The 117,568-nt window shown below is 28.9% G+C and overlaps 2 protein-coding genes across 6 annotated transcripts; both read right to left on the bottom strand.

Annotated features, from left to right (window-relative positions):
- Window positions 1-5,958: 5,958 nt before the first annotated feature.
- Window positions 5,959-27,869, bottom strand: LOC107450709 (uncharacterized). Of its 2 annotated transcripts, none has more exons than XM_071186512.2 (5): window positions 27,602-27,869; window positions 20,098-20,329; window positions 19,858-20,001; window positions 16,023-17,222; window positions 5,959-6,517 (listed from the first exon to the last, which is right to left on the bottom strand). In XM_071186512.2, exons 1-5 carry the CDS (start codon window positions 27,644-27,646, stop codon window positions 6,366-6,368), a joined length of 1,773 nt encoding a protein of 590 aa, XP_071042613.1. In that variant the 5' UTR covers window positions 27,647-27,869; the 3' UTR covers window positions 5,959-6,365. The 2 variants fall into 2 exon arrangements, with proteins under 2 accessions (XP_071042613.1, XP_015922050.1); XM_016066564.4 differs by having other exon boundaries at window positions 20,098-20,303; window positions 27,602-27,868.
- Window positions 27,870-33,377: 5,508 nt separating this feature from the next.
- On the bottom strand, window positions 33,378-86,781 carry LOC107450710 (uncharacterized). Of its 4 annotated transcripts, none has more exons than XM_016066566.4 (6): window positions 86,594-86,781; window positions 85,947-86,084; window positions 41,516-41,747; window positions 39,344-39,487; window positions 35,811-36,968; window positions 33,378-33,658 (listed from the first exon to the last, which is right to left on the bottom strand). In XM_016066566.4, exons 2-6 carry the CDS (start codon window positions 85,950-85,952, stop codon window positions 33,483-33,485), a joined length of 1,716 nt encoding a protein of 571 aa, XP_015922052.1. In that variant the 5' UTR covers window positions 85,953-86,084; window positions 86,594-86,781; the 3' UTR covers window positions 33,378-33,482. The 4 variants fall into 4 exon arrangements, with proteins under 4 accessions (XP_015922052.1, XP_015922054.1, XP_015922055.1 ...); XM_016066568.4 differs by having other exon boundaries at window positions 86,598-86,781; XM_016066569.4 differs by having other exon boundaries at window positions 85,947-86,079; window positions 86,598-86,781.
- Between the last annotated feature and the right edge of the window lie 30,787 nt (window positions 86,782-117,568).

The following is a 117,568-nucleotide window of genomic DNA, read 5'->3' as shown; positions in this document are numbered from 1 at the left end:
AAAGATTGCCAGATTACAAAATATGAAAACAAAAGAGCGAAAATGCCAAATGTGAAGCCAAAAATGAAACTTATTGTTTTTCTTAACTTTCTTCGTGTTTTCTTGTATTTATTTATATATATATATATATATATATATATATATATATATATATATATATATATATATATATATATATATATATATATATATATATATATATATATATATATATATATATATATATATATATATATATATATATATATATATATATATATATATATATATATATATATATATATATATATATATGTGTGTGATAAACGTGTGTGATATATGTGTGTGTGATAAACGAGACACGAAACAACCTCTGTGAGAGTCCGATAGATGTCACTCTCCTTAATAAAACTATTAGAACTACTTCGATGGGAAGGAAGAGTAGTGGTTGAAAACATAAAGGCAAACCTGGATGGTTAAGGTATGAGTCTGTGTGATTTGTGTAAAAAAAAGTTATAAGTGTTAAACTAACCTGTGTAGTTTGAGAAGGAGCCTCTGTGACTCCTGATTCTGTGTGAATACTTGTTAATTATTAAAGGATGATCGTTATTGATTTTGAGGGACTTAATCAAGGGTCATCAATATCATTCTATATATATATATATTCATTATTGTTTCATTTATTGCGCATAAGCTGCAAGTAAACAGAACTCATACGGTAAGTTCAAAATGAAGATAAAACAAAGGAAAATTACAGACACATAAAAAAGGGGGGGGGGGAAATAATAATAATAAGAAAAAAAACGAACAACTTTGGGAAAAAAGGGATAAAATGTTTTTACAAAATCCGGAAAATAAAAGATATAATCTTTTCATCAGTCCACACGATTATATCCGCAAGAAAGAGTGCTTTCTGATATTGTATCAATATAGCAAAAGCAAAATATATCAATACAATAGTGTGAGGAGCACTCATAAATTTTTTACAAAAATTACAACAAAAAAATAGAACACAATAAGTAAAAATAACATGTAAAAACAGAAAATAAAATAAATAAAAAGAAAAAAAAACAGAATAAGACATAATCTATAAAGCGAGTAGCAAATTCAAATGTACTTACATGAACGGGAAATTTTTCAAGAATGATTTAAAATATTTTCGTAACAAGATTGCCAGATTGCAAAGTATGAAAACAAAATCGTAAATTGAGCGTAACTAGACACTGTGAGGAAGAAAAATATTTGATTTTGTTGATAAACATCATAAACATATTATTACTGGTAATTGAAATATTATAGAAAACTTAGAACTTAGGAATTTAATGATAAAAGGCACAAAATTTAGACCCATTTACCATATATCAATCAATAAAATTCTAAAATACTTTCTTAATGATCTCAATAGATTTAGTTTAAAGATATCATATAGATTCTCTTTATCTTTAGGTATGTTAACAGAATGGAAATGGGGTGTTTATTATTACTTTAAAAACTTAGTTTTCAGTAATAAGGATAATTTAAATAACAGTACCAATCCAACAAATTTTTCTAATATTGTTCAATCAATTAAGCAACTTCAAAAAAATTTTGTCATTACTCCTATAGACAAAGCTAACAATAACTTCTGTAAAAAAATTTATGCTGAACTTTTAAATACGGAATTAAAATGTAGTAAAAATTTTAAACTTAGTAATTTCAATAATAATATTGTAATTAAAAAATTTTAGCTTTATATAAGAGATTAAAAATTAAAATTAGCAATATACAATTTCCTTACTTAATTATCAGTCCTAAATTTCATAAAATTCCTGTAAAATTTAGAATTATCACATGTGGATCTAATACTTATCTAACTAAACCTGGCACCATTTTCTCTAACTACTTAAATAAAATTATTAACAATATTTTTAAGAACGTTTCTCTTGGATTATCACTAATAATCACCCGATTTTAGAATTCATTAAGCATCATAAAATTAATTCTATTGCGACTTTTGATTTCCAGAATCTTTTCAACAGCATTCCCCTTTCTTAACTAAAAGATGTCCTTTTGAATTATTACTATGATTTAAAAAATATCCTTTGCGATTTTGATTATTGGGACATTCTGAATAATTTTTGCCTTTTTAATAATTATCTTTACAATGGAAGGGATATTTTTCTTCAAATTAATGGAATACCACAAGGATCTAATTATTCATGTCTCTTAGTTAACTTATTTTTGCATCATGATGAAAAAAATATACTCTTAGTATTGAATTTATTTTTAGATATATTGATGACTTAATTATCTGTAATTTTCGAAATTATACTATTTTATTAAATGGTATTTGCCCCGACGAATTAATCTTGCTTCGTAATCATGATGATAATATTAATTTCAATTTTTTGGATTTGGATATTATAAAAGAAGAAAATATCTGTTTTGTTGAATTATACGATAAAAGAAATGATTTTAATTTAAATTTAAATAAACTAATTACTTGGAATTCTAATGTTTCTAGGAGCATCTATTTAAATACCACTTTTGTCCCGCAGTGGACTGATCGTTAAGACACGGTTCTCATCAGATCACCGAAGTCAAGCATCACTGGCTGCGGTCAGTGTGCGGGTGGGTGACCCACTTGGATCAGTCTGCGTAGGGACCGAGGGTGTGCGGTATTGGTCCTCGTTAAACTGTGCTACCGTAAAGTGCTCGACTTCGCGCGCAGGTCGTTGGGCTACCGAAGCGGGGGTGCCATCCCCTCTGCAGAGGATCAAAATTGTGATGGCATGTCTTCGGATCATCCTCAGGGATGTTTCCCAGACCGTCGCCAATAGCCCATTGTGCAGCTCTAGTGCGACGTAAATCAACAACAACAACAACAACAATAAATACCACTTTTAATGAAATGAATAGAATTAAAAGAATATGTAGTAATATTTATTTATCCAAAAAGCAAATCGATAAACTCTTTCAAAATTTGATAAAAAACAATGGATACCCAACTAAAGTAATAAAATTCTATATAAAATCATTGAATTAATCGTATATTTTTGTAGATATATTTACTAAAAAAATTCTCTATTAATTTATATAATTTTCCCATGTGCAAATCCATTTCTGGTAAATCCGCGGACAAAATTATTTACTAAATAATTTTTTTGTTAATTTGTATAATTTTTCCATGTGCAAATCCATTTCGGGCAAATCCGTGGTCGAAATTATTTACTAAAAAATTCCTTTACTAAAAAAATTCCTTCGTTAATTTATATAATTTTTCCATGTGCAAATCTATTTCGGGCCAATCCGTGGCTAAAATTATTTGCTAAAAATTTCTTTATTAATTTATTCAATTTTTCCATGTGCAAGTCCATTTTGGGCAAATAAGTGGCTAAAATTATCTACTGAATTTTTTTTCTTTGTTAATTTATATAATTTTTCCATGTGCAAATCCATTTCGGGCAAATCCGTTGGTAAAATTATTTACTAATAAATTTCTTCGCTAATTTATAAAATTTTTCCATGTGCAAATCCATTTCGGGCAAATCCGTGGCCAAATTTCTGTGCAAAACAGGCAATTCATGTTTCTCTTTTCTCTTTTATATTTTTTTCTTAAATAAATATTTATTTTTTAAATTATTAATGGTTAATTTCTTTAAATTATCCAGCATAATATTACCTTGTATAATATTATTTACTAAATAACCTCCATTTTCGGGCCCATCCTTGGTAACTAACAGATCAAACGCACTTCAGGAATGCAGTAAGAACGGCACTTTAAAACAAAACTCCTCTAGTTACGCTCAATTTGCGCAGCAAAAATATTTTAAATCCTTCTTGAAAAATTTCCCGTTCATGTAAGTTCATTTGAATTCGCTACTCGCTTTACAGATAATGTTTTATGTTTTATTCTGTTTTTTCTTTTTATTTTATTTTACTTTCTGTTTTTACGTGTTTTTTTTACTTACTGTGTTCTATTTTTTTGTTGTAATTTTTGTAAAAATTTTTTTGAGTGCTCCTCACACTATTGTATTGATATATTTTGCTTTGGCTATATTGATACAATATCAGAAAGCACTCTGTTTGGCTGATATAATCGTGTGGTTTGATGAAAAGATTATATCTTTTATTTTTCGGATTTTGAAAAAAAAAATTATCCCTTTTTTTTTCCTCCAGTTGTTTGTTATTTTTTTTTTATTATTATTTCCCCCCTCCTTTTTCAAGTGTCTGCAATTTTCCTTTGTTTTATCTTCATTTTGAACTTATCTTTGAGTTCCGTTTACTTGCAGCTTATGGGCAATAAATGAAACTTACTGTTTTTCTTAATTTTCTTCGTGTTTTTTTGTATTTATTTATTTTGCATGGAATCATTAACCTATACGTCTTCAAACTTTTCTCATAAATATATAGCATAATACGCGAAAATTAATTCTAATAAAATTACAGGAATAACTGTGCATTACTAAATTTAAGATACGTACAGTTTTAATCGCGAGTAACTTGCTTTTGGCTTTCATTTCTTACTTCAATCCTACATTTGAAAACTTTTCATGAGTGTTTAACATACTTTTTTTCTTCAATATTCATTCTGTTTAAAAAAAACTGAAAATCTCTAAAAACATAATTTAGTAGCTCAGCTGTACTATCATATTTTCTTGTTTGATATTTTTCGTGAATACTGACGTTTGCAAACACTTAAAGTTTGTCGCCAAATTTCGGCACGTCAAACCGTAACCATCGAAAATTGAAAAAAAAAGGTATACAATCCAATTCTGCGAGTTTTATGCTAGTGATATTTGAAAAGCTTATTTAAAGTAGAACAAACTTGTATCATTATTATAGATAAATATTTTTATTTGTAGTAATTATAAATTAATCGAATTTATCACAAACTGTCATTCGGTGAGGTAACAGTTACGAAGCCAAGACCGTAATCAGACGCAGATCTAAAAAGTAAATGTTAAAATCAATCAAAATTTTGATCACACGTTTGTCATTACCTAATTTATTTTTTGTGTTGTGTGCATCGCCTTGCGTTGCATCTAGGTAAAGTTTTCGATATAGTCCCGAGGTTGTCCAGACCGTAACCCTGTCTAACAGTAACCTCAGGATTAAATAATTGAATTTAACAAATCAGAACTTAGTTTTTTCCCTATGTTTTACTAATTGAATATGTTTTTTGACTGAAAATAATTAAAGTAAGCCTTTTTATACATTTTATAACAATTTAACTTAGTATTAAAATTTTTCAATTCATTTATGATACTAATAATTTCTGATAAAAATGAAGGGTAAATATGGATGAAATTATTAAAAAGAAAAAATTGCTCAATAAAAGAAGAATAGGTTCAATAAGTTTATATGTTTATTAAATAAATGATACTTCTGTCGTTTTTATGATTTTTAATGAACTGTACATAAACCTAGAAAAATTAGTTCAAAAATTTTAATTTTTTGTGTATACTTATAAGGGCATCAAAATTTTCGATGTTCATGATTATTTTCTGATATTTTATACATTTTCAAACAATTCTGGTGGTGTAAAAATAGTGTGCCTATTATTTTTTATTATTTTTTTTTATTATCAAAAGTTAAAGGCTTTAGAGATCTGCCCATTATATATATATATATATATATATATATATATATATATATATATATATATATATATATATATATATATATATATATATATATATATATATATATATATATATATATATATATATATATATATATATATATATATATATATATATATATATATATATATATATATATATATATATATATATATATATATATATATATATATATATATATATATATATATATTGCATATATATACATATATATATGTATAAATATTATTGTAATCGTACATTATGACTAAAAAACAACACGACTATTCATAATTACGATTATTTGTAGTCACAGGTTATAATTTCTTATAATCTTGATTCTCTTTTGGCTGTGTTTATAAGTAATCAAAACATATTTTGAGGAAAAATTAACATTATTTGTTTCGTAATTGCTTGTAATCATGATTACAAATTTGATAAATAACTAATTTATAACTGCAATTAATAACATCTGTAATCTATTGCAGGAATTAGCGAAATGAAATGACATTTATTGAAAATAACATAATATTTGCTTCGTTACTTAAAAAATTATTCATAAGAAATAGTCAAGACTAATAAATTTTGTCATCAATCATTATTTAAAATTTATATAAATTCGCATAATGATTAATGAATAATGGCTAAATTTTAGGATTAATTAGTCAGGACTAAAATTTCCACGAATAAAGCCCATCACTGTCGACTAGTAACAATTAAAAAACTGAAAAAACTACTTAAGTTTAAAAATGAGCTAATATTGCCCAAATCTTATTAATTATGTCAATTAACTATTTCAACTGCTGCAGCTTTCATCCTTTCTCTTCTGTTGGCCAGCTTAGGCAGCATTAAAACAATTAAGCTACAGGCAAAGTTCATAGCTGCAAGTAAATAATAGAGTCCATCATATGACCCGAGGTGTCCTCTGAAATATCCTGTAAAGAAGTGAAGATTAAAAATTTTAATATGATTGGCAGAAACAAATATTTTTTTAATGCGTACAATAATTCTTCTGATGATTGGATTTTAACATACTACGTAAGTTCCAATTTTAATGAAGTAAAAAATTTGTAGCGTAACTACCACTATAAATATTAAATACCAAATCACTAGTATATGAAACATGTTAACCTGAATCCATCTTAAGGTACCTCTATATTGATGAAAGTTGACATAGTCGATAAAATTAAATTCCCTTCAATGGTGGCCTGCGGAAGTGATATGCCAACAATGATGGATTATTCACATTAAACAGTTGATTTGCTTAAAAATATACTGCTAAAAAAAATCGGATGAAGTGAAGTAAATTAAGTCTCCCGGTCAATAAACAAATAATTAAGAAAAAAAAATAAAATGAATAAAAAAAATAAGCGAAATACTATAAACCAAATAATGAAGAAACAATATGAGCAAATTGATATAAATAAAGTAAAACAGCATGAATCAACTAGTAATATATCACAATAGTTCATTCATCGAATTCTACCACACATAAAATTCTGGAAGGGGAGTAATGTGGCTAAACTATACCACTATAAATATTAAATACCAAATAACTAGTATATAAATAAGACGTGTTAACTTGAATCCATCAAGAGGTCGCTCTTGATAGATGAAGGTTGACCTAGTCGATGAAATTAAAGATTGACCTCAAATATGCTTGTTAATTAAGTTATAAAGTCAGACACAAAAAGTGATTATTTCTGATAAACATGCCTTTTTTTTGTCATTTTAGGATTTTTGACTATTAAAACAGACGGGGAGGGAGCCACAATCTGGAAAATAACCGCCCCAATTTTAGTCAGAAAAGTGGTCGACACCGTTCATATTAATTTCATTTCTCATGTATTTCGTACAATTTCTGTAACGATTTAGGAAAATCAATTGCTTTTTGCACACAACTATAAAACACTTTTTTTCAAAGATTTTATGTATTAAATAATGCTTATTTCTAATTATTTATTTATTAACTGGCTGAATACCTGCTCTTCGAACTGTTTCGAAAAAAGCAAATAACTCTGGGGACCTTTTTGTTTTGTTGTATTTATACGAATACCTGATCTTGCCTAGGTGGGGATTGCAAAAGAAAATTGGTTTTGTTCATAAAGCCACAGATTTTTTTTAAATGACCATTTTAGTCTAATTTCTGTATCTTGTTACTAGCATTAGTATATATTAAAAAACACCAATTGATGTAATAAAAGGGGTACCTATTAATAAACTAATCAAGAATCATCGGCCTTAATAACAGTAATGAGATTTTTATACTACAGTTCTCAAGTACGAATTAGTACCTCTTATCCATTAATTTCGCTTTTTAACGCAATTATTTATATTTCAATTTGTATCTAGTACCAAAATCAATTAACTGTAATTAACAAAAATTATTAGTAATGGCACAAATATTTCTGCAATAATTTTTTGCGAACTAATGTTACGTAATAAACATTTTCAAAGGCCGTAAAAATCACCTACTATTATTTGTACCTTTACAGGTGTTGTGGTAATAAGAATCTATAATACTAAATTCGGTGCCTATTATGTACAAACTCTCCGAAACGGATAAGCACCCTAATATTAACACACTACTCGTTCACGGTGTTATAAAAATAATTATTAGCTTTTTTATTAATCCCCAAGAACATATTGGAGTGGCAACGTTTTGTTGAAATACGTGTATTAAAAATAAATGTCGTGGAAATGTTTTAAAGTAAAGAAAGTAGCAACCTCAAAAAGTAAAACCTATGATCTACTCTGCGTATGTTGGCTGGGATAGCCTGGTTTGAAGGGAGCTGGAACCACGTTTTTGAAAACGGGAGTTCGAATCCAGCCGGCCGGAGATTCCCCGTGTAGTAAATGGTGACTGGTGCACTTTAAATCTGTCCTGTCAAAAAATCCTCCATATTCCCATAACAAATCAATACCTCTGGGGGTACTAAATTGGAGATTGATCATTCTCTGGTTGAGGTCAAAATTACGATCTGTGGACAAATGAATGGATGCATGAATGAGTCCTCCCTATAAACGTATGTGACGTATGGGTGTGGTAGAAGTTGAATTCGGGGACATACATGGCATCACATGGAAAACAAGAACAATCGCACCCGCTCTGCCTTAATTGTGGACGACAACAACTCTGCGTATGTTTATGAAAATATTTTGTGTCACATTAACTGTTTTGTTTGTCTCAACGAATGTGTAATTTTTTCGTCGAGCCATTGCTCCAAACATGCCATAAGCCTCAGAACGTAGAGGCAGTTCAATAGCTCCATAAAGCTGAAGAATAATAAATAAAAGAAAAAATATGAAATTGGTAAGTGGTGCTATAATTATTATTGAAAAGTTTAAGATCAACTTTTGCAATATGGAAATCTGAAATAACAATTTACCTAAAAGGAAATGCTTTGTGCGGTATCGTAACTGATAATAAAAATGGTGCAGAAACATCGAATGCCAAAACTATGTGGAACAAAAATAATGTCAAAGCACTATAAATTATAGTAAGTGCAATTGATAAAAGAGTTAATGATACATACTTAAACATATAATGCTGTTTTTAATATGTTTTCAAAATTATGTGGTGTTTTTGAATCAAACTCGGAATAACAAAAGTGTCTTTATTCGCAAAAATTTTTCACGTATTGATCGAACAAAGACTTGGTTATTGCCACTAATATAAGCAAATTCGAACACATCGCTTCGCTTTAAAAGCGTTGGATAATCAAATCGACGAGGAAATTGTTGTACCTAAATTTTTATTTATTCTTCCAGAATAATATAATCATTTTTGAAGAGCATGGAAATCTACTGAGAGAAAGGAAAAAATCTTTAACGATTTTAGTAGCAAGGTAATTTAGAGAAGAATAAAATATAAAAGTTGCGGAAAATAACGAATCGTTTGCTTCTAAAACAAGTTAGAAGATGCTTTAAATGTAAAAGTACTGATAATTTATTTAAATTATGCAAATTTAAGTTTCAAACTCATTTAAGGAAAGAAAATGTTTCAAGTGCAATAGCTCGTCACATTTAGCAAAAAACCGCAAAAGTTCATCATATAACTGTAATACAAGCACAATCACTTTGATAAAGATTGTTATTTTTGTAAAACCAACAAGAGCAAAATGAAGCTGCAACGTTTTTAACTTTAAATAAATGCTCTGATTTTTCGGATGTTTGGGTAGTTGATTTGGAATCTTCTTTTCATAAGATAAACATTTAAAGTGCTTTAAAAAACCCCTCCCACTATTTCAGCAGAAATTACTTTGGAGGAAAAATCATCTGAAGTTAAGAAAGCTGAATGCAAAGGAACTATTGAATCTGAAAGATGCATATTGAAAAATATGTTGTACCTTCCGGATTTGAGTAAAAATTTGTTCTCATAAAAGAAAATGATGGTGTAGTAAAATTTGTTAAATATAAAGCGATAAGATCTAAGGAAGTAAATGTTATTGGAAGGTAAAAAGAATAAGTCCGGCTGCATGAAGTTAAACTAAATTAACCAGTCACCAGTGAGGAAAATAATGCAAACTGATGGCATAAAAATCTTGCGCAATTAAGCACTGATAGTATGAAGAAATAAGTTAGTAATTCAAACGGGATAAATTTGATGAAATTAAAATATATTTCTCATCGTTGTGAAGTATGTTTAAATGCAAAACAAGCTTACCGTCTATTTTCAAGTGAGCGTTCTAAAGCAACTAGGCCATTAGAGTTAACACTCGGATGTTTGTGGAACAATAGAAAATAACGCATGGAAAATAAAGAAATATTTCATAACATTTTTTAGACGAATTCACACATTTTGTGATGGTTTATCCAATTAAAAATAAATTCGAGGTAGCAGGAAATTCAAGGAATTGTATGTTTAGGAAGTGATTGCGAAATGGTTGTTCAGTGTTTCAAAATTGATCGGTGATAATGGAGATAAATATATTTTATACGAATTTAAACGCTGGACAAATCAAGGAAAATTGTTCTTGATTACATCATTCCATATTCCCTTCAATTAAATGCTGAGGCTGTACGCGTTAATCGTAGTATTCCAGATAACACAAGAGGCTTATTACTTGACTTCAAACTCAAAGATGAAATGCAGGGTGAAGGTCTATTGATTGTAGTATATTTGTTAAACACAAGTCCATCAAATGCATTAATAATAGCTCAAGCTGAAATTTAGTTTCAGAAAAAACCTAATTTATCAAGACTGAAAATATTTGGTAGTTAAGTCTTTGCAAAGAATCTTAGTAAGTTAAAGAAACTAGAAAGCCGAAGTAACAAACTTATATTTGTTGGTTATGCACCAAATGGTTATAAACTATGGGATAAAGAAAGCAAAAAAATAAGAAATTCAAGAGATGCATTATTAAGCAAATATAAACATATAAGCAATTCAAAAATGAAAGAAATTATTCAATCTGATGATAATACAGAAGTTGCAAAAATATTTGCTGACGAAATTGAGGAAGAATGTGTTGAAACTCTAGAAGCTTTGAGGGAAAAATTTAATTCTGAAGAATTAGGAGGAAAAAGAGAAAGAAGACAACCAGCATATTTAAAATATTATGTTTTTTTTTAACATATCAAGAAGCTATAAATGAACCTGGCAGCGAAGATTAGAAAAAAGCTATTGCAGACGAAAAAGATTCTTTGAAGAAAAATAGAACTTGGGCAGATGTTGAAAAGAAAGAAGAAAAAATAAAAAAAATTTAAGAATTAAGTGGGTTTTAAAGAATTGAGGAAAATAGAAAATTCAAAGCTCGTTTAGTAGGAAGAGGTTGTGAACAAAATATGGTGAAAATTTTCTAGAAAAATTTAGTTCTGTTGCAAGCTGTAAAACTTTTAGGAATTATGTTTCGTCTAACGATAAAGAAAGGGTATAATATGATGAAATTCGGCATAAAAACTGCTTTTCTCTGTAAAAAATTGGATGAATAAATCTACAAGAAGATAACAGAAGATTATGAAGATTAAAGTAAAGTATGCAAACCACAAAAATCATGGTATGGTTTAAAGCAGGCTCTTCTCAATTGGAATAAATGGTAAAAATAATTTCTAAATAATAAAGGTTTAAATGAGATAAAATCGAAAGAGAAATTAGGATAAAACCATATTACTTGCTATAAACGTTGATGGTATCCTTTCAACAAGTTCTAACAAAGCAAAATTTGTTGGTTTGATTGAAAACTTATGAAAAGAATTTAAAATAACATCGTGAGAAGAACCAAATTTATTTTTAGGAATAAATTTTAAAAGTAGTGGAACTGAGATAAAAATTCATCAAGAACCTACTGCAAATCAAATAATAGAAAAATTCACAATGCAAAACGCAAAGGCAATCAATACTCCTATGATAATACAAAGTAATAAATCGTAAGATCTTGAAAGAATGAGTTTGCCATAGAGAAAAATAGAGCTCTTTTATATCTTTCATCTAGAACAAAACGAGATATAACTTTTGTGGTAGATAACAGTAGCAGACATGTTAAGAATACCTTAAAAGAAAATATCTCAAATGCTAATAGGATTTTAAAATTTTAAGATGTCTGAAAGGATGTGTAAAAGATGGAATTGTTTATTTAAAAGATAGTTGCGAGGAAGAACTAGTTGCCTGTTGTGTTCCGACTATGTGGAAGATCCTGAAATTTGTTTAAGTATCATATAATATTTAATATTTTTCTTTAGTGGTCCAAGAAGTTGATGCAAAAAAAAACAATCTATAGTTGCAATATCAAGTGCAGAAGCAGAATAATTTTGCCTCTGCAGAATGTTCTAGAACTAGTCTATTTTAAGAATTTAATAGAATAAATGACTGGAAAAAAAGATTTCTGCTACTCTAAATATAGATAACCAAAGTGCAATAAGTTTGGTAAAAAAAGTTGTTGTGATTAAGCATATTGTTGTGAGATTTCATTTCATAAAAGAAAAGGACAACGAAGGTTTGGTAAATATAAAATATTTTCTAACAGATAAGAAAATAGCTGACAACTTTACTAAAGTGCTTGGACCAAATAAGTTTAATAAATTTAAAAATGAGTTGGTGAAGTAAATTTTTTTTTAAAGCGAGATTAGTTCTTTATAAAAAATTGGACTAAGAACTAGTGGTGAGCCACTGACAAGAGTGGTCACATTTTGTTGACAAGCGTGTCTTGAAAACAAATGTTGATGAAATGTTCTAAGAAAGTATTTTGGTTTTTAGATGTTATATAGACATTATTTAGGTTTATAAAAGCATTTCAAAAGCGTGAATATCAATATGAGCAACTACCACTACGAACAGTAAACATTCACTATTATATAAGACATGCTAACTCGATTCAATCTTGAGGTACCTTTTGATAGATAAAGGTTAACATCGTCAGCATAAATCACAAGATTTTGAACCACATTGGTGACCCGAACGTGTTATAAAATCGCCTACGTCGTATGTTACGCCCATTTCGACTAGGACACGTCTACTTTGATGGATGGTACACATAGTGAAGTTGACTTGCTGTTTGTGTCGTGCGTCATCCTCCTCCTCGCGCTGTTGCTTCTCAGTCTCATCTACTCACGACGGGATCCTGCCCACACTCCTGTTTGTAGCAACACAGGAGCGACCACACACACAATGTGAACTTAATACAGCTCTCACTTCTTGCGTTCAAAATCCGGGGAACTTAATACAACTCTCCCGGTCTTTTACAAATAAGGCAACTAGTGGAATCCTCGAATTCTATCCATGATAAAATTCTGGTGGGGAATAGAGTGGCGTAACTACCACTACTAATATTAAACAACAATTTACAATCTTTGGGTACCTTTTAATAGATGAAAGTTGATATTGTCGGCATACTAGCCTCAACAGTCTCACATGGCTTTTAAAATAAGGATTCTTTGACATTATCATGAAACTTCGTGAAATATTTAACGTTCATTTTACTTGTAATAAGCCTAACATAGAAAACCTATGATAAATAATTCATAAATACCTGAGATGAAACTAAATTTTGATTTACTTGAGCGGCAAGCTAGCGATTCGCTTATATTATAAAATCTTTATCTAATCCTATGAAAAATCCTTTTCTTTGGGACGTTGGGCGTAAACCGGTTATCGGGGAGAGTTTTAAAGTCGACAATTCCGACGCGTCTTGGAACGTATGCGCATCAAATTTGTTGGGATCGGTTAAGAATTGTGGATTTGTATACGGTACATACATGCACATAAACATTTTGATACATTTATATAAATCGCAGACTAAAATTTTGAATTCTATGCTATACAAATTTAAACATCATTTTCGTATATGTAATTTTAAGTGACAAAATGCACATCTTGAACGAAATCCTTAAAAAGTTCCTGAGAAATTAAATGTACGATATTTTTTAAAGTTTATTACCCCGAAACAATTTCGTCAATTTTACATAAATCTTCTATTTTCGTATTGAAAATTACATAGTTTAAAAATGATATAGAAATTTGCATAGCTTACAATCATAAAAATTTTCAACTATAATTTAATATGATAGTAGGAATAATAAAATATTATTGAAATTTTTTTTTTTTTGCATGATTGTATGTTGGAATAAGCAAGATTAATAACTGTGAGCAGAAAGTTTTAGATTCACTTAAATAATTCTATAGATATAGGAAATATAGAAGCAATAAAATAAGCATTAAAGGGTCCAAATTTCTATCAGTTCTCTTGTTTAAACCATTATATTTAGTATAAGAATCAAGAAATCAATAGATTAATAACTAAGGTCAAGAATATAAATCTGACAAAAAAAAGCATGTTTTTACTTAGAAAGCACGATCATTATGTGTCCGATTTTGTGTGTGTGTGTGTGACTAATCCCCTCACTGTCTAGCGGCAGCTAGACATTATCCATGAATCCATACACTCTCAAAAAGTCCAGGGCAAGCAAAGGGTCCGTCGCGAAAGTCTCCTTAGAAATGTGAAGACAAGCCAGAATGTGCTCCCGGGACGTACTTTCCACTCCGCACTTTGCACAAACCGGGAAAACCCTGTTTACATTGCAAAAGAAGTCACTCCTCAGGTGGCCGCTGGCAAATCTCGACAGCGCCGTCTGGTCGGCTCTATAGCAGGAAAGGCCAATGGAGCCCTCAAGTCATCTCCGCCAATACCAATCATGGGATGGAGGGACCCTCCAAGACTCTAAGTCAATTTTTTTCCTGATGGAGTAAAGGTCCGATTTTGCAACTTAGTATATCGATACTTTTAAGGAATATTGGATTTTCATTCGATTAAAATTAATTTCATTTTTATCGGTAATTTTGAATGTTTCTCTTATTTGTATAGGTAAGAATATTTTTTTATGTACATACTAATTTCCATTCGTCCACAAAAATTTAGAAGTACATGTAGATATATATTAAACTTTAGTAAGTTATTTTTATTTTGTAACATCTGTGTAGGGTGCAATAAAATACGCTCTATTCAATAATTTTACTTAATAAATTAAATATATATTGTCATTGGTATACAAATAAACAACACTGACAGACGTTTATGAAAACAATTGCATTGAAGCTTCAGTAAATATGCTTAAAACGAAGGGATTTTCGTCAAAATTCTAGGTTGCGTTTAATTTGCATTTCTTATTAAATACTTACATGCCCTACTGGGTATTGTAAGGGTAAGCTATAAGCCCGGTCGGAATTCTTTTATAAAATGGGCATAAGCCGTGGTGGTTCAGGGAATAGAGTACTCGCCTTCCAGTAAGGTGAACCGGGTTCGAATCTTCGATACGAATTTCGCACCCCGATCATTCCGACCATAGTGCTAACGTAATAATATCCTTAGTGGTAAACTGACTGATCATGAGATAGAGTCCCCTTGTTTTCAGACTAACTATGGGAGGTTTTCGTGGTTTTATCTCTATGAAACGCAAATGCGGGGTGATCTTCATCAAAAAGTCCTGCACGAAGGCAAGTTTCTCCCAATCCTTTCTCCAGGAGTTCCCTTGTCTTCTGGATAGGGTTCAAAATTACAAGGCTACGGGGTTGAGGATTGGTAGTGATATACCCAAAATTGGGTCTGCTGTTCATGGTAACGTTTATAAAATAAAATACCCTGGGCATGCCGGACAATATGATATAAAATATCACGAAAACATAATAAGATGTGTCCTTGTATTCTGCTGTTACCAAGGGTAAATTCTATGAGCCTTTAAAGTGCCCATCTGGAAACAATTTTAAATAACACTTTAATACAAGAATATCACATTTAAAAATGCATGGCTTATCAACATTGTTACAAGTTCTTCTTATACATGTCATTGGCTAAATGAAAAAATCCCCCACTTTGCAAAGTTCTTACAAGTCTCCCTGCAATAAGCCTAACCAATGACGTCTGAAGTTTGCAATTAGCCGACGACTTCTACATAAATATGTGGAAATTAAAATCTTACACAATTGAACATGAATTTTGTTATTCTTACCAATTAGAGGAGAAACGGTAAAACCAAGAGGGGCATACGCTAGACCAATTGAAGCAATAGAGACTGCCTGTTTATCCTTTTCAATAAATTCATAACTCATGGCTGGATAAATTCCCATGAACGCTCCTATTGCGAAAGTCATGACCAGAAGTCCTAAAGTCATTATTGCAAAATCTCTTGCTAGGGCGATGCAAATGCTTGAAAGACCCAACAAAATGTACAAGAGTGCACAATAATTAGGGACAGTAAGGAAACCTTTATCTGTCACCCAAGCTAAACCTAAACGGCCTGCAATATCCGTTATAGGGTTTAGTGCCAAAATATATATTTCATAACTCCTATCAATTCCTTTATCTCTGGAATAGTCAATCATGGTAGTCAACCATATATTAAAAGTATAGGCTAATAAACCCTGAACGAGTATTAGAGCTATAAATGTTAAATCTTTAAACACATTAAAAGTATAGAAAAAACCCTTTTTCTCTTCTTTATTTCTTTTATCCATTGAATCATCTTGTTGGCAAGCGATTTTTAGTTCTTGGGAATTAGTATGTTTAGAATTTGTGATATTTGTTGTTACGTTTTTTGGTTGCTTATCTACATTACTTGCTGATGGATTAGAAAACTCTTCAAAGACCTTCTGGTGGTAAATATTTTGAGGCATATTTTTAGTTTCTTTAGACGATATATTAATGCAATGACAGCCTTCTTTATTATGCAAGGAACATTTTGGAATTTTTTTTCTATTGAAAGTTGTAGTTACAGTAATAAGGTCAATTTTTTTCTCACATAGATTCAATTGCCTTTTATCTTCATTTTGTTTGCTTGCGTTTAAATTTGTGATGGTTTCTTCATTATTGAATGATGTATCCAAGTCTTCAAAACCACTCACAGTTTTGTCTTGGCTATTATGTGATTCACTTTTTTCAATGTCCATGGTTGTTTTACGAAATTTTGTTAACTTATTTCTCGGTTTAAGTATCATGATAAAAGGAATTGCGTTTAATATCACACCAGATGAAAGTAAAAATGAGCCAGGCACACCATAATCTTCTATAAAATAAATTACAAGACCGGGAAATACTATTGCGGTGAGGCATGGTCCAATACCAATTAATCCATTTGATAGAGTTGTAGCAGTTGCGTCAAAATGTTCTCTAATGATATTGGGTAATAATGCTGTTGCAGTAAATCCAAAACCTAAAACATAATTAAAGGAAATATTACATGAGATTTGATAGATATAAAAAACAATATTTCTTTAGTAATAAGATAGGAAACGGAATATCTTTTAATAAGATATAAAGAAGATTTATATAAAATTAATTTGATAGTTCTTTTTAAATTAAGAGTCTTCGCATCTTGCTCGCTATGCTTATAAAGGGCAATAATCTTTAAGGAAGTGAATGTATCTTTGCTTACATTTCTGATCAAAATAGAATAAAAAATCAATGGTAAACTGTTTTTCCATTAAAAATTGCTCATGATTGTCAGTATACAGGTTTCTCGAACTCATGTGAGAAATAATTTTGAATGGAATCTTAGATTTTAAATTGAAAATATTGACTTTTTAATTGATTCATGAAATATAAAGTTTACTGTTGCGTATAAAATTGGTTAAACTGTATTATCTCTTAATCTGTATTGCTGATGTTGTTCAGCAAACGAGAGCTTACATAATCAGGGATTTACTTAATACAGCTCAAAAACGATAACTCGTTGTTCTGTCTGTCCTATTTTGATAATTTTGAACTGTCGGCTCTTTCGTTGCCGTTTTACTTTATTGGCAACATCGTATTGGCAAAAAATTCACATCTTGGGTGAACTTTGAGGCACCCTTCGATTTTATCATGATTTTAGAACATAAAACAAACTAAGATAAAGGTGGGTTTTCTGTATATATTCACAGTGTGTAGGAGAGTCTGTTTTTCGTTATGAATATCATATTATGTCCGCAATGAATATTTTGAATGTAAATGTGTCGGTAGACTTCGGTTAAATTTCCTTCCTGGTTTTATGATCTCAAGTAAAATAGTGACATTTATTTAACTATAATTGGAATTATTAGAATTATTTAAAAAAAAACAACATTCTTCATTCACCATATTCATATCATCATCATATAAGAATATACTTCATTCACCATTATTAAAGAAAAAGGTAATCATTTTGACCAACTATTCTAAAAATGATTCACTTAATAGCTTGTGTGGGTCTTTTATTTTGCAAAAGCAAGTCTGTCCATAGACCTACTTTTAATCAGCTATCAACGTCCAGAGCGAGCAGGTGTATCAGTTAGAAATCTTCATATTACGAATTACATTTTATTACAAGCTGTATTTCTATAAAATGTTTTCATATGCATGGACGTTTTTGCCTATTCTGATATAGCTATGGTCTGTTAGAGGGGATTTGGGTTGCTAATCAGCCACGGACTTCACCCTGGAGTTGTTGGGGTTGGGAGTTCTGTGAAAGGCCATCTTTGCCATGAAGCTATCTGTTTTCTGGCCGCGATTATCTTTAACAGATAGCGGCCCCATACGAGACGTTGGTGTAGGGTCATGTGCTGGTGTTGTTGGTCCTTTTTGCTGCGACACTTTATTAAACGGGGTGTGAGTGATGATTAATTTTATTAAGCGATTTCAAGCTCTCATGTGGTGACATCAGCCAGACCTAGTGTCCCTTTTTTCTCCACAATACTCTGTTAAATTGGGTATTAATAAATATTAATCTTACCAGGCTGTTCCAAGCTCGAATGAGAAGTCATTCACGCTTAATTTTTTCCTTATTCCCTCGAATAAAATACATTATCTAATTGTCTTCGTATATCTGAGTATTTATAATTACTTATTTATATACCTTAAATTTGACAAAGTGTGACTTGTAATTAGTAATACCATAAAAACAGTTTTTATTATAACTAATAATAGTTGCAATATCATAAGGTAGTTAAATTTTTAGACGATACTCTTTAATAGTAAGAACTCTTTATGTTATAAGTACTCTTTATGTAATATTCCTTATAAGTATTCTTTATGAAATAAGATACACCAAGTAACTGAAGGTATTTAGTAATGATTGATTAATAAATTTTCATCATTGCTTTGTTATTCTAAAATTTTTAGAACATTAAGATGGCTTATTTAAATTTGATTCAGAATGAATTAGTTTTGAGACCATCATTAAGAATTATCCAAGTTTTAATAATTAAAGCTACTTCAAGAATTCAAAGGTATTTAGTAATCATTGAATCTAATAATGAGATTTTTTAATATTATTCTTGCGTCATGGAATACTATACTTGTTAAGATTTGAAACTGCAGTAACCACTTTGAATTCATTATTTTGAATTTCACAAACTCTGAAATTTATTTGGTAGAAAAGTACCTCAGACATCTAAATTTATCTAGCAGTGATTAATTTCTGGATTTTTACTATTGTTTTTGATATTCTTAAATATTGATTTTTTTCAAAAATAAAGGAAAACTCATCAATTTATATTCAACATTTTCAATAACACTAATATTTTCCAATTAATTAGTAAAATCACCTAAAAATATCAATGAATAACTGATTAGGGGACATTTATCATGGATTTGATATTTTGATATGTTGTGCCATCTCATAATTAAAAACTATAGAACAGAAGTTTTACATTTGGATCCATCATTTTAAATTTTGCAATTTTTGAAATTTAATCAGTAATCTCTGTAATATCGGTTGATGAAAAATTTTAAGAATTACAATGTTATTTTGGAACATCGTTTTGTTCCAGAATTAAAACTGGAACAATGTGAAAATCTCTAATTAAATATAATTACTTTAGTGTAATTACCATAAATCAATCCTAGAGTTACAGATAAAGTTATTATGTTATGGGCAAAATAACTAGCTCCGACTCCTAACACGGATAGATAGCAACCCAGGTAAACCATTCGTTGTAATCCAAATCTTTCACCCAGAACTCCAAAGATGAAGCCTAAAGATAAGGAAAAAAGTATATAATTTCTTTTTTTGAAAAAATAAATTAATCATGTTTTTATTTCAGCAAAAAAATTAGGTTTAGACTCGTTACCTGAAAAGCATCTGACAAATCCCATAACTACAAAGGGTATAGAAGCTGTTTTTCTATCTACGTTGTATATTTCAATTAGTTCAGCATAAAACAGTGATGACAGTCTATACACAAGTACTAGCAAGCAGTAAACAATGCAGCATACCACAGCAATTAGCCAACTCTTCCAAGTGTTGAAAGCCTTATTTTTCATGACGAAGCCAGTTCTTGAAATATAAAAAAGAAGAACAGACTGCGAAATAAAAAAAGGAGAACTCCATGATAAATTATCATCAAATGATTCAGGTTAGCTCGTACTAGGATTCAACCTTTACGGTCCGAGGATCTAAGCCAGTGATTCTCAACCACTGTGCCGCCAAATTTTTAAAATGTACCGCCAAATATTAGAAATGATACAATAAAAATTATAATATATATATATATATATATATATATATATATATATATATATATATATATATATATATATATATATATATATATATATTTATATATATTATAATTTATAAGTGTTTAAATTGTATATGACACACAATTTTAAAAAATGTTGTAAGAGCTAATCATTAAAGTACGCCATGCGATTTACAAAGGATAACTAAAAAACAAATATATAAAAAACAAATTAACAAAGGATAACTAACAAAAATTTAGCTAACAATTAATAATTAGCAAAAGAACTAGTTAACAAGAAATCACAAAAAAATAACAGTTAATAATTATAGAAAACAAGCTAACAATTAATAACTAGCAAAAAAATAAATAACTGTTACTAACTAATAAAAAATTGGTCGAAAGAAATAATTAATCCCTTAATAAATGTGCTTTTGTAGTACATATTATTTTATTTCACATTCAAAATTATTATCACAAACTATGTAACACAGTGTAAGATGGGTAATTAAACAACTTTTAATCTAATTTTTTTCATTGTGTGCCGTCAAATTTCGAAATCATTGAAAGTGTGCGGCAACAAAAAAAAGGTTGAGAATCACTGGTCTAAGCATAAATATGCAAATTAATTTGTGCAAACAATATTTTATGTTATGAAATTGGACACAAAAATGTAGTTAGTTTGAATAAACGAACCCTTTCTTCGATAGAGTTAGATCTTTAACCCTCAAACTATAGATAATGGCTTCCAATTGGAAAACATGGTAATAGTTTAAGCTGGAAAGAGACAAAAGAAAACTTTAATGCAATTTTTTCAAGTTTTTGTGTGTGTGTGTGTTTCTCCATATTTTAAGGTATAATTATTTTTTAAAATTTTTATTTCTTGAAACGAGTCGACCTATTTCCTGAAAATTTTGGATTTATTCAGAGAAAATTACGTTGATTAAATATGTATAAAAATAAGTATACCTTAAAATTCAATATTTTCCCCCCATTAAAATAATTAATAAAAAACAATCAATGTTTCTATTTTATTTTTTTGGCATGGAATTATCTTTGAGTGAATAAGCTTTATAATTGCACCCAGAAATGTTTAGATTCGCTTAAATGCTTATAAGATGTCTGGCGGAGGGAAGGCCATATTAACGGATCCAAATTGAAAATTGCTCTTCTGCTGAAACTAATGAGACCATATTTTCCAGATTTCGGCTACTTCTCTTCTATTTTGAGAGTAAAGAATCCATTTATTCTATGATTTGGTTGATATTTATTCAGAAAAAGAAATTATTTTGTTTCTGATTTTGAAACGTAAAAAATTTTTATAAATTTTTATAAAAATTCTTTAATATTTTAGCATATTTAAGGTCATTTTCTCGAACCGTTATGATTGAATTTTACCGCTTGAGAATTAAATTCTCAAATAAAAAATTATTAAGGTGTTCGTTTTATATATAAAATGAAATTTTAACAAAGATAATTCTGCAACACATGTAATTTTAACACATATAATTCTGTGAACACATATAATTTTAAAAACATGCTATCTTATAACGTTAGGATAGAAGCAAGAAGTATTAAATATACTTATTTAAAAAATCAAAACAACGAAAATATAAGGTCAGTTGGGGTAAAGTGGGTATAAAATCAATTTTTTTTAAAGAAGGCTATAAAATTAAGCCGTTAAATTTATTTTACTGAAAATTAATGCATTTTAATGCATTTTATGTAAAATAATTAAAAAAAATTTTAATGCATTTTATGTAAATTGAATTAATATAGATTAAATTTGAGGCATAACTTATTCATTTTGAGGGACCTTCTTACAGTAATGCATTCAAAGTTTTGATAAATCCACTTTACTCCGGGGTAAAGTGTGTTTAGTTCTAAAATTATTATATATTTCACTAAAAAACAAATATTGTTTTAGAAATAAAAATGCTCTTAAATAAATGAGTCATGATTATATTTAAAAAACAAATGCGTAAACATATTTTTTTCGTATTATTAAATTATTATTTCGTGTTATTAAATTAAATTCCGCGTCTATCAAAATTAGGTTTCGCTTCGAATGCTAAATATTTTGCTGCCCTTTTCACATTATCATCAAAAATAAAGAAAAGTGCAGTAGTTTTTGCCTTTTTTGAAATACAAATGAGAGTGTAAAAATAAATATCTATATTGGAAATTTGAAATTTGTTTTTTACTTTTTATACCAGAAATATATTTATATTGAATGTAGTTACTTTATAGAAATAGTTTTATTTTCCCTGAAGAAACTGGCTCAGAAAGGTAGAAACTTGCTTGAAAACTACATATTTAAATATGCTCATTAAATTGTATCATTGTGCTATTTTCTTAATTCCTTTTTAATTGTATCATATGTTGTTAAATTGTCATTCCTTCTATCATTCCTTTCTTTGTAAAATGAAATTTAAAAGAAATTTTTTTATCGTTAAAATAATTTTCAGTGTTATAAACAAACAAGTAAATTATTTTTTTAACTATTTCATCATACAATATAGAGTATTAGATATTTACAAGAGCTAACACAGAGGCAAAAAATATCCTATCACACAACATTTAGCTAAGCCTTATCATGTACCCACTTTACCCCACTTAAGAAAACAATTCATAATAAATACAATTTTGAAATTAATTCTTAAATTTTCATGTTGAGTTGTTCTTTAGATGTCCCTCTACCAGTTTAAACGGAACTTAGTTGTAAGTTTTTGACAGTTTTTAATGATATTAGAAAAAAGTTCATCAACAGCTTAAACTGACATACTTTATAAGTTATTCATTAACAGATAGTTTTTAAAGATTAAATTTTTTATCACTTTTTAAAATTGAAATAAAAATGCTTGCTATAATACCAGTAAATGTCTCTAAAAATAGTAAATAAATTATTTCAACTTGAAAGACGAAAATGGATGTTTTTTAATTTTACCCACTTTCCTCCATGTACCCACTTTCCCCCAACTTACCCTATCTTTTAATATTTATTTAATAAATATTATTTTGAAATGTGTATTTAATTTAAAAGCAGCTTTTTTAATAAAAAATGCTCTAAAAATGTACTTTTTGAATAAATTCAGTCCCACCTTTTACCAATATTTGGAAATCTATACAAATTTTATCTTTTGCCTCCTGGGGTTCCCGCCAAACCCCCTCACACCTGTTTCTTTATTATCTTGTTTAAACTTGTTTCTCTTTCTTGATTGATTAAACCCCTTTTGTACGTTTATCTCTTTGCTTTTTTTAATGTCATTTGGCATTTAGTCACTGAGGAATGTTCTTGTTTAAAGAACCGAAGCTATAGTATGTCCGTTTTTGTACTTTATTTGCGCTTTATTCACGTGGTTCTTAACTTCCTTAAAAATGTAATGTCCATTAATGCAAATGAGCAAACAAAATGGAGAAATATAAGTTTGTATTAATATAGTTTCATTAAAATTAACAAGCAACTTGAAAATTTTAAAAATCGAAGCAGTAAGATGTTAAAAATAAAGTCCTTATTTTTTTGAGCTAATTAATTTAATATTAAACATAATTATTTGGCATGATTCGAGTTATATAAGAGCTCAAAAACACAACATTTTGAAGATTTTTTTCCGTTGCTTTTAGTTAAAATGCACATCGGTTAATGTGATTTAAAAATAGGAACAAAAATGTTACATTCATCCCGACCCTCCTCTTTCTAAAATTAGCGAAAAGACTCCTTAAACATCTTCATTAATTTGGTATCAATTTAGGTAAAAATTATGGCATATGCTCAGTATAAATGTTTGTGATAAAGTTTCTTCCCAGTTGAAAAGTGCAAAAAGAAATGCACCAGATCATATGAATTAGGCTAAATTACGAAACCAAGTTCTATAAAAAATATGTATATAATACACATATTTTTCATACATTTCTATCTAATAATACATAATCTATAAAACATATTTGATTCAATTTATTTAGACAGGTGTAATTGTTATGGAGTAATTAGCCAATACGTAAAAATTTACATATTTTCTACTCTTTCGAATAAATAAACTGTACAATTAAAACAATAATAAAACTGCGTACTTTTCGGTAAATTAGAATCAGTTTCTGCCGTCGTCGTTTCTGAAAATTTTTTCCCCTGCGTTTTTTCCTGACATAACGTCACAGCTTGAAAATATAAGATTTTCAACATTTTTAAAGAATTTTTAAGGGACATTCTTATATTAAAAATATATCAATGCGAATTTAGTTTATGATATATTTTACGTAGACTGTTAGGAATAGAATTTAGCTCACTTTTATCAATGATTTTTTTTGGAATTATAAACTAGAAAACTGGATAATGTTTATAAAGAAAGTTTTAAAACTTTTCCCGAAGATTCTTCCCTTTCGAATCGGCAGTTTACGTGACCTCAAGTTTTTGGCAAAATGCCTAATTCTTAGATTGGATGAGAATGAAGTTCAGTGGTTTATTCCCAGCTTTTTTTCTGTCTTTTCTTTTTTTTATTTCCGACTAGTACAAAAACATGATTTTGGGCAAAATTTTCGAAAATGAGTTTATTATATATTTAAAATTCTTATACTGTTAGCTAAAATTATTTCGCTTTTGTTTTTACTACCAGTATTTACAAAGTTATAGCAGTTTTTTTTTGCAAGGCTATAACAGTGGATAGATTATTGATTTTAAGTCTTTAAATATGTTTATCTCAAAATCAGATTTATTTTCTCAATTTTTCATCACCTTAAACACGATATCTCTTGTTGTTTTTAAAATAATGGACTATAATTTTTTATGAGTGTTAATGATTATAGCACGCATGTTTTGAGCTACAGACTAAGAGGAAAAAGAAGAATTTAAATTTTTTATGCATGTTTTGTCGCAAATACAAGTAGGGGAATTATGTAAAATTTTCTTTTTAAACTACATTGATCTCTAACTCAGTAATGTGTACACTTGCGTTAAAGGTAATAGTACAAAACATAGTTGATAGTCTTCGAAATAACATCTCAAAGGAGTTTTGCAATTCGGAGGTTTGCTAGTAGAAACCTCCAGGTATCTTATAATTTTTTTAAATTTAAACTGGCATCAAGAGCTGTTGCTGGAAATAGAAAGAATCTGAACTAACAAGTTTTCTGAATAAATGTGTGAAACGTATTTTAGTGTTAATTACTGTGTTTTAAAATTTTAATTCCTTGGATTCAAAATTTACCTAAAAATTTTTTCTTCAGTAAATTATTTCTCTTGTCATCTTATTTGGTTACTTGCAAAAAACATGTGCTCAGATGTAGTACCGTAAACCGGCGCGAGTCTACCCATTTTAGTTTTATTTAATTTTCACTATTTTAAATTGCAAATAAAAGACGGAGGACTTAGTTCAGACTCTAACTAAGATGGCGCTGTAGTAGTTTGATCCGTTTTTATTTATTTGGTGTCTTTTTAACAGACCTGTTCAAACGTCTTTTGAGAGATTTGTATTGAAAATCAGCAAACTTTTAGTTGGTGCTCCGTAAGTATATTATTATTATTACTATTTTCACTTTGGTTAAGTGATAAACTTATCTAAGACTAAGATTACATTAATTTTATATGAAAAAAAACAAAAAGAATGTAAGTTTTGCTGTTGTAAACAAAAAGCCAGAATTCGCGGGGCGAGTCTACCCATTCGTATTTAGTTTTAATAAAGCATAATAATATAATTTAGAACTTTGTTTATATTAAAATTAAGTTATTTTAAATGAATTTAAGTATATTATTTTAATTCTTCATTGATAAATTTATCATTAATAAGAAAATTTATAGGTTAAATATAAATGTAAATATAAAATATGTTTATTTTACCTATTTTTTCAATTTTTATATTACGAAATTAACTTTTTTTATTTAATGCAAGTTAAATAAATTATTATTTATTGTTACAGATGGTTCGGAATTATATTCGCAAAACAAATGGATTTAAATGTTACAAAAAAATGCCACCTGAGATGGAAAAAGCTATCCAAAGGATAAAAGCCAAACAATAACAATATTAATTTTAATTTATTTTTATCAGCAATAATCAGAATTTTTTTTTATTTTATAATGTTAATGATTATAAAAACAAAACTGTGATCAAAATGTGATAATCGATCAAATACTCAATTTGTGTTATTTTATGAATAAGAAAATGGAATATATAATAAAGTTATGAATTTTACTTCATAAATGTCCTAGGTAGTAACTAAAATAACAATTTAATAGTAAAATTTGATTATTTACAATGTTAACATTCATTTTAGTAGAATGGGTAGACTCGCCCCACACGAGAGATTTGTCAGCAGTTCTATAAAAATATGCAGTAACAGCGTAACTGTTAATATTTTCTAAAATCGATTTCACAGCTTTAAAGAGGGATAAATAGCGATTCCGAAACACCTATTAAAAGCCTTTTTTCTTTAATATTTACAAAAGTTTGACCACTTGAAAGTTGACAAACTGAAAAAATGGGTAGACTCGCCCCGGTTTACGGTACGCAATAAAATCTTAATAATTTTTTCAAATGTTAAAAATAAACCACAAAAACTAATTAAAATTTTAAAAAAAGTGTTTTTTGCCCTGATGATCTTACTTTTAATTAAGAAACGCACATTTCCATTTGAACATTTTCGAACTAAAGTACATATAACAAAGAGTTTCAACTCCTCACTGCAATCAATAGCATAGCTGTGTGATATCGATACACTAACACTTATTTTAACTCTTATTTACGTATTTATTTTCTGACTTCATTACTTTAAATCAAAGTCAATGATTTAATATTTTACAATTTCAAATGATTTAACGGTGAACATTTCTTTTACATATTGCATAAAATCCGCATCTGTGATTATTTTTAAATAGAATATTGAAGCAAGAATTACGATAATGCATATTGTTATTATTATGGCTAAAATTTAATTTCAATTATCGGCATGTTTCACATTTGCGTTTAGCTTTACAAACTTTTATTTAAGAATAGTCAAACGTTTTTTATTCAAATTTTTAAATTAAATACACACTATGTTAGCTTCATAAATGCAGCATAAATAAGTAAGATTTGAGTGCGAAATTTATTGATTCAAAATTAAAAAAAATATGTTGCAAGGTTACCTGTTTTTCCGAGACAATAAGTATGGTTTTATCCAATAAATTCATAAAATCATTTTAAAGAATAAAAAATAAATTAATAAAAATAGCACACTTCGAGTTATATTTCGCATAAGTCGGCTACATACATCTCTACTTTTAAGAAAAAGCGACTATCTGATTATTTTATTTCCCATGCCAGTGTTGACTTCAATCCTTCAAGAGATAACAGATTAAAGTTTTATGACGATACACTTGCATTTCTTAGGGAATCTTTTAGGGAACTGAAGGCCAGCCTCATTGCTTGCACAATAAATAAAGCCGGAAATAGAATAATAAATCCTTATTTTGATTATTATTTGGGTGATTCTCACGAAATATGACAATTTACAGTCTCTTGCTCCAAGACCTAATACTATAATACTAAAAGAACTTTTTTTAAAAAAAATTTGATAAATAGCATTGTTGTTAGCATTTTAAAAATGACTTTGCATTAGCATTGACTGTTTTGTATATTTAAAAAATTCAAATAAATTTCAAAATATCATTTTCCTGGTATGTCACAAACAATATTCCCGATAATAACTAGTTTCAAAACTTCCCCAAAATTTTTCAATATCTAATTTTTTTTTATCTCAACCGTTGTAAGCATTTCTAGAATGTACTCAGAGGGTATTGCTATTTACAAAAACTTTGTTGAAAATATTTTTTTCGGTCAATAAATTGTTTGTCACACGAAAATCTGGCTACTTTTATTTAGTGATTTATAACCAAAATAGATAGCGCCAGCCATCAACATTTTATGTTAATAGATTGATTAGAATACCATCCTATTTGAACATGTGTTTTGCATGAATTAAGAACCAACTTTCTGGTTCAAAATCTATTTCAAACAATTTTTCAAGGTGAGTAGGTTTTTATGTTGTCATTTTCCTGTCTTGAAATCATTAATAGCATGAACTACATAGATTTATCTGAGTTATTTCAAAAAATTCTGTTATATTCTGCGGAATGTAAACGTCTTAGGCTAAAATGTTTCATTAAAATAAAGCTATATGCTATAAAATTTCAAATTTGTCATTAACCTGGCTTTCATTTTCCTGGCTTATGAATCACTGGACATTGACGTGTAACCAGAAAATTTTATAAACAGTATACTGTAAAGAGGTGATTTAATGATTTATTTAATGATTGATTATTATGCACAACTTTATTCCGTACGCATCAGCAACAAAAACATTTTTGATTCTTTCCACAGTGGATGAAAGAATTAATTTAAGTAATTCATGGTCAATCTGACATAAAGGCTTAAGTTGAGTTACTTACTATTAGCTTAAAATCACTGTTTCTTAAACTTCTAAGCTAATACGTCATTTTCCTTGCTTTCAAAATTTGGTGAATTTCTATTTTTTTTTTCTTGAGAAAATTTCAATAAACTGCACTAATGTCTGTAAGATATTAATAAATGTGAGTAAATAAATACACACAAAAATTTAGATAATTTTAAAGACTTTAAATTTGAAGAAAATTTTTTTTTCGAATTTTTATGTTTCCAAAGATTCACCCGTTTACTGGTTGTTATGTTAATTATTAGGTTGTTATGTGAAAATGGATTTATAATACTATGAATTGATTGTGTAAAACTGAAGTAAATAAATGCAAAATGAACCAAAACATGATAATGGTTACAGTATAAAATTATTTTCATTTGGTTTAATTACAACTTTAAATAATTACAACAAATACAAGTACGTTATATAACAATTCACAAATTAAAAAGCCATGGATTACAGACATTAGACTATAAAATTAATACAAAACCATTTTCAAAATAAACTACTTTATTAAAAGCGTAGAAACGGGAAAAAATTGAATTCACACACACACACACACACACACACACACACACACACACACACACACACACACACACACACACACACACACACACACACACACACACACACACACACACACACACACACACACACGCACACGCACACGCACACACACACACACACACACACACACACACGCACACACGCACACACACATATATATCAACGCTTTAACAAATAAAGGTTAGATCAGGAATGTGACGTAGATCCTTAGATCGAATGTGGCAAAGCTCACGGTTAACAGTTACAAGTTAGGCGCCAGGCACAAAGTGCAATTTAAATAAAATTGTGGCCGTGACCGTAAGATTGTCAATGAAACAAATGTAGCCGTGATGACTCAGGGAATAGAGCGTTCGCCTTTCAATGCGGCGAATCGGGTTCGAATCACAGTCGATACAAATTCCGCATCCGGCTTGCACTGACCGTAGTACTGACGTGAAATATCCTCAGTGGTTAGCTCCATCAAAAGGTCCTCCACGAAGGAAAATTTCTCCCTATACTCGATCCAGGAAATCCCTTGTCTTCTGGATTGGGTTCAAAATGACAAGGCTACGGAGTTGAACATTAGTAGTCGTAAACCCATAAAATTGGGTCGGTTGTTCAACGACGGTTATGAAATAAAATAAAATTAAACAAATGTTGTCTTGAGTCGTGGTGGCTCCAGGAGGTGATCCAGGCTCGAATCTCAGCCGTGACTGGTTGATGCGAAATCTTCTCCCAACTCACAGCAACCATTTTTTTAACGTTAAATATTCCCAGTGTTATACCGACCATAATCCTCTTGCCGTCGTTGTAATAGTGAAAAGTTATCGTGGTTTTTCTCTCCATTAAACGCAAATTCATGTTAGTTCCATCAAAAAACCTTGCAAGAAGGAAAGTTTGTCTCATTCCTAGATTTCGCTTATCTTCTGGGTTTGTTTTAAAATTACAAATATCACTGAGTGAAATTGACAGTGACATGTTTTTGTATTCACAATACTGTCAGCTGCCCCCAGAAACAGCACCGTGAAAAATTGAGCACCGCATGGCAGTATTATTCACAACTCTGCCGATAATAACGTCTTTTAAAATTTCCATAAGTCCCCAGTAATATTTACAGCATTGTTCAAAACATCAACTTTGTAAATTTTACAGTTTCCGTAACTTTTAAAATACCTTTTTTGCGGGATACTTTTTCCAGACAATATTTTGATTTAATTTCACTTAGCCTGTGACCTAGTCAAGTAATTTACTCTCTGTCATCCCATGTGTATGTAAGATAGGAAATTTTTTTATAAGTTTGGCTTTACATGGTAACTACGTTGTACTAAAAATTTATGCCAAATTTAAAAATTAGATTTTTGCAGATGCATAAAACACGTTGCTTGATTTTAGGAGGGTACTATTTCAAGGCAGATTTTTTCCCCTTTAGTTCTTTTTTTTTCGAATGGCAGGCACTGAACTTTATTCGTTTCACCTTAGAAGATGCCAGATGTGTTACTCATTTCGCGTTACCCAGTGGGCACCTGTGAACCAAAGTCACGGAGGCGATTAACATTGCCCACGCCACACTGCCACAAACCCATTCATAGGGTGGGCCACATTCACACACAACTTAGGACAGCAGAAGAGAGAGAAATATCCATGCCCAGAGCGGGATTCGAACCCGCGGCCATTGGCCTTGCAGTCAGGCGCGCTAACCGCTCGGTCACCTGGCCGGCCCCCTTTAGTACTAATATCAGCAAAAAGTTATTTTAAATTTTTCAATAGATTAAATAATATTTACTTGTAATGGCAGTGGTCAGAAAAACTACATTATTTTTGTAATTAACTGCTTTTACAACTACTTTGTTACAAATTTAGTTAACTACAACTGCAACTACTTTTTTTTAAAATGTAGTGACTACATACTACTTTGGAATTGTAATGACTATTTCGCTTCTCTGAGGAACCGAACTTTGCTTTAGAAATTAATTTACACATTAAATTCAAAATGGTTTTGAATAAAAAAATTGGCTTATACTAAACATGAGGAATTACTTATATTTATTCATGTTTCTATAAGCCATTTTGTTATTCTAAAACATTTATTTTTTAAATTTGATTATTTAGTGTTCAAACTTTTTACGCCCTTCTTGACAGCGAATAATTAATTTTAGAGATGCTAGAAAATTATCAAGTACTTTCAATTTTGTAAAGTGTTTACAGCTCTTTTATTTCTTCTAAGAAATTAAGTGCATTGAGAATAAGTTTCCTTCCTTTGAAATAACATCATTGTTTTGCGAATGAACATTTGCCTATGAAAGTGGGACTAAAGTGATAAATTATCTATTATTCCTAATGGCTAGCTTAAATATTAGTTATACGTGACTCTAAATACGTAGTTATTGTTAACTCACAGCCACGAGGGCATTTGAAATTGCATCCTTTGACAGACTCTAGAAGATTTGTAGCCATCAAATTTGTAAAATTAGTTGTGTTAGAACTTTTTTTATGTACTAAACTAACGTAAAAAGTAGTTGCCAGGAATCGCTACAAACTACTATTTTTTTTGTATCGCACTACTCATTATACTAAAACTAAACTCAGTGGCGCGACAGCCCATAGACGGCCAAGGCCTACTGTGCCCATCTCAGTTTTCTTGACCTTGGGCTCTGGGGTGCAGGAGCAGATGTTCCGGTCTGGAGGTCAACCAAACGCGGAACCCCCAGTGTTTAGTTCTCATCTATCAACCCACTGAGGGAATGAAAGGCTGATTCACCCTTGCCCGGCCCTAAGATCGAAACCAGGACCTGTGGCATGGAAGCGCGAAGCGCCACCACTCAGCCACCTGGAGTCGCTCACTATACTACTTTAAAAAAAAAAAAAACACCAAACAAATTGCAAAAAAGTAGCGACATCAGTAGTTTCACTACTTGTAGTGAGATACATCCGACCACTGTGTAAAAGGCATTAAAGAATCTTAAAAATCCTACCAAATAGCAAATATATCATACTTTTTTTTTCATTTTAAAAAAATTTTTATCGTTTTACTGTTTAAATGTTTTCGTTTAACTTTTACAATACAGATATTTAAATTTAACATCAAAGAAACAGTGAATTTCAAGAATGAGTCAATATTTTTTTTTTTTTTTGTAATTTGATATACGTTGAATTTCACCCATCACTCATTTTGTCGTGTAAGGAATAACAGAACTGGTAAGAAATATTTTTTATTGCTATTTTGTTCAGATAAATCATTACGTTAAAAACTATATGGGTGATTCTTGATTCGAAGCATACTGAACTATTTATGCAGTCAGTAAGATTTCAATCTATTAATTTCCTTAACCACATTCTCGAAATTATTTCCTTAACTTGGTGAATTTTTATGAAAAAAAAAACATTTCAGAACTTTAATTAAAGTTGTGTACAGTGCTACAGTGCGCAAAAAAAACATGAACCAGACTGAATAACTTTTGATCCAATAATCAGAGCACAATCTTAAAGGTTCGAAGGAAAGTCGCATTTTTGAAAATTCTCGAGATATGTTGAAATGCGCAAAATGTAAAATAAACATTAAGGGGATCCAAACTTTGGACAACTCTCCTGACTAAACAGATGGGATCATGTTTCCCAGATTGCTGCTACCCCCTATATTTTGAGGGTCAGAAATCAGAATCCATCGGTAAAAGGTTATCTTATCAAGAAATGTAGCTATGAAGAAAAAGTACGTTTTGTGTCTTATTTCGTAACTTATAATAACGTCTGAATTAATGAATTTGCATGTTTGACATCACCCCTTTGAATCATTGAGATTGTGTCATAGAACGTAAGGATCCGATCATTAGTTCAAAAGTTAGTTAGAGTGGTTCATTTATCTTTTTACGCACTGTACACTCATAAATAGACTCGTAGAATATGATTTAGTAAATATGATATGATAAATTATAAATATATAATTTTATTTAAAAATCAAATATTTACAAAAGTAATGCCATACTTTTTTACTACATACAAAATTAATTAAAAAATAAAGTTTTGTATTTTCAAACATTGTCAGTCCTCTTTAAAAGCTGAATTTCACTGTGCCTTTTGATCTCTTTCTTTTCTCTTACATTTGAAAGCCAAGGAAGTAAAAGTACAGTAATGCTGCAGAAAATATTCATTGCTGTAAGTAAATAATATAGTCCATCATAGGAACCTAGGTTTCCTCTAAAATACCCTGCAAAAATTGAAATATGCTTTACGTTCTACAGAATAAAAAAAATTATCTAAGTTTAAATAAAATGAAGTGCTAACGTAACGGAAGATAAATGCTTCGATTTGAATGTTTTTTTTTTTTAATTTCTTTACGAAAAATACCTCACAAAATACGTGGTGAAATATTAGTTTGATATTCTGTGCTTTTAATTATTATGAAAGTTGAGTGAAATAGATTGAGTGAAATAATAATTACTAATAAACAAATTATAGTGAAACACACTCATCTAAACATGCTATTTTTTGATTTAGAATCGATTAAGAATGACAACTAAATTATTCGAAATTTGTTCACCAGTTATCATTTAAACATTTCAAGGGAATTCGTAAATTATTAAATAATCGTGGAACTCAGAAGGAAATATGATAGAGTGTAATGTATAAACAAATTAGGTTTTCAAAGATAAGTTCCGTATGTTTGAATATGCTAAATTTAACGATAGCGATATTTAAGCAATTTATTTTGCCTTTTTCGTCTTTTCTGCTTAGGAAGCAAATTTAATTCTCATTATTTTCCAAAATTACTAACCGATTTTGTCAGTAGATGGCGCTCCTAACTAAAAACAATTATTAATCATTTTTCTCAAAATAAATTCTATTTTTACCTGCAACGTGACGCAATCCAGGAAAAAAATTATATGACGCTCGAAAAAAATAGTTTAAATGGAATGCTCTTACATGCATTTTTACTGTTTTATAGTGATCAACACCATTTATTGGAAATTTTGAATCGAATTTCGAAACATGGTTAGAATAAATCTCCCATTTTCCAAGTAGAACGATGGAAATATTGCATTTCTATGTCTTTCCATTTTTCTTTGAATCTTTAGTCCAGTTCTGCTTTAATAATTTAAATTGACAGTCATTTTTCAGGGTTGTGCCACTCATGTCTGGAAGAAAATCCTTGTGTGTTCCCAGCTCATACTGTTCGCACTATATTAATATGAAACACACATTCACTCATGTATGAACTAAATTTGGACAAGGATACTAGCTAAAATTTCTAAAAGAAAACTTAGAGAAGTACGAAACAGCTCAGCATACTTAAAACAAATAATGTTATAGTTAAATAAACAGTATAGTATAGTTTATTATCATCTTGAAATATCCCATAGATTGCAATGCTAGTATCCTAATGATAGTATACTAGTAATAGAATCCTAATACTTATTTTATAGATTACAATAATAGGATAACGATGTTAGTTTAAATTGCTGGAGAAACTTTGAGAAATTAAAAACAACTCATCTGTCTTAAAACAAATAATGCTATTGTAAATCGAATAGTACAGCTGAACCATCATTTTTAAACATCCTATGGACATCCCGTTCACTTTAAGTAGACGGCAGTTTATAAGGACAAAAATAAGAGATAAAAGTTTCGATATTTCCCTAATTTGTGAAATTTTTTTTTAAAAATTCCCTGTTATTTTAAAGGATTTTTAAATTCCCTGCATTTTCCAGTTTTTCCCTATTCTCCCTGTCAAGTGGCAACCCTGTGTGTGCGGGGGGGGGGGAGCTCATTTATCCACTGCATGCAACCAAAAGTGCTCATACAAATCTAAATAAAATTGGATTAAGTGAATTATAAAGAAAAAACAAATCTGTGATCTGTACTTATTCTACATTTTTTTAAACTATAATTCAGATTTTTATCAATGAGAGGTGATATTGTTAAATTTAAAGGAGCATAAGGTAAACCAAATGAGGTAACAGCAAATGTTTGTCTATTCTTTGCAATGTATGAATAGCTCCTTTCAGGAATATATATTACCGAAATTCCCGCAAATATATTACCGTAATTCCATGCCAAAACTGCTCGACTGGGCCATCCTGACACTGGAAGTAGCTATTACGAGATGCATTAAGGCACCGAAACTGGATGCAGATAAATATTTTTTATCAGCCACCCCTATGAGTCTCAAATGACCCATATTTTCCAGGATGCGATGAAAATACAGCATATAAATCTGATTAGTTCTATCAATATTTTTATCTCTTAAGTAATCCTGCATGCAGAACTGATTAAAATTTGATAAATAAATTACGAAAGAAAAAGAAATCTGTAATCTATACTTATTGTCCTTTTCTTAAAAGTGTAGTTCAGTTTCTTACCTATGAGAGGTGATACTGTTAAACTCAAAGGAGCATAAAGAAAACCAAATGATGTAACAGCAAATGTCTGTTTATCCTTTGCAATATATGAATAGCTCATTCCAGGAATAATGTTGTTCATGCCACCAATCGCAAAAGATATTAGCATAATTCCAGCTATCATCATGCCAAAACTGTTCGACAGTGCCATCCAGACACTGGAGGCAGCCATTACAAGATGCATTATGGCACCGAAACCGGATACAGATAAATACTTTTTATCAGTCACCCATGTGAGTCCCAGGCGACCCACAATGTCCGGGATGGGTTGAAAAGTCAGCATATAAATCTCATTAGTTCTATCAATATTTTTATCCCTAGAATAATCAATCATTGTTGTCAATACCACAATTAACGTATAGGCAAATAAAGATTGTGTAATTGATAGCGCTATGAATGTTGGGTCTTTCATCACGGCGAGAGGGTGCCAAATATTCCTTCGTCCTTTAGAAATACACTGTTTAGTTTTCATTTTCATAAAATATACGCGCTTTTGGTGAAGGGTGCTTAAAGGAGGCTTATCATCAACACTTTTTGTAACTTTTGAATTATTTATTGCATGTTTTGAACTGACATTGTCTAATTCTTGAACGTCAACTGCTTCAGAGTGTAATTGATGACATCGTGTTGAGCCAGAGGAATTACTAATGAATGAACACATAGTTTGCACATGATTAGGACAATGTGACACAGTTTCCTCAAAAACTAATGTTGATTCTATTGGGCCATCTTTACATGGGGAGTACTCATTACATTTTGCCGGTATGCACAAATCATTATCAGTTCTTTCTTCGTTTAATAAGCTATCTGCTTGCAAGTCGTTATCTTTATTAATATCTTCTAAATATGTTTTATTATGAAGAGCACGTTTAGACCCTGTTGCAACTGGTTTATGCAGAATTATAACGAAGGGTATTGCATTTAATATGATGCCCGATGTCAGTAAAAAGGTTCCCGATAGGCCATACTCATTTAAAAAATATATTATAATTGATGGGAATGCGATGGAACAAACACTTGGTCCAAGATTAAGTAACCCATTAGATATGGCTGCAGAATCATTATCAAAATAATCTCTGATGATGCTGGGCAGCAATGCTGTTACTGTAAATCCAAATCCTATAGTTAAAGAAAACATAATTGAAATTATTTTAGAATATAAATAGCATAACCACAACAAGATTAAGTAAGAATAACATTCACACACCGATGAACTAAAGCCATTAATATAATAATAAGATAGAGTAATTATTCCGTTAAAAAAAACTATGTGTTAAAGTTACGGAAAATTTTTTTCAGGTGGTGTGGTATAAAACCATTTATTTCACAGAAAAATACTGTTTTTTTTTTAAAATAGACTCCTGTTATTTTACCAGATTAGTGCTGCTTTTTTCAACAAACAAACTCTGTTGTTTAAAAAAATCCAAACAAGAGTAGCATTCATACGACCAGCAGTCGATACTATATATATATATATATATATATATATAAATTTAAAGTTTATAAGATTAGGAATAGAGAATTGAACTAAAAATAATTGTATATAGTGAATTAGTAGTTTAATGGTGCCAGAAAAATAAAAGATTAAAATTATATTAAGATATTTGAATTGGAATGAAATGAAAATACAAGCTCCAAGAAAAAGAATTGGGATAATATGATAAAAAAAAATTCATTGAACAGTACATAATTATATTTGGATATTGAATATTCTCAGTCATTGATAGGTGAATAAAAAATGTAGTGCAAGTACAAAACAAAGCAGTAAGAAACAGAGCTTAGCGCAGTTACAAAATTGGTTCAATATTCAAGCTACGTGAAGTTGATGAAGAACAAATAGGTACCACTAGAATTAAGAATAAAGTGGAATGACATAAATTAAGCAGTTAACATAACAGTATTCAATAATTGAATGATTAACATTTTTCGATAAATAATAGAGGTATTTCCAATAACATCTCAATAAAAATAAAACAAAAGGTATTCATCACATACAGGAGATTTTGAAGAAAAAAAAAGATGAAATGGAGATACTTTTAAACGCTGCACTCATATTCTTTTAATTCTGCCTTATATTTTGTTTACATCACACCTTCACAAGCCGAAATTCTTTTTTGACGTTAAGTAACACCACAAACAAATCAAATTTGGAGAATATAAATTTAAAAAAAAAAAAACATGTACGTTTGCTTAAATCTATCGAAAATGAGCGTATTTTTGAAATTTATAAAAAAAGCATTTGTAATCTAACGTTATACATTATAGAAGATGTAAGACAAAGATGGATTCAATGGGTATTATAGAGATAATAAAATAATAGCTCTTATTTTCTGAAATTAACACTTAGGAAAGTATAAAATTAAGGAGATAAATAAAAAAGAGCATTTATTTGCTGAAACAAACACTAAGCATAGAATTAAGGAGTTATATGAAAACGAGCATTTATTTTCAGAAATTAATACTTCGGAAAGTATAAAATGTAAGGATCTTAATATAAAAGAAACATTCAGAAGTATAAAGAGGCACATAAAAGGGACATTAAAGTTACTGAAAATGGACAGTGAAACATTATGGCGAAATGATTGATTTTATCGTTAGTTAATTATCAAAAACATAAGGGTCATAAGAATTTGCATCAATAATCAAACCAAAGGGAAAATATGTTGTAAAAGGAAATTAACTCCCTAGAAACAAGCCAAAATCTGCTTCTCAGAGAAAGAAAAGGGATCCATCAAAGTCAATGTTAGAAACAAAATGGCGCAAAAATCGAATTAGCCGTTAACTGATAAATTTTAGAACAAACCTCCAGACCAGCTATAACCAATTAAAATTTAAGAAGTTTCAAGTTTGAAAAATTAGTGATTAAGATGTAAAAAAAAGAAAAAAAGGGAATTCACGCCTACAGTGTGCGATTTTGCGAAAACAGACCCATAAACTCTGTGTTTTAAATGTCAAAACAAAAGGCAGCAGGAAACCAAGGGCGGGAATAAAGGGGATTTTCCCGCTCACAGGAAATTTAATATCTGACATGAGGTGCAATGACCGCTGAACGCAAAGAAGGACATAAAAAGTTAAGATCCTTTTCCAAAAGAAAAGAAAAATTTTACGAGACAAAAAATTATTATTCTTCCTATTTATGTTTAAATTAAGAAAACTTCCTAAATTACGAAAACTCACTCGAAAATTTCACATAGAATAAACTAAAACTGCTATGAAATTAAGGGTAAATAAAGACTTAAAATAATTGGATGAAAAGATTGAAATAAAAAAAAAGAGTAATTGTAACATTACGCTAAAAGTGTAACTGTTACATTTATACTAAATGTTTAAATAATTGAAATTAAATTTGTTTAAACATTTGAATTATGAGTTAATATTCAAATACTAAACAAAGAAATTAATATTTTGCATTAACATTTAATTTAAATTTTATTGCCCAGCATTTAAATTAAAATGTAACAGTAAAAAGTTAAATTTTAAAAATAGGAAATTACCATAGAATAAGCCTAAAGTTACTGATAATATTATGTAGCCTTGTGCAAAGTAGCTTGTACTGACGCCAATTGCGGCTAGAGAGCAACCCACAAAGGCCATACATTGTAATCCAAATCTTTCCACTAAGATTCCAAATGCAAGACCTGATGATAAAAAATATAAAATTAGTACAATGCACATTTCAGTTTGATATCAGAAAATATTACAAAATAAAATTGTTGTTTTTTTTAAAAATTTTATTGTATGCATCAACGGCAATGTTGAATTCATTTGCACGAAATTTTAAGAAATGTTGTGCCAAAAACATAGGATCTGATGAGATTAGGTAGTGAAAATAGAGTTTAATTGCGTAGCAATAAAATCAACAGAAGCTATTTATTTAATTGTGCAATTAATTACGTAATAATTAAAACTTGATTTAAATTGGTAGCTTGCTACAATGTCAGCAAATTGAGCAGCAGTGGCTCTGGGAATAGAGCAATCGCCTCCAAATGAGGTAATCTAGATTCGAATCCCTGAAGTGGTTGGTTAAGACGAACTCTGCTCCCAGATCTCCCGACCACAGTGCTGACGTAAAATATCTTCAGTGGTAAATGGATCATGGGTTAGATTACCCTTGCCGTTGGGCTAACCGTTGGAGGTTTTCTCAGTTTTCCTCTCCATGCAGCAGATGTGGCTAGTTCCATCAAAATGTCCTCCACGAAGGTTAGTTTGTCCTAGTGCATGATCCAGAAGTTCAAAATTACAAGGCTATGGAATTGAACATTGATAGTCGTAAACTCAGAATCGGGTCGGTTGTTCACTACCGATTTTGAAATAAAATATAAAATAAAATTTAAGCATATTTAAATTGTAAGTTGAAATTACTGTTTTGGTGCTAAAATGTTGGAAGTCATATAACGGGCAGTAATAGGAATAATTAAAAGATGTGTAGCGTTTTGAATATAAACGAAGATCATCATCAGTTTTGTCAAGGCCCTAAAATGAAAGAAATATCATCGAATCATTCGAATTTCAACGTGAGAATAGCGGAAAAGAGTGGCCGATGTTTAAAAGTATGAACCGGATAAGGCCGAATTGACGATATAATAGGTGGGTTAATTTCGAAAGCCTGAATTGAAACTATTATTCGACTGCGGGCGAAACATATGTAATGGTTTAAGAAACGAATGGAGAATGGTATGGAACGGAATTTAAATATGAGGGACTGACAAACAACAGGAAAAAAGTCATCAACTAATTATTTGCATATTTTTAAATATGGAATGATTCTAAGAAATTCATTTTAGCGGGCACAGTGATTATTTCAAAAGTCAGTGAGAAGTCAGTCAAAAATTTAAATCAATGATTTTTTGTTGAGCAAAGGAATTGCGTTTGGTATATTGATTTTATACATGTATCTTTTATGCCATTCAAATAGAAGTATATATATATATATATATATATATATATATATACTGTCAGAAAAAGTAACCAGCAAAAGAAAATGAGATAAAAAAACAATTTGATTTAGTTTTGAACAAGACACGTCCGTAATTTGAATGGCAGGTAATTATTTCTTAGAGAAAACCTTTTGAATGCATTTCATTTTTTTTATCAGTTCCTTTTATCAATTATCATTTAATTAGTTTGTTATCAACCAATTTCACCATTTATGAAACTGTATAATCTTTTAGTTGTATCCGACTGGATGAAAATTGTCAAATTATTTTTTTGCTGCCGATATTTTAACTTCATTGGCTTTAAAAAAAGCCCTTAAATTTTGGAGCTCATGTTTTTAAAAATGATATTATTGTTGCTTTTTGGTATACTGACTGACGGATGGTATGTTATATATAGAATACTTGGTTTATAAGACAAAATAAGGAATATGAAAAATGTTACATACTTTGCTTTGTCATCGTATAGAATATTTAGGCTCTTTACGCAAAATAAGAAAAAGATAATTCTAATGTATTTTTCCAAATCATTGTATAATATACATGTAAGTTAGTCATTAGACTTTCTACAGAATGCCTAGATAATGTGAAATATTAATTAATTCATGTTCTGCCGACCAATTTTCGGCATTCTACAAGATGCAGAATTTCGTGTAATGTCGGAAATATCTACAAGGATTAACATACTGATTAAAAGTGCTTAGAATTATTTTTGCAGAAATATATACTTACCTGACAAGGCTCTTACAATGGCTAACACCACAAACGGAATTGCTGCTAAGTCCCTTTCGATTTCATATTGTTCAATAACAGCGACATAGAACAATGCAAACATTTTAAACGGAGGAAGTATCAAGCAAAAGACAACAGAACTTGCTATTAAAACTCTCCAACTATTCCAGCTTTTTAGGCCTTTCCCTTTTGCTGCGTAGCCTTCAAGGGTTTCTCTAGGTTGCTCTTTAGGCTGGATATCGAAAACGAAATGCGTATTAGATACATAACAAGATACATATAAACATACATAAAAAGAAATGCTATGCATAGTGAATAAAAGAAATCACCTTGAATAACTTTTGTTCTAATGGTAAGATTTTCTTAGTGTTAATCTTAATCGCCTAAAAGGTTAACCCTGAATATGCTATTATTCAGGACTAACCCTTTAAGTCATTAATTATATTAACCCTTTACTTAATCTTCTTAGTCATTGACTATGCGAACCCTTTAAGCTATATATTAATATCAATTAGTGATATTTCAGTAACCGAATTACCCAGGTAATCCTACTTTCTCTAAATAAGCAAACCTCTTTTTTTTTGGCAGATTTGGATTTATGGCCAACTAAATAGCCGCATTCTTGAAAATAGAGTTCTATTAATCTCGAGACTCTTACTTGTGAAAAAGGTATAGTAGAAATAATTCTAATCTCTTTTACCTGGATCTTATCTATTTACCAGACTTCGCTCGCAAATCTGCTTCGCTTGTGTTCAAAAGAAAACGAATTCTAATAATTAAACAATTTTAATGAGAGGATGGACTTAACATGAAAAACGATCTTCTTTCATCGAAGCTATAGAAATCAAACTAAAACAGAAAAGAAAAAAACATTAATGTTCGTTCAGTTCGAGCGCCATCTGTGGGCATTCAAGTTAATCTGTTTCATCCTCCGGCCCCAAAAGACCATTGAACAAACAGTTTTCGGTCCTTTTGATTCTTAGCCAAGTTCACAAGGATATAGTTGTTGAACTGGTCTTTTTAAATTAGTTCCATTAGAAAGTCTAATTGTGCACGATCGAGTCTTTCCATCACGTCCAGGATGGACACAGGTGACAATCCCCATTTTCCACATGAGTCGAGGAAGTTTCTTGTCGTACACTAGGACGGTTGAGTCTTTGGTTGGCAAAACATTTTCTTTCTGTCTCTTTAACTGGTGGGCCGTTCTTAGTTCTAGAACAGTGTTTCCCAAAGTGTGGTACGCGTACCCCCAGGGGTACGGGAACAGTTTAGCGGGGGTACGCGTTCTTATGCGAAATATCTTGCAACAGACGAAAATTTCAAAAAATTTAATTTAAAAACAAAGCCAGTCATTAAAATTTACGATTACGTATTTTTCTTTTACTATTTTTTGCAGAGTTAACAGTTAATATCTACAATCAGTTGTGATTTCAAAGTTTTGTGTAATTGTTTTGTAGTGAAGGTTTGTAATAAATTCTACTTATTTTGATTATTTTAATAAAATATAATTTTTATCCTTAACGTAGAATTTTTTACCAAAAAAGAAAAGTAAACATATTTTTAAAAAAATACATTAATTTTTTTTATTAGTGGTACACAGCGTAACGAAAAATTTAGAAAGGGTACACAAAAGTCATATGTTTGGGAAACACTGTTCTTGAAGATACGATATTTCCATTTTTTCCATAATCTTTCTAAGAGGGAATTTTTTTGCTTCCATCCTTGTTCTAGATTAGATTTGCTAGAAGTTGATTGAGTCGAAGCTGTGGGAGAGCAACAAGCCTTCTGCCTATGAGGAAATGTCCAGGTGTAAGCGGTTCAGGTTCCTCAATATCACTGTAGACAAAGGTCTATGGTCTGGAATTTATAATTGCTTCAACTTCAATAACTAAGGTCTCTAATTCCGGAAACGTCAAAGATGTTCTTCCCAATATTTTTCTAAGGCAAATTTTTGTAGATTTTATCAGTCTTTCCCAGAATCCGCCCCACAAGGCAGCTCTTTCAACGATGAAATTCCATTCTATGTTTTTGGTGGCAAAATAATTCTGAATTTCTTTGTCCTTTAAAAATTTCCACAATAAATTTATCTCAATTTTTGCTTTTTTGAAAGTTTTTGCGTTGTCAGAATACAGTTTTCTACAAAGTCCTCTGCGGGATACAAAAGGAACGTTTTTGTAGTCAGATCTTCAGTGAGCTCAAGATGGACGGCTCTGGTGACGGCGCAGGTAAAAAGCAAGCTTTTTTCATTCCGTTAATACTCTTCACATAAAGAGGACCTGCATAGTCAATTCCTGTTACTTCGAATGGATGAGCCTGTTTAATACGGTCTGGAGGGAGAGGAGCTTCGTCTTGGGTAAAGGGCTTAGCTCGAAATTTCTTGCAAAGATTGCAGTTGAAAATAATACTCTTAATTCTTTGACTTCCTTTAATAATCCAATAGGTTTCTCGAACGTCTGTTAATGTATCGGCAACTACTGCATGTCCTAATCTTTCATGACTTCTGCGAATTACAAGATTCGTAAAGTGACTTCTACTGGGCAGTAGCATCGGAGATACTTCTTTGTGACTAATTTCAGCATATCGAAGTCTGCTCTGCAAGCGAATGATGTTATTTTCGTCTAACGAAATAAAAAAGTTTTTCAATATTGATTTCGAAGATATGTTTTCTCTGCATTTTAGTGCTTTTAATTCTTCTCTAAAATGCTTTTCTTGAGTTGTCTTTATCCAATATTCTTCTGCTGATTGTAATTCTTCGCAACTAATAGTTCCGGTTTTTCTGTTTTCTCTATTTTTAAAATTAAAGATAAATCTTCTTATCCAGGCAGTGATACGTAAAATTTTCGTTAAATTTCCAAATCTTTCAATATTAATAATTTTCTCCATCTCTGAATCTATTGAAAGAACTACTGACTTGTCAACCTCTTCATTATCGATAGTTGCAAGCTCTTGATTTTCCTTAGGCCAATTATCTTCACTTTTTATTAGCCATTGAGGGCCGCTCCACCACAATTCTTTGTCAAGCAGATTTCCTAAGGATTCGCCACGAGTTAGCAGATCTGATGGATTTTCGTCATCAGGACAGTGCGACCATGAAGAAATGACAGTTTTTGAACGAATTTCAGTTACACGATTTTGGGCAAATGTTTTCAGCCTTTTAGATTTTCCACGAATCCAGTGAAGTACTATCATCGAATCTGTCCAGAATCGAACGGAATAGTCTGTCACAGATGAAAGGCTTTTCTTTACATATTCAAATAATCGACTTCCAATTACAGCTGAGAGTAATTCAAGTCTCGGAAGTGTCAACTTTCGAAGAGGGGCAACTCTGGATTTAGAGCAAATTAACGATGTTCGAAAATGTCCACCATAGTCTGTATATCGAATATATAGGACTGCACCATACGCTCGTTTGCTCGAGTCAACGAAACAATGAAATTGAAAATTTCCCTTTTCTTTAGCATTCTTCAGATAAAATCTAGGTATTTCAAAGTTATTTGAGTCTTTTAGTTCATCACACCATTTGTTCCAGTCTTTCGTTATATCTAATGGTATAGGATCATCCCACTTGAATTTTTGTTCCCAAATATTCTGAAGAAGAATCTTTGGTCTCAGCGTAAAGGGATTAATAAATCCAAGATGATCAAATATTTTCGATGCAAATTTTAAAATTAATCTTTTAGTTAAAGGATTAAATTTGTTACTTAATTCAGCAAACTTGCATTCTAATTTTAGCGTATCATCTTTCGAATTCCAAATGTAACCTAACACCTTAGAAGATTCATTTGAATTTTCGTTGCAATTTACGGACTGATCTAGTTTTATCTGAAGAGATTCCGAATTTGTTTTCCATTTACGTATATTAAATCCACCTTCACGTAAAATTTCTTTTATTTCCTTATAAATTAAAAGGCATTGGTTTTCGTTATTTAATCCAAAAATCAAATCATCAACATACAATTTAGAATTTAAAATTTTATATGCTAACGGATATTTACGTTCGTACTTACTTACATGATATTTGAGAGTTGCAGCCAACAAAAATGGACTTTTAGTAGCACCAAATAACACACGCGTCATTCGAAAAATTTTAATTTTTAACTTCTCTTTACTTTCAAAATTGTCCTCGAACCATAAGAATCTAACTGCATTTCTATCTCTTTCATCTAACAATATCTGCAAAAAACTTTGCTCTATATCGGCAGTTAACGCGAATGATTTGCTTCGGAAATCTAAAAGTAATCTGAAAGAGTCGGGATTCAGATTCGGCCCGTAATGTAAACAATCGTTCAATGATAATTTATTTTGCGAGTGGGATGAGGCGTCATAAACTATTCTTAACTTCGTTGTAGTTTTATCATCACGTATGACGGCATGATGAGGCATATAATATTCTCTATCCATATTCGTTTCACCCTTTTCATTTATTTCAACGGGTTCCACTATCCCCTCGCAAATTTGCTTCGATAATACATCCCTATAACGATCGTAAAATTCCTTATCTTTATCAAATCTCTTAACTTTCTAAGCGGTATTTCGCGATTTTATAATTATTTTCTAAATTTTCAGCATTTTCATTCCACGGTAATTTTACCACGTATCTATTGTTCTGAAATTTTATATTTTTCTCAAAATCCTGTAAGATAAATTCCCCATCATTATTAGACAAATCCCTTTTTTCGTTTTCGATACCCAATACGTCCAATTTCCAAAAATTTTGCAGAATTAAATCTGAATTTTCTTCACTCGAAGAATCTACGACTACTTTCATCATTTTCTCTCGCTTTCACTTTTTGTTTTGTTTTCTAAATAAGATGAACCGCTCAAGACCCATCCGAAAAGACTATCCATTGCAACCAGAGAAGTATGTGGAATCCTGTATATATAACCAGAAATAATTATTCCAATAATTGTCGGCGCCAATCAGTAGTCTGACGCAAGAACTTTCACTTCGTTCCCACGGTGATTCATCTGCGAGTGTTAAATTGTTTACGCAGCATAAATTTCTTATTTCTCTCTCTGGCCGATGAATAACTGCATTGCTAATAGCGTGGGTAGTTAACGCTTCTAATTGCATCCTTTTCGTAGGATCATGAATATTTCTTAAATTTACTAAAACACGATCTATTGTTTCTTCCTGGGGTTCTATCGAACCAAAAGGATATATTTTTACAGTTTATTTCCCTATCGTTTTTAATTTTAACTGATTAAAAAGATCCGATTCGACAAATGATTTTTGACTACCTAAATCAAATAAGATACGTATTTCAGCTCGTTTGTTTTTATTTTCTGCTAATACCGTCGCGGTTTGGAGTAAAATATTACTGCTCGAATTTTTACTTTCTGCAACAGAAGACACAATAGTTTCATTTTGGGGGACTTCGGGTTTTGATTCTAAAAGTTTATCATTATGTTTTTTACTACAAATAGTACAAGCAGGTTTCTTAACACATCGCCTGACAATATGAAATTTTTCTAGACAATTAAAACACCTACCTTGACGTAATAAACATTGTTTCTTTTCGGCAACACTTAATTTACATTCATCATTTTTATGATCATTAGAAAATAATACACATTTATTTTCATTGCTAATAACATTTAAAGCAGCAGCACTCACATTCCTATCGTATCTCAATTTTGGGAATTTATTATTTTCAAAACCAGAAAATTCTCTTTCATTTCTATTTTTAGAATAACCCTGAAAAGAATTAGATTCTTTTTTCTGAAATGAAAATGTTCTTTATCTTATTTCGATTTCGGATTTTAAATACTCTAACAATTTTGTTACGTTCCATGAATCTGTTTCGTTTTTATATTCGCGATTATAATTTAAAATTAAACTATCAAGTATTAATTTAGTTATAATTGGGAAAAGTCAATTACCGTAACTTTCAAGTTCGATGCCAAGTGATTCTAAAATACGTATTTGAATTTCACACGTATCGTATAATTCGCGGAGCGCTATTAATATGTGATCTAATCAAAATTTATTTTTTGCCGTATCGCTCTTCAAGAATATTAATTGCAATATCGTAGTTTTTCTCAGACAATGTCAAACCCTGTATCGCGATTTGTGCTTTTGATTTCAGTAAACTTTTTAAGTATGTGAATTTGTCGATTTTATTCAAATTTTGATTATTATGAATCGCGTTCCTAAACTGAGACCAAAATTCCTGAAAGTTTTCATGATTGCCTTCAAATTTTTCAATGTAAATCTTAGGTAATTTAATTTTAATTTGAGCTTTTGAATTTTGGAATAAGTCACTAACAGTTGTATTTGAGCTTTCGACGCTAACAGTTTCTTTTTCGATTGCAGTCTTTTTGAGAATTTTCTCAATTTTAAACTTATAGAGAATAATTTTATCTCTACATTCTTCAGATGATTCAACTTCTGCTGTTATTTGTTTACAGTCTTCGATTTTATCAATAATGAGTTTATCTAGTTCAATCATTTGTTTTTCTTTTAACTGTACAAGTGCTACTTCTAAATATTCTAAATTCGAATTTTCTAAAGCTTCGTCAATTTTAGTCATGAGTTTAGTGGCACTTGTTCTTAAACCGCCTCTTCTCGTTTTTAGTTTCGCTTCATCCGTCATTTTCGTTTTCAAATTCTTATAAACAACAAGTAATAAACAGTAATAGTCTCGGTGTTTTCGGCACCATGAAAAAGGTATAGTAGAAATAATTCTAATTTTCTCTCTTACCTGGATCTTATCTATTTACCAGACTTCGCTCGCAAATCTGATTCGCTTGTGTTCAAAAGAAAACGAATTCTAATAATTAAACAATTTTAATGAGAGGACGCGGACTTAACATAAAAAACGATCTTCTTTCATCGAAGCTATAGAAATCAAACTAAAACAGAAAAGAAAAAAAAACATTAATGCGATTCGAGCGCCATCTGTGGGCATTCAAGTTAATCTGTTTCAACTTGCTTGAAAACTTGCTGTCCGTTTCAAAAATACGCAAATCGAAAGGCAGTCGACATGTTTCAAGCTTTCAACTGGAGGCCAATTTTTAAGACTTGCCTATTGTGATTGAGAAGAAACAAAAGTGATTTGAAATTTATCGTCACTTTTGCTTCTTCTCATTCATGTCTAGCAAGTCTTGAAAATATGCGCTTATTTTAGAGCGCTTGAATTATGCTGACTGTTATTCCAGATAGGGTCCCATTATAGTTAGGAAAGCTGTTCAAAGTTTGGATCCTTTAATGTTAAATTTACTTTTTGCTTTTTAATTCACAACTATTCAAAAATTCTACCACCTGTTTATGAAATTTGTTTACCCAAAATTTTTTATGGAGTAATAATTTTTAATAATTATTTTTATTTTTTGTTTAATAATAGTCGAAATAAGTTTGAATTGCATGGCAAGCAAATGTTTGTACAGTTTTAAAGTATGTAATTTTAAATGATAGAATACAAAATTTCAACGGAAACAGTTGAATAAGTTCATGAAATATGAATTGTTAAAAATACGAGTTTTTGATATCTTATAATTTTCAAACCATTCGACTGATTTGGTTTTAAATTTTTTATGTTTTCATTTAGAATGTAAAACGTTGTATATCTTAAAATTAAAAAGTTTTCCCACAATTACTAAATTAAATATAAAAATAAATAATTATTGGAAATGAATTTTTCATAAAAATGTATGGATAATTTCACGGAATTCGGAGCTTTTCCTTGAAGGGGTGCAGGAGTTTTTTGATATGTGCAACTATTTTTCAGATACATAGTTAAAAACGCAAAAAAGTAAAATTAACATTAAGGTGCCCACACTTTCAACCGTCCTCTTGATTAAGCTTGCACCAGACAAATTGCAGCTACTTTTCATTATTTTGATGATCAAAATCTAAATCCCTCGAAAAAAGAATATGTTTATTCAGAGAAAGAACGTTTTTGTGTTTCATTCCGCAATTTAATTAATACGAAGTATGAATTAATTAGTATATTTGAAGTCAGCTCTTTGGTATCTTAGGATGTATGATTTTGTGCGGGAAAACCCGATTATTAGAAAGTTACTTCAGAGTTATATATTTTTTTTATTGCTAACTGTTTAAAAGCAACTTGTTATACCAAACTATAACTTTTTTATGAAAATCTAAATTCATCGGAAAAATAATATGCTTATTCCGAGAAATCGCGTTTTTGTGTTTAATTCCGTAATTTAATTTATACTAAGTATAAATTAAAATTAGAATATTGGAGGTCAGCTCTTTGGAACCTTAAGATATATGTTTTTAGTACGAAAAATCCGATAGTTAGAAAGTTGCTTCAGAGTTATATCTTTTTTTTTTATTGTTCACTGTTTAAAAACAACTTTTATACTAAACTATTATACTGCATAGTTTCACTACAAGACATCGTTGTCCTTTCATTTTTTCTCAGGTAAGAAATTTACACTAAATAGAGATTTCGAAGTTTTGGCAATCACACATCTAGGGTAGTAAATAGGCAAAAAGTTGTTTGAAAATCAACAAATGAGTAGAGTATAGTAGGGGAGAGTTGGATAAAACGGGATAGTCGGACAAAACGGGATACGTCGCCTAGGGACCAGACTATTGCAGCTATCCAGTGGACAACGACAGAAACGTGTTATTCGACAGTGATTATATCATTCTCGGTGCGTCCCGCCTTGAGATCACTATTTGATAGAAAGTTGTAGGTCTCAGAATTTTTTTACTCTATTTTTTTGCCATTTTCTACATTTACGTGCGTTGTTTTTTACATTGTACTGCCTACATATATGGGAATAAAATTCCGGTGAGTATTAAGTTTAATTAACCATTTATTTACCAATATTTTTATGTGCAGTCTATCTAATTTTCTTTTCACATTTACGCAGCAACCATGTTTGTTTCAAAAAGTGACGGAGTCGGACAAAACGGGACCCTTGTGAGTTGGATAAAACGGGATAAAGTTTTTCATGTTCCGTTTTATCGACCTATTTATTTATTGGACTATTACATTTTAAAATAGCCATATATTAATGTAGGCCTAGGCTTTTTAAACAACTTATTTATATTAACTATGGATATTTTTTGAATAATTTAGTCTCTTTATATAGTAATGCAAAATTTGTTTATTAACGTTCACTATTAAGCATTTTATTTTCGACTCTAGGATTTCACATCTTTCTTTAGAACTAATTGTAATGTATTTCTCTGATAAAAACTTTTTTATACATAAACAATTATTATACATAAACAATTATTTATATATTTGCATTATTTATTATTTTATCTTTATATATATGCAAAAAATTAAACATTGTAAACCCTATCCCGTTTTATCCAACCCAGGTATGCTAAAACGGGATATGTAAGAGTTTGGAAACGAATTTTTTTTCCTATTTCGCTGTCATTAAAATTAGTTGAAAATATGTTTTTTGTGTGCTTCAATAAATGTTGTAGCTACAAAAAAAAATAATGTATTGTTTTCCTAAACAGATATTCCGTAGTAGATAAAAACAATAATGGTATCCCGTTTTATCCAACTCTCCCCTACTTGCCTAACGATATTTAATATTTAACGATAACGATTTTTAATAATATCATTATTTTCGAGTTAAAGGATTTTTAATATTTTCATATTGTGTTCCATAATCAGTGGCTTTAATTTTTGAGTTTTATATTGTAATTTAATTGACTACTTAAAATATAATTTTTTTTATATAAAAATTAGGATATGCGTATTTTTTAAGCAATGTTCAAAAGACATTATCAATAGTAAAAACACGCAATCTTTCTCTGATAATACCAATGCCGTGTTATTCTAGTCATTTCTTAGACACGCGAAATGATTTTTTACCAAATAGCAATTCATAATACAATACTTCTTAGGGTTTGAAGCGTCATCTTAACGGTTTAAAAGGATATTAAAGATTTTTATTTCCTTGATGATGAAATGCTTTTCAAGATCATTTGTGTATTTTAAAACTTCTTTTGAAGGCGTTTTCTTCTTTGATATGATATTTAAATATCAGAATATTTTATACTTTTCTTTTCTGTAATTACCATTACATTTTTAAAATTTTTTTGATATTTTATTTTTTAATGCAAAATTTTTTTCTTCAAAAGAAGTTCGCGTTTTATATCACTATTTAAACAATACACTTGAAGTTTTGTTAAATTATATTTAATTTTATTGAATAGTTTGTACAATAACATAAGACAATATATAGAGAAAATACATACTCGATATAAAAGTTCTGACTTAAAAATTTCGCATTAATATATAACTTAGATTTTCGATATAGTTTGAAATAATCTGCTTCGAAATACTGGATAATACTGATAATGTATTTTAAGAATCTTTGCCTAAAAATGAATAAGATTTTAAAATTAATGTTTAAGCTAGACAAAAAAGTAAGAAAGAAATGTCAGCGAAATATGACGGATTTCTATTGAAGAAATCTAGATTAAAACACCACATTTTGATTGTCTGATGAAATTCAGTGTGTTAATGTTTGCCTTTCATCTCTGCTCTATCGGGAATCTAATAGTATTTGAGAGTTTTAGTTTCATCTTCCGTCATAGTGATTTGTCCAATTTTAACAAAGCATTCTTTAGGTCAATATTAAATTTCATTATTATTTTTCAATATCAAAATGCGACAATGATAAAACCACAAATTGTTTCAAAGATGATCATAATTTTAAATCTAAATGTTCCTAGTATTGTTTTTAACCAGGTACTGTACACGGTTTCAAAATTTCTACTATATACAAAACATTGTATTGCCGAAATAGGTAATGTGATATCTTTCACTGATACATTCGTAAGAAAATCTTTTCTTAATAATTTGAAAATGGTGCTTATCATCATATAATTAGGAAATTAACAATTAAAACTGTTTAAATATTAATTTTAAGAATAAAAAAAATATTTTTGTAATTTTTTACATTTGTGTTTAAAATACGCAATTTATATTTTTAACAGATTTAAAAATTTTCAAGTCGTTATTTACAATGAATTTAATAGAATTGAATGTATGAATTGAAAAGCTTGGAGCAAAAACGTTACGATAAACCACATATTGTTTTAAAGATTATAATTTTACATCAAACTGTTTCTACTATTGTTTCTAAACAGGTACTGTACAAGTTCTCGGAATTTATCCCTGTAAGCAAAACATTTTATCACTTAAATAGAAATTGTGATATTTTTCACTGAAGCATTAATTTGAAAATGTTTTCTTAAACATTTGAAAATGGAGCTTACTATCACATTGCCCGAAATAATTTAATAAGTAATTAATTTGGATTACGAAGTTTTGAGTTGACACAGACACTTATACACAAAAAAAGATTTCTCCCTATAAACAAAACATTTTGTTATCTAAATAGAAATTGTGGTATAATTCATAAAAAAATCTTTCTTAACAACTTGAAAATGGAGCTTACCATCATGTTGCTCCAGGTCCCATAATAAGTTATCAATTTTTATGACGAAGTTTTTAGTTCTTTACATAAACAAACACTTAGACACTAATACGCAAAAAAATTTTTTTACTTACATTCATACTGTAAATCTGGAATTGATATTTACACAGAAAAGTGTGTTCATCAATGCTTCACTGAATAAATGAAAAATAAAAATGCAGTTTGCATTTTAGTTAATAGATATCAGAACTCATTTTTGTGTAACGCCTAATGAATATTTTTGGACAATGAATGAAATGTTAGATCTCAGCTGTCATCGACCAAATATATAAAATCCACAGACCGACTTTCATAAAGACAAATAGCCTTGAAAAGATGCATTGTTTGCTTGTCATAATTGCGCTGGAGAGATGACATTTATTTTATGAGTTCCGACAAATATGCGTGCTAAGTTGCAATCGGTAATTTTAACGATTTATGAAAGTATTCACTAATCGTCAATTTCGTTTACAAAAGAATTTGATAAAAATAACATTGACATTTAGTTAGTACTTAACTTAAGGATAAGGTAAGTCTTCTTTTTTTCATTAAAAAAAAAGGAATTTTGAAGGACTTTTAATCTGATCGCTTTTTAATTTCCTTGATAATATAAGCTGGTACATTAAAACGTATCCTATTCTTCGATGCCTAATCAGGCGACGCACTGATTATTTAACACAGGTTAAAACACGCACTAAAAAAAATCCTGACACAGGTTTCAATATCATTGCAGTTGTTGTTGCTTTTTAGGACATTGTTCCATTGCACCTATTACCAATTCTATTCAATTTAATTGCTGTTGTTATGAATACGATATTTGGCAAATAGATGACGAGAACTAAACAGGAATGATATTGTATCATTATTTCAAGTTATTAAATGATATTGCATCATTACTTTTGATTGAAAAATAAAACACATGTAATTTCTTTTTTTTATAGTCGCTATTTAATATGAATAATTGACTCAGAGTTTATTGCTTACACAGTTAAAAATTTGACTCGAAAAGGTCCTCCGATTATGCGACGACTTTAATTTTCAGTCATGGCCTTGGCAAAGTTTCGGATTAACGGTAATCGGCAATGTTTCCAAATTGTCGCACTACGACATACCGAGTGTGAGTGTTTAGTAAGCGTGTACTTAATATTTTGTCTATAATCTTTATAAAAAAATTCCATAATTTACATATAGGAGATAGAAAATTAATTTTTAAGCTAGAAAAAATCAATGAAAATTTGGGTACCAGATTGACAGCCAAATGAGACTTAAAAAGACAAAAATTCTATGAAAATCTATCAAATAATTTGTGTGAAAGGTGGGCTTAAAACATTGAAATTTTGGAGGAGTTTCTGATTATAGCTTATTACCCCCTCTCAGATTTCTTCCTGTAATCAAACATATTTTGATATTTGTAGTCTCGCTCTCCTCAATAGCGGTTCATCAGATTCTAATAAGGACTTTCTCGTGCATTAAATTCTTATTTGCGATTTTTTTTATTGCGTTTTTTCTTTTCTTGTCATCTGTATGAGTTCTTAGCTTAAATTTAAAACGATGTATGAAACTTTTGTGGTACAGATCGCAGTCGAATACATGTTCCCATTTTTTTGCCAGCGAAAAAAAAACTGTGGGAAACTGAAAAATATCCCAGGAAACATCCCTGGTGGGAAATTGGAACGTCCCCTATGATGATCTTCAGACAGAATACATGGGTTACAACCCGTTTTACAAGGAGGACATATCCATACATCATCCCTCTGCAGTTTGTAATTTTTACCTGAGCTAAAGAATGATCAATCTCCAATTCAGTACCCCCTGAGGTATTGTTTTGTTTTGGGAGCTTGAAGGACATTGTGATTCTGATCGATTTAGCGTGCATCATTCACCATTTTGTGCATGGGTAGTCTTCGGCCGGTGGAGATCAAACCAACAACCCCTTGGACAATATCCAAACGCCCTAAAAGCCGAGCTATACCGGCCCAGCAAGGTCTGAAAAACTATTTATTTGATAATATTCAAAGATATGGTCGGGAGAGAGTTCGGTGTCGATGCAGTGAGGACAACTTCTGTAGCTTCGATCACAGTTTAGGTCAGGGATGGTGTGCTTCAGAGAGGTAGTAGAAAGTAGTCTGCGGCTGGCTATGGCATCAGCATCAGTTAGGATCAGGCTGTTGGAAAATTGAGAGTTATCTCGGGCATCATTGGCCAGGATATCAGCTTTCTAATTACCATCGATATCGACGTGTGCTGGTATCCATTGAAGGATACAAGTTCTTTGGGCCGCGGTTATTTGGTTTAAGAGAAGGATGATATCTTGGGTGAGTTGAGAGTCTCCTCTTAAAATATCCTGGAGATCAGAGCGAGAGTCCGAGAATACCAAAACTCCGTTAGAATTTTGGATTGCCATACTGGCGAAGCTCGTCAGGATCCATCTGGATCCCCCGAAGCAACTCCTCTATTCCATAGAGATTATTGATGTTGCCAAAGCTGTTTTAGATGCTTTTGGACAAATTTAATTTTCTTTGCATTACTGGACAAGACAACAACAACAACAACATTTGATAATATTTACTTTTCAATTATGTATTTGTTTCTAAAAGAATGGTAATCAGAACTATAATTTTGAAAATCAAAATTTCTGGTTAATCGTTACGATAGCAAATAGTAAAATTACCAAATAAATGGTTTAAATACCATATAATTTGATTCAATTACTAGAGTTATGCTTCTTTTACCAGAAATGTCTTTATCCTAGTTAGGTAATCTGTTAGAATTTTTTTCTATGTGTGAATGATAAATCGCATTTTTGTCATTGTATTACTAGCACAATTTGATGTGGAAGAAAATAATTCGTGTAATCGTGGAGAAATCTTGGTCTTTGTCGATTCAGAAGTCAATCAGGTTTGACACACTCTCGTGACGTTCCTTATATGTATCCAATTAAATTGATTTAAAGTACATGGCATAGACATAATCACTTTACTTCTTCTCGACTTGCAAGCAACCAATTATTCAGAATACTGAATAACGTACTGAATAACGTACAGTACATGTAAAAATAAATATTTAAACCAATAAATAAAATGCTACGTCGAATTTCTTACCTAACTATTGGATTAAGTACAAAGAGCTATTCTTCATGATTTGAAGAGTCAATTTAGAATATGTTTTAGTGTAAAATACAAATTAAGTTACAAAATTTAACATAAAGTTGAACTTTATATGAATAAATATTTTTTTCTGCCGATTTTGTTTTCCTCGAAAATTTAAAAAAGGTCAAACGAGTGTTAACGCCATATCTGTAAGATGAACTGCGTTAACCGAACATAATTTTTTTCCTCTATTAAACTAGTTAATCGCAAGGCAATGTTATGCAATAATAATATTGCAATTATAATTTATGCAATAATAATAATTCAATTATAATTTATGCACTTATAGTTTCATGCGAAAATAATATTCTTAATAATTCTTTAGCATTTTTTATTATTTAATTTAATAATGATAAATGCTCCTTAAATTATTTTAGTATATACGCATAACAATGCAACATAATTATCAATGTTGATATCAACGTTAAATGTTATGAAATAATAATAATGCAATTACATTTTTATGCAATAATAATATTTTGAATAATATTTTACTTTTTTTTTATTATTTAATTTAATAATGATAAATGCTCCTTAAATTATTTTAGTATGTACACATAAAAGTGCAACATAATTATAAATGTTAAAATCTAAAATGTAAATGAAATCAGATAATAGATTTCATTTTATATTATATTACAGAAAGATTTAAAATATATATTTTACTGTCAAACAATTGGAAAGAAAAAAAATGCAAAGAAAGCTGTTTGATACTACGTCAAACTATCCGAAAAAGAATTTAAAATCAAAACTAAACGACAGGTATTAAAAAAGAAACTCTATACAGAAAGAAAGAAAAACGGAAAATGAAACGGCGTCCAAGACATACTAAAAGTCGCATAAAATGAAATTTATGTTCTTTCGTTATTTCTACGTTTTCGTAACAATGCTTGAAAGAAAGGTATAAATTATTTTTAGATTTAAATTTTGACATCTTATTAAAGTGAAGAAATAAAGTTTTTCTGAAATGGTTAAAAAAAATAACCGCCAAGACAGCTACTTATAATTATCATACTGGTACTAATTCTATTATTTACGTCGCACTAGAGTTGCACAATGGGTTATTGGCGACGCTCTGGAAAATATCCCTGAGGATGATCCGCAGACAACATACATACGTCAAATCCCGTTTTACAAGGAGGACGCATTCACACATCATCCATCCGCAGAGCCATGATGACTCAGAAATTAGAGTGTTCGCCTTCCAATGAGGTTAACCGGGTATTGATTTATAATGGGAACTTGGAGGACTTTCTGACCTTGACAGACTTGCACCAGTCACCATTTTGTACGCGGGGAGTCTTCGGCTGGAGGGAATCGTTGTTGCTCTTAAGAACATAATAGTTGGTTGAAATTAAACTGATGCTAGTCAGAAGCTCATAGCTTCGGCTTTACCGAAGGGATTCTAATGAAACTGCAGATATACACTGACAAAATAAGTCTTAAAAAAATAATTCGAAATTTTGCCAGTGGGTGGTGATGCAGTGAAGTAAAAAAGATATCAGCACAAATATCAAAGAAAAACAGATCATTTAATTTCTTTACACATCTATGTGCACAATTCGTCGCTCAGAATAAATATGCTAAACATCAGTATCGACGACCGCATGTAACTTATCATAAAGAATGTAGGTGGGCATGTTGGATGATGCTGGTTTTTAAATATGTTTTATTAGTAACACGTGGCTGATAAATGTGATCTTTAAGATAATCCTACAATCAGAGGTCTTGAGGGTTTACTTCTGGTGACCTTTCTAGAAAAAAAATCAGAAAAGTATAAAAGTAAGTGAAATGACAAGTTCATTAGACAAGTGAGTATGAATCACATTCTTTATACGTCTTAGCACATGAGAAACTGTTCCTCCTGCACTGCAAAAAATTCCAGATCAAATTACGGTATAAAACGCCGGCACTTTGGTGGCTTCATCCGTAAAATCCATTTTTACTGTAAAATATTATACCGTAACTCTTACAGTAACATTTAATTAGAGTGATTCAGTGATTTTACTGTAATTATTGCTACAAAACTTACAGTTTATCAAATTTTTTGTTCCATAACATGTTCCGGTAAAATGGATTTTATGGTAAAAGTACCGGCATACCATAATTTGATCCTGAATTTTTTACAGTGAGCAGAATCAGAGAACGATCGATCTTCAATCCAGTACCCCCAGAGGTATTGATTTGTTATGGGAACATGGAGAACTTTTGCGACTCGACAAATTTAACGTGCATCAGTCACCAACTACACGGGGAGTCTTCGGGGTTTGAACCTACGAACTCTCGGACAGCCCTGGTCGGACAGCCTGGTCGGTAGGGCCCAGCGCCCTACCGACCAGGCTATCCCGGCAGCAGGTTCTTCAGTTGTTGCAATTGCAACTTCCTCCCTAATTTCCGGCTTTGTCTCACGTTTTCTTCGTTCCAGTGTTTACAAAAAACCGTTTTTTTTTTTAACTTTTGCATCACGTTTTTAATTTGTAGAAACATTTTTCACGTTTTTAACTTATATATCACGAGTGTTTTAGAAGCAATGTGTGTTCTTCCTTGCTTTGAGGCAAATTCCTAACAAGTGAACAATACGCATCACTTTTTATGCACAATTACAGAAGCTACTTATTTGGATACTGTTTTTATCTTAGACGCGTCTATTGACTACCGATGAAAACCTCGGTCACATGATCTAAAGAACATATATCTGAAATTTCAATTCGCTCAGTATTACCGATGTTATAAAAATTAGCCTCCGTGTACTGTTAATTTTAACAGCCCCGTGTTTATTTGGAATCCAAACAAAAAGTGTAATAATCAACATCAAACATTACTAGATTTTGTAATGGCATATTATTCAGTTTTATAGTGAAGTAATTTATGAGCGGTATGTGCAGTGGAACGATGTTATGAGTCCCTGAGTACCGACAATTCAACAGCCCTGTATTTATTTGGAATCCAAACAAAAACTGTACTAATCACCGTCAAAAATTATTGAATTTTGCAGTGGTACAATATTCAGCTTTATACTGGTGTAATTTAATTCTAGTTGTAATTTTCATCTGATAAAATTGTAGTGTTTCACTTTAATATTAAATATATATCGGTGTTGCCAGTAAAAAAAAAGTTTTTTTTCACTATGATTAAATAGTTTTGTTTTTGTGTTAGCTCTTCTATAAAACAGTCACTAATATATATTGAACATTATATTAATTTAATTAATATTAGATATTATAATTAATATTATAATTAATATTAAATACTATAATTAATAGTATAATTAATAGTAAATATGATAATTAATATTTTAATTAATATTAAATATTATAATTATTGTTTGAAGTATAATATCATTTTGATTATTATTATGTATTTTATTCCTCAAACATTTCGAAGCAGTAATTCATTTTTCAATATGTGGAGTAGTCTTATGAAATGATAAATTGATGATAAAAGTTTTTTGAAAAAAGCAAAGCAATTTTTCTCTAAAAATATGAATTTATGTATTCTGTCTTATTATTTTTAACAGCTTTAGAATATAAGAGGAACATAATGTTTAATTTTTATTTGAAAAAAAATCAAACAATCTTTCTGAAAAAAGCATAGCATGTTGAAATGTTAAATAAATCAGTGATTTATAGTAATTTTATGTATTAAAAATCGTTGAAGTATTTTTTTCATAGTTAAAAAATAAATTACTCTTGTACAAAGCGTTATTTTCCCAATAGTTTCTGCTTTATTGGAAAATACTGATAATATAATCAAACAAATAGTTTAGTTACTTGTTTGAAAGGCTGTTGCGTTGCGCAAAAAATGATAAATGATAAAATAAGATGCGTTTAACCCGATGGGATTCTCAGTGTATTTCTATTTCAAGAAATATTTATAAACCTATTCATAATGCATAAAGAATTGATAATCAATAAATTATTAACTCTCGTTGCTTGGGCTACTGTTCCGGGTAGTTTTCCCTCTAAAACCTTTGATTTATGTTGATTGATTAAGACCAGAAATAATTGCATTGTTATTGAATATTCTACATTTTCAAGATAAATCAAGATATTTTAAAATTATTCTTTTCCAGATAATTTAGCATGGCATTAATGCTCGGAAAAAGTTCAATTTATCAAAGATGATTTTATTTATTCATTTTTTAAACCACAACTAAGTTTTTTTAGTTAATATTTTCATAGACGATCATTAAAATAGACGTGCGCCATCAGTTTTCGTTAATGCTGCTCAGGTTTTGTTTATGAATTCAATAGAAGTATTTCAAATAGCTGTGAATGTATTTAAATTTAATGATTTTCTTTATTTGATAAAACTATTGCTTTGTAATGCTTCCTTTAAATTTTTTCAGAAGTCTTTTTGATACACATTTATTTAAAGCTATGCGATAAATTTTGATTTAGATACTTAAATAATGCAAATTTATCCCAAGATTAACTCAATCAAATGCATTAAAATTCTAAAAATATTGATAGCAGCCTGTCCATCCTGTTAACCGTGAAGTTTACGGTTACGAACTTTCTTTTACCTTTAAGGCTTTGAAACCGTTTACAACTGGAATGGTTAACAAACCACAAATATAAAACTATAAGGTTTGTAGCCATTTGCAACTATCATGGTTTCTAATAAGTAAAAATGAAATTGAACTAAAAATTAAGTTAGATTATGTTGATGTTTCGTTAGATAATAGACAATAGAGTTGGGTTATGGTTGAGTTGTGTTTTGTCGAATAATACATGGAATATGGCTTTATTAGTTTAACTAGTTATGCTATTTATTATGAGAAATGGAAAACATTAGAGTTTTTGTGTTAAACAGTTCTGAGATAGTTAATGCGTGAATAAGAGTTTCGTATTTTTACAGTCCAGGTCACTGAGTGAGTAGTGCAGGATACTTAAAACCTTTTATGTCTTAAAGGGTTGGAGAAATATCGTGGAGTCAACGCTGGGATTCCAACCACCGTTTATCCGGCCGTGAGATTGACAGAATAGCCAGCTCACCTGGAGTATGTACCTTGCAAGGAGCTATAGCATTCTGGCTGCTTCATAAAGTGGGCATAGTTGGTGCGGATAAAATTCTAGTAGTTTTACCGTATTAGGAGTAAGGAGTCAATTAACGATTTTCCTCACTGTTAATAATATGAATACAACGTTCCACATTTCATATGGCAGTTAAACTGGTTTTGATGTTTTCTGATCCATCTTATGTAGTTGTATGTGTGTAGTGGTATGTGATTATGTATGTGTTGAAACACAAGATAGTGTCGGTAAGTTATGTGTCGAGAATTGTGAATCGATTTGTTATCTTGTTTATTGATTTCTGACAATTGATGTTATAAAGAAAGTTATGCACAGTAAGTGAAGTGAATTTAGTACATGCCGATTATTTAATACCTTTATTTTTTTTAATTCATAAAATAAAGTAGAGTTAAAATTGCAAATAGGCTTAACAACGCTCTGGTGATAGATATGAAATGATTTTGTTAGGAATATTTTGAGTAAATCTAGGTGTCACAAAAATAACCCACCCAAAATAAAATCCATCATAATCTGAAAAAAAGAAAGAGATAGAAATGTATGGTTCGATGCATTCTTTTTAAGAAAGCAGACATTTAATTCTTACCAAGTTTCGCAATTAGCAAAATTGTTCATCAATAGATGGTGCTGTTAATTCAGAAAGTTATAAAACAAAGTAACCAACAAGTAATCAACTTCTATTTACTTTCCATTTACTGCATTATTTTGAAAGTAATTAGCATTTCCATTTGTTGTCTGGAGGCAAAATCAACAAAGCGAAAATATTTCAGTTGGAAGGATCTGACAAGCTGTAGTAATTTTAATTAAATAGTTTTCCAGTCAGAAGCGATACAAAAAAATGTATAAAACTGCTGTATTTCAAACATTTCGAACTGAAATGTTTGCAATGTCATTTGTTAATTCTGTTTTCAGACTACAGCATGATGGTTATTACAAGAAATAATTGCAGCAATTTATCTTCAACTGGATTTAGATAATCCTAAAAACAAAAATAACTATTTTTAGCTGCACCAATCTCCCGGATAAATATATGATGCACAATATATTATGCATTTTAAAAGGAAATATATCATACTTATTTCAGCATGACACTAAAAAAAGCTGCAAAATTTGCGAAAAAAAACTGTCTGCTGGTGTGCTGGTATAAAACCGTTTATTTCTCAGAAACATTATGTTATTTTAAGACAGGCGTTTGTTCTTTAAGTACTATAACTTATATACTCCGTTATTTTTACGAACTCTATTGTTTTGATGAAAATTCAATAACTATGTTAGCTTTGTGGTCCGCGTGAGCCGAGAGCAGTACGTGTAAGCTGGGATTCGTACCTGGGGTCATTGGAAGGAGAGCATTTTGTCCTCTGAGTGATCGCAGCTCTACAGCGTCTCAGTAATAACAAAACGTTTTAAACTGTTTCTTACCTTAAAAGTTCTAATTATTGAAATAATATCTAAATGTAAAAACTTTTAAGGCTATAGAGTCCCACTCACTTAGAAATGTCTGGCAACTCAATTTATCAACAAAAAAAAAATATCTAAGAAAATATAATAATCAGGTAGAGAATCAATTTGACAATAATATCGAATAGAAGTTTTATTTATGCGATATAGTTTATTTATGCAATACGATATATTTATACAAATAGCTGTTTTGTTATGTTATTTCAAAACCATAAAATAATTGCTGAAAAACAAAGCCAAGTATAGAAAAAAAGGTAGAGTTATCGTACAGAAAGCAAGACTGGAAAAGAGCAAAACCTAGAATTTAAACTGACGACTTTTTTTCTATTTTGATTAGGATGAAAAACAGAGAAAAACTGTTTTATGAACGAAATAGTCTTAACGATAATTTTCGAGCTCTCTCGTCAAAGAAAATAAAAAAGCCAAAATTTAAGCGCCTAACACTTGGAGCAATATGATAATTTTAAACTATATATATAATCTTGAAATGAAGAATTATCTGGTCTTTAGAACAGACAAATAAATTTAATATTTTTAAAGTTATTAAATTTTATTTAAAAATAGCCAATTTGGCGACTTTTTTCCTCCTAGATGAAAACAATCAAAATTATTGTCGTATTCTTAGGTTTTGAAAATTTTTGTAAGCCCAAGTAATGCAGCAGTAGAGTAAATTATTAAGCATTACAAAATAAACTGTAAATGCTTTACATTTTCACAAAACTGTGGCTTTTCTCCATATTGACGTTTTGTGCCATTTTCAAAATGAGCGTAGAAAGCGCTTGCTTTAGATAAGCTAAACTTGAACTAACAGTCATGAGTAACAGTTGCAAATTCAAAGTAGTTATAAAAATGGCCTCTTATTAGTAAAAAAGCACCATTTTATATTACGATGGAGCCTTCGAGAAACAATCTTATACCGTCAAATAATACAGATAAATTCTGTAAAAAGAACTGTGATATTTCTACTTTGTGCATGCAATTTTATCTTATTACGTTAGTCCTTTAAAACTCTGCCATTTTGAAAATCTTTTTGTAAATTCTTTCTGCACTCCTAGCGTGCCCTTACAGAGGTTCTGTAATCTCCATTTGGGAAATAATATTTTCTATCATGGACAAAAACAAATTAAATAAAGTAAAACATTTCTCATTACGCCAGAGTGTATTTCAAGAGCAGCATTGAATTCAGAAGAAAATAAACCTTTTAGTTTTATTGATAATGCATACATTCTTGAAAAAAGGGAGAAAATGCTGAGTATGATGTGATCAAATCACGTTCACCAACCCTTGTTCAGAAGAAATACCGCAGTCCGTTTTCAGCCTTTAGTCTGAGATAAGTATATTTTATGGCGTTATTAAATTTTACGCTAGATGCCAAAATGACGACCAGATTGGTAAATAAGAATCTAGTATCTGTTGTAGATATATAAATCAGGATGAATTTTTCTATTCGGGACGTGATGTTTTCAGAGATTTCAACAAAATAAGAAATTATGAGCACTAAAAAGGAATATGTTTTCTTTTGTAGCAAAACGCATCGGTAATTTGTTCAAATTTTTGCTCTTAGTTATTATTAATTTGCTCTAAATAAATATAAATTCTTATAATATACAGGGTTGTTCATTTATACATTATTCATATATTTTGATAATATATTGGTGAATAAAAAAGAAATTAATTGAAGTGTAAATTAGGATGATGATGATAAATTAAGTTGATTTAAACTTAATTTTCTAAAATGATGTGCGTCATTAGAAAAGATTTTTTCAGATATTAGTGTTTTTGTTTTAATAACCATAAAGGCACGTATAAAGTATCACAATGCATCTAAGTATGTGTCACAATATTTTAACGAAATTTTATTGAAGATATGGCATATAGGTTGTAACATGCCCTTCTTTTTCTTCTTAGGCACTGCAGCCGTTTACCTGTTAGTCAGTTTACCCCAACTAGATCTATCCGATGTTATATTTCTTCATCGAGTAACTTCCAAGCCCCCCTTCTCTACTCTATCTAACCATCTTGTTCTAGGTTTTACCCTCCTGGTGTTTAAAAGGTTATTTTTTTAAACAGGATTTTCATCACTATATTGAAATACATGACCCCTTACCTGAGAAACCCTGATCATTTAGGGTCTTGGTATTTTGGTTGTAATTCATGTACACTGAAATAAATATGATACCCACTGAAAGTTAATAAGTGCACCAGGAAAAAGTATGGTCAAAACTATCAGAATATGGTAAAAATTATTTCCGGCTCTATGGGAACACCAAAAACCTCGTTAATTTTTACCGATAGATTTGGATTAATTATTTTTATCATGATCTCGTAGATTCTGCCCTAAAAACCATTTATTCGGTTAAATTTATTTTTGAGTTTTGCATCTTTCACTAAGCGTGTAGTAATGAGAACTATAATTTTGCAATCCGAAGGAAGATCTTTTCAAATGAATGGTTTAAACCATACCTGCCAACTCTTCCGGATTTTCCGGAAGATTTTATTTTCATATTTAAAGTGGTAGCAATACTCAGGTTATTCCAATTGACTTTTTGAATTATAATGATAATTATAAATGAGTTTGACCACCACTACATATAAATAATTACAATAAATATATGAAAGCACAATAATCTTTGCTCAAGCGAATTTCAACGGGATCAAAATATAAATATATTTTTGAGTCAGATTGTTTTTCGTTTATTGTTTTACAACCACTCTGAAAATCCATTCTCGGAAAGAGTGAAAGTTGGCAGGTATGGTTTAAACACCGTATATATTGGGATTAACCAGAATTATTATTTGTATTATTTTTTTTTACCAGAAATGCAAATAAAAACTATAATTTTGGTCAATACAGTACTGGAATTTTATCAGAATCTTGTTCTTCATCTGATTTGGAGATGATTGCATATTGAGTTTAAAGAAGATTCATTTTGATAACATCAGTCAAAATAATGTTGAAAAAATAGTTTGTTAGGTTTTTAAATTAGTACTGAAAGTAAAATGAAAAAGAAAATTAAAAAGTAAATTTAGAGAGGCATGGAAGTAAATCAAAAGAAAATAATTGGAGTTGATACCCTTTGTAGTTATAATGTTTTTTTTTATAACGTCATTCAAAAAAGAAGTTATAAAATTAATATAATGCCAGTTACTTGAAAATTATTACAATGCTATTCTTTGGAGATTAGTTAGCGTAATTATTAATGATAAAAATTTTAAATATTAAATACTGAATTTAGAATTTTTTGTTTAAATATTAAGCAAAACTTTCTGTTTACTTTCAATATAATTAATTCAATAAAGGCATGCATAAATTTTTTATTTGATTCATTACTTCTACTCATTGAAGGAATACGTTACCATGAATTGTTTCGTTTCAAAAAGATAAAAAGTGTAACTCAATTATTTCATTCTTTAAATTTACTTTGGAACACAAAAAAATCGTGTTCATAAAACATTATTAAAGCTTTCATATTTTTACATGAAATAAGGTATTTGCGATGATGTAAAACTGAAAAAAAAAGACACTAGAAAAATATTAAATAAGCCAAAATATCGCAACTTTTTTTCATAACGGTATTTAGAGCCTGACGAAACGTTGCTTTTCTGCAACGCTGAGTGGGAATTTGTTATTATTTTTTAAAAAATTAAAGTATTTTACATTTGTTTTTCTACTCTCGGTGTTATTTAAAATAGAGATGTGCAGATGTTCATTGTTTAATTCATTTCTTTATTTCATATGCTTGATATATTTCATTTGAGAAATTATTATATTTCATTGAAAGTCCTTTGAACCAAAACAAGTTTTGTAAATTCACTTGAGCTAAAAATTAGCACAATCTTTATTCACTTGGTTGTAGCTTTATTTTCAATTTAACTGCATTGTTTTATTTCTACTGATCTTTTCTAACAATAGACAATTTCAAAATAAAATCAAAAATTTTTTAAATTAAAATAAGAATTTTGGACTTTATTTAGATCAATTCTTCCTTAAATGTAAAAAAATACTTACTCTAGTTCTACTTAAATTTATTCTTGCTCAACTGAAAGAACCATTTATTGCAGTACTAAATGAAATATTTAAATAAAATTTCGAACCAATTAAAAATGTTTGAAAGACGAAAAAAAAAATTGTGACAGAAGAGTTGCCTGAAGTTATAAGTTCGTAACTAATTGTCTTTTCGAAAAGCAGTTTTAGAATAAAAAAAGTTTAGTTATTCAGAATGAACTGAAACGAGAAATGTAATATATTCTAAATTAGTTTTAATACAATTGAAAAAATATTTTACATTTGTTTGAATTGTTATTAAAAAGAAAATTTTATTTCAGTCCTTTTAAAGTGTGAAGGAAATATATAATAGCAAATACGGTAAAATGATTTGATATTAGTAATTAATTTTTGAATTAAAATATGCCATATATTTATTATAGTTAACGCGCAACATTGTTTCAAATTGTCAAAATTAATTATTGCTAGTTAAGAAAAATTAACTGATAGTAATCTGTTGTGCAATAATATTTTTATTTTGAAGCTCTAAATTTTTAAATTATGGTCTTGAAAATAATTGTCTTTTCGAAAAAACTTTCAAAAATAAAGAAAAGTAGGTATGTATTCAGAGTTAGCTGACATAAAGTGTAATAAGTTCTGAATTTGATTTAAAATATTCAAAAAATGTTCCATATTTGTTTGTTTGTGAAAAGAACATTTCAATTCAGTCCGTTTATAGTGTATAGGGAATCAATAGGTTGAATGATTTGGTATTAGAAATTAATTTCTGAGTTTATGTCATACATTTAATGCAATTAAAACTCTACCTTGTTTCAAAATGTCCAATTAATTATAACCAATTATGAAAAAGGAGTTAGTTATCGCCAGTCATGAAATAATTTTATTTACAACCAAAATGTTTTGATAAATTGAGTGTTGACGTATTAAACGAGATGTTTCAATAAAACATTTTGTACTAACAATTAATATTAAGTTACTAATTTATAATAAGGGCGAAAAAAGAAGAATTCAAACCTCTACTGAAGTCTCGTGTCTCATGGTAATGGCTCAAGCATCAATCTTTTCCTGACGCTACTAACAGAAATTTATCGTCAAGTTATCGTCAAACAGAATTTATCGCTAATCAAATTTCCAACATTTCAACCAGCTATATGAATTAAATTTCAACTAAAGCTCTGCGCCTTATTTCAATATAAGTTTCAATCCACTACAAGAATTTATCAACCATTTTATTGTCAACATAACATCGTCAGGCCTATTTCAAATACTTTCCGATTAGATATTGCGGGGATTTTATTTATTTACTGTGTCAACCTTCATCTATCAAAAGGTACCTCTAAATAGAATTGAGTTAATATGTCTTATATACTAGTGATTTGGTATTTAATATTTGTAGTGGTAGTTAGTTATGCCACATCTGTAGTATTTTTCTTAATCGATAATGAATTGATTAAGCAAGATAATTATAAATTATTTCTTGTATGTTGAATGGCAACAGTCTGGATGATAAATGGAACAGCTATGGTGAATAAATATTTGCTAACCTTCTGAATAAGTCTCTCTTGTATTAAGGTGATAAAACAACACTTCAATATATTCCTCAAATTTCAAATGGAGCTCTGTGCCTATTCAAGTTACAATTTTTTTCATAAATGATACAAGCAAAATTAACCAAGCAAAAAATTTACCTTATTCAGACCGAAGGAAATTAAAACAGGCATATCTAGAAGAAAAATTTAAAAGTTTTAAAAATCGTTATTAAGTAGATAAAATGTAAAAAAAAATAGTGTTATTTTTTTTCAAACCAGAAACGAAAAGCGTTGTACTCATTTTTTTGTTTTTAACGATTATCGCCACTGGTAGTCCTTCCCCCCTGAGTCTTTCAAAGATGATGCATCCTGCTTTTTCCGTTTTAGGACTGACAAAAATAATTTTTTTCTTCTTTTCAGTTTATTAAAAAAAATTTTAATTTTATTTTAACGTATTCTTTTTATGCTTCTCTTAACAAAAAAAGATATATAACAAATGGTACAAAGGAAAGTAGAATATAAAAGGTTATAAAATTTAAAAAAAAGTATTAGAATCCAGTAAAACAGAAACGAAAAATAAATAGATTAATAAAATAAATCCTACTTTAACAATTTGATTTTGTTTATTGATTTCATGTTTATACTTCACAATATGTATGACAGGATGGGAAACAAATTAGTTGAGATGAATGTAGCGCTTCTTTTAAAACTAAGTCCAAAAATGAAATCCAAAACTTATTTCTATTTTCTTGTAAACCATAAGTTATTTTGAAGTTATTTATGAGATTCTATTTAAACAAAAACAACTTTGGAAAACATTCCGAGAATAGTTTCTAAAAATCTTTTAAAACATTTCAATGTAGTCCAGAGTTATGTGACTTCTCCAAAAGTGCTTCTTCTTTTCATAAATAATTCTCACGCGATCTTTTGTCACAACTTCATTTTTTTAAAAAAAAAAAGTCTAAGCGTCTAGATTTATGAGTGCAATATAACACTCTTTCATATATTTTTGTTACTTTCTTTTTCGTTGCTTTAGCAATACTAAACTTCCACTGGTGATATATGCTTAGCTCACACAAAATAAGTATTGGCGATTAAAGAGATCGAATCTTTTGATGTCTTCTTTTCCCCGCCTTTTGGCTTTATTATATTTCCTAACCTCTATATTTTCTCACCTTTCGATTTAGTGACATTGGCGATATTTCTCACCTCTTTTATTTGAAATGCACGGAATAGACTTATTTTTTTCAGGTTTTGAACTTTATAATAGAGGAACAGTTTATTTAAAATCTGAATATCTTTTTTTATTCACAATACCTTTCAAACAGCATCACATATATTTATTAACATTATCTCTTAAATGACATCACATATATGTTAACCATACTATATTTAAATAGTATCATATTTATTTCATTTAAATTTTAAACTTTATAACGGAAGAATAGTTTATTTAAAATCCGAATATTTTTTTTCACTTTTAAACAGCATCACATATAGCTCGTGGGCTGCAATAGTGGCACAACTAAAAAAACACGTGTTTTGAACAAAGAACAGGTGTAAATATGAAAATAACATTCTTTTCAGCGGCAATACTGCTCAACTCATGATTCAACTTGAAGGTAATCTTCGTTTAAGAAAACTAAAGCATTTCTTATGCATTTTCCTTTGCAATGAAAACCTTAAACCCACTTATCTCAAAACATGATTTTTTGAGTTGTGCCGCTATTGCAGCCCATGTATGTATTAATATAATCGTTTAAATGACATGACATATATGTTAACCATACTATATATAAATAGTATCACGTGTATTTCATTCAGGTTTGGAACTTTTTAATAGAGGAATAGTTTATTTAGAATATGAATATTTTATTTATTCACAATACCTTTTAAACAGCATCACATATATTTTATTAATATTATCTTTCAAATAACGTCACATCTATCTTAACCGTACTAGATTTAAATAGTAGTGTATATATATATATATATATATATATATATATATATATATATATATATATATATATATATATATATATATATATATATATATATATATATATATATATAAATATATATATAGTATATAGTATATATATATATAGTATATATATATATAAATATATATATAGTATATATATATAAATATATATATAGTATATAGTATATATATATAAATATATATATAGTATATAGTATATATATATAAATATATATATATAGTATATATATATATAGTATATATATATATAGTATATATATATATAAACAAATATTTTATTGGTAGTATCCGTCTCAGAACCACTCCCACGGCTTTTCTTGAGAGCTTACATGGGCTTCTCCCGTTAAACCTAAGCATTGAAGCTGAAGCTCAAAGGAATATTAAACGTCTTATGTATCTTGGCTTATGGAAGGAATATTCCAAGCACTTGTCTTGGGGTCACCTTGTTTCGTAGGTGTCAGATATTCTATCTTTTATAATGCCTAGTTATTATATGCTACTAAGATTTGCTTTTCATAAGCTCCTTAAGATTCATTTTCCTACTAAAAATTAGTGGCTTGTTGCTGTTGTTTCCAATCCCATCTGGGATAGCGGAGCTATACCAGATCCATGAGGCCGTGAGTCTTCAAAAAATCGAGGAAAAGGAGAGGTATCTCAAGAACCTCTTCCATGGTGAAGTACAGGCAATCAAGTAGATGGTGAGGACTAGCCTCGATGGAGTTGCACCTTTTTCACGATGGAAAAATTTTAATTTGTGCACTGAAAGTGAGACTCTTAGTATGCCCACTGACAAATCTACAGGTAGCTGTTTGGTCGGCACGTGTACCCTGAAGGTCAAGGGCTCCTCCAGGACGCTTGCGGGGATACCAATTGTGATCCGGTGGAACAAGCCAAGCTTTATTTACTTTAGATTTGCGGATGGAAAATAATTCAGAGTAATGCTAATGCCTTAAATCTCTTCAGTGGCTTAAAGGCAACTGTCTGGTATGGTACACCGATGGATCAAGGCTTGGTTTTGAATCAGGGGCAGGAGTTTACTGCTATAATGATGGTACTAAACACCACTTTCCTCTAGGTAGTTATGACAATGTTTTTCAGGCTGAAGTTTATGCTATCATCTTGTGCTGCAGAATATGCTTAGATAGGGGTTATCTAAATATACCTATCCAAATCGGTTCTGACAGTCAGGCTGCTCTCCTATCTTTATCAAGATAAGAATTCACCTCTTCGCTAGAGTGGGAGTGCTTCTCGTGATCTTTCAACTCGTAACAGGGTATACCGACATTGGGTACCTGGACATATGGGTATTGTTGGAAATGAGCTGACTGATGAAGCAGCACTGGCTGGCCCCTGTCCGATTTTCTGGGATCCTGAACCAGCTTTGGGAATATCTACCAAATCATTCAAGGCATCCATATTCAAGCTGTATGGCAAAATTACAAACGAACAATGGCGCAACTCGGATGGTCAAAGACGCTAAAGAGCTGAATCGTGAGTGTCCTAGTGTGCACCAAAAAGAGCTTCTTAAGCTAAACAGGAACAGTTTGAGGAAGATCATTGGTCTTCTCACTGAACACTCCACCCTCAGGAGACATAATGAGTGTTGTATCTGATTGTCATCTTGAGGAGGTGACTTCACGACATATACTTTGTGATTGTGAGGTCAATTTTTTCTCAAAGATTTGAGCATTTAGGGCAACATTGCATTAACCCCTGGGAACTTCAAGATATTCCTGTAAGGTGTTTGCTAAACTTTGTTTCAGCTATAAGGCTTTCCTGTTAATCATGATTTATGGTTTGCATACAATAGACCTCTGGCCGATGTGCCCTGCTCTTTGGAGCTGCCCAACCTCTATCTCTAATAATTTAATACTTTAAATAACTGACATATTAATTATATATTAATGTAATACTTTAAATAACATGACATATATGTTATTCATATTATGTTTAAATAATAAGAAATATATTTAATTTGTAGTATATTTAAATTGTATCTTATACATTTTACCATTGAACTACGTTGAATACCATTCCCTATATTTTATTTAAATTATCTTCGAATGTTGCGCATATATTTTCTTTATAGCATTTTTAAATCGTATCATTTGTAATTTATTTGCACTATTTTTAAATAGAAATGTGTGATTTATTAATAATAGCTTTGAATACAAATAATTTATTTATAGGGCTAATGAATGGCAACTATAAGTATTTTATTTCTATATTTTTTAAAACTAATTGAAAATTAAAAAAAAGTATTGGTAATTTTAGATTAGATTTTATACAATTGTTTTGTTACAACTTTATGAATTCAATTCCGAAATTTTATTAATATGTTATGGTACTTCTTTTTTTGTTGATTCATCCGTGTGTCATTTTTATTTACGTTGATTAGGAAAAGTAATTAAAATGCAAATTTCACTAGCGACAATGTTAGAAAAATTAGCTGATTTAAATGCATTATTTCTTCAATTTTCATTTTTGCTTAATAAATAGATAAATAATAGAAAATCCTACGTAATTTACTGTGTTGTTCTGTTCGTTATTACGTTAGAATGACCTAACCATTTATAACAATAGAAAGGCAAACTAATTTGTTGCCAACAGCCGAAAGCCATTAAAAAATGATAAATCAATTTTTACTTAGATTATTTCCTAAATCGATGATGTTGTTGATGTGGAAAGTAAAATAATAAAAGAGACTAGTGTGGCAAGTGTATCGAAAACAAAAACTAATGTCATTTTTTTTTTTATTGCCTCTATAATTATGAAGAGTTAAGTACGATTTAAGATATTTTGGCATAGTTAAAAATAAAAACGCCTGTAGTAAAGTTAAAGTTGTGTTAAAGTATTTTTACTTTATTCCTTACTTTTTAAAAAAACTAAGTAGAAATTTCTTTAAAAAAAATTAAATACTCTACAGCATGTCTTAAAAACGTTATTCAGCTTGAATATAAAAATAATTCCAGCAAAAGTGAAAAACTAAGAAAGATAATTGTTTTTAAAAATTTCTAAATTTCACAAAAAGCTTAATTAAAGACTCTTGTCATTCTAACGTAAAATTATTTCTTTTAAGGAGGAAACTTTTTTTAAGACGCATCCAGAAAAAAAATGAATTTCTTCTTAGTACTTTTGATATATGGTAGTAAAATGAAGTGCATGTTTTTAAATTTCCTTAACTGAAAAAAAAAAAAGTTTATTTCTGCGTAAGTTCTTTTTTTATCATTTAAAAAAAGTATGTGGCATGTTTTTACCTTCTCATTGAAAAAGAAAATATTTAAAGAAAATATTTAAAGAAAAGTTTTGCCTGTCTATTTTCATTAGCGATATTCTAGGTGAAAACTCCTTATCTAAAAATCTTGATTATTCGTATATTTTAAAACGCTTTTAAACCACAACAACCACAGAAATACAGAGTGTCCCGAAAATCAGACAGAAAATAATTTTGATAAAGAAACATGTGTTTTATTATTTTAAAATTTTGAACTTTTTAATAATTATTTAAGTATAATACAGTGTGGTTTTGTGTCGAAAATCGTATCAGGTAATGTGGGAGCTTTGCTGTTCTACACTTATTATTTTAATGACATTTCTTTTCAAACATGTAGTTGAATTTCATTGATACTCAACTTCATCGTTTGAAGCATTAATGACCATAGACTATTGAACATAAAACTTAAGCTTAATAAACCTCATTTAAAATCCAACTGCCTATTCATTAAAATTAAATACTAATACATTATGTATTAATAACAATTTTAATTAGGTTTTTCAGTATTACATATTTATAGGTCTGTTAAAGCTAATATTAGCAATTTCAATTTTTATATTTTTTCTTTCTTCCTAAGATGACGGTAAAAATTTGAAAATACTACTCACTTGTTTCAATTCCTCTATACCAGCTAATTAAGAATTATGTATGTTAATTTCAATATGTTTTCGCTCTGTGTAATGGTTAGATACGATGTGTTAGATACAACATGTCTCACTTTTGTCAAGGCCGCTGATTTTATATTTAATTCAACAAAAGATATGTTATATTCAATTTGCTTCAGCTCTATTGGATCCGATATGTTAAATTCAATATGTTCTTCTTCCCCCAAGGTCTCTAATTATGTATCATGCATGTTAGATTCAATGTGTGTTAGATCTAACATTTAAATACGATGTTAAGATACCACATGTCTCCCTTTTCTCAAGGTCGCTAATAATCTATGTTAGATTCAATATTTTTTGGGTTCTATTATATCCGATATGTTAGATGTGTTCTGAGAAAAAAATTTATTAAATCCGATATGTTAATTCAATATGTTCTACTTGCCCTAAGACCACTAATTATATATTATGCATGTTAGATTCAATATGTTTTCGATCTAATTGTTGAATACTATTAGATCTACATGTCTTACTTTTCTCAAGGCCGCTAATAATCTATGTTAGATTCAATATTTTTTTGGTTCTATTATATCCGATATGTTAGATGTGTTTTGAGAAAAAAACTAATTAGATCCGATGTGTTAATTCAATATGTTCTACTTCCCTTAAGACCACTAATTATATATTATGCATGCTAGATTCAATATGTTTTCGATCTAATTGTTGAATACTATTAGATCTACATGTCTTACTTTTCTCAAGGCCGCTAATAATCTATGTTAGATTCAATATTTTTTGGGTTCTATTATATCCGATATGTTAGATGTGTTCTAAGAAAAAAATTTATTAAATCCGATATGTTAATTCAATATGTTCTACTTGCCCTAAGACCACTAATTATATATTATGCATGTTAGATTCAATATGTTTTCGATCTAATTGTTGAATACTATTAGATCTACATGTCTTACTTTTCTCAAGGCCGCTAATAATCTATGTTAGATTCAATATTTTTTTGGTTCTATTATATCCGATATGTTAGATGTGTTTTGAGAAAAAAATTAATTAGATCCGATGTGTTAATTCAATATGTTCTACTTCCCTTAAGACCACTAATTATATATTATGCATGCTAGATTCAATATGTTTTCGATCTAATTGTTGAATACTATTAGATCTACATGTCTTACTTTTCTCAAGGCCGCTAATAATCTATGTTAGATTCAATATTTTTTGGGTTCTATTATATCCGATATGTTAGATGTGTTCTGAGAAAAAAATTTATTAAAACCGATATGTTAATTCAATATGTTCTACTTGCCCTAAGACCACTAATTATATATTATGCATGTTAGATTCAATATGTTTTCCATCTAATTGTTGAATACTATTAGATCTACATGTCTTACTTTTCTCAAGGCCGCTAATAATCTATGTTAGATTCAATATTTTTTTGGTTCTATTATATCCGATATGTTAGATGTGTTTTGAGAAAAAAACTAATTAGATCCGATGTGTTAATTCAATATGTTCTACTTCCCCTAAGACCACTTATTATATACTATGCATGCTAGATTCAATATGTTTTCTATCTAATAGTTAAATACTATTAGATCCACACGTCTCACTTTTCTCAAGGCCGCTAATAATCTATGTTAAATTCAATGTTTTTTCGGTTCTATTGTATCCGATATGCTAGATGTGTTTTGAGAAAAAAATTAATTTGATCCGATATGTTAGATTAGATTCAATATTTTCTGTTTTCCCAAGGCGGCTAATTACATAGGTTGCATTCAACACATTTCCCATTCGATACGTTGAATTCATCTGATATGTTCAATCCGATATGTTTAATATGTTTTCGATCTAATAGTAAGATACTATTTGTTAGATACCACCCGCCTCACTTTTTAAGGCTGCCAATAATCTATTTTAGATTCAATATGTTTTTGGTTCTATTATATCCGATATGTTAGATGTGTTTTGAGAAAAAAACTAATTAGATCCGATGTGTTAATTCAATATGTTCTACTTCCCTTAAGACCACTAATTATATATTATGCATGCTAGATTCAATATGTTTTCGATCTAATTGTTGAATACTATTAGATCTACATGTCTTACTTTTCTCAAGGCCGCTAATAATCTATGTTAGATTCAATATTTTTTGGGTTCTATTATATCCGATATGTTAGATGTGTTCTAAGAAAAAAATTTATTAAATCCGATATGTTAATTCAATATGTTCTACTTGCCCTAAGACCACTAATTATATATTATGCATGTTAGATTCAATATGTTTTCGATCTAATTGTTGAATACTATTAGATCTACATGTCTTACTTTTCTCAAGGCCGCTAATAATCTATGTTAGATTCAATATTTTTTTGGTTCTATTATATCCGATATGTTAGATGTGTTTTGAGAAAAAAATTAATTAGATCCGATGTGTTAATTCAATATGTTCTACTTCCCTTAAGACCACTAATTATATATTATGCATGCTAGATTCAATATGTTTTCGATCTAATTGTTGAATACTATTAGATCTACATGTCTTACTTTTCTCAAGGCCGCTAATAATCTATGTTAGATTCAATATTTTTTGGGTTCTATTATATCCGATATGTTAGATGTGTTCTGAGAAAAAAATTTATTAAATCCGATATGTTAATTCAATATGTTCTACTTGCCCTAAGACCACTAATTATATATTATGCATGTTAGATTCAATATGTTTTCGTTCTAATTGTTGAATACTATTAGATCTACATGTCTTACTTTTCTCAAGGCCGCTAATAATCTATGTTAGATTCAATATTTTTTTGGTTCTATTATATCCGATATGTTAGATGTGTTTTGAGAAAAAAACTAATTAGATCCGATGTGTTAATTCAATATGTTCTACTTCCCCTAAGACCACTTATTATATACTATGCATGCTAGATTCAATATGTTTTCTATCTAATAGTTAAATACTATTAGATCCACACGTCTCACTTTTCTCAAGGCCGCTAATAATCTATGTTAAATTCAATGTTTTTTCGGTTCTATTGTATCCGATATGCTAGATGTGTTTTGAGAAAAAAATTAATTAGATCCGATATGTTAGATTAGATTCAATATTTTCTGTTTTCCCAAGGCGGCTATTTACATAGGTTGCATTCAACACATTTCCCATTCGATACGTTGAATTCATCTGATATGTTCAATCCGATATGTTTAATATGTTTTCGATCTAATAGTAAGATACTATTTGTTAGATACCACCCGCCTCACTTTTTAAGGCTGCGCCAATAATCTATTTTAGATTCAATATGTTTTTGGTTATGTCATATCCAATATGTTAGATGTGCTTTGTGAAAAAATTGATTAGATCCGATATGTAGATTTGATATATTTCACTTCCCCAAGGTGGCTAATTACATAGGTTGCATTCAATACGTTTCAGATCCGATGCGTTGAATTCATTGTTTCACTTCCGCAAACGACAACTAAAACCTTTGACAAAAAGATATTTAAAGTGTTCGATTTCGTACTCTTTAAAGTAGGGATGTATTTTTCATTAAATAAATAAATAAATCATTTATTTCTTTATTATGCCTTTGACTATTTATTGGAGTGAACTTGAATAGTTTGCTTCAATAAAATTTTATTCAAATACACGGGAAACAGCAATTATTAATGTTGCTATTAATCAAGTTTTATTGCATAAATGCGGTTTCATTTCATTTAAAAATTCTTACAGAACAGCATATTTTATATATTATGCCCCAACCAAATACTTAAAAGAATTTATGGCACATTGAAAAGTTTTTATTGTTGGAGAAGGGATGAATCATGATATGAGATCCTTATTTTTCTATTTTTGCATTCGAATTCTTTCAAAACTAAATTTTTTTATTGTTTTGAAAAAACCTCTGTAGTTCTCTAAATGATTTCAAACTAAAGAATGAAATGTTTTTTAAAAATACGATTCCTTAATTTTTGGGATTTCAACACTTGGTGTGTGATAAATGTGTCTTTAGAATTTCGATTTGTTGCACACCAAATTTAAAAAATTCTGCATTATTTATGCAAAGATTTAAATAATAATGTAGCTAAAATTACAATAAAAACAGCTTTTAAAAAATGTTTCAACATAATTTAAAAATTATCTTATTGAAATTAAAAAAAAACTTCTTTATGCTAATTTCATATTTCATTTCTTGCACATTTCTTGCATATATTTTATGCATCTTATTAAGTGATTCGAAAAAATTTTGCACACCGTTATAAATTTCGTTTATGCAAAGATTGAAATTTTTTTAAGAATAATTATTATTTGATTTAATAGTACAAGAAAAATTTTATAAGTCATAAAATTTTTTTAATAACTTTAAAGTATGTAATACAACATTTTAACAAAACCGGGGTGAATAGTTCTTGAAAAATCAAGTTTTGAATCATTCGACTTTTAAAAATTTGATTAATAAGAAACTATTCTACCGATTTCGTTATTTCATGGATTATAGGAATACTACCTCTTTAACGCCAATTGAAATATTTTATCTTTGTTTCCTAATTATATTTTTAGGTTTTTAAAAATAAATTTTATGTTCGAATGAAAATAATATTTTTTCTAAATTTCGTATTACCATTCGCTTGTGCTACAGTAATTTTAGTTACAACTATATTTTACTAACTTAAGTAAGTCGATGTATTTTTTAAATTTTTTTTTTTGGGAGTGGCTAAAATAAATTTATAGAGGCCAAAAACGTAGCAAAGAAAGTTAATGCAGCTAAAGTCATTGATATGTTAGTATTTACGAGTATGAATACAGGCAATTAAGAAAAAACGTTAGAACAGTCAAATAATCATAAAAAAAATGATATTCAGACTGTTAACAACGAGAAGAATAGTTAATCGACCGTTTTCACCTGATTCTGATTTGTGGAAACAACCAAATTTTTGTCCTCGCCAACTAGGTTCACCTTATGAAAACACTTAGTTCCTTGCAGCTTTTATACACATCGTAAGCGTGAGGGTAAATCTGTCATTCTCATGAGAGGATGAACGGGGGTTCAAATCCCAGCGTTGATGACACAATATCTAATATATATAATTCTCTTACGTGGTTCCCAAATTTTGTCTGTATTTCTTTTCCGCCGGTGGCAACGTTTGCTTTATTTTGTTTACGTTACCATTTCTCTTACACGGCGAATCGACCAATGATTGACGCTAAAAATGTCACATGTCAAATCTAGCTGAGGTGGCTCAACATATAACGCTTTTAAAAACGGAAACTGAAATAACCAGAGAGCATCAGCTGCGGCAATCTCATACTATTAAGCTAGGCAGAAGTGAGTGGTCTTTGTCGATAGATCTATATTTTAATTTTTTATCGAAAGCGCTTTTTTTCACGAATTTATATATTACGAATTTATTTGACGATTTTCGATTTATATTACGAATTATACTATAGCACATTTCTAATAGGTTTAACGAATTACATATCATTTATTTGAATTCAAATTTATTTTAATGACTTAGTATTTACTAAAAAGATGTAATTTTTTTAAAAAAAGTCATTATATGGATTTGAATGATTGTTTTGAATTCTTAGAATTTTGTGCATTTGCAATGTACCTAAGTTAGTAGCGAGCGAAGCAAACCATATAAGATTGCGTAGCAATTTTCGGGGGTTGGCGAGCGTTAGCGAGCTGGGGGCTCAGCCCACTAGTATCTTAAATTACTTCAGCATATGAAAAGTTTCCAATGTCCCGCATTCCTCAATTGATGAACCAAGGGGCCGGGATAGCCTGGTCGGTAAGGGCGCTGGGCCTATATCCAAGAGGTCATGGGTTCGATCCTCGCCGGCCGAAGACTCCCCGTGTAGTAAATGGTGACTGATGCACGTTAAATCTGTCGAGTCTCAAAGTCCTCCATGTTCCCACAACAAATCAATACCTCTGGGGGTACTGATCCAAGAGTTTCCTTGTCTTCTGGATTGGTTCAAAATTACAAGGCTACGGAGTTGAACGTAAGTAGTCGTAAACCCATGAAATTGGGTCGGCTGTTCAACGACGGTTATAAAATAAAATAAAATTGATGAACCAAGTCAATGAGAATACTCTCACACACGTATAGATGGCAGCACCTCAAAGTTTTTTTGTATAAATAAGTCTAGTATTTTCCAGCTCTCCTATTAGATAAACTAATTAAGCCACTTTCTTCGGTTCATTTGACGAAACCACAACCTAATTCCAATGTTTATTACTTAACGTAATGCTTAATATGATCTATGTCCAGTTAAATTTTGTTTTCAAGTTTCTGAAGCCATTCTAGAATGCACCCGAATTATGCATTTATTAGATGAAAAATCGTATAGCGTTGCGCTTACAGTTTTAAACATATCAGTTGTAAACGGTTTTAAAACCGTAAAAGTAAAGAAATATTTCTAACCGTAAACTTTGTGGTTAATTGGATGGACAAACTAATTTTAGAATAAAAGTTCTAACAAAATGATGAAATTATGATCCTTCTTTATTTTTAATTCCTTTAAAGTAATGAAATATTTAATTTAATTCAAATTAATTTTGTAGCTAAAACTCTGTTATTATTTTTTGAATTCGTTTCAAGTCTTTTTAGCAAATCGTTTATTCTCTACAGTTTAGGATGCCTTTAAATTTAAATTAACTTTTTCCCTAAACGATATCTTTAGGGGACGCTATTACTCCTAAGGACATCGTTTACTGAATCAACTCTCTTAAAGAGATATTATTTAAGGATAATCACGACACGAGGTAGCCCTTAAGGCTTTAAACAAATTATCATATAAATGAGTTTCACTAAATTCTTTTTCTTAAATTGCTTTTTAAATTGTGTTTTTAAGTATTTAAAGGCACTTTTGTTTTCTGAAAATTTACTGCACACATTCTTTTATCACTGGAGTTAAGCATTTATTTTTCAAATGTTCAAAAGTTTATTAACCACTCCTTTTACAGTGCTTAAAGAATAATTTGGAAACAATGATTCTATAGAACATTTAAAATATAACTTCATTTTAAATAAGAAATGACGGAGTGGAACTTTAAATGTTTTAAAAGAGGAAAAAAGTTTTGCTAATCTAAGTGCTTTAAAAAGTTTTGCTAAAAATTGATACAACTATTTGTTTAATAATATTAAAAACAAGTTTTTTCGAGTTGAAAATTTATACTAATTGATAGAACGAATGAAAAGTATATTAATTTTATTGCATCTATAATGAATTTTAGGTTAGATATAGTATGCACGCATCTTTGTTCGTGGCGCTTTTAGTTTCTTAAGTTCTACACCCCATTAAAATTAATGGAAATAAATGGAAAAATTTTGATTCAAATACTTCTTCTTTTTATTCGATTGAAATATTGTTAAAAATTAGGAATTAAAATTCATTAAATAACCTTTGCAATCAATCTCACAAAATCCAGTAATGTATCAAATTTTTTTTCTTCTGAATCTTAAAATTCACTATATTAAGAATCACTATATTAAGAAAACGTCAAATTTCATCTGTGAAATTTAGTTTTTAATTTGAAATAATCGAATTTTCAAATTCTTAATAGACAAATACTTTCTGCTAAATAATTAATCTAGCGATATTGTGAAACAAAATATTAAAGATTCAGCTTCACAATGAAGCTATTGCGTTTTTCTAATTTCTTTCTATTTTTATCTTACACTCTTCATAAACATATCACCTTATCAAATTAAGCATCTACTAAGCTATAAATTTGTATAGCTTATATACATTTGTATAGCTTAGCAAAATAAGAAACGGTCCACCCTGAATAACTTTTGATCTAATGATTGGATCTTCATTTTTTAGGAGTCAATCTTAATATCTGAATGGGGTGATCTCACACATGCTAATTAATTACTGCATACGATATTTTAAGCTACGAAACATATCTAATATACATAATTCTCTTACGTGGCTCCCAAATTTTGGCTGTATTTCTTTTCCGTCGGTGGCAACGTTTGCTTTGTTTTGTTTACTTTACTATTTCTCTTACATGGCGAATCGACCAATGATTGCCACTAAAAATGTCACATGCCAAATCTAGTTGAGGTGGCTCAAAATATAGTGCTTTTAAAAACGGAAACTGAAATAACCAGAGAGCATCAGCTGCAGCAATCTCATACTATTAAGCTAGGCAAAAGTGAGTAGTCTTTGTCGATAGATCTCTATTTTAGTATTTTGTCGAAAGCGCTTTTTTTTCCACGATTTTATATATTACGCATTTATTTGACAGTTTTTGATTTACATCACGAATTATAGTATAGCACATTTCTAATAGGTTTAACGAATTACATGTCATTTATTTGAATTCAAATTTATTTTAATGACTTAGTATTTACTAAAAGGATGTAATTTTTTTTAAAAAAAGTTTTTATATTTATTTGAATGATCGTTTTGAATTCTTCGAATTTTGTGCATTCGCAATGTACCTAAGTTAGTAGTGAGCGAAGCGAGCTTGATTTTCGAAGCAAACCATATAAGATTGCGTAGCAATTTTTGGGGGTTGGCGGGCGTTAGCGAGCAGGGGACGCAGCCCACTAGTTTTCTTTAAACATTTATCGACGGAATCGAATTTCTGGCCCCCAAGATATAGGGGGTAGCCGCAATCTGGAAAATATGGTCCCAATAGTTTGGTTAGGAGAACGGTCTAAATCCAGGACCTCTTAATGTTAGCCTTTCTGTGTATTTCGTGATATCTCAAGAACTTTTTAAGTGAATTGAGAAATTTTCGAACACAATTACAGACCTTGTTTGTCCAAAGATAATTCTATGCAAAATATAACTTTTAGTAAATGTTTAACAATTTATTTAACAACAATCGAAAAAATTTTGAATTGCAAGGTATAAAATTTTTCACATAATTAAAGAATGTAATTTTTAATAGCAAAATACAAAATTGGAGAGAAATCGGTTAAATAGTTTCAGAGAAATTAAGATAAAGTCGTATTTTTTAAATTCAATTTCTCAGGAGATATTTAACCAATTTCGCTCATATTTTGTATTTTGCCATTTAAAATTACAATGTTTCAAATTATTTAAAATATTGTATACCTTACTATTCAAAATTTTTCGTCTATTATTAAGTAGAATAATAAAATATGATTAACATTTACTAAAATTTATATTTTGAATATATTTTGAATCTTTGGACAAACAAGGTTTACAATTATGTGCGAAAATCTTTTAATTCGTTTAAAAAGTTCTTGAGACATTGTGAAATACTCAAAAAGTAAGATTAATATTAAAGAGTTAAAAATTTGGACCACTCTCTTGATCATATTTCCTAGATTGTGACTACCCCCTGTATTTTGGGAATCAGAAATCCAAATCCGTTAAAAATCAGGTACGTTTATTCAGAGAAAGTACGTTTTAGTGTCAGATTTCGTAATTTAAAAATATCGTATGCAGTAATTTTCATATTTAAAGTGAAGCCCTCAAACCATTAAAATTAGGTTCTAGAACGTGATGATTAGATCAAAAGTTATTTAGGGTGGTCGGTTCTTTTATTATGCCACTATACATCGGTGTTCGAAAGTTAAACTAATGCTTAAAATGGGAAAGTTCGTGAGTAAATATGGGTCAAATTGAACGATATCACACGTGAAGAATCACAGATTGAAAATAAAACAGTGTATCTATGCAAAACATTTAAATTGACTTTGGCTGGCTGAAAATATGCACTCACGCCAAAAAACAATTTATATGCTATGTGAAGAAGAGGCAGGCTATTAACAATCGTTGTGCTTGAAATCAAGTTAAATGATGGAAAAGCCAAAGTATGGAACAAAGTCGTCAAATGGACATGCTTTTAAAAGGAAGAATTATTTCAATGCTTGAATGAGGGCCGGGATAGTCTGGTTGGTCGGGCACTGGGCTCATGTTAAAGAGCTCGGGGGTTCGATCCAAGGTCGGCCAAAGACTCCCTGTGTAGTAAATGGTGGCTGATGCTCGGTAAATCTGTCGAGTCTCAAAGTTCTCCATGTTCCAATAATAAATCATATCTCTGGGGGAACTGATCCAGGAGTTTCCTTTTCTTCTGGATTGGTTTAAAATTACAAGGCTACGGAGTCGAACATTAGTAGTCGTAAACCCAAAATTGGGTCGGCTATTCAACGACGGTTATATAAAAAACACCTCTGGGGGGTACTGATTGATGACTTTCCTTGTCTTTTGGATTGGTTCAAAATTACAAGGCTACGTAAGTTGAACATTAGTAGTCGTAATCCCAAAATTGGGTCGGCTGTTCAACGACGGTTATAAAATAAAATAATATAAAATAAAATGCCTGAAGGAGGACGATTTCTATATGAAGTGTCTTAAACTCTGTAGATGCCTCAGTTTAAAATATCAAGATGGTAGCTGGAGTTTCAAATAACGAAATATGTTACCCGTACAAAGCAGGGCTAAAGAGAATAGAAGGGCTGGTTCACTCCTTTGAAGTATCTCTTGCCGCGCCGATCCTCTGACGTCACTCTAGTGACGTCACTTTGGCGCAAAGCTCGCACTTTTACTTCAAGAACGGAGCGTTTGGCCTTACTAGCTCTAACTAATATTGGATCATTTCTTTTTGCGAGATATTCTAAGGCATTTGTTATTTTCTATAATGACTTTCCTCAGTTTTTGCAGTGAATTTACAAGAATTTAAAACTATTATCTAAATGCCAGTTTGCGCGATTGCAACTTGCAAAAATTCTGATATAAAAACAAAAGGAAAAAGTATAATTTTTCGCGTGTTCCCTAAAGTAGATGAACAACTATGTAAAGAATGGATTCCGAAATGACACAGTTAATATAAAACCGCAATACGTTTATTCTGTCGTAAAGAACTTTTATAAAAATTCATTATCTAAATAGAAACCGCCTCGCTACTTCATAAAGAAAGGCAGGTGAAAAGAATTAAAAAATAGATAAAGTCAAAGAAAATTAAAATGTAAGTCAAAAGTATAAATAAAATGTATAGTATATAGTTGAAATTCTCCTAATTTCATAACATATTTTTTAATGTAGTTATTCTAATTATTTATGATTTTTTTTAAAAATTATATTCTCTTCAATTTAAATATCTATGTATTATATCATCGTAAATTTAAATGTCTATAAACAATTGTAAAATTTCTGATGTCATTATGAACCTAAATTATTATTTTGTTTCAGTAATTAGCGTTTAAGGTTGATGTTTCCTAATGATTAAGTATGAACAAATTGCTATTAACGACATATTTTAAAATCAGGGATTCTAAATTTAACTTAACTTATCTTTATAAAAGAATATGTAGATAAAAAAAGTGTCGATATATGCCTTCATTTTTCTTAATAGTTAAAGTTAAAACTGAACTTTTTAAAATAAAGTATTTGTCGTGTCATTTTCACCAACTAGCAAAACATTTTTATAAGTTTAAAATGGTATTTTTTTAATATAATAACCAAGAAAGTTTTTTTTGAACTATGTTTATGAACGGAAATAATGTGTTAATTACGTAAAGTTTGAAGGCTAATAACCAGAAAAAGTCTAACTTATTTTTACAAGAGAAAGATGCAAAGTTATCATATCTTTGCTTGCGATCTCCGAGATCTGTAGACACAGTGACGTCATGAGGAGGGAAATCGTAGCTTCAGCTCTAAGAGCGGAGTGAAGTAGCCCTTGTATTCTCTTTAGCCCTGCGTACAAAGTCGGTAAAGAGACGAACAAGACCTATATTTGGCAATGACTGCGAGTATTTGGCGATAACTGTTAGATATCTAGGTGCCTATATTTAGCGATATATTTGGCGGCTATATTTGGCGATAACTATTAGAGAGGCAGTTGCGTAAGAAAGCTTGAAGAGCATGAAACTCGTTTTCAATTAAAACATATTCCGAAGAGATATCCCGTCAAGGATAGTAATGGTGTTAGCACACTAACCTCCATCTCTTTGACACTGGATGGCTAAAGGTTGCAGAGACGAAGATCTTGAGTCTTATGTTCGCTTGTTTCAAGGTGCTATTGGTCTTGGACTCATAATACTCACAAGAACTTGCTTTGCCAAGGTGCGATCCTGCACTGAGCAAAAAAAGTAAAATTATAACTACCAGAACATAGTAAAATTTATTGAGTTTCAGTCTCTATGGGAACATAAAAATGTTTGGTAAGTTTTAACGAAGTGCTATGGTAAGGATTTAGGTAAAATTAACATTAAAATGTGGTTTTGTAATGTGATAAAATTTGATAAATGTGTTAAAATTTGGTTATGCTATCATTACACCTTAAAGCATGCATAAAAATCATTTATTAGGTTAAATTTACAGTTCAGTTTTGTATTCTTTACTAAATGTGTGGCATTAAGAACTGCAGTTTCGTGAATCAGAATTTCCGGAAAGCCGTTACCATATGAACGGAAACATTTCCAAATGAATTGTTTAAATTCCATATATTTATATTCCATATATTTTAATTCCATATATTTATATTATTAATTGTTGAAATTCGATAGGTCTTCTTAGCCAGAATTATGTTTTTTTTTTTATCAGAAATATCATAAGCATACATTATGGCAATTTTACCAGACTTACTTACTCCTACATCTTTTCAACGACATCATGAAAAGTGAAAATATCCTGCGCATGCAATAATCTGCTCCAGTTCTTAAATGGATTGAGCAAGTGAGGTATATGCTCGGTGGACAAATTGCAGACCATCCACACCCATCAAACTCAACACCACTGCTAAAAAGAACTCTCCGTAATGCTTAGAACTTTTTGCGGTCACTCTTGTCGCACGTATGCTCTCAGTCATTGCTCATCATGCATAAATAATAGAGCCAACCATTAATCTTATTAAACAATGAAACAATCTATTTCTTTTAATTTTTCCACTTAAATTTAAACAATGATGTTGTTTCAGAGTGAGTCATTGACTAATTAAAAAAGAAATATCCTTTTTTAACTTTGATTTATCACGATATAAAGACATTATTCTGGCATATCACGTTTCCTGCCATTTTGACTTAAAATATTCACATAAACATCAATTAAATTAACCTTTTTGACACCAGTTTATACTTTTATCATTGCCTTATAATTGTTTGTAAAAACTGTAAAATATGAACATAGTACTGTTAGAAATTTAAATGTCATTTAAAATGTATGAAAATTTAAAAACTGAAAGAACAATTGCGGAAGAAAAAGAAGGAAACTATTTCAAAATACCATAAATTTATTTTAAAAAAAGCCTTTTTCATGATTATTGGAGATCTTTTTATTGTACCAGGTAACAATATACAGCACGTTAGATCGTTTTAAAAAAAATTCAAGAAATGATATGAAACAGACAAACTAAGCAATAAAAATTCATTTTATTTTTTAAAGTATAAACAGTTTAATATCCACTCGTTTATTACGTCTTTTTCATGAGATGAATAACCATTAAATAAAGTTATTCGAATTTCCAAGCTCCCCTTGATATCAATATTTTTATTACTTTTTCCAGAACTATCTCTTGAAGTATTGTTGTGCCAAGAAAAATAACAAAAGTGACTTAATATAAAAGAAAAACAAATACTTACACTTATATCTCGAGGAAGAAGCAACATTACTTTGGTACACATTATCGATTTCGGTTTATCCCTTCTCAAATATTGAAAAGGGGGACTTTTCTCCACCAAGCATTATAGGCAATTCCATGTTCTTTATTGCAATGGTTTTCACATCCAACATGGATTCACACAAGCTAACGCTCTTTGAAGAAGCGCGTAATTTATTATCATCGCAAGCTTTTATCGCATAAAGAATGTCCTTTATTTTATTTTTATTAAACTATTTATCGCTCGCAATAAGTATTTACTATATAAAGGACTGATAGGGTGATGTTTGTATTTTATACTTTGTTTAGTCAACGTAAATCTTAGCGGCTATCGTATAACTTTCTTAAGGATTTGCAATTATATTTACCAAATGAGAGGCAAGGTAGTTTTCTGTTACAAAATAACTTAATATTTATTGTTAAATTACACACTGTGTAAAGAAGAATAAGGACTTATAGTTTTATTAAGATTGTCTTAAGTGTTCATTTTTTTATTCATTAAAATTATTAGAAACTATAATGATTGGAAACTTGCTTGCTTTAACTAAACTTCAACTAAAGCTTGCTTGTTTCTAATTTTTAATTTGAACAATAAATAGCTTGTAGCTATTTATTGTTTAAATTAAAAATCTAGTAGCAAATTATGACTTTTTTTCTTTCATTCTTACGTTCTTCTATATTCACATAAGCTACCGCTCTTTGGGTAAACGTTAATTTATTGTCATCGCAAGCTTCTATCGCATAAAGAATATGCTTAATTTTATTTTTATTAAACTATTTAACTCTTGCAATAAGTATTTACTATATATAGTCTAAAAGGGTGAAAGATTGATGTTCGTATTTCATACCTTTTTTAGTCAACGTAAACGGTTATTCAACGTTTGCGTTTAACTCTTTTAAGGATTTGCAATTATATTTACCAAATGATGGGCAAAGTAGTTTTCTATAACAAGATAACGATCTATTTTCTGTTTAATTACACATTGTGTAAAAAAGAATAAGGACTTATAGTTTCATTAAGATTTTTTCAAGTGTTCCTTGTTTTCTTCATTAAAATTATTGGAAGCTTCTTTATAATATTTTATTGTTTCATTCAAATTATAATATTTTATTGTTTCATTCTTACTTTCTTTTATTTTCACAGAATCTAACGCTCTTTGAAGAAACGTTAATTTATTGTCATCGCAAGCTTTTATCGCATAAAGAATGTCCTTTATTTTATTTTTATTAAATTATTTATCGTTCGTAATAAGTATTTATTATATATAGGATATAAGTATTTACTATATATATAAATTTTTACTATGCATCGATCCTTGTATTTTATACTTTATTTAGTCAACGTAAATCATTGCGTCTATCGTATAACTCTCTTAAGGATTTGTAATCATGTTTATCAAATGATAGGCTGAAGTTCTATAACAAACTAACTTGCTACTTACTGTTTATATACACATTGTGTAAAGAAGAATAAGGACTTACAGTTTCTTCTTGAGTGTTCGTTGTTTTATTCAATAAAACTATCAGAAGCTTTAATTATTAGAAACTTTTCTACCAAAGTATGGTTTGTAGTTATTTATTGTTTAAATTAAAAATCAAGAAAATAATTATGACCTTTTATTATTTCATTCTTACACTCTTTTATATCCAAAAAAAAAAAAAACCAACGCTCTTCGAAGAAGTGTGTAAGTTATTGCCATCGCAAGCTTTTATTTTATCTTTTATTTTATTTATATTCTATTATTTATCGCTCGCAATAAATATTAACTATATGTAAGCCCGATAGAGTGAAAGATTGACGTTTATTAATTTATACTTCATTTAGTCAAAATATATCCTTGCGTCTATCGTGTAAGGATTTGTAATCATATTTACCAAATGATAGGCTAAAGTTCTATAACAAGCCTTGCTACTTTCTGTTTATATGCACATTGTGTAAAGAAGAAGAAGAAGGACTTATAGTTTCTTCTTGAGTGTTCATTGTTTTATTCATTAAAATTATCAGAAACTTTAATTATTAGAAACTTTTCGACCAAAGTATCGTTTGTAGTTATATATTGTTTAAATTAAAAATCAAGGAAAAATTATAAACTTTTATTATTTCATTCTTACGCTCTTCTATATCAAAAAAAAAAAAAAAACTAACGCTCTTTGAAAAGGCGTGTGACTTATTGCCATCGCGAGCTTTTATCGCATGAAGAATATCTTTTATTTTATTTATATTCTATTATTTATCGCTCACAATAAGTATTAACTATATGTAAGACCGATAGAGTGAAAGATTGATGTTTATTATTTTATACTTCATTTAGTCAAAATATATCTTTGCGACTATCGTATATAATTCTTTTAAGGATTGCAATTGTATGAATTATAAGCAAGGTAATTTTCCATAACAGATATTTATCGCTCAATTTCACATTATGTAAAAAGAATAAGAACTTATAGTTTCATTTTTAAGTTGTTCTGAAGCATCATTGTTTTTTGCATTAAAATTCTAAGCAACTTTTTGACTTTCTTTTTAGGATCTGTATTAGTGAATACTAAAGGAATCAAATACTTTGCAGTTATTTATTTTTTAAGTATAAATAATGTGATGAAAGTAAAAGATGGCATTGTTTAATATTTAAATTTTAAATTGCTTTTTTTTCGGTTTCTTATCTATTTGATTTCGGCTATTCTATTTTTTTATTTTAAGATCTGAATTTGCAGATACTAAATGATAGTAAAAGTATTTTTATAACAAAACATAGCTTGTAGCATTTTATTGTTTAAATTAAAAATCAAGTAAAAAATTATTACATTTTTACTTTATTTTTAATCTTACTTTATTTTATATTCTTTCATTTTTACTTTCTACTGTATTGTTGAGTTTTTTTCCCCTAAGAATTATTAAAATCTTTTTATTCTTCGTTTTAGAATATACATTCGTGCTTAGTTTTACCAAATAACAGGAAAGAAAATTTTCTTCTAAAGAATGATTTGTATCTGTTTATTGTATAGTTATTGTGTTACAAAGTAAGATTTCATTGCTTTATTTTTTAGTTTTAATTTGTTGTTTTTCTTTATTAAATAAATGGAATTTTTTCGTCTGTTGTATTTTTCGCTGTAAAGCATATGAAATGAAGATGAAGATAAAACAAAAGAAAATTACAGACATATGAAAAAAAGGGAAAAAAAAGGATAAAATCTTTTTAAAAAAATCTGGAAGATAAAAGATATAATCTTTTCATCAGCCCACCCGATTATATCCGCAAAAAAGAGGGCTTTCAGATATTGTATCAATATAGCCAAAGCAAAATATATTAATACAATAGTGTGAGGAGCACTCAAAAAAATTTTTTTTACAGGAATTACAACAAATAAAATAGAGCACAATAAGTAAAAATAACACGTAAAAACAGAAAATAAAATAAAATAAAAGAAAAAGAAACTATAAACTATATAAAATGAAACTTGTTGTTTCTCTTAATTTTCTTCGTGTTTTTTTGTATTTATTTATTTATTATATATATATATATATATATATATATATATATATATATATATATATATATATATATATATATATATATATATATATATATATATATATATATATATATATATATATATATATATATATATATATATATATATATATATATAGATATATATATATATATATATATATACATACATACATACATCTATAGATATATATAATTATGTATGTATGCTAACATGATTATTGCATGTTGTATACTTAATTTTATTTAACAATTCTACTATTAATCTATTTTTGTCTCAGACATTTATTCTAAAAGTATGTACTGATTCTTTGTAATTCTAATTTTCCGTTGTGAAATTAATGAAAGAATTTAATAAATATAATATATACTTCTACACAAAGCAATAAAGTTTTAACAAATGCATAAAAGACTTAATAATTGTTAAAAAGTAATGAAATAATCCATTTCTTCTTAAAAACTGCGAAATACTGCATTATACTTTCAAAAATAGTTTGGAAAGCAATCTAAAAGAAATTCGAAAGTGCTTAGAGATCTGATTTTAAAGGTAAATTGCTCCAACTTTTTTGAAAGAAGCGTTATAAAAATTTCCGAGTATTAATGCATGAATGAATACCAATTCCATAGTGTATTGAGTACTAGACAAAATGACTATTTTTCATTTTTTTTGCTCATTTCCTTTATCTTTTTCACTGGTCCGGAAATACAAGGCCCGGGACAAAAGTGAGACAAAAGATAAAATTTGCTATCGAATATTTTCCACGAAAGGAAATTGTATTTGCTTATTCAATTTAAGCATGTCAAATTCTAATTAAATATGCTTTTTTTACAATATAGTAATAATCTTTTTACGATATAAAATTTAATTATATTATTTTAGAGCTTGGCTTTTATATTTTTTGACAACTATTTAACAGAAGCGTTATATATTTAACATAAATGTTATTGACAAACATTTCACATAAATATTAAAAGTTTTAATGTTACATTTATGTCAGATGAATAATTTCGGAGTATTAATTTTGTATAATTTTCTGTATTAGTTTTGTATAGTAATAGGGACATAAAAGTACCTTTTGGTGCGCTTTTCTTAAGAAACTGAAGAATTTATTTTTATCAACTTTTGAAATTAGTCACTAAGTTCGTTAATAAATGGTGCTTTAACCACCTGAAAGAAACTATAAAATAATGTTTTCAAAGCAACTATTAGTTGAAGTTACAACGTGATGCAATTTGAGGACAAAATGGCAAAATTAACTGTAATGCGTCACTTGGAATATCATGATATGCAGTAAAGAACTATTTCTTTATAGTTACATTTTTTATTCTTTATAAATTTTTAAACTAATTTTGAAATTCAGTAAAAAAAAACTATTTGATTTCCTTAGCACAACGCAGCAAACCATATATCTTCTCATTTTATTTAGTTGGTTTCTTAAATATTTTATTAATTTTGACACTATAATTTGTACCTTCTAGCCAAAAAGTATGTGGTTATTTAGTTTCATGATTTTTGAGGTTTAATCTTAGTTTATCAGTTATGATTTAATTTCAGGTGAAAAGGTTTTCACATAAAATAAACAATAATGATGTATAGCAAATGGCGAAGAATAAGATTAGACTCTACATGGAGAAAAATAATTCTGGTAAAATTTCATATGATAATGTAATTTCTGGTAAAATGAACAATAATTCTGGTTAATAAAATAAAAAAATAAGGTTTATAAATCATTCATTTGGTAATTTATCTGTAAACATTTTACTGGAAATTCTGGTTTACGAAATTATAGTTCTTATTACTACATATATAGTAAGGAATACAGAACTGAAAAGTAAACTTAACCGAATAAATGGTTTCTATGACATGCTGTAATATCATGATAAAATTACCAAATTTTACCACATTAACCAAATTTTATCACATACTATAAATTCATATTTTATTGTTAATTTTGCCAAAGTGTTCCGGTAAAAATTTCCGAGCTTTTTCTTGTTCCCCTAAATCCTATACTTTTTATCTCAGTGTATTTATAAATATATTGTGAGCGCATAAATAGTGTATGCATAAATGTATTTATTGATTGGTTCGTGTAAATGATTAATATAGCACCATATTTTCTGATCTATCTAAACTGTACTCTATTATTAAGAGTTTAATGTTGTGTTTTTCAGAGTAAAAGTACATTATGAATTTTGCGCATTTGTCTATCTTTTATACATGAGACGTATTCGAAATTTGATATTTCTTTATTACGTTTAAACAAAAGATCAGATTTTATATGCCAACATTTGAGGGATCAAACTTCAAATACATTCTAAATGGTAAATCTCAAAGAAACTATCCGTTTCAAAATGTTGCAAGTTTCAAATATTTAAGTTGAATTGTAGAAAAGGAAACTTAATGCAGTACCACAAGATTTACAATTCTGAAATATTGAAGGAATAAAAAAAATAAAAAATCAATTTTCAGATATTTTTATTGAGAAAGTATTTTGGAAAAGAAAGTGGGCTCTATTTTATCTCACATTTCCATTTGTTTTTAGGTGGGTTCAATATGTGAGGTATGCTTTTTGTTTTTCATTTTTTTCTTTGAAATCCAAATGCACCTAATACAAAGTCAAATTCTTCGAGATCACGTTTTTGCATAAAGAAATTTTCGTCCTAAGCACGTAACAACAGTTGCTACAAGCTTTCCGTTTGAACTTCGCATGATCAGTTTTCATTATATGTAAAGAAAGGAAAATGTTTTTATTTAAATGTTTTTATTATGTAGTACGCGCTTTTTTTCCGTAATGAAATTGTTATGAATTTCTTAATTTAAGCTATCATGAGTATAGCAATTTAATATAAATATATCAAAAACAATTTAAGTAAAATCTCACAAAATCTATCAATTTAAAGAGAATTTTATTAAGCTCGGAAACTCTTCTGAAATAGCTCAGCTGCTTAACATGCCTTTTTTAAAGGTAAACATATTTGTTTTTATAATAATGTTATTATAGATTTCTCAATTTAATCTAAATATATCAAGAGTACTTTCAGAAAAAAGCTCACAATGTCTTTAAGAAATAAATATCTTTGCTTTGACAAATAAATGATATAAATTTTATTATTTAGAAAAACGAATGAATAAAAGTAATATTAATAGGACTATTTAAGAACGCTTAAAGAAATTTGATTTAAGTTCAAAAGCTTTTAGGTTTCATATCTTTAATTGAAATTATTCATTCTTTGTGAAAAATAGATTTTAATTTTAAAGATAATTTGCCACGATACATTAAGAAAAATTTCAAAACATTTTAATGATTCATTATTATAACAAAGGACGTAACGGAAAACTGATACTTATTTACGTTTACTTCAAAGGAATTAAGCTTGTAGTACATTAATGGTATTTTAATTGAAAGCACTGATATATTTTACGTATATTTGAGAATGAATTTATGCATGAATAAATGCTTTAAATTAATAATCTTTTTACATGTCTCTTTTAGAAATTGTAAATATTTTTCTATTTAAGTTGGTAACAGAGCCATAAGTAAATATGTTACATCAATTGTCGATAAACTGAAAAATATTTTAAATTAATAATCTTTTTATATTTCTTTCACAAATTGTAAATATTTTTCTTTTTAAGTTGGAAACAGAACCATACGTAAATATGTGGGATCAATTGTCAATCAATTGAAAAATATTTTAAATTAATAATCTTTTCACATATATTTTTTTTACAAATTGTAAATATTTTTCTAACGTAAATAAGTGGGATCAATTGTCAGTCGATTGAAAAATGTTTTAAATTAATAATCTTTTTACATATTTCTTTTACATATTTCTTTTACAAATTGTAAATATTTTTCTATTTAAGTTGGAAACAGAACCATACGTAAATAAGTGGGATCAATTGTCAATCAATTGAAAAATGTTTTAAATTAATAATCTTTTTACATATTTCTTTTACAAATTGTAAACATTTTTCTATTTGAATTAGTTACACAGCATTGTTATTTACAAATATTTAGGTATGTCACGCGTTGAAAAAAAAGGAATCTATTTAATCAGAAACTTAAATGAAAGAAATGTGTTTTTTTAATTTTTAACCTCTGAGTACTGAGTGAAAGGTCATTTTCACACGTTATAAAAGAATGAACGTGAGTTTATTTTTTCTTATTTCTTTCCCAATCTAGATATGATAAGTATCAGTTAGCAAAATATTTTAACAAATATACAGAAATAGATAGATTTAGATGGAAAAATACATTCTTGTAAACAGATCTTTTACATTATAAGATATCTTTGAAGTAAAGGATAATTAGACAGATACCATGGTATCTTTTTATTATCAAAAACTCTCTTCTGAACAATTTAAAAGCGTGGCTTATGATTATATTTTTATGGTAGTATTATAAGTAGGATTTTAATCTTGCGTACATTGATTTAAGTAGATTTCAGTAAAGATGTTTAAAACAGATTTGTTTAATTATTCATAGAGGTTATACTGTTCAATTTAAATTTTATTAATCTTCTTTTTCTCTCTAAAGTAATTTAGTATTTACCGAATGGGTATTACAGTTAAAGTATACTGCTTTAAAAACTTTTTTCTCCAAAAATTTTTTCTCTAAAAAAACAATTAGATATATTTTCATTAATTTTGATAGTGTCAGTCATTCTGAAATATTAATTGTTCTTACTTTTTTAATTTTTTTGAACCAAGTAACTAACCTCATGAGTGCTACTCAATCATTTTTTTATTTGAACCATAAACTGATTTCATATTAAAACTAAAAATTATTCAATTAAATATGGTCGAACGTATTTTTTTATTTTATAAACACATATTCGGTTTCGGTTCGGTTCTTGATTTAATAAAACAAAATTTAAACTAATACATAACTAATAACATACATAACAATAACTTAGCGAAAATTAGGATCTAAAAAATTAAGCGATAGATAAAAGAATAGATATAATAATAGATATAAGAGAGGGAATAAACTTCAGGATAATAAGGATAGAACAATAACTAGGATAAAATTTAAACCATATTATTGTGCTCGTGAACCATTACATCTTCATCCTCAAATTTGTTTTTAAATACATTCATAATTTTTGCTTTTAGAAAATCTAGTTAAATAGTATATAAAGTATAGTATAGTATAGTTTTTAGTATAGTATAGTATTTAGTATAGTATAGTATAGTATTTAGTATAGTATAGTATAGTATTTAGTATAGTATAGTATAGTATTTAGTATAGTATAGTATAGTATAGTATTTAGTATAGTATAGTATAGTATAGTATTTAGTATAGTATAGTATAGTATTTAGTATAGTATAGTATAGTACACTATAGTATTTAGTATAGTATAGTATAGTATAGTACACTATAGTATTTAGTATAGTATAGTATAGTATAGTACACTATAGTATTTAGTATAGTATATAGTATAGTACACTATAGTATTTAGTATAGTATAGTATACTATAGTATTTAGTATAGTATAGTATAGTATAGTATACTATAGTATTTAGTATAGTACAGTATTAAGTATAGTACAGTATTTAGTATAGTATAATATAGTATACTATAGTATTTAGTATAGTATAGTATAGTACAGTATTTAGTATAGTATAGTATAGTATACTATAGTATTTATAGTATAGTATAGTATACTATAGTATTTATAGTATAGTATAGTATACTATAGTATTTAGTATAATATAGTATAGTACAGTATTTAGTATTGTATAGTATTTAGTATAGAACAAAAGAAATTATTAAACAAACGTTTGAAAAGTTAATTCCTAACAATATGTTTAACTATGCCAAACAATCTCTACCTTGTCCGACGACTAAGATTTCTGTGTAACTGTTATAGTATAAGTTAATATTTAACATTGATTGAAATTAGTTTCTTCTTCTTCCTCTATTGGCATGACAGTTTTTTGTGAGCCAGAACCTTCCCTAGAACCTTCCTCCATTCTGTTCTTTTCTTTGCGATTGTTCTCCAGTTAGTAATTCTTAGGATTTTGGAACTCCTCTTCCACACAGTCAAGCCATCTGATCTTAAACCTACCTCAAAATCTAGTTCCGTTGGTTTGTAATTAAGGATCTTAAATGTCAAGGGGGAAAGATTCATTTGACAGATTTGATCCGCAAGCTTTAAGCGACTTATTTTGATGTGCTAAAAGAAAACAGAAATATTTTCAATTCTAAATAGATGAAACTACTTTGAAAAAAACGCGCTAAAAAGCAGCAGAAATTTCAAAAAAAGTGGCAATAAAGGAAACGAGGGAAATAAAAGTAAAAATATGACCACCGAAGCCGACGTCTTCAGGGGGTACTGGCCTCGGTAGCCATAAAACAAAACCATTTCTAATTGAGGGAGAAGCAAATGCTTAAATTAACTCCCTCAGTACCCCGATGGTTTTGTATAGAAGTCCAGGAAAAAACATGAAATACAAATAACAAATTAAGGAAAGAAACTCAAACAAAATCATCAGAAAAATAAAAACTCACTTAGTCACAGGTCAAACATTGATTTCACAATCGAGCCGAATGAAAAGAAAACACTAAAAAATCATATTTTTATTTATTTTGATGTATTTGTTGATATCCTTTGCCTTGAATAGCCTATATAGTTTAAAATTATATGGTTGCCTCCATCAGATATCCACATTAGTTTACTTTTTAATATTTTTTAATTGCAGAACGGAAGCAATCAGTACTTTCCTTCCATTTTGTATTTATTTATTTATACAACCATATATTTAAAATATATCATTAATTTTAATACATAAGCTAGTAAGAAAATTTTATCTTCACAAAACAAGTTATGTAACGATAATGGACGTCAATCTGTTTCTATGCAATATAAAATATGTTATATTTTATCGATATAAGGAATGCTTTTTTTTACTTTCTTTTTAGGTGATGATATATACATTGAAAGTTAATGGAAAGTTTCAAAAAATGGAACTGCCAAATGAGTTATATTATGCAATGTCCTCAATTTAGTTCAAAGATTGAACATGGGATATATACCATTGCAACACTGAGAAAAAATGTATAGTGAAAACTGCTAGAATATGTTAAAATTTACCGTGTTTCTGGCTCTATGGGACACCGAAAAATTCAACAATTTTTACTGAAGGGCTTTGGTAATGATTTTTTGAAAATTAAGAATCAAATATAATTTTAAGTATAGCTTGGTAATTTTATCATGATGGCATAAAAACCATTCATTCAGTGGAATTTACTTTTCAGTTATGTATTTTTTTACTAAGTGTGTGGTAATATAAGAACTGCAATTTTGAAAACCCGATTCCGGTAAACCGTTGCCATGTGAACGAAAAAGTTACAAAATAAATGGCTTGAATACCCTATATTTTAATTTTTCCTTATCCAAAACTGTGTATTTTTTAACAGATTTGTCTTTACCGTACAGCATGGTAATTTTACCAGTATTATTTTCTTCATGCGGTATGTATTTTTTTATATTTCTTCCATTATATGAGGATTCCTTAGAAGTTGGTCATTTATAATTTGTAAAAAATGAAAATGCAAAACTGTTTTCTAACATAAATTTATTTCAAATAATTAAATATTCCTAAATTTAAAAAAATGATCAAGTAAGACCACAAATGTTTTGAGTTTTGTTATAGTCAATTTTAAAAAGAAGTGCCAAGCTAAAACTGTTGTGATCGGATCAAAACTTTGTAGTTGGATCTGTTACTGATCATAGTTTTTATAACTGTTGAATAAAATTAATATTTAGTAAATTAAACAATAAATTCTAGTTATACTTAAATGATTACAATGACGACCGGAGAGATAAATATCGATTATTTTACTATGCAATCGGATCAAAACTTTGTAGTTGGATCTGTTACTGATCCTTGTTTTTTATAACTGTTGAATAAAATTAATATTTAGTAAATTAAGCAATAAATTCTAGTTATACTTAAATGAATACAATGACAACCGGAGAGGTAAATATCGATTATTTTACTATGCGATCAGATCAAAACTTTGTAGTTGGATCTGTTACATATCCTAGTTTTCTATAACTGTTGAATAAAATTAATATTCAGGAAATTAAAAAATAAATTCTAGTTATACTTAAATGAAATACAATGACAACCGGAGAGGTAAATATCGATTATTTTATTATGCGATCGGATCAAAACTTTGTAGTTGGATCTGTTACTGATCCTAGTTTTTTATAACAGTTGAATAAAACTAATATTTAGTAAATTAAAAATTAAATTCTAGTTATACTTAAATGAATACAATGACGACCGGAGAGGTAACTATCGATTATTTTATTACTGACTTTAAAATAATCGATTTTTTGCTCTCAGGAGCCTTCAAACTCTTTATTTCATCCAGAAACTTATTTGTGCATCTCGTATATCTTTCACAGAAATAAAAGCATGATCGATATATTTCTTCCTCTTCTTCATTTTCTAAAATATTTCTTACTTCATTATTTGCGGTTTTCAATTTTTTGCTGATGGATAAGGCAATACCATCCTGAGCTTATTCTTTCTCGAATATTCTTTCTTTCCTTAATGTCTAGTTTTAACATTTCCACTCGAAAGCTTCGGAGTAACTGGCATTTCTGTGTAATGATTCGAGGGAATTTGTAAAGATATGTTTCCCAAGGCGGATTTGTATTAAAGCTCGTTTGCTTGTTGTACGGATATTTGCATTTTAAGAACGTTATTTGTACAATGAGATGTTTTTTCTTCCATTCTTTTGAAATTTAAAATAAAAATATGTCTTGGAAAATTCGTGAATTGAAGTGAAGGAATTATAAATGAACTTATTAAGATCCCATGTGAATCCTATGAATGTCCCAGAAAATAATATGAAAACTAGTTCATGAATATAAGAAATTTTTTTTTAATTGTGTTTTTAGAATCCATTCACTTTAACTAAAAATCAAAAAAGTAATTTATTTTGAGTGTTATAGTGATTCAAAAGTTTAAATTTATTGAAATTCAGTAAGTTATTAAAATTAATAAAACTATAGGGTTTTATGACGAAATTAAAAGTAAAGCTGTTATCTGTCTTAATACGATATATAACAAATTTAAATAAAAATACTTGACGCTTGTCAGCATTCAAATTCCCTCATACACTAAACAATCATTCTTTAGAAAAATATGAGTGTCTTAAAATAGGCTTTTGGTTTTAAAAAAATTTATAATAGCAAAACGGCTAAGATTGAAGAAATCAAATTTTAAAACAAACTTATAAAACAAACTCATAATGATTGCAAATAAATTACTGTCCAAGAGCTCTTGACTTTAGATCAAAAATTTGTCGATCGTTGACGCTGCAGACAATCTACCGATAAATCAAATCTATAGGCATAGATAAAATCTACCTATAAATAAATCATAAAAAATACATTTAAATTATATCACAACATGTCACATTTGAGCATGTGGTTACGTTTGATGGTAAATACTACAAAAAAGTGTTGTATGATTTTCAATCATTAAAATATTTTAAAAAATTGTGAGGTAATTTACAGTTATTTTCTTTTATTCACTTGTTTAATAACTGCAGTCCCACTTTATACTGTTTTTTGAATTGAAGCCAAGAATTTAGGGCGGAAAAGTATATGCTTTGTCTCAAGAATTTTATCTAAAAATTGATTTTCCTAACCTTAACTATTTTTCTGTCATAAACTTTTGGACATTATATGAATTTCAAATAAGAAATTATGAATGTATTCATGTAAGTGTTTAGAAATTAAAAAAGGAATATTTTCTACTGCTCTTAGGGATTTCATTAACATTTTATGTTATGAATAAATTTAGTCACCGATAAAATAGTACTTTAAAAATTCTGGATTAAATTACACCATAAAAAATTGGCACTTTAGATTCATCATCCATAATATCCATTTTTGCAGTAATATATCATGCAGTAATTTGTACAATAATATTTGCTTAATTTAAGTGATTCAGTGATTTTACTGTTATTACTGTAAAAATTATGGTGTATCAGATTTTTTACGGTACATCAGATTTTTTTTATGGTACATCACTCATATCAGTATTCAGATTACGGTAAAAAGTACCAACACCCTGATTGCCGGTACTTTTTATTGTAATTTGATTCGGAATTTCTTATTATGAAACGCATGATATTCAGCAATAAAACTCATGTTGACGATTCATCTTTCTCTTGCTTCCTCACTTGTCTGTTATCTCGATAATTAACTTCTATTAATGTATACGCTACATTAAAAGAGAAAAAAAAATTAAGATTCTCTTAAAATTTTTCTTTCTCTCCAAATTATGTAGGGCGTTTTAATGTGATATTTTTTACTAGAGGATTTTGTGGATGAAGTTTATCTATATAGAGAGTATGTTACACGTTCAGGGTAATTTTCTTTAGGTAATTGAGAAATCACTAGATTACTGAGTTAATTATTCCTTTTTTCCTTTGTATATTTCCTGTTTCTTTTGCTACTTTCCATTATGTCAGATATAGCCTTGAAGCAGTGTTAGTTTCTTTAATTATGTTGTTGCGTTAAGATATAACAGGTAATTACGATTTTTATGTCTTTATGTATGTGCTACATATCTTCAACTAATGATCTGTCTTCATAAGATGATGTGCTGCATGTTTTATATATATATATATATATATATATATATATATATATATATATATATATATATATATATATATATATATATATATATATATATATATATATATATATATATATATATATATATATATATATATTATCATTTTCCATAATAGACGTTTCTGAATGAATATCTATGTTGATAAATTTCATAGGCTAGTATTTTTGAATACTTAATTTTAATTCTATAGATTCTCGTATTCCAATATGTTTCAGTATCTTCTTGTTCATTAATGTTTCTTTCTAATTTATTATTTAATCATATATTAATTTGTTGTAATGCATTTATTTGTATTTCTATTGCATGTGTTAACATGTTCATTCATCAACAAAAATTTATTTTTTGTCTTTTTCTTTCAACATTTTATATGACTTCATATTTATTATTATTCTTTATGTTGATCGGAGAAAGTTACATTTGAAATAAAATTTTCGCCTAAATATTTTGTAATAGTTATTTATTTTTATTTAATACATTTTTTTTTAAGTTTCTGGAATTGTGTTGATATTTTGATGTTTTTTTTAATTTAAAATCACATACAATAAATTTCATAAAATGCACATGTTTACTTAATCTTAAAAGTAGAAATTATTATTACAAAATATTTGAACAATTATCATTTTCAATTAATTATTAGTAAATTACAAGTAACTATACAAACATATTTATAAATATTTAAAAACAACATATTTATTAAGAACATTTATTTCGAAATTTAAAGAAAAAATATGCGTATTTATAAATAAGAAGACCATCTCATGTTTCATGGTTTAAACAAAATAAATTCTTAAATGTTTTTAGATTCAATAGTTAAATCAGTTTTTTTAAAAAAATTATCAATAATATAAAACAATCTGCGTTGCAGGATTGAAAACATAAGAACGGATTTCATTTTTAAAAAAGTTAAATTCTTTTTTCATTTTGCAGAACTCAAGGATAAGAAAAATAGATAAAGAAAATGAATAAAAAATTGAGTTATAGTTATTTAACCATATTACATTTTTCCTTTAGTTATAAACTATATGGAGAACTTACGATCATTTATATTTTAAGATATGTATTCATTGTTTTGAAAATAAGATAAATAAATCAAGAAATAATAAGATTTATAAGTGACTGTGAAAAGGAAACGAGTTTAATCTAAATCTCAATTGAAAGTAACAAATTGAATTTCTTTGTTGTTCCTTTCAAGAAAATTAGCTTTTGTATTTAGTTTTATGTTTCTTTATTTTGAAAATCCAGGAAGTAATTTGTAGATTTGGGAACAAATGGGAAAAGTATAAAAATGACAAAATCTATTATCTTTTTCAGATGAGCAAATTCTTCAATTTAATGTGACAATCACATTTATAATTAAAGAAAGTTTCAAATCCCCAACTTGTGAAAATTTCTTCCTTTACAGCTTTGAAAAACGTTTTGACAAAAATAAAGTTTGAATAATTGTTTTTGTTGAGAAGATATAATTGAATTTTGCATACAATAACAAGATGATTTATTTAACATTTGTGTTTCTTTTAATAAAAATATATTTAATAAAGAGTTGAATTGCAGGTAATTTGTTGAAAATTGAGTTTGCCAACTGTTAAGAGTTTTTTTTCCCGATCATTTTTAATTATGTATTAGAAAAGCTTATTAGTAACGTATTTATACTATTCGTTTTTGTTTCTTACAACATTTTGAAGTCTTTGCATAATATTATTTAATATATAGAATGGTTTTGTGAAATATGCATATGAAATAGTATAAAAGGGTAATTTAAAAATTGAGAATTAAATTCAGTTATTGAATAATAATTTTAACTTAGGTAAGTGAGTGCCCCTTTCTGTGCGGAAGGACTCCGCCCTTTTTTATTCCTAGGCAGAATTCTGTTATAGGGATAGAATATATTTAAGCAAATTTAGTATTGTAACAAAATATTGAAAATTTTCATCATTCATTTCTTTTTCTGAAAAAAAATGAACTATTTTCATATTATTAATTTTTATTTCATACAACATTTTGAAATAGTTGTATCATGTTTTTTTAAGATATGGTTTGAATATTCGTAATTAACAGCACATATTTAGTTTTACATATTATCGAGCTATTTGTAACGGTGAATTCGATGTGTTTTTTTTTGTATTGCATATGTTTAGAACATAATTTGTCAATTTAATTATATTAATTTATTTATATTAATAGAATTTCATTAGAATATTTAAATTTTTTTTAATACAATTTGCATAATTAGTACACTCCTTTACATAAAATATTGAAAGTAACTACAGTTTTAATGGTTTCTTACGAAATGATTCCTTAACGATTTCTTCATTTAGTTTATTTTTCTCTAAAATATATGCTTATACGGAAATATTAAGCACTCTAGGTTTACTGAAAATCATAGTCAAATTAAAAAAGAAATAGTACAGAAAAGTGAAAGATGATAGAAATTTACGATGTGCTGCGATCTGTTTAAGTATTTCTTCAACAAATTTTAAAATAGAGTTACAAAATTTATCAATAAATGGAGATGCAAACGGAAATGTATTCTTGTTCTGAATAAAATATTTCCAGAATCATCTCTCATTTTTGTCTCTAGAGTGTATTATGTTGCTACCGCAAGTAATGGCCATTTTAAAATTACTGTTTTATAAATAAAGCGAAACAGCGTGAATAAAGCACAAATAAAGGCACACTTAGAGATATATCCAGTCTGGCTTTATTTTCATTCCTTAACTAGATCAGTACTTAGCACGATGTAAGCGTTATCCTTCATTTGCATGCCGTTTTATGATGTTTTTCTCATTAAATAGCGCCACCTATCGACAAACATAGAAACGAATATTGAATTAATAGAGAATAAAAATGGTTTTCAGAGCAGAATTCAGTAAGCTGTATATTTTAATCTACTTTCGTGTTTTAAACTGCTTTATCAAATCGTCGGTGATTAGTATGACGAGCAGTGTGTCATAAACAAGCCTTAGGGTGTATATCTGCTTTCAAAAAATTTTTTTAAATTCTAAATTGCCTTGTTTATATGTTTGTGAGAATGTTCGAATGCTCCATACTTGAGAACGATAGTGAATTTGACTAATTTAGATTAGATTTTTCACGATTTAAAAAATATGAATTATTCAGCTGCAGTGAAATTAATGTGGTTTTTGTATTTTTTTTGCTCTGTTATCACTATAATTGTCCTCAATGTTACTTAATTAGAATTCTGTAATGATTTGTAGATTTTAGTTATTATCTTTTCATTTTTATTTTTATTTGCTTATTTTTGTAATTTTGTGATTTGTGCGGAGTATTTTAATTCTAAGGTAAATAAATACTTTACAACGATTCTAAACGATTTAGACATAGAGTGATGATCACGAAAGATCCCATATAAAAATTTTCATGCCTGTATAATTATATTGATCATTTAGGTAAGATTTGTGCTTGTCTTTTTCGTTATCAAAAATATATAAATATGACTTTTTTAATGTATTTTTGTTGAAATAATTCTAATGGAAATAATATTTTACGAACACTATTTTAAATTAGCAGATTAGTTAGATTAATTTAAAATACCTATTAGTTTTGATTGACAGTGTGGTTTAATTTATTTTTATTTATTTAATAATACAAAAATAATTATTATAATATTTTAAGAATAACTTACAAATTTGATTCAACAGCAATGCAATTTGATGACGATTAATTATGATTACACCATATAGATTAATTTGAATTGTGCATTAAAAACTAAATATTATATTATTAGCACTTCTGTAATAACCTAAATATTTTCCTTTATATAAATTTAACGTCCGACAGTGTAGGATCGTAAGGTGTGGTTCCTAAAGAAAGATTGCCAAAGTCAAGCATCTCTGGCTGCGGTCAGAGAGTAAATGGATGACCATTTTCATAAGACTGCGAAGGAGGCCGAGGATGCACAGTATCGGTCCTTGTTAAACTGTTCTAACAGAAACTGCTCGATTTAGCGCGCAGGTCGTAGGACTACCAAAGCAGATGAGCCATCCCCTCCTCAGAGGGTCAAAATTGTGATGGCGTGTCTTCGGGTTCTCCTCAGGGATGTTTCCCAGACCGTCGCTAATAGCCCATTGTGCAACCCTAATGCAACGTTTTTTTCCAATGCCCACCTGGAGAATGATCAGTCATATAGGCATCTAAAGGGCAGATTTGTTGGCCTCTCTTTCAGAGGCACCATATTAGGTGGGCCAACGTTGCCCCCACAGTAAAGACAGATAGTACCGAAAATGAAAGAACATCCATGTCTTGCCGGGGATTCGAACCCAGAACCTTTCTAATGCAAGGCCAGTTTCCTGACCCCCTACACTGGCCGGTCGGCAACGTAGATAAAGTACTATGCTATTACTAGAGTCATAGTGGCTTAGAGTCTAGAGCAAGCAACTCCCAGTGATTTGAACCGGTTTTGAACTTCAGCGATGGCTGGTCGCTCTGATTTCCGCTCCCGGATTTCAACAACCGCAGTGCTAACGTAAAATATCCTCAGTGTTAGACGGATCATGGGATTGAGTTTCCTTGCTATCAGCCTGACTTTGGGAGGTTTTCGTGGTTTTCTTTAAACTTATTGCATATGTGAATTAATTCATCAAAACGATCCTCCACAAAGGCAAGTTTCTGCCCATATTTTATGCAGGAGTTTCCTTGTTTTCTGGATTTGGTTTAAAATTACAAGGCTATGGAGTTGAACATTGGATTGGCTATTCAACGGCGGTATTAAAAAATCGAATAAAATAATACTACTGTACTGAGTAGGCTGTTCAACACCAGTTTTAATATAAAATAAAATACTACTACTATGACAAATTTAATAATTCTAATTCTTATTAGAATGAATATCTCAATGTTTTTGATTTACATTTTCAGTTTTCCATGATTACTTTATTTGGACTTGTTTAAATAACATACCTTGAGTTTCCTATAAAAGTACATCAAATAAATTCTGTTATAGATTGGAAAAATAAACTCATTTCATTGTGTTACTTTTATCAGAACAAAAAACCTTATCAAAGTGAAGAAGAATTGATAATGTTTTCCTGCCAAGTTGCTGTCTCAGATTCTAAATTGCTTTTCTTAAATAAAAAAAATTGATGTCGTTACTTTTATTGTTCTTCTATCTTCTTCATGCTGTTTTTGTTAATGATATTTATTTCATTTTATTGAAAAGAAGAAATGAAATTTTTTTAATATATCACATTTGGTTTTGAGCATTTCATTCGATGCATAAGCAGAGCTTGACGTTTAGTGATAAATTTTGATTTCACTACATGTTAATAATCGATAAATTTTCTTACAAAAACTGATATAGGGAGTTTTTTAGTCACCGCACTTATCAGTATTTTTAGAACTTTTGTTAAGAATGGAATTAAAATTGCTTATAATTATTATGCTAATTATTATATAAATGAAGAAAAACGAAGGAAAAATGATATTAAAATCTGACGAATTATTAAGCAGTGGATATTAAGAACATCAAAATAAGTTTGATTGTCAAACGAAATTTGAAGACATTTTTAATAAACACCTTGTATCTTTTCTGAAATTACGTGGGTAATCAAACTGGTTTTAAATTTTTTTTCTTTCTTTATCTCGGGTGATTCATTAGTTTTTCATAATGTGTTTGCTCTTTGTCCCTCATATATTAATATACGAATCCCATTCTGTTATAAATTTGGCTTCCGTTTTGACAAAGATGCTAAAATATAAATTAAAGGTTATTATTCCGGTTCAATCTGCATAAATTATAGAATTGCACAGATGTTTTTATAAAAGGCTATCTCAGTGCCTGTGTAACAAAGACCATTTAAAATGTTTTATTTGCACTTAAAGTCATTATAGTTTGGAAGAATTTTTAACCTTCAATAGCTACAGATATGAAATTCTAAATATTTGATTTACTTAAGTATTTCAGGTAAAAGCGGAATGAATCAGCATTTTTTATATTATAAATAAAACTATTTATGTCACCAATAGTTTTCACACACTATTCATTTTATTTTACTATATTTTCTTGTGATGTCACAGTAGGCATTACATATTTCCTAACTTTTAAAATTTCTTTAATTGCCTAAACTTATATTTTTAATTATTCTTAACCGAAGTTTAATTAAATTAAAGCAATGATTTAATTTTTATTACATTTTATAAAAAGTGAATGCAAAATATTTTATTCTTTTCTTAAAAATCAATGTAAAGGCTTACTTTTTACTTTAATACTTATGTGAGACTCATTAATTCACTGTCGCGACAAAATCGAAAACAAAACTCTATTTATAACTCTCTATGCTTCATTTCTTACTACAAAAATATTTCAGTTGCATGATTATTCCAATTCTCACAGTCTTTTTCGCGATTTGCTTTCGTTAAATTATTTTCAAATTTAATATTGATTATGGGGAGTTGACTTTGTTATCTTTCGATAATTCGCCAACCATAGATCTCTTTCCATGCTTCTAGCTGTCCGTTGGGAACTATTCATTTACTTTCAATTTGGAATTATTTTCGTGAAGATTGGGGGCCTTTTAGGCCTCCCAGTTCCAACCGTGGATTATCAAATCTTAACAAAAATTCTCGATGTTATGAGAATGACTTCTTTGATCCCTCTAAGGGACTTCTTTCCAATATTTTTATATGTTTGATTGTGGCCATATTCAATTTAATATTGCTTTATAAATAAATTTTTCCTACACGGTTTTATTCATTTCTCTGAGATAATTATCTCTACATGATATACAAGTTAGAGTGTATCTCACAAGGCCAAAACTATGTTTAAGGCTGCCTGAATAAATCAATTTTATGATGACAGCCTTCACATTTCTCTATTCATAAAATTTTTTTAATTGACTCATTTTTTTGCGCTTAACACAGCGTTAATTTATGGAAAGACATTGCTATTCAGGAAGTTAGAATTGGAGGGAACTATGACAAAAAGTCACTCTTGATAGAGTTTCTTGAGGCTATTATCTAAACTGATGCTAAAGCTTTAAACAAATTGAAGTTCAGAAAACAAATCAAATCTAAACATCCGAATAAACATATTGTGAAGTCATTCATTTTCATGACAACGCGTTAAAACATATAGTCACGAAAATGAAAGAAATTCGAATAAGAATTCCTAAGCCCTCCCCCCTGGCTACAGTTCAAATCTATATCCGTGTGACTTTTAATCTTCTTATGACCTCAAAAAAGCTCTGAGGACATTATTTTTGAACCGACAATGAATTATAGCCTGCGCAACTAATTTAAAACAACGAGCACTGTTTTTTTTACGAGCATGACATTAAACTGTCACAATATGACAAATGCGTATACATTTACAGATAAAGCTTTTCAATTTAATTAAATAATGTCTCTAACTCAGTACTTATTGATTGCATTAAATATAAATGTTAAATTTCCAGGAGCAACATTGGACAATTTGGATCCGTAGTTCTGTCTATCACGTGGTTTGTACATGAAGTGCTAATTTTATAGCTTTAAGTCTTGGATTTATTATCATGCTGAATCTATTTTAGGATCAGATTTAATTCCATGCCTGCAAACAACGTCACACGTGTATGTTGCACTTGATTGGCTGGCTGACCCACATGTCGTTGCTTGCAAGTATGCAATTAATATTAAAATTATCTTAATTTATAGAAATATTGCGCCTATACATTTTCCTTTCGTTTCAGTTAGTATTTTATTACTGGCTTCAATTCATAAATCAAACAGATATGATTTATTTGGAAACAAAGAACAAAATGACTTGTATCTTTTATTAAAATAAAAAGCATAAACTGGAATTCATCTTTCATCAAACTTCTGTCCCTTTATTCTTAGAAAGCAATATTAATCTATTAAAAGGAAAATAAAGAATAAAAAAAACTAATATAAATTATTAATTTGATATATGATACATAATCTGTCGAAAGCAAGACGTATATTTCTGCTATAATAAAAATAATTTTTGATTAAGGGTTTTTGTTGCAATAAGAATACGAATAATAAAAGGAAGAAATACGAATTAATGATTTGTGTATACAATTTCTAATGCCTTTCTTACAATAAGAATGATATTAATGAGATCGAAGCATTGCCACATGACAGAACAATTATTTCAATAAATATTGTTCGGAATAAATTATGCTTTATTGCATAACTATTTCTTTTTCATAAGAAAATAAAGTGTTATACATTTCTTAAATTTTGTTTTTCCATTTCTTCTCTTTCTTTTTTTGTAGAAGGGAATAATTCTTTTAAAAACTATTTTATTCCTTTTAAAACTTTCTTTTTGATGGTGACAAAATATTTTCAATAGTAGTAGTCTTTAATATTTTTGATTGAAAAAAGGAAATTTTCAAGAACTTCGATTAATTTTATTTAACATTATTGATCGTCTTATCAACGTCGTTTTATTAAAAACTTACTTACGTTTGCAAACATAGTATTAATATTTATTTTTAGTTTAATGTAATTACTAATATGGTTTATAAATACATCAAAATAAGTTAAATATTAGGTCTCAATACATTAATTAACGAGGGATATTTAAAGTAAATGTTTAAATTTTATTTAAAAAAATAAAACCATATTTTAATTTACTATAACCAAGGAACTCCCTTAAAAATAATTTTTATAGTTTTTATTTCTATCGAATAATAATAACATTTAAATAATTGTTTTTTTTCAAAGCAATAAAAATAAAATCAATTTAATTATATTTAGTGTTTTGGTATTTGAAATATAACATATACTCATATAACATTTAAATAATCGTCAATTATATTTTTAGTAATAATAAAATTGAAATTTATTTGTAAACATATTACCTTTTAGTTATCAATGAAAAGGAATAGCTTTAGGAATAGGGCATTTTTAAATAGGAAAATAGGTAACTTTTTCAATAGATTACTTAAACCAAAATAAATTGGTAGTTTATGCATCATAATATTTTTGTTCTATGAAAAGAGATAACTTTTGTAACAGAATATTTTTATCCATGTAAATAGATAATTTTTGTAGTAGAACACTTTCATCTACAAACATATAACGCTTGAATTAGAATAGTTTATCTATGGAAAAAATAGATTTATGTAGGAAAATAGGTAACTTTTGCAATAGATTACTTCAAACGAAATAAATTGATATCTTTATGCATTATAATATTTTTTTTATGAAAAGAGATAACTTTTGTAACAGAATACTTTTATTTATGAAAGAGAATTCCACCTTTTCAGTAGAATACTTTTATTTATGGAAAGAGATGATTTTTGCATCAGAATACGTTTTTATATGTCCATAAATTCTACACTGTAAAAATTCCAGTATAAAGTATCGGCACTTAGGGTGCATCATTCGTAAATTCCATTTTTTACTGCAATATATTATACCTCAATTTTCACATTATATATTTAATTTGAATGGTAAAGAGATTTTTTGGTAGTGATTACTGTAAAAATTTCGATATATCAGATTTTTTTGTTCCATGTCATGCTCCTGTAAAAAATACCAGCACCTTCAGTGGCGGTACTTTTACCGTAATTTGATCCGTAATTTTTTACATTGTACTTTTGCAGTAGAATATTTTTATTTAAAGAGATAACTTTTACAATAGCACAAGAAATAGATTACTTTTCAAATCGATTGCTTTTATCAATGAAAATAATGCTTTTTATAAATAGTAATAAGCATGCGAGGAATATATTTAATAAAAATACAGTAAAAATGAAAATAAGGAAAGCTACAAAATATTTAACTTTTCATTGATAAGGGGATTGACTTCAAAATATTTATATCAAAATAAGATTACTATAATCTTTGAAATCTTAATAAGAGAGTGGAGTATAATGTTTATTTAAGAAGTTTAAGCCAGTTTGAGCTGCTTGCCATTTCTATTTAAATGACGTGATATTTATTCTGGAATAATCTCCGGTATTTTATGATAATCATCTCATCCCTGAGGCTTAGAAGCTTAATATTTTGGATATCACAAAATACTTCCAAGATACAATATACTGGAATTAAAAGCGGAAATAAAGTAATGCCGTTCCTACTAAATTGTATAAGTTCTTAGCATAAATCTGTTTATCATGCGTCCAGTTTAAACGAGTTACCTAGTTTAACGATGAAAGTAATTTTAATATTGATTACTTCTGTAAGAATGTAGTTTTAATAATTTTCTCAATGCATTTAAATAATGGGACAGCGTAACTTTTTAAGGAATTAATTTTTTTCATAAAATAAATGTTAAACTAGTTTGTTCAGTTAGTGTAGTAGGTCGAATCTTTATCTAACGCGACTCGGGCTGGGATTCAAATCCCTAAGCTAAAAGATGGACGCTTGATCCGATTTTAGCTTTTCTGGTTGTGATTTAGTAGTTCGAAATCCTCGTGACGTCAGTGATGTAAAAGCTCCAATGTGCAGTTCTTCATCTTTACGGTTTTAAGGAAATGCCAGTTGTAAATCGTTACAATACCTTATAGTTTTGTATTGACGGTTTTTTAACCATACCAGTTGCAAACGGTTTCACACCAGTAAAAACAAAGAAAGCTTTCTACCCGTAATCTTTACGGTTAACTGCTGGTTATTTTACCGTATTTTTTAGAATTAAGATTCTAGGTTTGTATTTTTATAAGAAAAGTATATAGAAAAGAAAAATTATGGTCGAAACAATATGATAAGATATCATTCAGTTCAATATCGAAAAAAAAAATCTTTACGTCGAAAACTTACATAAAGATATAAGTTTTACTAATTTTAAGATAAAGTTTTACTAATTTTATAAGATGGGCTCTTAAAGTAAATTTTCATTAATGCTTAGAAAAGCAAGAAATGTTTGAGTACTCTTAAAATTAAATTTTATATAATTCTTCATTAAATTCAATATTGATTGAAGTTTTTGTATAGCTCATTATTGAAATAAGGGTTTTAATTTTCCTTGAAAAAATTGTTTTATCATTATTTAGAAAAAAATGATGGATTGTTTCAAAGTTCTTAATGCCTGTCAAACTGATTTTTTTAATAATTAATAAATTGAAAAACAGCACAAAGTTTCATTAAAAATTCTATTAGCTTCATCTTTAATTTACTTTTGTAAAAGTAATTAAATTTCATAAACAAAGGGAAATTTTTTCATTATAGCTTCATCAATATTTTCAATATTTGAGTTTGTTTTATAATTTTTTAACGAAATACTTATTAGTTTTTCCCATTATTGAAAAGGGAGGTATATCGATTTATCTGAATATTTGACCTAGTATTATGGTAGCTTAGTTTTTGCATTATGTGTTTTGCAGACATACATATGAATGCAGGACGATTCTAATAATGTTTCGTATACTGGTGGTCAGAGATACCAATTAACATAGATTCTGCTGAGTTTCAGAAATTATAAAACAAAGCTTTAGTTAATGGAGCTTAAAAAAATCTTTTTTTTGTGCATATCATCAAGTAAAGAAAAATCAAAACCACCTTAAAGATTTAAAACCTTCTTTTTAGATTCATAGATGGTGTTTCGAAAGAAATTGCTACTTTATAATTAACATAAATACCAATAAATATTAAACATAATAATTGAATATAATTTGCTTCTCAGTTGTTTGGTGTTAGCGCAAGCAAATATATATGCATTTATCTAAATGCTTGTACTTAATATAAGAAGGATAATTTTCAGAACTACGATTTATATATTACGTACGCAGCAAATCATAAGGAACTTTCATGTCCAAATTTATTACATAACGCAAGTTTTACTGAGTTTTAAACTAATAAATTAAAAACTGATCTAAATCCTGGGGCTTGATGAATCATTTTTGTAAGCAAATGATGCACACGAAATGAAAAACAATGGCGATGAAATATCTGATAAGAGAACCATAATTCTAATTCGAACTAAAATATATGGTTTCAAAACCATTCTTTTGATAACTGTTTCTATTCATATGGTAACGGCCTACCGGAAATTCTTTATCCTTTTTTTCAAAATTACAGTTCTTATTATCCCACATTTAGTAAGAGATAAAGAACTGAAAAGTAAACTAATAGTATATATTAACCGAATATATGGTTCTGATGCTATGCACTAAATTAATATAATAAATGTACAATTTACACAAATTATAAAATTATATATTTTTTGTTAATTTTATCAAAATCATTACCAAAAGGCTTTGGAAAAAATTACCGACCTTTTAGTGTTTCCATAGAGTCAGAACCACAGTAAATATTACTGTTATTCTGGTAGTTTTAAGCATAATTCCTTTCTTAGTGTGGTAAGTGAAATCTAAATCACCTCTGAATCCCATCTTTTTATCCAACCATTGTAAAACATCTAGAAAGTTTCAAATATCTATCTTTCAATAACCGTTGTAAGAATGCTTCGTAATTTCAACCCAAATGTGGACAGTGCTTGAGCTGGTACTTCCCTCTCCAAACTTTTACACCGCAATCAATGAAAAGGCTCTCAACTACAACCGTTTAAGAACACCTTGCAGCATATATACACGATTGTTGTTTAGTCACTTTCCACTTTTGCAATGCCTTAACAAATAGAACTTTCGTTTTTGATTCAATATAGTGGGGTACTTAAAGATACAGAGAAGGAAAAAAATTCGAATGACTATTGAATTAAAATATATATATATATATATATTTTCATTTCAATTATCCAGTATGAAAATAAAAGGACATTAAAACATGAGTTTTTCAAAAATGCTGTCTATCTGAGGAGATAACAAAAGGAAGTCTTGGGTGCAAAATTCATGATTACCAGCTTAGGTTGATCAGTAGGAATCAATGTCAGCAGATTTGTAACTGTATTTTTCATCACTTTTGCAACTGTATTTTTCACCATTTTTTCCCTTAACATGATCTTTATCAGCGCAGACTCATAAAAAAAGTTTAGTGAACTCTCAGAAATGAAACTCTCACTTTTGACGATTCAGCAATCCTTGACCGGTAATTCGTTAGATTTGAGAATCATGTCGTCACAAAATTACGTGATTTGTAACGAAATGCGAACTCTCAAATATATGACAAAAATGCTTCCTCTGCTATAAACCTCATCGTAGTGCATTTTGAGAACTAGAAAAACGAAACTAGAATGAAGACTATACAATAAAAAAAGGTCGAAATAAACCTACCGGGCTGTATGATGGTCAAGGAGTTGGCCCCGTACTAAGAAGATCTTGATTTGGAATCTGGTTTCAGGCTTGGGAGTAATTTATCTTTTTGTTATTTCTGCCTTTCTTGTGTTGTTGGAGCAACATCAATCCACTCATATGGTGTCTTCGATAAAGTGATTAGAGAAATTTACATTAGGCACAACCAGTTTTTTTTAAATTTTTAAGAAAAATAATAGAATGAAGAAAGAGTTTTTTAAATTTTTTAATTTTGACGTAATTCGTTTCTTTGAAGATGAGACGACAGTTATTTTGCACTTTGACGAATAAGTTCGATGAATTTGAAATTAGGTTCAGTGAAACAGGAAGCACATCCTATTTTTCTTTTTAACAATATGTCCGTTGCTCACTTTTTTTATTCCTATTTTAGTTACTGTGACAAAAATAATTATTCAAATACTCTTGGTTTCACACTTTAAGATTTAACAAAATAAATGCATAAATAAATAATCAGCACAAACTCTTACCATAAGATTTTTATTTGTTGTTATATCATTCTTAACTTCAATTATAATTTTCTTACAGTAAATTATGACATATTCTTTAAAAAAGTAAGTTATAACAAGTTGGCATGGAGAGGGGTGGTAAAAAGTTCATAATAAAGCTGAGGCGAGAGGTCTCTTGAGTTTAAATGATTGTCAACATATCCAGATATTTCTTGTTAACTGTGAGGAAACAAACTATATCGATTTAAAATGATTCTAAAGTGAATTAAAAATGAATTTACTATATCGCTTATGGATTTTATTGCTGCTTAAATATGAAAATAGGTTGAGCCAATCAGAGGAATTACAGCTTTAAAAATAATCAAAATGATCATTACGTTTTAAAGTTGTAATGAAAAAACTAATTCTTCGAAACTTTAAAAGGTTCACAGTACATAATTACTTACCTATCTAACGTATTAAAAACTTTAAAACAGAATCTTGGAAGGAAATTATTTTTTGTAGTGCCAGTCTGATACAAAGTTAAATTTTCCTCATTACAAATCAAATTGTTTATGTAAATAAGAGTTTCGTGAGGCTTATCAATAATTGAAAAATGTAAATTTTAGTTTCTTAACCTTTTCCAGCGCAGCGTCATCTTTTAACACTTATTAATATAAAAGTATCACAAAAAGCTAGAAATTTAAAACTATTTACTGCAGAAACTTCATCGATTATTAGCAACCTCTATTTTTAATTCAACGAGATATAGTATGCCTGCTGACTTAGAATGCACAGTCTAAATTTGCGTTTTCTAATGTGTTTCCTGACTGAATTTTTCAACTAAAATTCGGGCTGCTAGCAAGGGTAAAGGTTTCAAACATTAAACATTTACTTCAGTTAGACTCGATTTGTCTCCAGTAAGCCATCGTTAAATAGAAAAAGGTGAGATGACCATAGGATCAAGCATTTAATAATTCATCAAGCATTTAATAATTCATCAAGCATTTAATAATTCATTAATTTTTGAAAACTCTATTTTGAATTATATTTAATTGGTTTGAGAAACAAATTAAATCTAAATGAATTGCTTAAAGTTATTTCATTTACTAAGAGTATATTTAAATAAAGATACAAATTTAAAGTAAAGATTTAAACTTCCAAAAATTAAAAAAAGTGTATAAATACAATGAAAAGAATTACATTACTAATACCTTTAAGATTATTATCAAAAGTATAGTCACAAAAATAAAAGTGAAGGATAAATCTAAACCTTGAATACCTCAGAGACCCATTATCATGGGCATAAAAAACAGAATTAAATTTTTAAATACAGAGAAAATTATGGTCCCCAAAATAATAAAAAATAAATTATAAAATTCGTCGCAGTCTATTCTCAAGAGATTAGACGCAGAAGCAAAAATGCATCTGAAAATATTACCGATAGTATACTCATAAAACTTAAAGTATAAACCGAGAAGCAAATTAGGGCCACGAAAATAAAACTAAATTTTTAAATATTATTTTTTTTAAAAAATACTTTCAGGAATAAAGTCATAAAATAAAATAAGTTCTCTAATACTTATGAGACATTATCATGAATACAGTCATAAAAATAAAAAATAAAATTATTAAACATTTCCAGTACTATTATCATAAATAAAGGCACAAGCTAAGAAATAACCTCAGAAAGTATAAGAAGAAAATATCATAAGATATATTTTTTCACCAGAACTAAGCGATAAAAGAAATGCATAATTTATTGAATAAAAAGTTCGAGGAAAGTTTTCCCTAATGTATTATATTACAACTAAAGAAAAAAAAACTAGTTTTCTCCTGATCTTGTTTTTCTTGCATGAGAAATAACAAGAAGCACTTCCGGTATTGGCTACTACAATATTTGAGCATGCATTCCCAATCGTACCAGAATACCTAAATCTACCTTGTAGAAAATGGGAGGCAATGCTAATGGAAACACAGGAGAGGAAAACCGTTAAGTGGGTTAAAGCTTTCAGCAACATGGGATCGTCTATAGGTTTCCTTTTTAACAGTGGTTTTATCTGTTTCATTTCTTTCAGGTAAAATGATACCATAAACATACATACGCATATTTTCTCAGATTATTCTTTGAAAAAGAAAAAAAAAATACTTGTATTTTATATCGGAAAACGATACGCAAATGTAGGAA

The sequence above is a fragment of the Parasteatoda tepidariorum genome, chromosome 9, assembly GCF_982258835.1.
Source record: "Parasteatoda tepidariorum strain Cologne lab strain chromosome 9, Ptep-v5.0, whole genome shotgun sequence".
Lineage (NCBI taxonomy): Eukaryota > Metazoa > Arthropoda > Arachnida > Araneae > Theridiidae > Parasteatoda > Parasteatoda tepidariorum.
Note: the sequence above shows the minus strand (reverse complement) of the source record. Positions and strands in the feature narration are given on the sequence as shown.

Excerpts from the sequence above, each read along its gene's own strand:
- LOC107450709 (XM_071186512.2), bottom strand. The coding sequence starts at position 27,646 with ATGAATTTATTGGATAAAACCATACTTATTGTCTCGGAAAAACAG. Across the intron at positions 20,002-20,097 it reads ATTTGTCAGATGCTTTTCAG|GCTTCATCTTTGGAGTTCTG; the intron begins GTAACGAGTCTA and ends CCTTATCTTTAG. Across the intron at positions 6,518-16,022 it reads TACCGTTTCTCCTCTAATTG|GATATTTCAGAGGACACCTC; the intron begins GTAAGAATAACA and ends ACTTCTTTACAG.
- LOC107450710 (XM_016066566.4), bottom strand. Across the intron at positions 39,488-41,515 it reads CATTGTAAGAGCCTTGTCAG|GTCTTGCATTTGGAATCTTA; the intron begins GTAAGTATATAT and ends TTTTATCATCAG. Across the intron at positions 33,659-35,810 it reads AACAGTATCACCTCTCATAG|GGTATTTTAGAGGAAACCTA; the intron begins GTAAGAAACTGA and ends CAATTTTTGCAG.